Genomic DNA, 119086 nt, shown 5'->3' on the forward strand with positions numbered 1-119086 from the left:
TCCCCAGTCTCTGACCGTCTCCTGTACCATGTCCCCAGTCTCTGACCGTCTCCTGTACCATGTCCGCAGTCTCTGACCATCTCTTGTACCATGTCTGCAGTCTCTGACCATCTCTTGTACCATGTCTGCAGTCTCTGACCATCTCCTGTACCATGTCCGCAGTCTCTGACCATCTGCTGTACCATGTCTGCAGTCTCTGACCATGTCCTGTACCATGTCTGCAGTCTCTGACCATGTCCTGTACCATGTCTGCAGTCTCTGACCATGTCCTGTACCATGTCTGCAGTCTATGACCATGTCCTGTACCATGTCTGCAGTCTCTGACCATCTCTTGTACCATGTCCTCAGTCTCTGACCATCTCCTGTACCATCTCTGCAGTCTCTGACCATCTCCTGTACCATGTCCCCAGTCTCTGACCATCTCCTGTATAAAAATATTTTTAAAAACAGTCACTTTCGGTATCGGTGCTGTTTCGGTATCGGTTTTCGGGATCAAGGAAGATTTATTTTCGGTATCCCAAAAAACCCATTCGGTGCATCCCTAACTAGAACTGTCAGGTTTTATTGCAGGCTGTGTCCCCGTTAGGGAGTTTCACCCTCTCTATTTGTCCTGTTACCATTATCATTTAAAGTGAAGGTAAAACAAAATCCCCAATTTTGGGCTGTCAACAGAACAGTAATATAGAAGGGACATCTTCTAATGTGACACTAGTTCTGGAGACCTGGGGGTCACCAAGAAATTCCCTTAATTTGCAGACATTCCCTCTCATTTCCTGTTCGGCTATGGACCAGGAAGTGAAGAGAAATATCCCTAATGGGACACAGATGATGAGAAAAAACCTGACAGGGGTTATAACCACTCCTTACTCTATTCAAAATGAAAAAAAAATTTTGCATATAGTTCTACTTAAGCCCTGGTTCACATTGCAGCGATTTTGCCAAATTGGCGGCTATTGCCGGCAATGGCACCGTCTGAATCGGTGTGTTACCACACCGATTCCCAAAAGTAGTTTCTGTACAACTTTTGACGACCTCGGGGTGTGATTTCAATAGACATCCATGCAGAGACCCACGTGTTCAGATCGCTTTTCAGAAGTGGTCGATAGGTGGGGAGGACACGATGTGATGCCTTTTCTATACCCGTTTTAACCCCATTGTTTCCAACAAAACCCAGTCACTTGAAAGAGTTGCGTTTGGTGGGATTGTCGCTGGCCGATCACTACATGGGCCTCAGGTAAGTATTAGGGGGGCTAAGGAAGGCTGCTGCACACGTAAGGTTTTTTTATTTTGATGCATAGAATGCATTAGGATAAAAAAAAAAAACCTTCTGACTTGACAATAACGTTTTTTTTTTTTTTTTTTTAAACCGAGCGGGCTGAACAAAAAAAACAGAGAGATTGTCATACTAACTATGCAATGTTAGCACAGCGTTCTCCTCAGCTGTGCTATTGTGTTCCAACAGGGGGATTGGGCTCCGCAACAACACATTAACAAGCATCTAAAACACAATTATTTTGGATAAAGCAGTTTTTTGCTGTGTCTTATTGGATGCATTTATCTTCATGTTCTCTCCCAGAAACAATACCAAGTATGAGAAATCAACCACTTACTGTGCTCTCAGCAATAGCTCTCCTCAAAACTTGGCTGGAATGGCAGGGTTTATTAGACGAACAGTGCCAAAGTCTGTGCAGGCATAAAAAGCAACATACTCACAGGCATTAAAAGATGGCCAAGACATATCACATGCTCTTTCAGCCACTTGACACTTAGTTACAGATAAGTCCCCCAATTTCTGGATAGATTTTTCAGATATTTATCTCAGACCATTTTTTTTTCATGTTATTGACAGTATTTGATGCAATCTGCTCTATGCATGGGTCTCGAGTCTAAATGAAAGCAAAAACATATGCCAACATTATTGGTGATTATTAATTGGTATGTTCTGTGGCAGAATCAGCCAACATAACAAAACTATTGTTAGAATGTACCTAAACTGCAGCTATTTTCCCAGATGAGGACACAGAGGTCTATATGGTTCTGCTAAGTGAGACTCTTTGACATAATAGGTAAACTCTTTTAGGATCTACTACTTTTCCACTGATAAATCAGTACCAGGGTGTCAGCAGCATTCCATCCCTGTACTGCTGCATAACATTCTGCTATGCCAATGAAAAAGGAATTTTTGGTTTACCTGTAAAATCCTTTTCTTGCAGTACATCAGGATACAGGGTATATTCATATCTATTACAACAAGGTGGTCCCCATATATTGTGATGTATTCATAATTTTTTTTTTTTTAAGGTAGCCAAAGTTTTCATTTTCTTTATCGTACATCTTCACATTCACTACAATAGAGATGTCCCAAAGCACGGCATATGAGGGGAGGTCAAGTTGTCAACAGGCACTGAACAACTAAACTAGAAGTGGTTAGAACCTCACACTGCAGCCTGCAAGACTCACAGACTCATGTCCTCAGATGCTCGAACATCCACTTAGTACAACTGTGTAAACAAGAATAAAAAGGTGGCGCTATCAAATCCTAATTGGCTAAACTACAATAGCCAGGCATGCTACAACAACCCTGTAATTGCATGCATGTTGGTGCTTAATACAACAAATTAAAAGAAAAGAAAATTTTAAAAAAATGTAATCAAAACGTGGCGCTATATCACCATCAAATTCTAGAGACGAATTACGAATCATACATTTATCTACATCAAAAGCTCCAATTATTATTAAGTGCTCTTTTAGCCCCCGTTCACACCGGTGCAACTTCACAGTGCCACACCGATTTGAAAAAGTAGTTACTGCACCACTTTTGCCGATTTCAGGTGACTTGCATAGACATCTGCGCAAAAAGTCGCACTGACATGCAGCTTTGAAATTGTGCGACCATCATAACCTCTTAGGCCCCTTTCACACTTGTGCAACTTGTCTGCAAAGTCGCATGACAAGTCCTACCCCATGATTTCCAATGAGTACCATTCATATCTGTTCGACTTCAAGTCACATCAACTTCAAAGTAGTCCCTGTACTACTTTGGTCCGACTTTGATGTGAGAGTTGAGGTCCATAGACCTCAAGTTTAAACAGGCATTCCCTAAAATTGTGGCAAAATAGTTGTGATGTTGCGGTAGTGTGAAAGGGGCCTTAGGCAATACTAGGTGAAAGTACACTATTTTTTTTTTTTTTACAAAAGAAACTCGATTCTTCCCCTGCCTTCATTTTCATGGGCACCACAGACACTATGCTCCTTCACCTCTCCATACCACCAGAAAACCAACAAAGACCAATAAGAATGACTTCATTATACATTATTTTATTAAAATGAATGTGTATATAAAACAAAAAGTAGCCCACTCATTTTTCTGGGCCAGGATCAGCACCCAATATACCAGCCACAGATGTATCAGGAAGTGCACTCGCTCGCTCACTTCCGGAGCCGGCGTGCATTACAAATGCTGGCGAGGACCAGAAGTCCCACCCACCTATAATTGTGAAGACCTGACCTACCAACATAAGTAACAACTAATTGTAATTAGCAGTTTAGGTCAGCTGAGAGAAGCAGGTGCTGACATCAGATACCTGTGCTGGAAGCCCCAGAAACGACTTGTGCACACCTCCCCTATGACAGCAATTCAACTAGTTGCAGCACTTATCAGATATGTGATGTAATAAAACTTCCCAGAGAAACACTGCCCTCGGTGCCGGACAGTTATCCTGCAAAAAAGTGCAACTATGGCAGCAGTCAGTCAACTCTGCCCTTCTGTGATGTCACCAGCGTTTACTGCATGGGCAGCGCCACTATCCGAGATCCAAGGCAAGCTGGTGGGGAAGAGCTGCATTTGGCACCAACAGTCTCCCAGACCACCCCCTAGGCTCCTCCACCGCTACATGGCACTCAGGGGGCCTGAAAAACCTTAGACTTACCAGTGATGGTATTTCTAGCAGTTTTTCAGGACAGCACCTGGAGAGCATAGCTCCACCCAACCGCCCAGGAAACGCGGCTAATAACGCCTTTTAAGGCAGCCCACTTCCACCATGGCCTCAGTCGTAAACAAGGAACCACCAGCCATGCTGAAAGACAACATTTTTAAACAAAACAACAAAACATACACATATATAACAGTGCAAGTCATATTGGAAACCACTAGGGAGGGTAATAGCTGCTGTCCTGAAAGACTTCTAGAAATACCGTCACCAGTAAGTCTAACTAAGGTTTTCGCAAAGCGTCTTTCAGGACAGCACCTGGACAGGATAAGCGAGAAAACTTACTCTAGGGTGGGACCACCGCCTGTAGGACCTTCCAGCCAAAGGCCTGCTCTGAGGCTGATAGTAGATCAATTCTATAATGCCGGATGAACGTAGTAAAACTTGTCCACGTTGCTGCTTTACAGATCTGGTCCGGTGAGGCAAAAGCCCTCTCAGCCCAGGATGTTGCAACTGCCCTAGTTGAGTGGGCAAGGATACCATCCGGTAGTATCTGCCCTGAGGCCTTGTCTGAGGCTGTTCTGAGCCATCTTCCTATTGAGCTATTGAAAGCACGCTCTACCTTACGAGCCCCTGAGAACAGCACAAAGAGAAATTGACTTCCTAAATTGTCTCGTCAATTCCAGATATTGCATTAGACATTTCTTCACGTCCAGCGTGTGGAAATCTTCCTTTTTAGAATTGGCTGTGGATGCGCAAAACGTTGGTAGAATCACCTCCCGAGAACGATAAAAGGCAGAGGAGACCTTAGGTAGAAAGCCTGGGTCCACCTTTAGGACTATAAGATCTGGAAAGACTGTCAGAAAAGGTTCAACTATGGAAAAAGCCTGCAGCTCACTGACTCTCCTGGCAGAGGTTACTGCCACCAATAGGACCGTTTTCAAAGTCCAATTTCTGACTGTAGCCTCTTTTAGAGGTTCGAAAGATTTCCTAGTTAGTCCCTGCAGGACCACTGACAAGTCCCAAGTTGGAAAAAATTTGATAGGTGCTGGTCTTGACCTAGCCATTGCCTTAAAGAACCTAATAACTAAAGGATCTCGTGATAATTATATTTCCAAAAAACTGATAACGCGGCCACCTGTGTCTTCAAGGTGCTAACCGCTAACCCCTTCTCCATTCCATCATGAAGAAATTCCAGGATGGAAATGATCTCCTGTGGCAAATACTTCTTTGTCACGCACCAGGAGTTGTAGCATTTCCAAACCTTGAAAATAAATATCTCTGGTGACTTTTTTCCTGCTATTTAGCAGCATAGTAACTAATTTGTCTGATAGACCCCTTTTCTTTAGGATCTGCTCCCCAGAAACCAGACTGCTAACTTGAGCTGGCTTACGTTTGGATGCCGTATGGGTCCCTGACTCAGTAGATTGTCCCGTGTTGTGAACATTCGATGGGGTTCTGCCGCCAGTTTCAGAAGTGTTGAGAACCATATCCTCCTGGGCCAATAAGGAGTCACCAGTATTAGATTCGTGGACTCTTCCTGAAATAGTTTGAGGACCAACGGTATTAACTGGAAGGGGAGCAAAGCATTTTTTTTTAGATTGTAAGCTCTAACAAGCAGGGCCCTTTGATTCCTCTTGTATGTAACTGTAATGTCTGCCCTAATGTTGTAAAGCGTTGTGCAAACTGTTGGCGCTATATAAAGCCTGTATAATAATAATTACACAAATGGAAGTCCCACGGATGAGCCTCTTGCCTGATCCCTCCTGTTCAGAGAAAAGTAAGACGGGAGCTTTGCGTTTGAGTGGGTCGCAAACAGGTAGACCGGAGGACTGCCCCACCTGTTTACCACCATCTGGAAAACTTCCGAATTTAGACTCCACTCCGATTCGGAAATTGTCTTCCTGCTCAGGAAGTCGGCCATCCAATTCAAACTGCCTTTTATTGTCGCACAGGATCTGAACGTGTTGGCCCCTGACCTCTTCCTGAAACCAAAGGAGCCCCATCCAAATTGCTTTCAGTTCCCTCCAATTGGATGATCTTTTTGCGTCTGAGCTTGTCCAGATTCCTTGAGCAAAACAATCTTCTAGATGCACCCCCCACCCTCAGGAGCTAACATCTGTTAGCCTTTTTGAGACAGAGAATACCCAAAGTAGGCCCTCGCTTAGGTTTAACTGGTTCCTCCACCACCATAATTTTCTCACTTGCACAAGAATCATGAACCGTTTTTCTAAGGGTTCATCGTGCCTCCAATTTTGGAGAATTACTTGCTGCAGATCCCTTGAGTGGAGGCGGGCCCATTGAACGGCCAGAATGGAGGATGCTAGGAGAGCCAATGTCGACATTGCTGACCGTACGGTTACTGGCGAGCTTGTCTGTATCTGTTTTTATCGCCCCCAGGATCTTCACCTTTTTCTCTTCCGGCAAGAAGATCTTTTGTTGAATAGTCAATGTTGTACCCCAAAAATCTTATCTCTTGGGAAGGGATTAAGTTTGATTTCTCCTCGATCAGGATCCAACCTAGGTTTTGCAAGTGGCATTTTGTTCTGTTCAGATTTGCCAGCAGCTGATTTTCTGAGCTGGCGAAAAGAAGCAGATCCTGGATCCTCAGAGGCGCCAAGGCTTCCTCCATAACCTTGGTGAAGATCCTCAGAGCCAAGGACAAACCGAAGGGCTCTGAACTGCAGATAGGATATCCTGCCCTCTGAGCTGATTGCCAGATTCAAAAACCTCTGGGACGCTACTGCTATTGGGATGTGAAGGTAAGCGTCCCTGAGATCAATGGAAGCCATAAACCCCCCCCGTAAGCAGTTTACTTACGGAGTAGATCGTATCCATGCGGAACTCTTTGTAGCGGATGGACCGATTCAGTTTTAGGTTCAAAATTAAGCAAAATTTTCCTGAGGGTTTCTTTATTAGGATAATGTGAGAATAAAACGCTAAACCTTCCTCCTCCTGAGGCACTGGAATAATTATTCCCTGTTGTCTCAGATCCTCTAAAAGGGATATTAATGCTAGGGCCCTGTCCTGCACTCCAGGGATCTGAGTCACAAAAAAACAGTTTGGAGATCTCTCCGAAAACTCCAGTCCATATCCCTGGGAGTTGACATTCAGGACAAACGGACTGGACATTACTGCCCTCCACTGAGGAAGGAAGGATAGAAGTCTCCCTCCCACAGCAGGACCGTCACGGGCTTTTAACTGGCAGTTCGGAACTTCTGAACTGAACAGCCGCCATACCTCACCCCCTCTGTGCACCCCAGGGTTTCTTAGAACCCGTTTTCTTGGGGGCCTGGGTTTGCTAAATAGGAGGAAATATCTTTTTGACTAAAGGCGCCTTCTTTTTCTTTGCCGGAAAAGCCTTTTTCTTATCTGCAGTCTATCCAAAATGGCCTCCAAATTTGGGCCAAAAAGCAGAGCCCCATTAAAAGGGAGACCACAGAGCTTCCTTTAGAAGCAGAGTCACCGGACAAAGGTTTTAACTAGAGCGCCCTTCGCTTCAAGTTCACCAGGGCCAAAGTCCTAGCGGCCATCCACTAAATATCCCACTGCTTTCAACAGAACGGAGAGGGTATCCAACAAATCCTCTCGGGAAGTACCTCAGGAAGAGCACCTTTTCTTAGAAGAGGGGAGGGTATGCTTTGTCTTTTCCCGTGCCTTCTGTAATTAGAACAGCACCCCATTAGGACCTAAGCATTATCCCCCTTAAAATGATCTACCCACACCCCCGCCACCCAAGAAAAAGAAAGGGGGGGCCATCCAAACCATGTCCCCTCATAAGGTAACCGAAGGGGCATGGAACAGGCTCCCCCCTTCCCCAATTACCTCAGACACCAGGGGAAAAGTGGAGGGAAAGGCAAAGCCCTGGGGTAGAAGAGCTGAAGCCTCTGCCCCACCTTACGTGGGCTGGCACTTGTAGCTCCTGTTCCTGCCATTGCCACTAGCTCCACCGACTCCATACTGCAGCTGGTTAGCAGCTCTGCTGTGCTGTCCATTTAAAAAAAAAAAAAAAAAAACTCCCGTTCTCGCCGCTGCCAGGACTGGAAGTCTACGCCAGCCTGGGCCCACCCCCCTGCCTTCCACAGGCCGAAACTGGAAGCCCTGCACCCGACTGGAAGCCCCACCCCCACCTCTTCCTGGAAATTACATCACCCAGGCCTGGCAAAAAACAGAGCCCCGGGAGCCCGACTCCACTTTCTGGAAATAGGACAGACTCTCCCGGCTGGCCCAAGCTCTCACTGAGCAGGGAAGAAGGGGGGAACTCTGGAGCATCCCGCACACATCTGGGAGGATGCAGGGATGGCCCAAAAAGAAAAAGATAAGGTGAGCCATGTACCCACACTCAGAACCTCTGCCTGGAGAGAGTGCAGCCCACTCAGTTCCACGCAACGTTTCCACCATGGTGGAGGAAACACTACAACTAAGGCCATGGTGGAAGTGGCAGCCTTAAAAGGCATTATTCGCCATGTTTCCTGGGAAGTTGGGTGGCGCTACACTCTCCAGGTGCAGCCCTGAAAGACGCTTTGAGAAATAAAGCATATGTAATATAACTGGAACACTGCAGCTAAAAGGGAAGGAATGTGCAGAGAAAAAGACTAAGGAAGCCAAGAAACATGAGGACTTACCCCTCCTACCAGGTAACAGGAATAGTATGGGTTTCACCAGGCACTCGAGCGCCCCCCCCAAGTAAAGCATGCTTGTTATACTCTGTGGAACCTAAGGGGTTAATCCTCCCCATGGTGTATAAAGGTGGTTTGAGCCTGTTTTCTCTGATCCCCTCCTGTCTCCAAAAAAATAACCTGATATTTACAGAGCCAGGGGACAGGCTTTTTGTGGTTTTTGCAGTTTTTTTGGGAGGGTGCATGTGATCAGCACAGGGCCAATCAGCACTGTCCAGACGAAGGGTCAGGGGCGAATGAAAACTCTTCCTACAAGCTTTACTAGGAACTGATAGACGGCACAAGGCTGCTATATACTGCTGATGAGAAGTTATTTAAGCAGTTTATATTTACTAAAATAATTGCATTTCCATGTTCTGTGGAAGACCAGATATAGTGAATGCAGGTTCTGTGTTTAGTAACATGAATATGCAAGAAAAAAAAACTGAAGCCATCCCCAGCTGAGAGGGGTTATGCCTGAGCAGATGTCAGTTTTTTTGATAGGGGCTAATCACCTAAAAATTGCAACATAACCCCATCAGGATAGATCTGAAGATGCCCTTTTAACTGGGCTGTATAATAAAACTTTTACTAAGTGATGACCATCTATATAAGAGAAAATGGAAATTTGCCAAAGACCCATCACATTAAAAATGTGGGCAAATGTTTGGGGCACAGCAGATAATTACCCCCCCCCCCGTGTGTGGTATACAACAGAGATATCGATACAATACTGATGCTCTGGTATAACCCCAGATTTACTTCATACTTACAATCCATAGTGTCAGACACAGGCTGAGCTGCGGATAGGAAAAGGGCACTTTGTTCCTTTTTTTTTTTTGCCAATGCTCCCTGGCCCAACCCTCTGGTTATATGTTATACAGCTCAAACCAATGTTTAGTAGTAATTCTGCCTTTGGATCCTATCCATTACCTTTGATTGGCCTTCATAGGCACCCTTTAAAAGTCAAAATTGGCCATACATATTCTTACAGGCACTAGAAGACAAATACCTGTCTGGTAAACTCTAATCTGTTATTGTGGACATAAAATCGATGAAATACATTACCAAAGATACATTGGAGCTGTTCAACAAAATTGAACCCTATATGACCTGTGCATACAGTACATCACCCTCCACCTAACATTACCTCCTACAGTTTTGTTTTATGATGTCACACAGGCTGAGTACTAGGGGTGCGCATCTTCACTGGTCTTACAATTCGATTACAATTATCTGGTCAACGATTCGATTCCACGATGCATCACGATTACTGACGCACTCCCACTTCGGCCGCCTAGGCGGCCCTTCCTCCCTGCAATCTTCTGGGACACATCAGTTCCCAGAAGATTGCCTGGTTGTGCAGGACAGTGCAGTGAGACAGGCAGGGGAAGAGAATGGCAGGTTTGGGTGGCCACGCCGCTGGATTGTGGGACAGGTGAGTGTCTTTATTTAAAGTCAGAAGATACATTTTTTTTTTTTTTGTGTAGCTGCTGACTTAACAAAAAATTTACTAGGCGGCCCCCTCCCTTCCAGCAATCTTCTGGGTCCCAGAAGATTGGCTGGCCAATGGCAGAGCGGCTCGTGCAGTCTGCGCCCGGCTGTGAAGCCATAAGCTGTCACGGGCGGGTGTCACTGCCCACAGTAGATATGATGGCACAGAGAGAGGGAGAGGAGCGAGGCTCTGTGCAGCCACAACGATGGACTGTGGGACAGGTGAATGTCTGATTAAAAGTCAGCAGCTACACTTTTTGTAGCTGCTGACTTTTAATAAACTAAAAAAACGGGTGGAACTCCACTTTACGTAGTGCACTAATCCGGTGCACTACAAGGTACAGGAATTCACACACACAGCTGCTGGGAGGTCAGGAGGGATTACAATTGACAAACAGCCCTATGAAGTTCCCTGTACTGTCTCTGTGATGACATTTCTCTGGGCTCCCTTGTTTGCACCTTCCAGCACACTAGGAGTTAACACAGTGGAATGTGCAAACTGGGGGGGGGACCCAGAGAAATAATGTCAGCACAGAGCACCTGTAGGAGACAGTGCAAGTAGAATACAAACACATTTGTACTCTACATACTGCAGTTAAAATACCCGTGTGGTAAAAAATGCAGTTATAATCCATTAAGTGCCCACCGCTGTATGTGATTTTTAAAGTTTATGCAGCTTCATATCTTATTTCTCGGTCTGTGTATAACTGTTTTGTCAAAATGGCTTTTGTTACTAAATGCAGTTGTAATCTATTAAGTGGTGACCGCTGTATGTTTTTTTTTTTCTTAAATATATGCATCTTCATACCTCGTTTTTTTAGTCTGTGTATAAAACTGAATAAGCCGCTCATGTGAGTGCTCAGTCCGGCCCGCATCTCTCTCCTCTCAGTCTCATGTCTCTCATGACGTCAGTGGGAGTTCTCAGCCCCGCCCACCAACTGTAGCTATCAGATCAGAAGAGAGGCGGACGGGGCTGACGTCAGGAGATACGTGAGAGGGGCCGGCCAGACCGAGCAGTCACATGAGCGGCGGGATATATAGTTATATACAGAGACTAAAAACGAGGTATGAAGCTACATATATTTAAAATACAAAACAAAAAACCCATACAGCGATCACCGCTTAATGGATTACAATTGCATTTAATAGCAAAAGCTATTTTGACAAAAACGCTCGGAGCACACCACCGGGAGGGGTGGGGCAAGTCAGGATGACATCACACCCGACAGATTTTTCGGGGTGCTTGCATCGATGACCCCCGAATCGCGATGCAGCGATTAAATTCCACACCCTTACTGAGTACATGGGGTCCCCTAGTTACAAACATCTGACTTACAAATGACTCCTACTTACAAACGGAGGGAGACAACAGGAAGTGAGAGGAAATCTACCCCTAGGAAGGGAAATTCACTCCTGCAAGAGTTATCATGGGGAAAAGGTACCTCCACTGATGCTTTATCACCAAGGCTTGTTTCCACAACAACCCAAAATTTTCAAAATACAATTGTCATTGGGACAGAAAGCAAGGTGAAATCTTCTGAACAAGGGGCACACAAAATCCAAAAAGCTTAAAAATATTTTTTTGGGCTGGAGCTACACTTAAAAAAAACTTACCTGTTCCGACTTACAGATTCAACTTAAGAACAAACCTACAGTCCCTAACTTGTTTGTAACCCGGGGACCCCCTGTACTATGGTGACTATGGTTGTTCAGATAACAGTACAGAAGAAAAGTAACTTTTTAATTAAATGTGGGATTATCCCAGATTTGGTCATTTGATTATTTACTCCACCTATGGTAGGTTACGTATTGAACGCATATGCTAGATCTCTACTTCACACTAAGTGTGGACCCTACTTTTTTTGTATTTTGTGCAACTTCACACCTACTGTAGGTTTCTAAGATTCTGTACTTTATTTGTGATGCAAATAAGCATTCATTTAGACATAGGTGAATGAGCCCACTGTAAACATTTGCTCTTTTCTTGTAGATTTTTTTTTTTTTTTTGAAAATGTAAAAAACATTGCCTGGTCATGAAGTATACCTTTCTGGAGGTCAAAAAACACATTTTTAGATACAGAGGCACAAATGCAGGAGTGTAAAAGTGTTCGCAGGTGTGAACACACTAATGTGAATGGCAACCTTTATTCCAGTCATTGCCGTCTGCAGCTTCCTGGTTAGTTCTGTAGCTCAGAGACAGGCTTCATGCGCACTACTACTGTTAAACTCACGTTTTGAGAACTTGTGTTTTTTTTTTTTTTTTTAAATGCCCTTAAAAGCATTTATAGGCTTAAGAGTTTATAGGCTGTTGTCTGAACGCCCTAAAATCAGTCAAGAGCAGTTCTGACCACAAAGACCACTGAACCCTGAAACATGCACATAAACTCTAGGCACATTTAGCACTTCAGCTTTTGTTTATTTCGATGGCCAGAATGATTAAAAATTCTGGCCAATAAAAAACTCCAAACTCTGATAAACTCACCTAAACGGTTTTAAAAAATAAATGCAGCTTAGACGACTTTATAACATGGATTATCTCCTATCAGGAGAAACAAGGTTTACAAGAAACCAGTGTACATGAGGTCTTACAGCAGATGCGTGCAGCAGTTTCCAGCTTTGCCCCGGTGATATTTGAATTTCTAGAGTGCTTTGCCTCGTATAAAATTGAAACATTTATGGGCAATACAAGGAGAATATTTTTATGAATTGTCTTAAGTGGTTAAGTGACATGGAGCTCATTAGAACTGTCTGCAGTTTACATAACTTCAAAAACAAAAAGGAATGCATTAAAGGAAATTGCCTGTGAAAGTTTGACATATTTTCATTAAAAAGCAAGCAAAAATAAATAAATCAGACACAAAATACATGTTACCATTTTTTTTTATTTTTCTCCTTTCCCTGCCTGGCACTATAAAAAAAAAGTCTCAAAAGAAAAAAAAAAAAAAAATGAAAAAAAAAAAAGAAAAATAAAATAAAAACACAAATCAAAAAGGAACAGTCTAAAACACAAAAGATGCCCAGCTTGTGTCTTCCAGCACTATGCAGGAATCTGAGCTAGAATAAAACTAAAGAAAAGGCTGTTTTGTGAGGGGCAGCCGACTCTCTCCGGGAAACAAGCTTCTCCCATAGAAAGATACCTGCAAAGATAAAAACACGCAAAAAAAAGAAAAGAAAAGGAAACAGCAGGATGTTTAGCAGACATCACTTCCCTCCCACAGCTGAAAACACACTAGGCTGGGAACCATTCAGTATACACATTCTTTGATTAACAGGTATCCTGCACATAAACAGTCCACGCACCCCCAGAACAAGTCAGACACTCACTAATTAGTACAACCTCTTATTCCCCCCCAACATACAGTAACCATCAGGAGCCTGGCCTACCACTCCCATCTTGAAACATTGAAGGATGAACATGGGGCATGTGAGTACAAGAGAAAAGAATGGTCCACATGGGACCCTGTTTTAATAAACTCTTAAAATTCATTTCCAGTCTTCTTTTTTTTTTTCTTTTTTTTTCTTTTTTTTGTGTTTTTGCCTCTCAGGTCTTCCTAACGTTATATGTTTAGTAAGGTGAATACCATGATGTCACGCGAGCCCGACCCCTGAAAAAGATAAGCCTAGTGTAAGCAGACAAAGTTTTGTGATAACGTCAAATATCCCAACACCCACCAACAGGACCCCCCCCCCCCCCCCCCAAATGCCTTCTGTGCCGATTAGCCCCCAGACCTGTACACGCGTCCTCTGGGTCTTGAAGGATAGCCGCTGTAGAATCTGGAACGGGAACTGTACGAGGATGCTCTAGCTCTGTATCTTGCACGTGGAAAGCCTCTGTCTGTTGTGCTAATGCCAGGTCTGTTCGTCCTTTTGGGCACCACCTGCGAAAATATATTAAAGGGTGAAATAACAATTTCGGTGGATGCCATTTTTTTCATCTCTTGGATTTTAATGCTGAAATCTCAGCTTGGCACATACTGCAACTACAAGGTAGTTTTATGGAAAAGATAGGAGTTTGAACATTCAAAGGCTGGTGTAAAAGCCAGTAACTGACAGATCTCACCAATGACGTCCAATACACAAATCCAGAAGACTGCAAAACTTGAAGTAAACTTTTACGTAAACTAAAAGTACTTTGGCGATTCAGGGACCTCACTTTATGAAGTGTGCCAATCTCTTCATAGCCAAGCTCTCCAGGAGCCCAGTGTTCCAGAGCTGACCGTTTTCTGAAGCAACTGCTTTCTCATCATGCTAATAAAGGCCACACGAAAACACAAGCTGAATGTTCAAAATTCCCTGTAAAATGGGAGTTTCCGCTACTTGAAGGTGGAAATCCCCTTACACTAAAGATATAGAAGAAATTACCTGAATATTCACAAAGTAAAGTCATTATGTAGCAAGATCAGAACAATGTGTTCCCAACATAACCTTTTGGTTGAAAGTGGTCCAATCAAAACAGATATGGAAATCGCAGATTCAGAAATAGCTGCGGGATACACATCTAAACAATTTAAACTATATGGACTTATTACCATATGGCCAACCACCTGTTTCCTTGAAATGTCTTATGAATACCTAGACAATAACTTAAGTATGGCTTGCTGAATTGAGAACTGAGCGATCAAATACTGCTGATCGTTCACTTTCCTCCCTCAGCTCTGACCAGAGAGTCGTGACGATCAGTCAGCGGCTCTCTGCTATGCCCCTCCAGCATTCACTGGAGCGCTGGGGCTTAGAGGGGGCGGGAGGGACTGGCTCAAGCCAGGTGCGGCTCCAGGCTTCTGGGTGGATCCAGACCATAGGGTCGGGATCTTCTCCCAGCCGGGAACGGCTCTGATGTCAGCTGACAGGTTTCAAACCATTGTTGGCTGAAAACTGAACTGCACTCCTGTGATCCATAAAAAGTATAGCCAAAGAAGCTTCGACTATACTTCTCCTTTAACTATAAAGACAAGCAAAGGTAAAGACGAGAATAGAATCCGGTTTTAAAAACCTTAAAGGAAAAAAAAAAAAGTGGATTTCAATAGTAAAACAGAACAAAAATATCCAGAAAAACGCATTTCAAAAAAGTTAAATTGATTTGCATTTTAATGAGTGAAATAAGTATCTGATCCCCTATCAGCAAGATTTCTGGCTCCCAGGTGTCTTCTATACAGGTAACGAGCTGAGATTAGCACCACCCTCTTAAAGGGAGTGCTCATAATCTCAGCTTGTTACCTGTATAAAAGACACCAAATGAAACAAAATAACTGTCGATCACCCTCGGTCATGATTAACGATCATGAAAACAGTGAGGAATTGGCCCAGAATTACACAGGAGAATCTTGTTAATGATCTCAAGGCAGCTGGGACCAGTCACCAAAAAAACTATTGGTAACACTACGCCATGAAGGACTGAAATCCTACAGAGCTTGCAAGGTCCTCCTGCTCAAGAAGGCACATGTACAGGCCCATCTGAAGTTTGCTAATGAACACCTATATGATTCATACAACTGGGTGAAGGTGTTTTCAGATGGGACCAAAATCAAGCTCTTTGGCATCAACTCAACTCACTGTGTTTGGAGCAGGAATTCTGCCTATGACCCCAAGAACACCATCCCCACCGTCAATCATGGAGGCGGAAACAACATGCTTTGAGGGTGTTTTTCTGCTAAGGGGACAGGACAACTTCACAGCATTAAAGGGATGAACAGGCCATGTACCGTCAAATCTTGGGCGAGAACCTCCTTGGTTGTGGGATGGGTATTCCAGCATGACAATGGCCCAAAACACACAGCCAAAACAAAAAAAAAAAAAAAGCGGCTCAAGAAGAAGCACATTAAGGTCCTGGAGTGGCCTAGTCAGTCTCCAGACCTTAATCCCATAGAAAATATGTGGAGGGAGCTGAAGGTTCGAGCTACCAAACGTCAGCCTGGAAACCTTAATGACTTGGACAAAATCCCTTTTGAGATGTGTGCAAACCTGGTCGCCAACTACAAGAAACGTCTGACTTCTGTGATTGCCAACAAGGGTTTTGTCAAGTACCAAGTCATGTTTTGCAAGGGGTCAAATACTTATTTCACTCATTAACCACTTGCCGACCAGCCGCCACAGTTACACTGCGGCTCTATTGCACAAATTGCCGTACTGGTACAGGGCTTTGCGTGAGATACAGCGGGCTGGAGGAGTGAGAGCATCAGAGTAGATGTGCTTGGCCGGCTACCAGTGATGTCCACTGGCCACACACGATCGCTCCACAGAGGCAAAAACGGGGATCTGTCAATGAAAAAGCAGATCCCCGTTCTGTCAGTGCAGTACAGTGTGATGATCTGTACTCCCAGTCAGTCCACTCCTCCCGTTACAAAAAACCTCCCTAGAACACACTTAACCCTTTGATCGCCCCTGGTGTTAACCTCTTCCCTGCCAGTGTCAATTATACAGTAATCAGTGCATTTTTTTTTATAGCACTGATGGCTGTATAAAGGTCACTGATCCCAAAAAAGTGTCTGATCTGTCCGCCGCAGTCCTGCAAAAAATCTGATCACCGCCGTTACTAGTAAAAAAAAATAAAAATAAAAAATAAATAAATAAAAACGCCATAATTCTATCCCCTACTTTGTAGATGCTATAACTTTTGTGCAAACCAATCAATATACGCTTATTGTGAATTACCAAAAATATGTAGAATACATATTGGTCGAAACTGAAGAAATGGTCTTTTTGTTTATAGCGCAAAAAATAAAAAACCGCAGAGGTGATCAAATACCACCAAAAGAAAGCTCTATTTGTGGGGAAAAAAAAAAAAAAACATCAATTTTATTTGGGTACAACGTCGCACGCCTGCATAATTGTCAGTTAAAGCGACAGTGCCGTATCGCAAAAAATGGCCTGGTCATTAAGGCTGCATTCACACCTGAGCGTTTTTACCGCGATTTTGTTCAGGTCACCAACAATGTAAAAGGCAGAAAAAAGTCTGTAATTTGCCCCAAAGAAGCTCATGTTCTTTTTTTAAGCTTAGGGAGTTTTTCAGGTGTTTTGCTTCAGGTGACAAAATGCTCTGAACAAGTGCGTTTTTTCGGGAGTTTTATGAGCTGAAAACAAGAACGTATGACACAGTCAACTATATCACATTTCCTGTTAGGAAATCTCAAGTAATTTATACATTTGGGTGGGTACCGGTGCTGTCCTGAAAGACTCCCGGAAAGAACGTTACCAGTAACTTCGTTTTTCCCCTAATCGTCTTTCAGGACAGCCACCTGAGGATATAATCAAACACTTACACTAGGGCGGGACTACAGCTTGTAAGACCTTGCATCCAAAGGTCTGATCCTTTGCAGACCAAAGGTCCATCTTGTAGTGTTTTACAAAAGTGGCAAAACTGAACCATGTTGCCGCTTTACAAATCTGTTCCCACGTTGCTCCAGCTCTTTGCCTGCGATGCTGCCACTGATCTTGTAGAGTGTGCCCTGATACCCTCTGGGATCTGCATACCTCCCACTGTATAGGCCTAGCCAATGGCCTCTCTAAGCCACCTGGCTATGGTGCGCTTTGAAGCCTTGTGCCCCTTCTTGGCCCCTGAAATTAAAATAAGGAATCTGCCTTCCTAAAGGCTTTAGTTTCGTCGAATGTAGAACGCATCACATGATGTCTAACATATGGAACGTAATTTCTTGTTCCCTGGAGGGATTTGTGCAAAAAAGGTAAAATATCTTGGCCTCTGAAATTTTGAGGCTACTTTAGGCAAAAAGGCTGGATCCATCTTGAAAACTATACAATCCGGGAAAACCTGAAAAAAAGGGAGGTTTGATTGATAGGGCTTCTATCTCAGACTCTTCTGGCTGTAGTAACTGCCACCAAAAAGACTGCTTTAAGTGTGAGCATTTTAAATGTGCAATTTTCCTGTGGCTCGAAAGGGTCCGCTGTCAGTTTGTAGAATGGAAAGAGTCCCCACCTGCTTGCGCTACACTTAGTGTAGCGCCAGTCTTATGGGGCGGACTGGACTGAGAGGCAAATTAGTCTAGCACCCCCATAAAGCGGCCAGACTGCTTCTGGTATGCGGGCGGTCGGTATTCTGCAACTGTAGGGGGGCGCCGCATCTAATTTTCACTGTCCTATCATCCTGGACCACAAACCTTCCTCACTGTACTATATGTTTTCTGCTGCACCATTGGCATGGTTTATATCTTAGTCCTCTCCATAAAATTATCAGAAATTTGTGCTTAAATTAGAACTATAGGCAACACTTTTTTTAAATTTTGGATAGAATAAGGGAGGATTATAGCCCCGTCAGTTTATTTTTTACCATCCCTGTCCCATTGCGGAGATTTCCCTTCACTACCTGCCCCATAGCCAAACAGGAAGTGACAGGAAATCTATGCAAAGAGAAACCATTGCCGCCCCCCCCCCCCCCCATGCCCTCAGAATTAGTGTCTGCACTTAAAAATTTCAGGGCGGTTCTTAAACAGCAAGGGGTGTGGCCTTGACAGGAAGGGGTGGGTCATATTTAAATTCCCCTGTAAAAGGGATCCCGCAAAGTTTGGCTTTGGATGTGCAGTCCCCCTGCCATGTCTTTAGCCACAGGGCTCTTCTTGCGGAGTTGGATAAGGGCGAGGATCTAGCTGCCATCCGTACAGATTCCGCTAATGCATCTGCGATATAAGCGATGACCCGAAGGAGCAGGGGGATAGGACATGATTTGCTGTTTTAGCGTTCCCTCCTCAATGTGGGCCTGTATCTGAGTCAGGTCCACTACAGTTACTGGCTTTAGGCTTCCCACCGTGGAGACCCAAGACTTTAAGAGGGAGTCTATCCTCTTGTTCATTGCGTTGGACAGGACCTCCATATCCTCGAAGGCCAAATCTGTGTGCCTCGAGACTTGGGAGAAAGCTGCATCTAGCTTTGGGTCTTATTCCAAACTGATGCGGGAACATCCGCAAATGGAAACCCTTTCAATGTTTTCCTTTCCAGGTCCTGCCATTCATTCTTTATTGCCTCTACTAAAACCTCATGGAGAGATAGTGGTTTCTTCTGTTTGCATACCTTGTGTGGTATAAATGATCCCCCCCACCCAACTGGGGTGGGGGGGGGTTTCCACCTCTTCAAGTGAGTTTGTACTGGAATGGCTTTCTGGAATCCCCTTCCAGAGCTTCTCCCTCTGACTCTTGGGAGACGGAGGCTACGTTGTCTGACTTTTCCTCGGCCTCTTCTCTGGAGACTGCTGGAGGGCCTGCACTAGCGGATGGTAACGCTACCTGCTGTATTGGAAGAGGAGCAGTCTGAGGCTGCGGGATCTGAAACCCCGCAAAGAAGGTTTTAAAGGATTCAAACGTATTAGAAAGTTCTTTTACTGATGCCGCTAGCTCCCTGCCCTGCTCAGTGGTACATTCCTGCACTAGTTAATACATTCTCTACATAGTGTTTTTCCCCAGGAGTTACTAAGTGTAGCTTTACAGGAGGGGCACCTCCTCTTTGAGCTATGAGGCGTTCTGGGTTTGTCCATTTTGTTCTAAAAGACAACGAAAAACCCCACAGGAATTAAAGGATTACTTAACATCCCCCCTCTGCAGTTAGCTGCAGGTGCGCAGCCTCTCATGTGGGCTTGCCTCTCCAGGGGCCCCATGAACATTCCCTCTGGCCCCGGAAGGATTCCCCCTCCCCCCTTAGGACCCCCTGTGGTGGGGGGGTCTGGCAAGGGGAGCTCGACCCTAGGTTCCCCTTACCTTAGCGTGGCTGGAGCTGGCCTCAGCCTCTGGTCCCTTCCTTCTGCCTCTGACATGTTGGTGCCGCCACCAGAGCTTCTGCTGTCTTCACAGCAATTGCAGCTCCTCTCCAGGCCCATGCCTGGCTCCTTTTCAGCGGCCGGAAGCCACGGGTCAAACGTAAATGGCCGTCCTTTCTGCCGTACGTGATGTCACCCAGCTCCGTGCGGTCCCAGAGCCCGTGGCTTCTCCACGTTGCAGGATGCAGAGTCCATTGCTGGGGTCAGGTACCGCTGTATGGTGTCTGTGCAACTCAGTAGTGAAAAGGAGCCCCCCCGTCCTACACCTGCCATCAGATGTGGGGGCAGCGATCTTCACCAGGCAACGTCCCTGGCCACGTCCAAGGAGCCTCTGCCCCCTTTCAGGACTCTCTGCCCGAGCCTTCCTGGCTTGGTACCAAGGGGTGTCTCCCCTCTGGAGGAAACACAAATAACTGAGGAGCAAGCAGGGGAGGAGGAAATTTAAAGATGGCTGGCACAGTGTTTCCTACAGAGGGGAGGAGCCAAGGTCTGACCTGAAAGACGATTAGGGGAAATTGTGCCCTTTCGCTGGCATCAATGAAAGGAATTATGCCCCACCAATGGTGTCAGCGGGAGGAATTGTGTCCTTTTGATGGTGTAAGTGGGAGGAAAAAGCCACATTGCTGGTGTCAGCGATAGGAATTATGTCCTGTTGGTGTCGGTGGAATAGTATGCCAAGGGCCAGATAAAAGCAAGCAAAGGGCCGCATCCGGCCCCCGGGCTATAGTTTGGAGACAGCTGACCTAAACCATCCCATTGTAGCTCTGGCTGTATGTTTAGGGTCGTTGTCCTGCGGGAAGGTGAACCTCTGCTCCAGTCTTTTGCAGACTCCCAGCAGGTTTTCTTCAAAGATTGCCCTGTATTTGGCCCCATCGACCTTTCCATCAACTCTGACCTGCTTCCATGTACCTGCTGAAGAAAAGCATTCCCACAACATGATGCTGTCACCACCAATGTTTACCGTGGGGATGGTGTGTTTAGGGTTATGTGCAGTGTTCGTTTTCTGCCACACATAGCATTTTGCTTTTAGGCCAAAGCACCTTCTTCTACACGTTTGCAAATTGCGAGAAGCCATGTGGGGGACAGCAAACGGGACTTCTTATGGCTCTTTCAACAATGGCTTTCTACTTGCCACTCTTCAATAAAAGGCTAGATTTGTGGAGTGCACAATAGATGTCCCGTGGACAGATTCTCACCTGAGTTGTGGATCTCTGCAGCTCCTCCAGAGTTACCATGGGCCTCTTGGCAGCTTCTCTGATTAATGCTCTCCTTGCCCGGCACGTCAGTTTAGGTGGACAGCCATGTCTTGGTAGGTTTGTAGTTGTGTCGTACTCTTTCCATCTTCAGATGATGGATTGAACAGTGCTCCACGAGATGTTTAAAGTTTGGTGTATTTTTTTTATAACCTAACCCAGCTTTAAACTTCTCCACAACTGACCTGTCTGGTGTGTTCCTTGGCCTCCATTATGCAGTTTGTTCACTAAGGTTCTCCAACACACCTGAGGGCTTCAGAACAGCTGCATTTATACAGAGATTAAATTACACACAGGCGGACTCTATTTATAAATCATTTACTAATTAGGTGACTTCTGAAGGCAATTGGCTCCACTAGATTTTAGTTAGAGGTATCAGAGTAAAGGGGGCTGAATACAAATGCACGCCACACTTTTAAAACCATCATTTTCCTTCAACTTCGCAATTGTGTGCCACTTGGTGTTCTACCACATAAAATCCCAATGAAATACATTTACGTTTTTGGTTGCAACAGGACAATGTGGAAAATTTTAATGGGTATGAATACTTTTTCAAGGCACTGTAAGTATTCACAACCTTTGCTCAATACTTTGTTGAAGCACCTTTGCGTACTCGTTTTGAGTATGATGCTTCAAAGCTTGGCACACCTATTTTTGGGCAGTTTCTCCCATTCTTCTTTGCAGAACCTCTCAAGCTCCATCAGGTTGGATAGGGAGTGTCGGTGCACAGCCATTTTCAGATCACTCCAGAGACGTTCAATTGGGTTCAAGTCTGGGCCAATCAAGGGCATTTACAGAGTTGTCCCATAGCCATGCCTTTGTCATCTTGGCTGTGTGCTTAGGGTCATTGTCCTGTTGGAAGATGAACCTTCGCCCCAGTCAGAGGTCTCTTGAGCAGGTTTTCAATGAAGGATGTCTCTGTACATTGCTGCATTCATCTTTCCCTTGATGCTGACTAGTCTCCCAGTTCGCTGAAAAACATCTCCACAGCATTATGCTGCCACCACCATGCTTCATTGTAGGGATGGTATTGGCCAGGTGATGAGCGGCGTCTGGTTTCCTCCAGACATGACGCTTACCATTCAGGCCAAAGACTTTAATCTTTGTTTCATCAGACCAGAGAACTTTGCTTCTCTTGGTCAGAGCCCTTCAGGTGCCTTTTGGCAAACTCCAGGCGGGCTGTCATGTGCCTTTGCCTACTTTTAATTCTGTCTGGCCACTCTACCATACAGGCCTGATTGGTGGAGTGCTACAGAGATTATTGTTCTGGAAGGTTCCCCTCTCTCCACAGAGAAACGCTGGAGCTCTGTCAGTAACCATTGGGTACTTGGTCACCTCCCCCGACTAAGGCTCTTCTCCCCAAACTGCTCAGTTTGCCCAGGCGGCCCACTGTAGAAAGAGTCCTGGTGGTTACAAACTTCTATTTACAGATGGAGAGACCACTGTGCTCATTGGGACCTTCAATGTTGCAGAAATTTTTCTGTACTCCTCCCTAGATCTGTGCCTCGATACAATCCTGTCTCAGGTCTACAGACAATTCCTTGGACTTCATAGCTTGGTTTGTGCTGACATGCACTGTTAACTGTGGGATCTTACACAGATGTGTGCGTTTCCAAATCATGTCCAATCAACTGAATTTACCACAGGTAGACTCCAATCGAGTTGTAGAAACATCTCAAGGATGATCAGTGGAAACAGGATGCACCTTAAATCAATTTTGTGTCATGGTAAAGGCTGAGTACATGGGATTGTCTTTATTTTTAAGACATTTGGAAAGATTTCAAACAAAACTCAAGTTGTCATTTTGGGGTATGTTTGTAGAATTGAGGAAAATAATGAATTTAGGGCAAGTTCACACCATAAAAAAAAAAAAAAAAAAAAAAAAAAAAAAAAAAAATCGCACCCTGGATGCCTTCCAGATGCTTTTCTGCATGCACATGTAGTTTGGTGCATTTTTTCCTCCCCCTTTAACCTTAAGGGCCAGTTCACACCATAGAAACAGCCTGGTTGCGTTTCAGATGCTTTTCTGCATGGTTGACGCGTTAGTGCGTTTTTTATGCAGTCCAGTGCACCCCCCCCCCCCCTTAACCTTAAGGACATGTGCATTCCAGTGTTTTTGATGCGTTTCAGTCAAGTCCAGTGCAGGAAAATTGCAGCACGTTCTTTTTCTGGAACTGCAAAAGCTGGTGTGAACTATGTCATTGAAAACCATATAACCTACTTTTCATGCGTTTTTGAAACAGAAAAAAAACGCACTGGACTGCATGTTGTGTGAACTGGCCCCTCAATCCATTTTTGAAGCAGCGCTGTGAAAATTTACGGAATGAACTGTAGGTGGTGCTATGCTGTTGTCCATCTGCTATGTGCATGGGGCAACCCACCCAGAAGATCTAGCTGTAACCCATGCATTAACCTATTCCAACGTGAAAATTATATTTAACAACGTGGGGGTTATTTACTAAAACTGGAGTGCACAAAATCTGGTTAAACGGCACAGAAACCAATTCGCTTCCAGGTTTATTTCCGAAGATTAACTGAAGAAGCTGATTGGCTACCATGCAAAGCTGCACCAGATTCTGAGTGCACCAGTTTTAGCAAATCTACCCCTGTATGTCTTACATCAGGGCTCTACAAGCCCCAGGCGCCAAGTCGCCCCAATGTATTCTGGGCTCCGCTTGCTCATCTGTGGGCCCGCTGGGTAAAGGGGAGGGCAGACACTTCCGCCCTTCTAGTTGCTGACCCAGAAGGGACATGTGAAGTCACTTACGGGTCCCTTTCAGTTTCCCAGGCCAGTGAGGTCGGGGAAAAAAAAGGCAATGCAGAGCGATGTGCATTGCATTACATTCACTGTAGCACAGGGGAGACACGCAGGGTCTTTTAGAGCCTGGATGTCTCATTAAAGAGAACCTGTCACCAGAAAAATCATATAGGGGACTTTTGTCCCCTATGCGATAGAAAAAAAAAAAGTTACAGAAAAAAATGAATATATACATTTTCTTCTAATTGTAAAAGATTAAAGTTAGACCCAAGTACAGGTAATTCCTTCAGCAATTGGCTCTGGAGTGGCAGGAGAGGTGAATGAAAAGCATACATTGGGGAAGGAGATTAAAGCAAATCTGGTGCTTGGCTCTTAATGGGCAAAAATATGCAAACAAATGCCAAAAAACAATCACTAAAAAAGTTAGGTTGAGAATAGTCGGATTCTGAAAAAAAACAAGAGAGAATCAGCTCAGTGTCAAAAAACAGAATGAACACTGGCCAAGTTATGAGGACTGCCACTGATTGATTGTAATCATGTGATCTGTACTGATATGGATTACTCATGACCGCAAAAAGAGCTGCAGCTACCAACATCTATATAAAACTTGTATTCGCACCTAAAATAACCACAAAATGTTACAGCCAATAGGTACTCACCGGCCACTTTATTAGGTACACCTGTTCAATTGATTGCCAACAAATTGCCAATAAGCCAATTACATGGCAGCAACTCAATGCATTTAGACATCTAGACGTGGTGAAGACGATGTGCTAAAGTTCAAACTGAGCATCAGAATGGGGAAGAAATGGGATTTAAGTGACTTTGAACGTGCCAGACGGACTGGTCTGAGCATTTTGAAACTGCTGATCTACTGGGATTTTCATGCACAGCCATTTCTAGGGATTACAGAGAATGGTCCGAAAAAGAGAAAATATCCAGTGAGCGGCAGTTATGTGGACGAAAATGCTTTGTTGATGTCTTAAGAGAATGGGCAGACTGGTTTGAGATGCTAGAAAGGCAACAGTAACTCAAAAAACCACTCGTTACAACCAAGGTATGCAGAATACCATCACTGAACGCACAACACATTGAACCTTGAAGCAGATGGGCTACAGCAGAAGACCACACCAGGTGCCACTCCCGTCAGCCAAGAACAGGAAACTGAAGCTACAATTCGCACAGGCTCACCAAAGGAGGACAATAGAAGACTGGAAAAACGTTGCCTTGTCTGACGTGTCTTGATTTCAGCTGCGACATTCAGATGTTAGGCTCAGAATTTTGCGCATCAACAGTTCAGGCTGGTGGTGGGGGTGTAATGGTGTGGGGGATATTTTCTTGGCACACTTTAGGCCCCTTAGTACCAATTGAGCATCATTTAAACGCTACGGCCTGAGTATTGTTGCTGACCATATCCATCCCTTTATCACTATAGTGTACCCATCTTCTGATGGCTACTTCCAGCAGGATACTACACCATGTCACAAAGCTCAAATCATCCGAAACTGGTTTCTTGAACAGGACAATGAGTTCACTGTACTCCAATGGCCCCCACAGTCACCAGATCTCAATCCAATAGAGCACCTTTTGGATGTGGTGGATTGGGAGATTCTCATCATGGATGTGCAACCAACAAAATCTGCAGCAACTGCATGATGCCATGTCAATATAGGCCAAAATCTGAGGAATGTTTCCAACACCTTGCTGAATCTATGCCATGAAGAATTAAGGCAGTTCTGAAGGCAAAAGGGGGTCCAACCCAGTACTAGCAAAGTACCTAATAAAGTGGCCAGTGAGTGTTTATAGCAGATGTTATCACTATTAAAAACACGCAATTTTTAAAGCAAATTATAGGATGTGGGTCATTCGCCATGTTCGTATTCTAGTAGAATAGCAGAAAGCCCATATGAGCTGTGTGTGTAGCAAAAACTGCCACTCATTCTTAAAGTCAAGCAAGGTGCCTTACCTTTATCTGTCGGCCTCTGAACAGAGACTCATCAAGGGCCATTGATGTCCGGACAGATTCTTTATCAGAAAATTCAATGTAGGCAAACCTGCAGAAACAGAACATTATCAAAATGAAAGGCCTGACTTGATTTCCTCTTACTCCATGCCACAAATATGCAGAGAATATATGCATAACAGCTATAACAAAGAAATCCAAATATCAATGTACAAACATACAGCAACAGACAGAAGTTTTGAAGTCACTTTATGTACAAGACCTATAAACCTTGCCAAGAATATGCCGCACCACCTCTGAGAAATTAAACATAGTTGGCTGAAATACCTAAATATTGATCAAATAGAGAACTTTGCTCAGGCAGACAGTCTGAAACATTAACAGGTTTACAGCAGAACCACTTTCTCGGCAAGCACACCTATTGTTTTTGCTGCCAGACTGAGTAAGCAAAATGTAGGGCATGTTTAACCCATTCCAGCGAGGACTGGGCAACATGCTGCAAGGATACTGATATTTTGCAAGGTACTTTCAAAATCCTAATCCTCGAAATGGCTTGGAATCAAACATTTCAAAACGATTCACACAGTAGCATAAATAGAGTTTTTAAACTTGCTTGTAAAATCAGTTTTCTGGAGTACATGACAGAACACAGGTTTCTTTAATTCATTACGGCTGGGTTATATACAGCTACCTTCAGATTGGATTCCCCGCATTAAAGTAAAAAAAGTCCTAGTAGCTGTATCACCCCCTCCTCTCCCTGAATACTTTCCTCAATTGTGTCTTGATCCAGCACTGTGCAGTCTGCAGCGAAGCTGGTCTGTTACTCTCCTCACAGGACAGAGGCAGCAGCAGGAGCCACTGGCTCCTGTTGCTACAAATCAAATCCTGTAAGGAGGGAGCAGGGATGGGGCCGAGCCACGCTGTGTGCATCTATGGACATACAGCAGGGCTTGGGAGCGCGCCTGCACATGTGTCCCCATAGGAAGACGCTTCCTATGGGGGCACATGCAGGTGGCAGAGCCAGGAGCACTGCCAGGGAACTGCAGAAGAGGTTGAAAGCCTGTAATACCTTTGCACAGAGCAGGTAATTATAGCGTGTTTAGTTTTGTAAAAAACAGACTAAGGATGTGTAATGTGCATAGAACAGTGCACATGACCTTAACTTGCACTCCTAATTTCAAACAAATGGAAGTGAGAGGGAAAAGGTTAGGTTAGATTAAAAACATAGGGGGATCCAGAAGAATGAATGACGAGAGAGAGATGTGAACAAATGCCATACTAGAGAATGAAACCAAAAGGTCTCAAACAGAACTGCCAAGGTGGAGAGTTGTACCTTCATGGTACTGTACTACAGACCAGTTTTTGGTCCAAGTCAAACTGGAGTCAGGACAGGACACATTCCACAGAGTACCCAACAAAAGGTTTACCAGGAGCAGTGGTAGACTTCACAAGTCAGCAGCTTCTCTATCCTTCAAGAGGCCTATCTAATCTGAAAACACCTCCTTTCAGGGCTGTGGTTTCAACAGCTATACAGTGAAAGCCAACGACCAATAAGCAGGATGAATACTGGCCCTTGGGACAAGATGTCAAAATAACCTGAAAGCCCAGAGTTTACCAGGAACTGGAGTATGCTGGAATTCCATGCTCCCCTGGGCCAATTTGGTGTAATGACAACCACCAGGGTGCCGATCTTGCAAAGATGCCATTTGTGTAAATAAATAGCAGATCATAGACAAGTACCTCAATTCCTCCACAGCAGTAGGGAAATGTGCCCTTAGGATCCAGAAGTTGTTGCAAAGAGGAAAAGGCAGAGCACACATGCACTGAAATCTCCCACATATTGAGGCTCATGTAAGGTTTCCTGCTGCCTCTTTTGCCAGAGTCTAATCACATGACGGTAGCTGCATATAACCCAGTCAATGATTTAAACAAGTATGTGTACCATACAACCAGAATATAAAACTATCTGAAGCAGCACAGGAAGTAATGTTCCTTCTAGACCTAAAAGACACAACCGGAAATTAACTGAGTGCAGCAATATGCCATGCAGAGTGCGCTTACTCTTTGGACTTATGTCTTCTGTGCTCACCAAGTGATAAACAAAAGGGTGCAACATGGTAACCAGCTAGATTGATGGCTATGTAATCCAACACATCAGATGCCATCTTCAAAACAAAGATCTGTAGCACCATGAAACGGCTCATTTTCACACAAAGCACTTACCCCTTAGGGTGACCTGTGAACTTGTCACAAAGAATGGTTACCCTGTTCACAGATCCACAACCATGGAAATGGGCCTCTAATTCTTCTGCTGTTGCTCCATAATCAACCTGCACATAAAAGATTAAAACATTAAAGTGGAACTTTACCCATAACAATGATAAAAAATAACGTTCTTTAGCAAGGAACATAGATTCCAAATTATTATGCTACCGACATTAGATTATCCTGTAAATTGCCTCCAGCACTGTTCCTGTGTCTTCTTGCTGGAGGCTGCCATTTTGCTGAAGCCCAGAGCCCCTGAACAGCAGTAAATCATAAAGCAGAATTAAGCCCATTAATTTAACATGCTTACAATTACAACGGTCACATTCGATTGTGTCTGCAACCAAACTGTCAAACCATCAAATGGCTGGTATCATTAATCATCACATGTGCAGCGCTATGGCAGTTGCAGATCAAATAGAAGCAGCTTCCTTGGTTATAAAGAATAGGAGGATTTAATTCCATTTTATGGCTGACAGCAGATCATGCTCTACAAATTCAGCAGTGCCTAAAAATGGAAAGCAACCGAGCATGTGCAGAGTATTACTGGATTTTAAACAGTATAGACACTTATTTTTAATGTTTTACATAGCTATACCTGCAAAAGGGACCAGCCTGAAGTGATCTAGCAGGCCTAAAGTGGTTGTAAACCCTCACATAAAAAAACACGTATAAAGTAATTGCACAGGTGAAAGATGAGTGATTGAACGTTGACAAAACAGCAGCTGGCAATCATACAACAGAATATTTGTGTAAAGTAAAAGAAACTAAAGATTGCTGCACTAATGAAACAAGATGACCATTGACCAAAACTAAATGTGATAAATATATAACAGTGATCAGTCCATAAAAAAGGTCAAATGTCCTTTGCACTCGTGTCTCAAAGGTGACAACACCCGAAATGCACCTTACCCTGTTAAAGGAAAAAAGGCTGTGCCCTTATCAGATGGCTAGATTCCACGTTATAGGAGCCTAGTAAAGTGGGGGTACATACAGCACATAGGGTCCGTCCTCTGGATGTAGACAAGGTGATATGGATATTGACTCCACTGGTTGCTCTGTCTTTTCGCTCACAAGTGAGGTTGTTATGCTGAGTAGGTCTGGGAATTTGTACTGCAGGCCGAATTCCCAACCAGAAAAATGGGTCCAGGGTTTTCGTACTGGAAGCATTGGTGTGACATGCAGAATCAGAGTTTGTCCTTCAGCATGTTACAAACGTCCATAAAACCCCCTCTGTACACAAGGCATCTCCTGTACCCCGTGCACAGCTCTGAGAGACCTGGTGTCTCTAGAAACATGAGCTCCCAATCCTATGAATAGGATCAATATCTTGTCTACATCCAAAGGATAGACCCCTATGTGCTCTATGTAACCCCACTTTATTAGGCTCCTATAATGTGGAGTCTAGCTATCTGGTAAGGGCACAGCCTTTTTTCCTATCATGGTGGAAGGTGCACTCCATTTAATATTCCATGATAGCATATCCAAAATTAGGAAATGCATGAACTACGTTCAATCAAGCACAATTCTTGAGTCCAAAGTCATGAAGCTGCACTGTTAACTTTAGCGCACACCAATATAAATGGAAATACAGACTGATACACAGCACTGAATGTTAGTAATAATGTGCCAGAAAATGAAAACTGGCACATGAAACATACCACAATTGATAACTTATATAACTTATAAACTTAACAATACCTATACAAGTGCGATACAGTATTCTGTCTATAGCGTATTCTGTCTATATCTATCTTATTGTATTTATGTGTTCCTAAACCTCAAAAACGGCGAAAGGTTATCAAGGCAGGCAAGGAGGTCAATTTGCTAAAACAGGAGTGAAAAATCTGGTGCGGCTGTGCATGGTAGCCAACCAGCTTTTAACGTCAGCTTGTTCAATTAAGTTTTAAAAAGAAAATATGGAAGCCGATTGGTTTCCATGCACAGCTGCACCAGGCACTGGTAAGAGCAGGGAGGACGACGACAGGAGGAGACACAGAAGAGACACAGAAGAGCTGGGAGGAGAGCTGCGGATGACTGAATCACACAAACTGACCATGGTGTCAGGGCTCAGCAGCCATGATTATCATGGCCAGTTTGCAGAGGGGAGGGTATAGCCAGGCAGGATCAGGCAGGTTTTTTAGGGTATACAGGGGGCCAAATTACAAAGCACAAGCACTGTGCTGTATAACATGCTTTAAGGGAACAGGATCTGTGTTTTTTTTTTTTTTTTTTTTTTTTTTTTTTTTTTGGGGGTTAACAAACGCTTTAACTTCATTTTAGATTAACTCTCTCCTCAAAAAATGCAATTCACAAATATTACTTCAGTGTGGATTCATTATCTGTATGACATGGGTTTTTAATAGGGGTGCAACGGATCGTCACCGATCCGTGATCCGAACGGTTCATCTTGTTCGGATCGGCACACATGCGCTCAGCGGAGCACGCCGCTGCCTCGGCCTTAGGAAAGGCCGCGGCTTCGGCCTAGCTCCGCAGCGGCGGTCATCTTGGTACACCCGGCGGCCGTTTACCACATGATCGCTGCGTCAAATGACGGAGCTATTCCTCTCGCCCCTCTGTGTACTGATCTGTACAGTGGAGGGGAGAGATCGGATGGCAGCAGTGCCCATACCCTGCCAATATATTACTACAGTGGGGGAGATGACGTGGATATTACTACAGTGGGGGAGATGACGTGGATATTACTACAGTGGGGGAGATGACGTGGATATTACTACAGTGGGGGAGATGACGTGGAAATTACTACAGTGGGGGAGATGACGTGGAAATTACTACAGTGGGGGAGATGACGTGGATATTACTACAGTGGGGGAGATGACGTGGATATTACTACAGTGGGGGAGATGACGTGGAAATTACTACAGTGGGGGAGATGACGTGGAAATTACTACAGTGGGGGAGATGACGTGGATATTACTACAGTGGGGGAGATGACGTGGATATTACTACAGTGGGGGAGATGACGTGGATATTACTACAGTGGGGGAGATGACGTGGATATTACTACAGTGGGGGAGATGACGTGGATATTACTACAGTGGGGGAGATGACGTGGATATTACTACAGTGGGGGAGATGACGTGGATATTACTACAGTGGGGGAGATGACGTGGATATTACTACAGTGGGGGAGATGACGTGGATATTACTACAGTGGGGGAGATGACGTGGATATTACTACAGTGGGGGAGATGACGTGGATATTACTACAGTGGGGGAGATGACGTGGATATTACTACAGTGGGGGAGATGACGTGGATATTACTACAGTGGGGGAGATGACGTGGATATTACTACAGTGGGGGAGATGACGTGGATATTACTACAGTGGGGGAGATGACGTGGATATTACTACAGTGGGGGAGATGACGTGGATATTACTACAGTGGGGGAGATGACGTGGATATTACTACAGTGGGGGAGATGACGTGGATATTACTACAGTGGGGGAGATGACGTGGATATTACTACAGTGGGGGAGATGACGTGGATATTACTACAGTGGGGGAGATGACGTGGATATTACTACAGTGGGGGAGATGTTTGTTGTTGATCCAAAAATGATCCGAACCGTGACTCCTGATCCGAGGAACAATCCGAACCGTGAGTTTTTTGATCCGTTGCACCCCTAGTTTTTAACTTTAACTATTTTTAAAATCATTTTCTTCTTGTGCTCAATAGACACCTCATGAAACTCAACGTTAACAGCCTAAGGTCCCTTTCACACATGTGGACCGTTCATTTCATCAGTTCAGTCAGTCATGTCAAAATGGATTAAGTTTATCAGCTTCTCTTTTTTTTTACATCCGCTACCAATGCAAAAAAAGATGGGGAAAAAAACAAAAAAAACAAACAAAAAACAAAAAAAACAAACAGACGGTCAGTTTACATCAGTTTTTAATCTGATCCGTTGTTTTAACGAAAGAAAAGAGCTTTGATCAGTTTCAAAATACAAATGTAAACGGATGTAAATGGATGATCCATTTACACCTGTTTTTCCATAGGGATGTACTGATGTCAGTTTTTCCATCCATAAATGTCAGGTTTTATTTATAATCGTAATAACCTGTGTAATAATCTTTGCACTTTTTTTCAGTCAAAATGCCTCAAATACAGTAAGAATAATGGCTTGTGAAGACTTTACTGAACATAATGCAGAAAAAAAAAAGTATAAATCCACTTTCAATTTAAAAAAAGCAAACTATACATGATGAAATGTAATTCATGAGCTATTGCCTTTAACATAAAAACTTACATTTCCAACATATATCGATCGAGCATCAGCTTCCATTTTCTCCTCTATAGACATAATAACAGGACCAGCTGCAAAATAAATACCGAAAAAAACGTGCTTTTTACATTCGCTTACAAAAAATTAAATTGGGCAATTAATTTACAATGTCGAGTGAATTTTTCTCAAATGCCCCTAAACCTTTAACCACTACTATATGCCATCCTGTCATTACAGGGAGCAAGTGGTAATCAATTAAAGTGGTTCTAAAGGCTCAAGGCTTTTTACCTTCATGCATGAAGGTAAAAAAAACCTTCTCCGGAGCAGCCATCTAATGCACTACCTGAGCCCGATCTTCATGCAGCGCTGTGCATGGGAGCCTCAGCTCTCTAGGGACTCTGCCTCCTAATTGGCTCCCGCCAATCACAGCCAGTGATCCAATGAGGGGAGAGAGGAGCAGGGCTGAGCCACAGTTGTGTGAATGGACATGCAGAGCAGTGGCTTGGAAGCGAGCCTGCTTACTCTGGGGGCACATGGCAGGAGGGAGGGGCCAGGAGCACCAACAGGGGATTTGGGAAGAGAAGGATCTGGGCTGCAAACCATTGCACAGAGTATTATTATTATACGCGGTTTACATAGTGCCAACAGTTTACGCAGCGCTTTACAATGTATAGGACGGACAACACAATTACAGTGCAGTTCAAAACAAAAGGTACAGGAGGGCCCTGCTCGTAGAGCTTACATTCTAAAGGGAGGGGGTGGTGGTACAAAAAGGTAATGGCTGCAGAGAAGGATTTGATGGGGGTGGCTCGGGGATAGTCTTCCCTGAATAAATAAGTTTTCAGGGATCTCCTAAAGGTGGACAGGGTAGGGGCTGATCGGACATACTGGGGCAGGGAGTTCCGGAGGATGGGAGAGGCTCTGGAGAAGTCCTGAAGGTGAGCATGAGAGGAGGTACCAAGGGAGCTAGAGAGCAGGAGGTCCTGGGAGGAGCGGAGGGGACAATTTGGGCGATAAAAAGGTCCAACTAGTTTATTACATGTTCCACTAGCATCCATAGTAGAGCCAGAAAAGTCATTGTAAAATTACCAGCTTGTATAAGACCAGAGGAAAACTGGTTAGTGCTTTTCTGGGAGTGGGGGGCTTTTTAAAGGTTTCAAGCGTACCCATATATACACCATTCAATGCTGCACTGAGTTTGGTTAGCTTATTTAAAGTGAATAGGCTGTAAATCACCTCAACACATGGAAAATGTATGCAGGCTACATTTCATTCAAAATGACTCACACCTTAGGGCAACAATGCATGCTATCGCATCACAGGTGGCCTGAATGGGCACTAAATGCACTCATCAAAAGATCCATATTAGTTGCAGAGCACTGTGGAGCATACATCTCTTCAAAAAAACATTCATTATTGAAATGGGTAATAATTGCAACTTGGTGGCTAATAAATAACACTCAATTGACCAACAGAAGGCCTTTTTAAAGGTACAGTTTAGATTCTTACCGTTACCGGGTGGAGGGCTCATGTTCATTTGTTTTTCTACCTCATTCTGCATCTCCTTTAATTTCTCTGCTTCCTCTTCCATTTCCCGAACACGAGCTTTAATTGCTTCAAGCTCCTGCATGACATATTAAGCAAAAATAGTAATTGGATCACGCTAATATCACAACCAAAGCAGGTATGTCACTGCTTTCTCACAAAAGTCACTTCTGATTTTCATGGATACAAAGTAAACAGATACAACTATGCCATGATCAAACACACCTGCTATCAAAGACGAATTACTGGTTTGGCAACTAAACATCGTCAATGTCACAGGGCCTTGTTATAGTTCTTCAGGTTCATACATTCTATTGTGCTGAGGTGATGCATATACTGCAATGAGATTTATTGCGTTATTTATGTGGCTTGCTGCTGTACTGCAGCCATTTTGAATGGCCCCACCACATGGACAAAAAAAAAAAAAAAAAAAACACACTCATACACCCATTTTTTTTATCACAGATCACCCTGTGCATTGCCATTCAATAAGAACGGCAATGCACAACACACTGCAATGCCAAAGTGCAGTGTGAATGGACCCTTAATATTGGTACTGCATAGTTTTAAAAGACACAGGTTCTGAAGTTGGCATTATTGACCATTGCTTCAATGTTGTTGCAAGCTGTTGACCTGAAGACAAGTGAAGGTTTTCAACCATGGTAGACTTCACTGACTGGAAGCTGGTTACACTACCATGTAATGAAATCAAGAGGAATGGTTTACAATGTTGGCAATAGCCCATATTTGGGGCCTTACCTATTAACTTTAATCCACAGATTGCCTATTCACAGCCAGAGCACACATTCACTTTCAGCTTCTCTTTTAGAAGTACTGCTGGAGTGAACAGACATAGGGTGCATCTGGTGGAGGCAGTTGCCAACAGATAGGTCAGCAGCGAGGTAGCCCTAGAGCTACCGGTAATCAACAAAAGTAACAAACCGTGCATCAGATGTGCCACAGTTTATTGAAGTCAGTTTGAGTTAAAAAAAGATTCTGAGCCTAAGTCCACACTTGCAACCACACATGAATTGCACTGCATTCCCTGTGCAAATCACATGTGATTCTTTGCTGTGAGATTTGAGCCCATTCATTTTTGCATGGGTGTTTATGCTGCCTAACCTGTGCAAAAAAGATGTATTACCTATTTTAAGCCTGCCCTGGTCACATGATCCCTTGTTAGCCAGTGGCTGCTGCAGGGGGGAGGCAGGAGCACTGATGTCACCCATAGGCTCTTTTGTCCCAGCCATTGTAGGCATTCCCTCTCCTACAGCAGCAGCTTGCTGACACAGGGGAGCTAGTGCTGCAGATCACATGACGGTACTAAAAATAGGCAAGCATACACAGGTTAGGCAGCATAAGTAGCAGGAAATGGAAGGAACATTTTAAAAAAAGCTAGTGATGGTTTGGAATTCAACTTTAACCACTTGACCTCAGGAGGATTTACCCCCCCACCCCACCCCCTTAATGACGAGGCCATTTTTTGCTACACAGCACTGCATTACTTTAACTCAGGGGTGTCCAAACTACGGCCCTCCAGCTGGGAACTACACTTCCCATGAGGCATTGTAAAACTCTGACATTCACAGACATGACTAGGCATGATGGGAGTTGTAGTTCCTTAACTGGAGGGCCATAGTTTGGACACCACAAATGCTGTACATAAATGACATGTACTCTCCCACAAATAAGAGCGTTCTTTTGGTGCCATTTGATCACCACTGCGTGTTTTGTTTTTTTTTTGGATAAGCAAAAAGAACAGTCAATTTTGAAAAAAATATATAAATTTACTTTGCTATAAAATATTACTAAAAAAAAAAAAAAAAATGTAAAAATCTAATTTCTTCATAAATTTAGGCCAATATGTATTCTGTACACGTTTTTGGAAAAAAAAATCCCAATAAGCGTATGATTGGTTTGCTCAAAAGTTATAGCATTTACAAACTATTGGATATATACTGGAATAAGGGCTGGGGAAAAAATCGATTTAAATCTTGAATCGAGTTGAGAGGTCAAATCGATTCAAAATTTAAGCAAATCATTTTTTTTTTTCACCGCGCCGGTCCTGAGGAGCTGCGGGCAGGAGTTTTTAGGTGAGGCCGAATGCCGCGGCCTCGCCTAAAAACTCCTGACCGTAGCTCCTCAGGACCGGCGCGGTGTCCAAAAAAAAAAAAGAAAACTCGATTCGAATCGTGAATCAAGTTTTTTTTTAAGAACATCGCAGATTTTTTTTTTTTTTTTTTAAATCTCCTAGCCCCAACTGGAATTTGTATTTATTTTATTTTTTGCACAAGTAATGGCAAGTGATCAGCGACTTAGGATGATCATCCATTTACATCAGTTTTTCCATAGAGATGTATTGATGTACATTTTTCATCCCTCAACAAATTGATGAAAAGCGGACAAACATTCCGCATGTGTGAAAGGGGCCTTACTGAGACTGCGATACTGGTTCCCACAGCCTCAAAAGTGTCTAACACAGTGCTAAAAATATGCACTGTATCACTGTACTGACACCAGGCCAGGTGTGCTGTGAAAATGCAGCATGTCTGCGATAAAATGCAGTGCTAGGGTGCGTCGCAGTGTGAATGGGACACACAGGTAAAACGTCTGTCATCACATATAGTGTGAATTGGCCCTAAGGCAGGGCTTAAAAACTTTGCTTTGAATCTAGGAGCCAGCCAAAAAAAGTTAGGAGCCAGTTTTTTTTTTTTTAACCAACAAAGCTTACAGGTGCAACATGTTCCCAAAGGTGAACGTATCCTTTAACCCTTTTGCTGCCAGAGCTGTCTGCGTTTTTTGGACATGGTTAAAAAAATCATTTGAGGCCTGAAGATTACATAAAATCCCAAAACATATTTTCTGAAAGCAGACACCCTAGAGAATAAAATAGTGATAGTTTCAATTTATTAGATATGATATTACGGCAAAGGCTAATTTTAGGGGGCACAAAAAGATAAACAAAAATGACACTTTTTTATAAAATATAAAAGCCCCAAGAAAATAGATACCCAACATGAAAAAACTTAAAATTTGCGTGTGCCTATGAAATGACAGCAAACTTTAGTACCCTATATTTTCCACAGGCGACACTTTAAAGGCCCTCTATAGGTCATCAGTTTAGCATTACAATGAGGTCTGCTGCTAGAAATATTGCTCTCATTCCGGCGTGCGCCTCGATATGTAACGTGTATTACAAACAAGGTTTTCAGGCATAAGCGCCCCCACACATGCATTTACAAGTGTGTACATCGGGGGGAATTAAATGTTCTTGGGTGTCATTTTTATTTTTTACACTTACAAAAAAAATTTATTTTTTTTTTTTTACATCGCATGATGATTTTCTGGTGACAGGTTCTCTTTACCAAGACATCCAGGGCCTGAATGTAATGCAAACCGCATTCTTTCTCAGCCTTGATGGCTGGGGAAACTGTAAACAGGGACCCTAAAGTGACATCATACACATCACTTCTGGGTCAGCAACAAAGTGAGCGCATGTGTCTGCTCTTCACAGCGGCACCCGCTATGCAGGTCTTGGGCCCGCAGGTGGTCAGGCAGAGCCCGGGATACAGAGAGGGGGATGAGGAGTGAAAGCATTCGAGCGGCAGCAGGATGCAATTTCTTGGGATTGGTTGAGTCCTGCCTAAAACATGGTTTAAACTACTGTTAGCCTCGTTTTGTGTGGGCATGTATGGGCTGCCGTGCCCCTGAAAATGCAAGGAAAAAGTCCCTGCATCATTTTTGAAATTGCAGCTGCTGCGACTGCCAGTGTATGTGGGTGCTATTAGGATTAATGGCACATGCACACATCTGCTGTGCTTTCTGGGTGGGTGACTGTGGACCCCCCAGCGGGAACCACACGCACAAGTGTGAACCAGGCCTCAAGCTGAAGTGGGTAGAATCTGCAGTAGATATGGATAACCAGCTTCTATCTTCAGATTATTCAGTTAAAGAAAATCTGTAGGGTGAACTTACACTGGACCTTGTCCTCATTCCGCCCTGGTCCCGCTAGCCTGGCAATCGTTTGTTCTGACACTCGGATAGCCGCTACCAGTCAGCAGATTTGAAATCCCCGCGGCTTTATCTCCTCTTCGCCCGCGGTGACAGGATGGGCTATGCGGGTCAGTGTCGGCCAATTAGAATGCTCCTAAACGTACCTCCCGACGAGGTATGTTTTGGAGATTAAGGCATGGGGATTTCTAAGCCCCAGACCGGTGAGGCGGCCCGGGTGTGTCAGTGTGGGCGATTGCCGCACTTCAGCTTCGGGCCAACAATGTGGACCTGTGTAAGTTTACCTTTCAGATTTTTCTGTAAACGTGATTTTACCCTTAAGGCTTTGAAAAGGAAAGCTAGAAGCAGAGAAGCAAATGGAATGTTAACTATAGATGGATTTTTCCTATTGGAAATGAGCGATGGGAAAAGAAAATCATTGATTGAAGCGAATAGGGGCCACATAGGAGAATTTACAAAGAGGCAGTTCTGCTTTAAAGTGTCACCTATGGATAATTTAAAGCGGATCTTCAATGCATCTGAGCACCACAAACCAAAGACGCCATTTAATATATTTTTTACTATTCAAAGCAAACGCCCCCCATCAACACATGTCTCCCTGCTTTATTTTGAGAAACCAGTTTGGAAAAAAAAAATAAAAAATTTCTGGCCATGGCCATCTTGAGAAAGGGCAAATGATTCATGTAGCATTTACCTCCTGCCCTTAGTTCAAGCATGCACGCAATAGTGTGCTTAGCTAATCCCTACTCCTGAGATGTATGACATCATTTGCCAAGGCAGGAAACCATGAAGTAACTGAAGAAATGTAAAAAAAAAAAAAAAAAAAACAACCCAAGTAAATATGTTCTACTTTCCTAGTCACTAAAGCTAGCAGCATGAGGATTAAAAATAGTCAATGTTTGAGAGAGTAAGGTTCTGCTTTAAAAGCCTTTACGGGTAGGTCTGGTGCTAGAATTATTGCTCCCACTCTGACGTTCGTGGTGATGGGAGAGTGAAGGTCCACTTTAATGCACCAAAGTTTGTCGACATTCCATGGACATGCAATTTTAAAACGTAACATGTTTGGTATCCATTTGGCGTAATCTTTTATGGGCCCAATTTCCACACATATGATCACGGGGGCTCCAACTTCCCACACATGTGATCACCCGGGGGCTCCAACTTCCCACACATGTGATCACCCGGGGGCTCCAACTTCCCACACATGTGATCACCCGGGGGCTCCAACTTCCCACACATGTGATCACCCGGGGGCCCAATTTCCCCACACACATCATCACCCGGGGGCCCAATTTCCCCACACATCTCATCACCCGGGGGCCCAATTTCCCCACACATCTCATCACCCGGGGGCCCAATTTCCCCACACATCTCATCACCCGGGGGCCCAATTTCCCAACACATCTCATCACCCGGGGGCCCAATTTCCCCACACATCTCATCACCCGGGGGCCCAATTTCCCCACACATCTCATCACCCGGGGGCCCAATTTCCCCACACATCATATCACCCGGGGGCCCAATTTCCCCACACATATCACCCGGGGGCCCAATTTCCCCACACATATCACCCGGGGGCCCAATTTCCCCACACATCTCATCACCCGGGGGCCCAATTTCCCCACACATCTCATCACCCGGGGGCCCAATTTCCCCACACATCTCATCACCCGGGGGCCCAATTTCCCCACACATCTCATCACCCGGGGGCCCAATTTCCCCACACATCTCATCACCCGGGGGCCCAATTTCCCCACACATCTCATCACCCGGGGGCCCAATTTCCCCACACATCTCATCACCCGGGGGCCCAATTTCCCCACACATCTCATCACCCGGGGGCCCAATTTCCCCACACATCTCATCACCCGGGGGCCCAATTTCCCCACACATATCATCACCCGGGGGCCCAATTTCCCCACACATCACATCACCGGGGGCCCAATTTCCCCACACATCACCGGGGGCCCAATTTCCCCACATATCACCCGAGGGCCCAATTTCCCCACATATCATCAGAGGGGCCCAATTTCCCCACATATCAGAGGGGCCCAATTTCCCCACATATCATCAGAGGGGCCCAATTTCCCCACATATGATCAGAGGGGCCCAATTTCCCCACATATCATCAGAGGGGCCCAATTTCCCCACATATCATCAGAGGGGCCCAATTTCCCCACATATCATCAGAGGGGCCCAATTTCCCCACATATGATCAGAGGGGCCCAATTTCCCCACATATGATCAGAGGGGCCCAATTACCCCACATATGATCAGAGGGGCCCAATTACCCCACATATGATCAGAGGGGCCCAATTACCCCACATATGATCAGAGGGGCCCAATTACCCCACATATGATCAGAGGGGCCCAATTTCCCCATATATGATCAGAGGGGCCCAATATCCCCATAGCTATTCCGTGTGAGACCTCCTATATACACCATGCGGTGCTGGGCCTCATAAGACAGTCTATAATGCACCGTACTGATGGATGGAGGTGATGAGGCCTAGCTGTGTCCAGGATCGATCATAGAGGAAGTAGTCGGCTGCAATCCTCCATGTCATGGCTTCCCCAGAGCCTCCTCCTCCCTCCCTGCCCCCTCACATCCTGCCCCCACCACTCAGCTCTCACCGGGTCCTCGATGGCGGGATCTCCGCTCAGTTCCCCGGGCTCTTCCTCATCCACGTCTTCTTCCTCCAGCTCCTCCAGTCCCCCGGCTCCTCCGCTCCCAGTGCTCCCTCGTCCTCCTGACCGCCTTCCTGTGGCCACTCTCCCCCCTATTCTCCGACTTCTTCTTCCCGGGCCCAGCAACTCCAGATCGAGTTCCAGCCCTCCGCGGCCCATAGGGTCGTCCTCCCCGGGATCCTGGCCTGCACCCGCCGAGCCAGGTCCGCCACGAAGCCCGTTCTCGTAGTCTGCCCCACGTAGTGCCGCTGCCGAGGACACCGCCGCCATCTTGAAAAGAGATGGGAGCCAGCAGCCGCAGAGCTAACCCTTGTAACCGAGCTACAGCTGGGATTGGCGCTCGGTGCAGTCAATCATCCCATCCCGAGCTGCCGATTGGCTCATACGTAGTTTATTGTTTCCTCAGGCGCCACTAAGACAACCCGCCCATCCGGTTTGGTAGGATTGGCTGTTTGATGGACATGCGCAGTAGCAGCACAACCGCCTACTGTGCGTGGGATGGAGAATGGACTTACCCTTGGGAAGGGTGGGGGGTTTTCAGGATGAAAACCAGGAACAGATAAACCACCATTGCTGATTCGTTTTAAAAGATCCTTGTTCCTTTAGAAATATTTAACATGCCAACGGTATTTTCTTGCCAAGTGTCAGTGGTAAAGGAAGCTGTAAAGGGTTAAGCTATGTAAAAGATTGAGCTCAGTTTAGAAAAGGTATTGGCGTAATTGACTCACAGCCCCCATCATACCCAATGCACAGAAAACATTAAACAGCATTTTATTGCACAATGACATGGTTTCTAAGTGCATTTAAAGGGTTAAACTGCCTATGCAGGTAAGAGGCATCTGTAGATAAAAACGAATTGTGCAGCTCTGACTAAAGAAGTTACTACAGGAGGAGGTCGTGTACACACCCCCTAAACTGAAAACACCCAGAGATGGTATCATTCCTTCTTGTTGCTAGGATGTTGCTAAGACACTCCCGGCCATTACTGCTCACTACCATCATCACAGGAGCAAGCTCTCAGACCCCCACACATGTGTGGCCCACTATCTCCTCAGCATCTTCAGATGACCTCAGAGCAACTGGGACAGGGGAGAGAGCATATGCATGGGGGTTTAAATCAGATGGGAGTGTCTTAGCAACAAGGCAGGCTGGGAAGATGCCATCTCTGGGAGTTTTTCAGCCAGACTTATAGTACGACCTACACCTATAGCAAGGTCATTTAACCACTTCCGACTATGCCATAGTGGAATGACAGCTACAGCGTGGTCAGCCAGTTCTGGGAGGGCATCATATGATGTCCTCCTGTGATCCTTGGGACACAGCCAATCACAGATTGGGGTAAAGGGCCAATCACAGCAGCCCTTTACCACATAATCAGCTGTGTCCAAGCACAGCTGATCACAATGTAAATACAAGCCGGTTTTTGGCATTCCTTTTCTCACACTGACATCATGAGGAGAGCCGGTAACCAGCTTTTGTGAAAGGGACATTTACACTGATAATCAGGGCACTGATTATCAGTGCAGCCCCAACAGTATCCATCAGTGCCTCCTCATCAGTGCTGTTTCTCTTTCAATGATTTTTTTGAAAGATATAAAGAATAACATGTACAAATTGCACAACACATACATTTTAAAATTAAATGGGAAAAAAAGGGGGGGGGGGAGAATGGGGAGGGGGGCACATATTTCAGCCTATGTGGTCTACAGGACTCCTATGAACATTCCATATTGAGCATTATTTCTTTTTACTTTGGGAATGTCTATTCGTCTGTACCCACTCGGTCAGACGTCTCCAAATTACATGTGTATCCAGGCTAAATACCTAACATAGTACATTTGGGTATATGTTTTACTTATTATCTTTATTCATCAATTCAAGCATTTATCTCCCACTTTACTGTATTGTGTGGAGGGGAGGTGCGCCGCCGGGACCCGAACGCTAGGGGTGTGGAATTTAATCGCTGCATCGCGATTCGGGGGTCCCCGATGCGGCATCGATGCAAGCCCCCCTAAACATCGATGTCGGGTGTGACGTCATCCCGACTTGCCCCGCCCCTCCCGGAAGTGTACTCCAAGCGTTTTTTGTCAAAATGGCTTTTGCTATTAAATTCAATAGTAATCCATTCAGTGGTGATCGCTGTATGTGTTTTTTTTAAAAATATATGTAGCTTCATACCTCGTTTTTAGTTGTGTATATAACTGTATATCCGGCGTACATGTGACTGCTCGGTCCGGCCCGCCCCTCTCCTCTCTGTCCCTCCTGACCGCAGCCCCGCCCGCCTCTCTTCTGATCTGATAGCTACAGTTGGTGGGCGGGGCTGAGAACTCCCACTGACATCAGGAGAATCAGAGAGACATGAGACAGAGGAGAGAGATGCGGACCGGACTGAGCAGTCACATGACCGGCTTATACAGTTTTACACACAGACTAAAAAAACGAGGTATGATGCATATATTTAAAAAAAAAAAAAAAAAAACACACAGCGATCACCACTTAATGGATTACAATTGTATTTATTAACAAAAGCCATTTTGACAAAGACACAGTTATTTATATTTACACAGACAAAAATAAGATATGCAGCTGCATAAATTTTAAAATGCAGATACAATGGTGGGCACTTAATGGATTTTAACTGCATTTTTTTTTACCACACAGGTATTTTATCAGCTGTATGTAGAGTACAAGTGTGTTTGTATTCTACTTACACTGTCTCCTACATGTGCTCTGTGTGACATTATTTCTCTGCCCCCCTCCCAGTTTGCACATTCCACTGTGTTAACTCCTAGTGTGCTGGAAGGTGCAAACAGGGGAGCCCAGAGAAATGTCACAGAGACAGTAGTACAGGAACTTCACGGGGCTGTTTGTCAGTTGTGGATTGTAATCCCTCCTGACCTCCCAGCAGCCATGTGTAAGAATTTCTGTACCTTGTAGTGCACCGGATTAGTGCACTACGTAAAGTGGAGTTCCACCCGTTTTTTTAGTTTATTAAAAGTCAGCAGCTACAAAAAGTGTAGCTGCTGACTTTTAATAATCAGACATTCACCTGTCCCACGGTCCATCGATGCGGCCGCACGAAGCCTCGCTCCTCTCCCTCTCCTCGGCGCCGTCGTATCTACTGTGGGCAGCGACACCCGCCTGTGACAGCTTATGGCTTCACAGCCGGGCGCAGACTGCACGAGCCGCACTGCGCTCTGCCATTGGCCAGCCCATCTTCTGGGACCCAGAAGATCGCTGGCAGGGAGGGGCCGCCTAGTAAATTTATTGTTTATTAAAAGTCAGCAGCTACAAAAAAAGTGTATCTTCTGACTTTTAATAAAAAGACACTCACCTGTCCCACAATCCAGCGACGTGACACCCAAACCCTCCATTCTCTCCCCTGCCTGTCCATGGCGCTGGCCATACTACTGTGGGCATCCGGCTGTGACAGCTTGCAGCTTCACAGCCGGGTGCGCATGTCTCACTGCACTGTCCTGCACAGCCGGGCAATCTTCTGGGAACTGTGATGTGTCCCAGAAGATTGCAGGGAAGAAGGGCCGCCTAGGCAGCCCAAGCGGAAGTGGGAGCTCGTCGGTAATCGTGATGCATCGTGATGCATCGCGGAATCGAATCGAATCGAATCGTTGACCAGATAATCGTAATCGAATCGAATCGTGAGACCAGTGAAGATGCGCAGCCCTACCGAACGCCCACCCCAATTGGGGTCTTTTCTGTGGGCTGGGGATCCCCGCCCCACACCCCCCCTTGTCGCTCAGATTTCAGATTTTTCATATCTGTCTCTATGACAACGTCTTGGGTAGGAGGTCCTGCATGGATTATTAAAGAGGTAGGGCAGTAAAAGGAAAAGAATAGGAATAATAAAGAGAAAAGTGGAAGAGAGAGAGAAGAGTGAGGGAGAAGTTCGGGTGGAGTGCACCCCAAGGGATCCCTCTCAGGATCCGTTAATTTTCAAAACCTGTTGATAAATAGGACAACCATGGTTCCCAAATCCTGTCGAAAGCCCTCTGTTTATCTAAAAGGATTGCCGAGAGGCGTTCATTAATCACGATCCATGTCAATTTTGCTTTAACCATTTCAAAAGGAATCAGGGGCTTTCTCCAGGCTCCCGCCACCGCTATTCTAGATGCTGTTAATATAAAAGATATGAATTTCCTGGTATGACTAGGTATTCCTTCTACTTGATCCCCCAGTAGAGCTTGTTGTGGGGATTTGGTAAGGTTAACTTGGGTCAGTGAGTATATGAAGTTATAGATCCGTATCCAGAATCGTTTGACCTTGGGGCAGGAGTGTGGTACATTGTACCTTCTTTGCCGCATCCTCTGAAACACAAGGGAGAGGCATCAGCAATATATGTTGCGATTCTCGCCGGGACCATGTACCACCTTAATATAACTTTGTAGTTCGCTTCTATCAGGGATGTATTAATATAGCCTTTTTGAAGCCATCTGTGCCATTTTATACCATTTATCAGTTTCCATCGTTACCTCCAAATCTTGTTCCCACCTTAGCATATAGGGTAATTTCCCAGTTTTGGAAGTCAGAATGCTATAAATTAGTGATATGTGGCCTTTGTGTTTATCATAAGACTTGCATAGGTATTCCATTGGGGTGGAAGATAGAATGTCAGTCTTACGCTGTAGAGTATGCAGGAAATGAACTATCTGGAGATAACGATAAGATTCTGTGTTGGGTAATTGATACTTTTCTATTAGTGCTTGTTTCGGTAATATACCTTTATGGTCACACATGTCGGCTATGCGTATCAGGCCTTTATTAGTCCACCATGATAGGCTTTGGGGATTAAGACCTGGGGTGAAATCTGGGTTCCCCGCCAAGGGGGCCATGGGAGAATGTATGGAGCGGAAAGCAAAGGGTTTTTGTAATCTATCCAACAAACTCATTGAGAAGGATAGTGTGGGGCACATTAAGGTTGGTCTGTCTTTCATGTTAAGCCACATCATGTGGCTGATTCCATTTTCATCCAAGACGGTGCTGGTGCCCCAGAGTGGGAGCGAATTAATTGAGCCAATTGGGCTGCTTCGAAGTATTTTATCAAATTAGGGGCTCCCAAGCCTCCTTTAATTTTGGGGGCATTGAGAGTTAGTTTATTCACCCTAGGTCTTGTGTTCCCCCAAATGAACTTCATTATTTTTTTCTGAAACACCTCTAGATCAGATCTGTTGATGGCAATCGGGAGAGTCCTAAACAAGTACAACAATCTTGGTAAAAGATTCATTTTTATGGAGTACAGTCTGCCGAACCGTGATGGAGGGCTAACAGCCCATCTTGATAAGTCTGTTGTTAATTTTCCATACAGAGGAGGGTAGTTGGCTTTATAGAGGGTCTGTATGGTGGGGGTTAGAAATATACCTAGGTATGGGAGTTTATCTTTCTGCCATTTGAATTGGAATGACGTTTGTAGTTGTTGGACTGTCTGCTGTTCTAATGTGAGATTTAAGGCCTCGGATTTGGAATGATTAATGGTAAGACCCGAAAACACCGAAAAGCGTCGCAGGATTTGAAATAGGTTGGGAAGAGAAGTAATCGGAGAGGAGATGAACATCAAGATATCATCGGCGAACAGAGAACATTTCTGCTCGCCATCTCCGCAATGTATGCCTCTTACATCCTTATTGCATCTTATTTTGATCGCTAGGGGTTCTAATGCTAAAATAAATAGTATAGGTGATAAAGGGCATCCCTGTCTTGTTCCTCTGTGTATGTTTATTGTGTGTGATTTATAGCCTTTTATCTGAATTCTAGCCGTAGGTGTATTATATAATGTCTGTAGTATTGTTAGAAAATGGGGCCCAAATCCGTACCTCCTTAATACGTAATATATATATTCCCATGTGACCGAGTCGAACGCTTTACAAAGATCTAATGAGAGTAGCATACCCTTCCGTATTCCAATATTATCAGTGCTGTTTCATCAGCGCACATCAATGAAGGAGAAAGATTACCTGTTTGCAAAATTTTATAACAAAACTATGAAAAATGTTTGGTTTATTTTTTGAAAATTTTTGGTCTTTTTTGTTTCGTGATTATCTACCACCAAAATAAAGCTCTATTTGTGTGAAAATAATGAAAAAAAAATTAATTTGGGTACAGTGTTGCACGACTGCGCAATTGTCCTTCAAAGTGCGACAGCGCTGAAATTTGGCCTGGGCAGGAAGGGGGTAAAAGTGCCCTGTAGGCAAGTGGTTAAAGAAGTAAAGCCAAAGCTCTTTTGGTCATACTTCTCTTGTGGGTCACAGGAGTGCAATTTGTTCTGCACACCAGTAACCCAGATTCAACCGACAGCAGGCTAAAGTCTGCTGTTGGCTGATATCACAGAGGCAGTTCAGGCTCTGCAGGAAACCTGGAAATAATGTTGGGATCCATCTAGATGCCTGACCAGCAGCTGGCTCAGCCTCTCAGCGCGCCTCTAAGAACCTGCACCAGCTGCTCCCACCCCCACAGTCTGGCGCATCAGTAAGCACTGGAGGGGCAGAGCAGAGAGCCATGACTGACAGTCACTGCTCTGTGCTTAAGCCTGATTCAAGCCTATGCTATTCAAGCCTTTTTTAGTGCTTTTTGCATTTTGCAGATTTGCACTACAGAACGTGTTCTATAGGAAACCATGTTAAATGGACTGTAGTGCAAATGCAAATCTGCAAAATGCAAAAAGAACTAAAACTGCATAGGTGTGAATCCAGCCTAAGGCTGGATTCACACCTATGCATGTTGCTTTTGAGCGTTTTTGGAGTTTTTTTTTTTCATGCTTGCCACGTTTTTGAGCAGCGTTTTTGCCGCGTTTTTGCGGCGTTTTGTGTTTTTTTTTTTTTTACAGATTTTTTTTACAGTCTAAAAAAAAAATTTAAAAAAAACCGGCAAAAACGCTGCAAAAACGCTGCACTTGCGTTTTTGATGCTTGTCCATTGAATTCTATTACATGCAAAACGCTGCATTTTGCATGAAAAAAAGTCCCTGACCCTTTCCAAAAATGCAGAGATACAAAAAGGCATTGATGTGAACATGTTCCATAGGAACCCATGTTAAAAAATTCCCATGCATTTATGCAAAATGCAAAATGCATCAAAAAACGCGCTAGTGTGAATGGAGCCTTAGAGTGAACTAAAGAACTAAGTGATCAGCAGTCTTTGATCACTCAGTTCTCAGTGTAGAACCAGAGGGGGACAGCTGCAGCATCAGATAAATGCTGCAGCCATCTAAGTGAGTATGTATGTTTTTTTATTCATTCCCACACTTCTCTTTTAAAGTGATACTAAAGTCTAATTTTTTTTCTTCTTTAACAATAATAAACACGTCATACCTGCTCTGTGCAGTGGTTTTGCACAGAGCAGCCCTGATCCTCCTTTTCCCGGGTCACTGGCTGGAGCACTTGGCCCCTTCCTCCTGTTGAGTGCGCCCACAGCAAGCAGCTTGCTATGGGGGCACCCGAGCCGAGCCACAGCCCCGTGTCCATTCGGACATGGAGCCCCAGCCCACCACCACCCCCTTTCTCTCCTCAGTGGCTGACTGACTTTGACAGCAGCGGGAGTCAATGATGCCACGCTGCTGTCTCAGCTAAAAAGGAGGGGTACCTCGGGCAGCCAAGACAATCCTACAACAGCGCTGGATCTAGATGGGCCTCAGGTAAATAATAGGGGGGCTGCTGCACACAGGGTTGTTATCTTGATGCATAGAACGCATTAAGATAAAAAACCTTCTGACTTTACAATCACTACTTTTTTTTGTTCAACCGAGCGGGCTGAACAAAAACCAGAGAGATTGTCATACTAACCATGCAATGTTAGTCCAGCGTTCTCCCCCACTGTGCTATTGTGTTCCGACAGGGGGATGGGGCTTCTGCAACGACACATTAACCATTTCAGCCCCGGAAGATTTTACCCCCTTCCTGACCAGAGCACTTTTTGGGATTCGGCACTGCATCGCTTTAACTGACAATTGTGCGGTCGTGCGACGTGGCTCCCAAACAAAATTGACGTCCTTTTTTTCCCCACAAATAGAGCTTTCTTTTGGTGGTATTTGATCACCTCTGTGATTTTTATTTTATGCGCTATAAACAAAATAAGAGCGACAATTTTGAAAAAAATGCTGTTTTGCTATAATAAATATCCCCCAAAAATATATAAAAAAACTTTTTTTTTCCTCAGTTTAGGCCGATCTGTATTCTTCTACATATTTTTGGTAAAAAAAAATTGCAATAAGCGTTTTTTGGATTGGTTTGCGCAAAAGTTATAGCGTTTACAAAATAGGAGATAGTTTTATGGCATTTTTATTAATCATTTTTTTTTAACTAGTAATGGCGGCGATCAGCGATTTTTATAATTTTTGACACATTTTTGGGACCATTGTCATTTATACAGCAATCGGTGCTATAAAAATGCACTGATTCCTGTGTAAATGACACTGGCAGTGAAGGGGTTAATCACTAGGGGGCGGGGAGGGGTTAAGTATGTCCTGGGGAATGTTTCTAACTGTAGGGGAGATGGGCTAGCTGTGACACGTCACTGATCTTTGCTCCCGATCACAGGGAGCAGAGATCAGTGACACTGTCACTAGGCAGAATGAGGAGATGCTTGTTTACATCAGCATCTCCCCGTCCTTCCTCTCTGTGAGGCGATCGCGGGTATCCCGCGACCCGACTCAGGGAGCTCCCGGCGGTGTGCACGCGATGGCACGGCGGCAAATTCAAAGTGACGTACGGGTACGCCCATTTGCCCAGCCGTGCCATTCTGCCAACGTACATCGGCGTGTGTGGGTCAGGAAGTGGTTAACAAGAATCTAAAACACCATTATTCTGGATAAAGCAGGAAACCTCTGGCAGTTTTCAGACACGGAGCCGCGGCCTACCCAACCCCCTCTCTCTCCTCATTAGCTCACGGACTTTGATCGACAGCAGCAGGAGCCAATGGCGCTTCGCTGCTGTCTCAGCCAATCAGGAGGGAGAGTCAGGACAGGCTTTTTCGCTCTGCATTACTTTAACTGACGATTGCGCAGTCATGCAATGCTGTACACAAGTGAAATTTATATAATTTTTTTCACACAAATAGAGCTTTCTGTTGGTGGTATTTGATCACCACTGGGTTTTTAATCTTTGGCACTATAAACAAAAAAAGACCGAAAGTTTTGAAAAAAAAAAAGAAAACTATATTTTTTACTTTCTGCTATAAAACATATCCAATAAAAACATTTACAAAATCAAATTTCTTTATAAATTTAGGCCAATATAAATTCTGCTACACATTTTTGGTAAAAACCAAAAAACTCACAATAAGTGTATACTAATTGGTTTACGCAAACGTTATAGCCTCTACAAACTATACTGGAATATTTTTTTTTGATATTAATAATGGCAGTGATCAGCGACTTATAGCTGGACTGTCTGACACTTTGTAGGAACCAGTGACACTAATACAGCAATCAGTGCTAAAAATACTGTCACTATACTAATAACACTGGCTGGGAAGGGGTTAAATATCTAGGGCAAGCAAAAGTTTAAATGTGTGCCTAACAGCGTTTATGTGTGTTAAAATGCATGCAAGTGTTTTTAACCTAAGCTTTTATAATAAAAAAACGATTTTAAAAAGATAAAGCACTATGTATAGTGTTCTTTTTCTATGGTCCCTTGGCTGAGTGGAGGAGTGTTTAAGGAGGAAGTCTGTATAACCTTCATGGTCCAGTTATTTGGAAATTAGAGAGGATCAGAAGTGCAAGTAGATCATACCAGTGGTCATGTGTGATGGGAGGGCTAGTGGCACCGGGTGAGTGAGAAAATATATCTTGGACTACTTAAAATGGGACAGTAATATTTGTCCACTATATCTCCCAGGATGTATGTAGAGACTATTATTGGTTTGGTTGATTCTGAACTCAGCCTGTTAATTGAGTGAGCTGATCAAATTAGCCTCCAGGACTGGCTAGGAGCCGAACTTTTGATGAATAGGCTGAGGAGGGGGGAGATTGTTGTTTATATTGTTAATTGTAATTAGCTCCAGCTATTGTGTTTATACTACTGTGTGAAGCTCGGTGCCCACAAGTCTGTCATCTGGTCTGGGTAAATTTTTTAGTTAATTAGCTCATGTTAATTATGTTAATTAGGTTACAGTTGTATTGTTAGAGGAGGTTCCAACGGCATATAAAGTCTTGTAATTTTGATTCTAAATAAAACAGTTCATGGTAGCAACAAGCAAGTGTCGCCTTGTTTTGTGCTCAGAGAGGTTGGAATATCTGATATCTGTATACAGACTGGGAGGAAGTGGTATATGACGGAAGCACTCAAGCGGAGTGTGGGACATTCCGTGACATTGGTGGCAAGCAGCGGGAAAGCTTCCTGCAGTCTGGGACATCCAAACTTCCATCTGGATCCAAGGTCCAGATAGCAGGAGAGGAGAGGTACAGATACCAGCTGCCATGGATGAGGAATTCAGAAGGAGGTTGCGAGAGATGCAGATACAGCACAGAGGACCAGTATCGGAGCAGGTCCTGCTGGGATGGTGTGATTCTATTCGCTGCAAACTCTGGAAGGAAGCGTTAGCCCGTGAGCAGCGACACCAGGGAAAAGTTCTCCCCTCCATCGAGGAAAGGTACTGGTCACAGTACGGACTGCGGGTGCGGTTTTTGGGAGAAAAACCACACAAGAAGCAGACAGCTGAATTAAGCAGGCTGGTCTGGGCAGAGATAAAGCTGGGTGAGAGCTACAGAGCCCTCCGGTGGCATGTATCCCAAGCATGTCCCTGGATAGCGGATGACAGCCCAATGGAAGGCTTAAGCTACGGCGGCTTGGGACTGTTGTATGTGAAGCTGACAGGGGACTCTAACTTTGGGAGTGATTTGGAGTGGCGGGTGGACGAAATCATGGATTTCAGAGAAGGGCTACTGAACATTTCGGAAGTGCACTGGGCACAGGAAGATTTGGAGTTTCTGGCCATTCAGGAATGGGAGCTAGAGATCGCCTACAGACGGCTGCTAGACATTGCTCAGTGCCAGGGTTGGGCTCCCTTTGCCTGGGACTATCAGGAAATACCAGCTGACAACCCGGAAATCCTGGCTGAAGAGTCGGCAATGTGGCAGAGCAATAGTGTGCTTTGCCAACCTGCCCCCACAGCTAGGGAGGCGGAGGTCTTATGGCGGATGCAGCAAGTGCTGACTGACCTTGATGATCCTGTTTCTGCATGGGATGATCTTGGATGGAGGAATGTGCCTGTCCAGCAGCATGCCAGAGAATCTGCAGCGGAAAATCTGGAGATTGCCATCCCCAAACCTGAAGTGCTGACAACCGGGCAGAGCTCTGCTAACCTCTGCCCAGCACTGATAGCATCTTCTGGATTCCATGGACAGGAGATGGTGAACCTCCATCCCCAGACACCAGTTGCAGAGACAGGGGATTTGATAGACTTTTCTGCTGAGGAAGAACCATCGGGTGAGCCCCCAGCAGAAGAGTTGGGATTAGGGCCAAACTTCATTGCGCTCTGCTCAGAACTGATGGCATCTTCTGAGTTCCACGGACAGGAGATGGTGAACCTCTATCCACAGACACCAGTTATAGAGGTAGGGGATTTAATAGACTTTTCTGCTGAGGAAGAACAACCTGATGAGCCTCCAGCAGAAGAGCTGCTATTAGGGCCAAACTTCACTGTGCTCTGCCCAGCACCAACAGCAGTATCTGTGGAGTTACAACAAACTTCTCCAGCTGAAGATCTGGCAACCGGACAGAGGGTCCAAGACCTCTGCCCCACACCTGTGGCAGTTTCGGAGGCCCAGGGTGAGAAGGTGGCAATCACTTCCCAGCAGCAGATACAGGGGGAGAAGGGAGAGGAGGTGTGTGTTGTCTCTCCCCAACAGTTGGTCAGGGTGGAGGAAGCGGCCTTCCCTCCCCAGCAAAGATCAGTGCACCTGGGAGACAGTACCATAGACATGTCGTCCAACCAACCAGATGAGGGAATGGAAAAGGAAGCAGCCGGCTCACCTCCCCAATGGCAGCTACACAGTTTGGGAGTGGAGGAAGCCAGCCCCCCGCCCCAACGGTTAGCCGGAGCGGAGGATGCGGAGTCCCCAGCAGAAGTGCTGGCAACAGGGCAGAGTGTTACCAACCTCTGCCCAGCACCAGCAACAACTACAGAGTTCCAGGGAGGCGGGGCAGTCGGCCTCCCTCCCCAACAGTTAGCCGGAACAGATGGTGTGGGGTTTCCAGCAGAAGGGCTGGCAACAGGGCCGAGGACTGCTGGACTCTGCCAACGACTAACAGAGGATGGATTTCCTGTGAAGGTGGATGGGACTTCAGTCTCCACCTGTATACCCCAGGGATGCTGGGCAGTGGGCCCAGATCCCCAACAGCATGACAGGGTGAGCCCAGACACCCTGTCTTCTCTCCAGCGGCAGAAAGGACTCCAGGGAGAAGGGCCAGTCCAGGCCTCTCCCCAGCGGCAGTGATGTTCTCTGAGAGAGGCAGAGGTTGGCTGGATGAGCTTTGTTTAATAATGCTTTGTTTGGAACAATTTATTTGGGGTACTGTGTGGGTACAGGCAGTAGAGGACTGGAACTACTTACTAACTTCGGAGTCAACCCGTCTGGGGTCTCCTCCTGTGTTAGTCTTCTGCCGAAAGGGGAGAGATGTGATGGGAGGGCCCGTGGAACTCAGAATACATCTTATGTCTAAGTCATCCTGTGCCATCCTGGCACAGGGTGAGTGAGAAAATATATCTTGGACTACTTAAAATGGGACAGTAATATTTGTCCACTATATCTCCCAGGATGTATGTAAAGACTATTATTGGTTTGGTTGATTCTGAACTCAACCTGTTAATTGAGTGAGCTGATCACATTAGCCTCCAGGACTGGCTAGGAGCCGAACTTTTGATGAATAGGCTGAGGAGGGGGGAGATTGTTGTTTGTATTGTTAATTGTAATTAGCTCCAGCTATTGTGTTTATACTACTGTGTGAAGCTCGGCGCCCACAAGTCTGTCATCTGGTCTGGGTACATTTTTTAGTTAATTAGCTCATGTTAATTATGTGAATTAGCTTACAGTTGTATTGTTAGAGGAGGTTCCAACGGCATATAAAGTCTTGTAATTTTGATTCTAAATAAAACAGTTCATGGTAGCAACAAGCAAGTGTCGCCTTGTTTTGTGCTCAGAGAGGTTGGAATATCTGATATCGGTATACAGACTGGGAGGAAGTGGTATATGACGGAAGCACTCAAGCGGAGTGTGGGACGTTCCGTGACATCATGTATTCCAGGTGAGGGCACATCTGATGAAGGGAACCTCACACTGCATGGTATAAGATGTCATTGCACATTGTGGTGGAATACGAAGAGGATTATTATTATTACTACTTCTGTTGTAATTTACTTTGGAACTACACAAGTGGACTTTTCAACTTTTTTATATATTTATACTTTGCACATCTTTATTTGAATATTTATTTTGCGCATATATGACACTATATATTGTATGTTGATATATACGTCCCTATTGGGGTTTTTTTTAAGTAAGATTACGCTTGAGGTTTATTTAGTGACAGTATTCACATTTTAATAAAACACTGTTTATTTTGCTACATATTAGAATGGCAAAGATGTTTTTATTACAAATTATGTGAGCAGACTGCAGTTCCTCTTTAATTTGAGTGTGGAGTGTGGCACCAGCAGTTGGATTTTGTGTCTATGTGTGTACTGTGAGGTGCTTTTACTAAGGGATGTGCCAGTTTTTATTCCCTGCCTCACAGGGAAACAAAAACCGGCACATCCCCGCTGACAGGACAGAGCTTTGTATTGTTTACACTGACAGAACTCTGTCCCATCTTCCTCCTCACCAATCAGCAGGTGCCAGCGTTCATCCATTGGCCAGCACCCTAATCACAGCACAGCTGGCACGATTGCACGCCCCCCCACCCCAAAGTGCTGGATCACGTATTAGGTACATGATCTGGCACAGGAGAGCCACTCTGCTGGAGTACTCCTATGTGAGGCGGTCGGCAAGCGTTTAAGGATGGCCATAAATGACTTGATTATCCTATTCACACTAAACAGGATAGTGGAATCTCACCTGCCAGTTGTTGTATTTCAACAGCCGCTGCTCCTGCAGCTGCCTGAATATGTTGTTGCTGCCACCACACGGTGACTGTCTCTGGTAGGTCCCCTAATTTTCCACCTGGCTCAATTTTTAAATCAAATTTTTTTGAGATGGGTGGTGATTGCAGGGCATTCACTGCTCGAATATCAGCCAACTTAGTGGGAGTTGGCTGAAATTTGAGCTGTCTATGGCCAGCTTTGCCCATTTACATCAGTCTTTACCAAGAAAACACATGAAGAAGAAATACAGTTAGGTCCATATATACTGTATTTGGTCACAGGCAAAATTTTAGTATTTTTTCAGGTATTTACCAAAACATATTCTAGCTGTAGTTATATAATGGATAAGGGCTGAAAGCACACTTTCAGGTTTAATTTGAGGGTATGTACATACAAATCGGAGGAAGGATTTAGGAATTACAGCCATCCCCCTTTTTCAAGGGACCAAAACTAATTGGACAATTCAATCAAAAGCTGATTCATGGCCAGGTGAGGGCTACTCCTTCATTATTTCTTCATCAATTATGCAGGTAACGGGTCTGGAGTTGATTCTACGTGTGGTATTTGCATTTGGAATCTATTGCTGGGAACCTACATCATGTGTTCAAAGGAGCTGTATATGCAAGTAAAACAGGCCATTGTAAGGCTTCAAAAATTAAACAAATCCCTCAGAGTTAGCAGCAACATTAGGGGTGGCCAAATCAACAGTTTGGTACATTCTGAGGAAAGAAGAAAGCACTGGTGAGCTCAGCAACATAAAAAGGCCTGGACGCCCACAGAAGACAACAGTGGTGGATGATCGCAGGATCCTCTCTATGGTAAGGAAAAAAACATTCACAACATCCAGACAAGTGAACGACACTATCCAGGAGGTGGGCGTATCATTGTCAAAGTCTACAATCAAGGGAAGACTTCACAAGAGCAAATACAGAGGATTCACCACAAGGTGCAAACTATTCATAAGCCTGAAGAATAGAAAAGCCAGGTTAGACTTTGCCAAAAAACATCTAAAAAAGGCAGACCAGTTCTGGAAAAGCATTCTTTGGAGGGATGAAACTAAAAGTGTGGAGAAGGCTTGGAACAGCTCATGATCCAAACCACACAATGTATTCTGTAAAACATGGTGGAGGCAGTGTGATGGCATGGGCATGCATGGCTTCCAGTGGCACTGGGTCATTGGTGTTTATTGATGATAAGACAGAAGCAGCCAGATGAATTCTGCAGTGTTTAGAGATATACTGTCAGCCCAGATTCAGCCAAATGCAGCAAAGTTGATTGGACGGTGCTTCACAGTACAGATGGATAATGATCCAAAAACACTGCAAAAGCAACCCAGGAGCTTTTGAAGGAAAAGGAGTGGGATATTCTGCAGTGGGTGAGTCAATCACCTGATCTCAACCCAATTGAGCATGCATTTCACTTGCTAAAGGCAAAACTAAAGGCAGAAAGATCCACAAACAAAGAACAACTAAAGACAGCTGCAGTTAGAGCCTGGGAAAGCATCAGAAAGTTGGTTACAGACTTCAGGCAGTCATTGCCAGTAAAGGATTCTCAACAAATTATTAAAAATGAACATTTTATTTATGATTATATTCATTTGTCCAATTACATTTGAGCCAGTGAAAATGGGGGGACTGTGTATTAAAATGGTTGCAGTTCCAAAAATTTGTACTTGATATTTATGTTCAAATAGGGATGGGCCAAACCCCCCCCCCCCCCCCCCCCCCGGTTCGGTTCGCATCCAGAACATGTGAACAGGCCGAAAGTTCACGCGAACATTCGAACACCGTTAAAGTCTATGGGACTCGAACGTGAGAAATCAACAGTGCGAATTTTAAAGGCCAATATGAAAGTTATTGTCCTAAAAAGGATTTGGGGACCCGGGTCCTGCCCCAGGGGACATGTATCAATGGAAAATAAAGTTTTAAAAACAAGCGTTTTTTCGGGAGCAGTGATTTTAACCCTTTCATGACTAAGCCTATTTTTGAAATTTGGTGTTTACAAGTTAAAATCTGTATTTTTTGCTAGAAAATTACTTAGAACCCCCAAACATTATATATATATATATATATATATATATATATATATATATATATTTTAGCAGAGAATCTAAAGAATAAAATGGAGATTGTTGCAATATTTTATATCACACGGTATTTGTGCAGCAGTGTTTTAAACGCAAATTTTTGGGAAAAGGGATACTTTCATGAATTTTTTAAAAACCAAACAGTTAAGTTACTCCAATTTTTTTCTATAATGTGAAAGATGATGTTACACCGAGTAAATAGATACCAAACATGTCACGCTTTATAATTGCACGCACTTGTGGAATGGCGACAAACTACGGTACCTAAGAATTTCCATAGGCGACGCTTTAAATTTTTTTTTACGGTTACCAGGTTAGAGTTACAGAGGAGGTCTAGTGCTAGAATTATTGCTCTCGCTCTGACTATCGCAGCGATACCTTTTTTTTTTCTTATTTATTTTTATATTTATAAATTGTGTTAAAAATAAAAAATTTGATGACTTATATTGCTGTCACAAGGAATGTAAACATCCCTTGTGACAGTAATAGGTGGTGACAGGTACTCTTTATGGAGGGAAAACATAGGGAAGGGTTATCACCCCTGTAACATTTGTTTTGCTGTCTGTACCCCTGTTCAGAAGATTTCACCTCACTTTCTGCCCCAATAACAATTGGATTTTGAAAATTTGGGGTTTTTAAGGGAAACCAGGATTGGTGATCGTGTGGAGGAGACACCTTTTTCCCATATTACCTCTTACAGCAGAGAATTTCCCTTCCTACGGGTAGATTTCCTCTCACTTCCTGTTGTCTACCTCCATTTGTAAGTCGGATTTTTGAAAATAGGAGACCGCCTGTATATACTATACGGCCTGCCCTATACACTCTGCTGAAAATTGGCCCTTAGGTGTTGGTGGTACCAGAACACTGTAAGCCCTCACAGTTACTCTTGCTGGGCGCTGGAACAGGCCCTGCTGTGATATATTAAATCAAGACTTGTAATTACATGCCCCTGTTAAACAGGGGCAGAAAAATTGGGCCTTAGGCAGTGGTGGTGGTGCCACTACACTGCAACCCCTCTCAGATACTCTTGTTGAGCGCAGGAACGAGCCCTGCTGCAAAATATTACAGCAAAAATTGTAATTACATTCCCCTATTAAACAGGGGCAGAAGAATTGGGCTTTAGCCACTGGTGGTGATGTCCAGGACCAAAAATATTCTTAGAAGCTATCAACATGAACATTGAGGAGGAAAAGGATAGTCACTCAGCATAACAGGATAGTCACTCAGCATCAGCATAGGCAGTCTTCAAGGGATCTCACATTCATAAAAAAATTAATCGGTTACATCAGCATCAGGTGCTTGGTAGCTGGTGATCCAAGACTGATTCATTTTTATGAAGGTGAGCCGATCAACCGAGTCGGTGGACAGGCGCACTCTGTGATCGGTTACAAAGCCTCCAGCGGCACTGAATGTGCGTTCCGAAAGAACAATAGATGCAGGACAGGCCAGTAGCTCAATTGCATAGCGCTACACTTGGTTATATACAATTGCATACCGTGCAAGCTCTGGCCAGTGATCCATCCTCAAGACCCAGTAACCCAGTGGATTTTCGGTTGGAAAGGTCTCCAAGTCTGATCTTGCCCCTAGGTATTCCTGCACCATGTACAACAGACGCTGGTGATGGTTGCTGGAACCGATCAGACCTTGGGGCTGCGGACTAAAAAATTGTCTGAACGCATTGGTCAGACGGTCACCTTCTCCACCGCTCCTTCTGTGACTGACCAAAGCCTCAGCAACACGTTGTCCAGGAGGACCAGGAATATGTTACCTCCCAGGCTCTGGAAACGCATTGCACAAACCTTTCAGCAAGGCCTCCTGAAGATGTTTCATCCTCTGCTCCCTCTGCGACGGCTGGATAAGTTCCGCCACCTTACCTTTGTAACGTGGATCAAGAAGGGTTGCCAGCCAGTACTAATTCCTCTCCTTGATACCACGAATCCGAGGGTCATTTTACAGGATTTGCAGGGTCAGGGAGGCCATGCAGCGTAGGTTTGCTGAGGCATTCGGTCTGGAGTCCTCTGGGTCACTAAGGACGACCTGATCCACAATGACCTCCTGCCAGCCACGTACTAGTCCATGGGTTTCTGGGGCCTGAAAACGATCCCTTGAAGACTGCTGTTGATGCTGAGTGCCAGGCTCCACCTCCATGCTGACACAATCCTCCTCCTCTTCCTGTGTGACAGGCGGGCCTGCAGAAATACTGTCTGGATAAAGGGGGCCTTGAGAGGTAAGGAAGTCCTCCTCTTCCTCCCTCTGTTCTGCCTCAAGTGCCCTGTCCATTATTCCATGCAGCGTGTGCTCCAACAGGTAGACAAGAGGGACAGTATCACTGATGCATGCACTGTCACTGCTTACCATCCTCGCGGCCTCCTCAAATGGTGACATGACAGTGCATTCATCCTTGATCATGAGCCACTGGCGTGGTGAAAAAAAAGCCAAGCTCCCCTGACCCTGTCCTGGTGCCATACTCGCACAGGTACTCAATAATGGCCCTCTGCTGCGTGTGCAGCCACTGCAGCATTGCCAATGTTTAGTTCCACCTGGTGGGCATGACACAGATGAGGCGGTTCTTGGGCAGGTTGCATTCCTTTTGGAGGTCAGCCAGCCGAGCACTGGCATTATATGACCGGCAGAAATGCCCACGAACTTTCCTGGTCTGCCTCAGGAGATCCTGTAAGCCCAGGTACCTGCACAAGAACCGCTGCACCACCAAATTAAGGACGTGAGCCAAACAGGGAACATGGGTGAAGTGTCCCTGTGTGTGTGTGTGTGTATATATCTATATATATATATATATATATATATATATATATATATATATCTATATCTATATCTATATCTATAGATATATATGTATATTAAATGAACTGCAGCTCACTGAGTCACCTGCCTGAAAGTGTCTTTGAACACGTACTCCAGGAATGGCCTACAGTCAGGTATAGGCTTGGCTAGACTAATATATTATATATATATATATACACATACATATACATACATACACACACATATATATACAAGCCTGTATATATATGAAATACACTGCAGCTAACTGAATCAGCCGACTGCCTGAAGTATATTATTAACAGTACAGCAGGAACGGTCTGCAGTGAGATCTAGCTAAACTGGATACAGTGGATATTTATATAGCAGGCTGCCTGTATATATATATATATGAAATACACTGCAGCTAACTGAATCAACTGACTGCCTGAAGTATATTAGAAACAGTACAGTAGAGGTCGACCGATATGGGTTTTTCTCTGGCCGATGCCGATGCCGATATCTAGAAATCTCGGTGGCCGATGGCCGATATGTAATGCCGATTTTTTTGGGCCGATATATTAGGCCGATTTTTTTTTTTTTTTTTTCTTTTTTTTTTCCTTCATCTCATAAAATTTAACAGTTAGACCCCTTTCACACTGGGGCGTTTTTCAGGCGCTTTTGGGCTAAAAATAGCGCCTGTAAAGTGCCTGTAAAACGGCTCCCCTGCAGTCTCAGTGCGATATCCCGAGTGCTTTCACACTGAGGCGATGCGCTGGCAGGATGTTAAAAAAAAGTCCTGCAAGCAGCATCTTTGGAGCGGTGTATACTGCTGCTCCACCACTCCTGCCCATTGAAATGAATGCGCACCGCTGCCAAAGCGCCTGGAAAGCGTTTCGGCAGCGGCGCTTCAGGGGCGCATTCAACCCCTTCCTCGGCTGCTAGCTGGGTTATAAGCTCCCCGCTAGCAGCCGAATAGCGCCGCTAAGATGACGGTAAAGCGCAGCTAAAACTAGCAGCGTTTTACCGTCAACGCATGCCCGCTGCAGTGTGTAAGCAACCTAAAGTGATACAGAATTTTTTTTACATTTAGGCCCCTTTCACACATGCGGACCGTATGTCCGTATTTCATCCATCCGTTTTCGGATGAAATACGGACATACATGCATCCCTATGGGATAGCGGGTGTCAGCGGATGTACATCCGCTAACACCCGATGTCATCCGGCTCCGCTCTCGTCCGATTCTGTAGACGGAAGAAAATCCTATTTTTCTATCCGTCTGCAAAGCTGATCGGATGAACACGGACAGACGGTCCATGTTCCTCCGATCCCCCATAGGGGAGAGCGGAGATCTGACAGGGCGGTCCCTGCACAGTGTGCGGGTCCCGCCCTGTCATCCGCCGGCTCAGCTGGGGAAAACTGAGCGATCCCCGCTGAGCAGCGGATGTTCACGGGGCGGATCAACACGGATCCGTCCCGTGTGAAAAGGGCCTTAAACATTTATTAAACAAAACAAACCTCCAATCAGTTCACTTGTATGTAGAATTTAGATAAAAAAAAACTATATCTTAAAAATAAATACACAAAAACAGGTAATCAAAACTTTTGGACGAAAAAAATGGGCTAACTTTACTGCTTAGTTTTTTTTAAATTTATTAGTGTATTTTTTTTTTTTTTAAATTGCGTTTGAAAGACCGCTGCGCAAATACCGTGTGACATAAAATATTGCAACAACCGCTATTTTATTCCCTACGGTCTCTGCTAAAAAAAAATATATAATGTTTGGGGGTTCTAAGTGATTTTCTAGCAGAAAATACAGGATTTTTACTTGTAAGCAACAAGTGTCAGAAAAGATTTAGTCTTTAAATGGTTAAACTGAGAACTTCTACACACTGCACTCAGTTCATTCAGAAGTGTAAACATTGTATCAATTCAGGTTCTTTTTATCAGATTTGGCAGGCTGCCCAGAGAGGGGGAGAAGTCCTTCAGAGAAGAATACAGGCAACTTGTATTGACTTCAGAAGTCATTTACAAGTCGCGCTGAGTTATATCGGCCTTTTTTATCAGCACAATCGGCCGATGCCGATTAAGAAAAAAACACCAAATATCGGCCGATATATCGGCCGGCCGATATATCGGTCGACCTCTACAGTACAGCATGAACGGTCTGCTGTGAGATCTAGCTAAACTGGATCAACTGCCTGCCTGAAGTAGATTATAAATAGTACAGCAGGAACGGTCTGCAGTGAGATCTAGCTAACTGAATAAACTGCCTGCAGGCGGCCTTATATAGTGTGGGGCGTGAACTTAACCCCCTGAGCCATAATTGGCCAAAGATACCCTGCCTTTGGCCAATTATGGCTCTGTTTGCTTACGGCGCTGTGATTGGCCAAAGCATGCGGGTCATAGTGCATGCTTGGCCAATCATCAGCCAGCAAAGCACTGCGATGACGCAGTGCATTATGGGCAGTGACGCGCCGCTCGAATTTGGCGTGAACGGCCCATAATGTTCGGACAGCCGATGTTCGAGTCGAACTCGTGTTTGACTTGAACAGTCAGACCATCCCTATGTTCAACCCCTTGAATTAAAGCTGAAAGTCTGCACTTCAAATTCATTTGGATGGTTTCATTTTGATTTTATTATGGTGGCATACAGAGCCAAAAGTATGAAAATTGTGCCTGTGTCCAAATATATATGGACCTAACTGTAGGTGTATTTTTAAAAATATTTATATTTCAATGCTTTTCCTTGTAACTCTGTGCTATATGTGAGTTTTAGAACCATTTTCAGAAATGTATAAAGTTTGAAAAGAGGGTCCAATACATCCTGAAAGCTTGCATCTCCAATAACTTAAATTAGCCAATAAAGGGTATGTTTGAGGGGTCCAAGTAAAAAAAATAATGATAACATGCAAATACAGTATATTAACCATTTACACAGGTGCCACAATAAGTTGCTGTGATTGTTTGCAATATGATTATCTTCTATGTTCGTCTGATCCATCTAGTGGCAATAACGCAGTATGAAATACCTTGATAAAAAAAAAAAAAAAAAAAAAAAAAAAAAACACACACATTATGGCCAGTAGATGGAACTGACAATCATATGAGATAACCATATTTACAAACATTACAGCAATAAAATCACTTTTTTTTTTTTTTTTTTAACACATAGACCCAAAAACTCCAAACGTCCTGCATTAGTCAATGGCTAACGTGTTACAAGACTCTACTAATGTTAAAAACCGCTAAACGATGATAAACGCTCATAAACACGTGTTAATTAGCGTTCCGCGTTATATTTTTTCAATGCATTGTGGGAGTTTGGGAATGCATTGTGGGATTTCTGGAGTGTCCTCTGTGTATTTTTATTAAAAACGCCCATAAACGCTAAAAAACGCGCATAAACGCTAGTACAAAACGCTGTTAAAAGCGCGTTTTTCAACCAGCGTTTTCTGCCAGCAATCTGGCGTCCAGAAAAAGCTTTTTTGAGCTCCAGTGTGCATGGAGCCTAAAGGTGTGATTTGGCCTGCAATATGGTATATTATTAGGTTTGATACACCTGGGCCACCTGCTATTTTGCAGGCCTGTGATGATGCCAAATTAATTTCAAGAGTTTTTTTTTTTGTTCAATGCACATTATATGGCTGGCAATTGGTATCGAAAGGACCCTAAAACTGTGTAAAAGTTTGGGTAAGCAAGTAATTTTTCAATGCTGAACCAAGATATCAAGAGAATGTGCCGGGAGGTGAGAAGTTTAGATCGTACTTTAAAGAGAGGGGGATACTTAGCCTTGTATACCAAATCGAAGGAAGAGGTGGAAGGGGATACCTAAGTAAGTTAGTGAGGTGAGCCAGGTAAAGTTGTAATTCTCGTGGAATGGGGACTCAAATTCAAGTATAAGGCTACATTCACACGGCCGGTTACATGCGGGCACTGGATTCCGGTGGCAAGAATCAGCATATTCTGGAAGCTGGAATAGTTGGGGAATGCGATTATCAGCTGCATGTAGCCACAAACAGAGTGGATAGCTGCAGTTATAGATGGATGTCCGAGCCTGGATGCAGTCAACAGCATGTGGCTATATGTGAACAGCAGTGGCTGCTGTCAGCCCGCCATTAGTTTAAATAAGCTGAACAACCACTGCTAATCACATGTACTGGTCATTCAAGTGGCAAGAATCCACTGACTCTTGCCGCTGGAATCTGGCAGCCACATATCCTTCTCGGCCCTTTGGCTAAGATCAAGTCTATTATCTGTTCTCATCAGCATCCAGTAGGGGTGCTGCGCCATCATTCTAGCCTTTTGGTAGGAATAGCTGTCTGAATAGTGTCCCTGCTGGTATAACTTAAAAGAGTGGGTGTAGATTGTGCTGGACTGACTCGATCAGTCAGTGTTGTAGGTTGCTAGGGTGTGGGCAGATGGAAAGACTTGGTTTCCAGAGGTCCGTGCCCAGTTTATGAAAAAGGTGGTGGTGAGCCCTGTAGGAACTTGGGCTGCTACCTCGGTGTACGACACACGGCTACTCATTAAAATTAGAAGAAAAGAGGTTTAACCTTAAACTATGTAGAGGGTTCTTTACTGTAAGTGCGGCAAGGATGTGGAATTGCCTTCCACAGGCGGTGGTCTCAGTGGGGGGGGGCATCGATAGTTTCAAAAAACTATTAAACACCTGAACGACCACAACATACAGGGATATACAAGGTAATACTGACATATAATCACACACGTAGGTTGGACTTGAAGGACTTGTGTCTTTTTTCAACCTCACCTACTATGCAACTATGTACGGCCTTCAGGTCGACTCTGCATATGTTGTGGAAGATAAGAAAGTAAAGGAGCGCCCAGAATTCGATAAAGGTAGGTAATATTGGTATTTTATTTCAGCAGGAAAAAAAGGCTTTTTACTGCCAATTACAAATTCTGGGCGCTACTTTACTTTCTTATCTTCCTGCTGGTATAATGGGGGCTCTGAAGGCTAGTACCAGCTGGAACAGAAATTGGAGCGCCCACAGGATGTGGGGCACGAGAGTAATTCCCCCCGGAAGACTGGCAGAGCCCAGTGCCTCCTTGACTTGAACCTAGTCTGGACATGGGCTGGGAAGGTAGAGAATCCGCGGTATCAGTGCCCCTGTGAGTTGGTCACCCCAGGGGTACTCTTAGTAACACTATGGGCCTGGGAACCTACTGTGTAAAAAGGTACATGGCCGCGTAATTATGTTTTTTTCTGCACTGTGCCTCTAGGGGCTATGCCTTTAGGCTAAGTCCGGGCAGTTTTTGTTACCAGGCCTTAACGGCTAGCACCTGCACAGTCACCATTTATTTTGTCACTTTGCACATTTGTCTGTGCTTCTTTTCTCACTTAGTGGAGGGTGTGAGTTCTCAGGCCTACCCTGAAGTCTAGGGGGAGGATGTGTGACCATCAGGTTCCTTCCTCTCCTGAACCTGGGGGAGGGAGGCCTCTGTTCGGGAAAGCCCCCTCACCTAGTACTAGCTGGTCCATGAGCAGCGGGGTCCGCCAGAACTTTTGGCTAGATGGACCAAGTTGAACCTTGCCCCTGTCAGGAGCCTTGCCTTGGGGGGGTGGGGGGGTGGGGGCAGTGTAAGGTCCTAATCCTTTGGAGGTGGACTAGAGGCACACCCTTAAGTGCACTTTTTTGAGTGTTGTTTGTATACTTTTTTGTACACAAATCATGTAACTAGCTGTGTGAAGACCCACAAGGCGTTTGATTTGGTGTTGTTGACCTGAAGGTTTGAAATAGTTGCAAAGGATGAAAGGAAGAATTTGGGTAAGGTAATTTCAGGGGAGTAGACAATGCAAAAGGTTATCAGTAAACATCATTATTTAATACTTACCTGTGAGTTAGGCCCCAAATATTTTGATGTTTTCGAATGGGAGCTGTAAAAGGCTTAGGGACAAAATAAACTGGATCAGAGATAAAGGGCAGCTCTGTTTAGCCACAGGCTATTGGAAAGGAGTCAGAACTGAATGCTGTGTATTTTATTGTGGCCCTCGGATGAGCATAAAGAGCCTTGACCCAGGATGTAAAGTTCTCTTCTAAACCCAAACCCAAAAAAGCATGAATTGCCAAGAGAGTGTGTCAAAGGCCTTGTGCACATCAAGGGAATGCAACATAGACCCAAGGTGCTGACATGATAAATAGGCCTGCAGACATTGTTGATCACTCCTCTCTACGACACAAAACCTATGCGATCTTTGTGGATAAAATGACCCAGGAAAAGGTTTATCCTAGTGACAAGGATTTTCACCAGGATCTTTAAATCCATGTTCAAAAGTGATATTGGCCTATGGCTAGACCAAGAATTAGGGTTGGCGGTTGGTTTGGGAATCATGACAATGTTAGCCGTAAGGATTCTAGGGGAAGGAGTCATCTTTCTTAACCACTTACCGACCGGCCACCTTCCACAACCGAGGTATCCATCTTTAGGGCCGGCGGTTCTGTACACGATAATGGTGGTCTCTGCGGCGGGTTCGCCACGAGATCACCGTTATCGGCGGCGGGAGAGGTGCCACCCCCCCTCCCGCCGCTTACTGGAGCCGTTGGTAGCGGCGGAGGCGATCGGGTCCTTTCCCTTCCTGAGGCTAAGATGGCGCCCACCCGTCTCCATACCATAGGACGGCCGGAGCGACGTCATTACGTCAGCTCCGCCCACTTCTCTTAAAAAGGCACATTTTTTTTGTGTCATTTTTTTTTTAAACGACTTTTTTTTTTTTTTTTTTTTTGCATTAAAGTCTAAATATGAGATCTGAGGACTTTTTGACCCCAGATCTCATATTTAAGAGGACCTGTCATGCTTTTTTCTATTACAAGGGATGTTTACATTCCTTGTAATAGGAATAAAAGTGATCCAATTTTTTCTTTTTTTTTAAACAGTGAAAAAATAAAGTAAAATAAATAATAATAAAAAAAATTTTTTTAAAGCGCCCTGTCCCGACGAGCTCGCGCGCAGAAGCGAACGCATACGTGAGTAGCGCCCGCATATGAAAACAGTGGTCAAACCACACATGTGAGGTGTCGTCGCGACCGGTAGAGCGAGAGCAATAATTCTAGCCCTAGACCTCCTCTGTAATGCAAAACATGCAACCTGTAGAATTTTTTTAAACGTCGCCTATGGAGATTTTTAAGGGTAAAAGTTTGACGCCATTCCACGAGCGGGCGCAATTTTGAAGCATGACATGTTGGGTATCAATTTACTTGGCGTAACATTATATTTCACAATATAAAAAAAATTGGGCTAACTTTACTGTTATATTTTTTTATTCAAAAAAGTGAATTTTTTCCAAAAAAAAGTGCGCTTATAAGACCGCTGCGCAAATACGGTGCAAAAAAAAGCATTGCAATGACCGCCATTTTATTCTCTAGGGTGTTAAAAAAAAAACAATATATAATGTTTGGGGGTTCTAAGTAATTTTCTAGCAAAAAAAACTGTTTTAAACACGTAAACACCTAAAATCCAAAACGAGGCTGGTCTTTAAGTGGTTAAGATAATTAAAGGCCGATATTAAGTGTTGGACCAGGACGTCAAAGAAAATATAGCCATCAGGGTATAGTCTTTTGCACGATTTGAGTCTTTTGATTGCCAGGCAGAGTTTCTCAGCTATAATATCAGCATTTAGAGAGTGATGGTTTTGTTAAGAGATGGTCGGGAGCCAGATATCTCGGAAGAATTCCGCTTAAGATGTTGCTTGGATTACTAGTAAGTACATGGTGCCTAGTTCTAAGAGCTATGAGCTTTGGTTGTTTAGCCAACAGTGCCAGGTTTGTTGCTATGTATGTAAGATGTTTGTTTCATCCTATGCAGCTGTTTCTCTGCTATGTCTGTGACATAGGTTAACTCTGTTTTGAGTTGATCTAGTTGAAGATGCGTTGGCCTTGTAAGCTTGGGTGGCCTTCTTCAGATCTGATTGCAGTTTATTCCTGGGTTGGTCCCTCTTTTAGAGCCCTTTCACACTGGGGCGGGGGGCGGCGTCGGCGGTAAAACGCCGCTATTATTAGCGGCGTTTTACCGTCGGTATGCGGCCGCTAGCGGGGTGGTTTTACCCCCCGCTAGCGGCCGAGAAAGGGTTAAATACCACCGCAAAGCGCCTCTGCAGAAGCGCTTTGCCGGCGGTATAGCCACGCCGTCCCATTGATTTCAATGGGCAGGAGCGGTAAAGCAGCGGTATACACACCGCTCCTTCACCGCTCCAAAGATGCTGCTGGCAGGACTTTTTTTACCGTCCTGCCAGCGCATCGCTCCAGTGTGAAAGCCCTCGGGGCTTTCACACTGAAATGCAAGCAACGGCACTTTCGGGTCGGTTTGCAGGCGCTATTATTAGCGCAATAGCGCCTGCAAACCGCCCCAGTGTGAAAGGGCTCTTATAAAAGGAGTCACATTTGATAAATGCAATACCATTGGGGGGCAAATATTCTGTTTACTTTGCAAGGGAATTTTTCCCAGAGCTTAGTGAATATACCACTTTGCAAAGAATGCCCAATCACAAAAAAAATATTATTTTTCCTAGCACAGGACTGAAGTAAAGATGGGCTGAATGACCCCCTGTTTTTTTCACACCACAACTCTCGACCATCGCAAAAGCTTGGACACGAACGGTGAACCCCATCGAAGTCTATGGGACTCGGACAGGAAAAATCAAGGGTCCCCATTTTGAAGGCTTATATGCAAGTTATTGGCCATAAAAAAGGGTATGGGGGCCCGGGTATTGCCCTGGGGGACATGTACCAATGCAAAACAAACTTTTAAAAAAAGGTCGTTTTAAAAGGAGCAGTGATTTTAATGAAGTTTAAAGTGAAACAATAAAAATACTCCTTTAACCACTTCAATACCGAGCACTTTCACCCCCTTCCTTCCCAGACCAATTTTCAGCTTTTAGCGCTGTCACACTTTGAATGACAATTGCGGTCATGTAACACTGTACCCAAATGAAATTTTTATCATTTTTTTCACACAAATAGAGCATTTTTTTTTGGTGGTATTTAATCACCGCTGTTTTTTTTTTATTTTTTACGCTACAAATAAAAAAAGACCAAAAATTTTCCAAAAAAAAAAATGCATTTTTTTTGTTTGTTATAAAATTTCGCAAATAAGTAATTTCTCTTGATAAATTTTGACCAAAAATGATGCTGCTACATTTCTTTGGTAAAAATAACCCAAATCAGTGTTTATTTGGTGTTTGCAGTGATGGGGAACAGACAGATTTTTTATTGGGACACTGAAATGTGTATAGGGACAGGGGTATCAGTGGTGCTTGGTGTATTTTGTGGGGTGATCTGTAACAGCTCTCTGTGTAAAATCATCCTCACACAGAGAGCTGTCACAGATCTGCAGATTCCCCCTCTCCGCCCCCCCTGCACTGAGCTCGGTGGGGAGAGCTGTCACACGTCTCTGTTTAAATTGTGATGGCTGTGATTGGACACAGCTGTCAGGTGATCAGGTGGGCCAATCACAGCGCCCATATCCCGATCTCTGCTCAGCTGGATCCTGTGATCAGAATGCAGCGCGCCTCGTGGGCTGCGAGACCCGTTCTGAGGGACGTTCCTGAACGTCCACTCAGAACGAGGAAAGGACCACCCGGGCGTTTATGTGCAGTGGCCGGGTGGGAAGTAGTTAAGTATAGTGCCGGGGGAGGGGGGGTCCCCTTAGTCTGCTTGTAAAGTGGCGCATCTGTACCATGTATAGACCCTGCTGCAGGAAAACTGACATTTCTAAAAAATAAATAAATAAAATATGACATTTAAATTGATTTTCCCAGCAAGCTTTCTTTATTTAGTAAGCAACGGCTTGGGGCCACAATTTAGTTCACTCAGAACAAGGATTAGAGATTTTTAGGATAAATTCTGGTGTCTCTTTGGCAGAATTTGGGTGGAAATAATAAAGTTTTGCATCACAGCGAGCAAGCCTTATGTGAAGAAGCCAAATTATAGTACACTCAGACCAAGATTAACAATTTTTTTTAGATAAAGTCTGGTGTCTTTTTCGCAGACTTTGGATAGAAGTAACAGGTGCCGAAAAATTGGTCTTTGGTTGTTGTTGGTGCCTTCACCATGTAACCTTCTAGAGCAGTGGTTCTCAACCCCTGTCCCCAGGACCCACTAACAGGCCAGATTTGCAAGATAACTGAAATACATCACAGGTGATATCATTTGCTGCTCAGTGATTGCAGTATTCTAGTCTGCATATCCCCAAGTTAATACTTAAACTGAGGACAGGAGTTGAGAACCACTGTTCTAGAGGTAGTCTTGATGAAAGCAAGAATTGGCCTTGCTGAAAAAAAAAAAAAAACTGAAATTTGACACCCCTGTCAAACAATTGCGGAAAAATTGGTCTTTGGGTGTTGTTGGTACCCTCACCCCGTAACATTCTAGAGGTAGTCTTGATGAAAGCAATAATTGGCCTTGCTGTAAAACATGTAATGCACCTGTCAAAAAAGGTGTGGAAAAATTGGTCTTTGGGTGTTAATTGTGCCTATGAAACCTATACCAAAAAATTGATTTCAAGATAAAATCAACACCCAGAAAGGTAGGCAGCCTAGACAGTCTTGCGATCCCAATAACACTTAATCAGAGACATCAGCATCAGGGGATTGATAGCTGCTAATCCACGACTGATTAATTTTTACAAATGTCAGCCGGTCAACGGAGTCTGAATAGAAGTGCTCTTTTATCTGTCAAAAAACCTCCGGGCAGCACTGAATGCCTGTTTGGAAAGCACACTTGATGCAGGGCAGCCCAACAGCTCAATTGCATACTGGACCTGTTTTGGCCAGTGGTCTATTCTCGTGACCCAGAACCCAGTGGATCGTCTACTGGAAAGCTCTCCATGTCTGTTTTCACCCCTAGATAATCTTCCTTCATTTGATAAATAAAAAATTTTGAAATGCATTACTGAGGCGGCCCCCTTCTTCACCAACAGAAGCCTTAAAACTAGCTTTTCCATGAGAATGTAACCTACCTGGAAAGGCGTTATATAAACTCCTCTTTAAGGTGTCCTCAAGATATTTCATCCATTGCTCCCTCTGTGGGGACGGGATGAGTTCCAAGTCTTTCCCCTTTTAACGGTGGTCAAGAAGGGTTGCCAACTAATAATGATCCTTATCCTAGATGCCACAAATTCTCAGGTCCTTTTTCAGGCTTTGAAGAATAAGGGAGGCCATGCACCGCAAGTAATCCTCAAGGTCACTGAGGATTACAGTATCTGGAACTGCCTCCTCCCAGCCACGTACTGCTCCCAAAGTTTCTGGGGACTGAAAACCATCTCTTAAGGTTTGACATATGCCTTCCTCTGCTTCAATGCCTCCAAAACTGCCATAATCTTCCTCCTCCCTCTCCTCTTGTGTGTTCCGTGGCATCGCAAGAATGGAATATGCATAAAGTGGGCTTTGAGAGGAAAGGAAGTCCTGCCTCGAGTGCCCTGTCCATAATGCCGTGCAGAGTCTGTTCCAGCAGGAACAGAAGAGGGGTTGTGTCACTGATACATGCATTGTCACAGCTCACCATCCTTGTTGCCTCCTCAAATGGTGACAGTACATGTATAAATCCTTTATCAGCAGCCATTGGCATGGGGAAAAAAAGCTGAGGTGCCCTGAGCCTGTCCTTGTGACACTCACACAGGTACTCGTTGATGGCCCTCTGTTGCACATGCAGCTGCTGCAGCAGTGCCGAAGTTGAGTTCCACCTGGTGGGTATGTCACAAATCAGGAGGTTTACGGGCAGGTGGAATTCTCGCTGAATTTTAGCCAACCGAACACTGGCTGTGTATGACCACCTGAAATGGCTACAGACTCTTCTGGCCTGCCTTAAAAAACTTGCAAACCTGGGTACCTGTTTAAGAAACACTGTACCACCAAATTGAGAATGTGACAGGCATGGTCCATGTGTCAACTTACCCTGTTGAAGGGCAGACAGAAGGTTAGTGCCATTATTGCACACCACCATTCCTGGCTCAATGTACCTTGGTGTGAACCACGTCTGGGCCTGCCCGTGTAGAGCTGAAAGAATCTCTGCTCCGGTGTGGCTCTTGTCTCCTAGACCAGCTGAAGCACAGCGTGGCATCTTTTTGGCCTGATTTGTTGAATGGCCCCTTGAATGCTTAGGAGATACTGGTGGTTCATAGGATAATCCAACAGAGGAGGGCATGGAGGTGGAGCTGACAGGTTTCGCATCATCACCACCAGCTGTATAGAGACATGACGGCAAAACAAGCTCCAGTACTGGGCCCTGTCCTGCATCCTTCCTAGTTGCAAGCAGAGTTACCCAGTGTGCAGTGAACAAGATATATCATCCCTGACCATGCTTGCTGTCAGCAGTATGGTGGACCTTGCGGTTGACTGCATTCTCCGACGATGACAAAAAATTTACCTTCCACGTGATGTTACAGAGCTGGAATGGCCGTACGTGCAAAGAAATAGTGACTGGGAACCTGCCAGTGTAGTACAGCACATTCTGCAAATTCATGGCAGGGGGCAGAATCCACCAGATGGAAAGGCAGGAGTTGTAAAGCCAGCAATTTTGACGAGCTGGAATTTAGACGCTAGGCATGTGGGTTACAGGGAGTATTTTTTTTCTGCGCTGCAGCAGCTGGGGCAGAGAAAAGTGCCTGCTATACTCTACAGCTGGTGGTGTGCTGCTGGCAGACATGTTGCAAGGACCTGTGACACCCTTTGCTATACCATCATCCCTATCAGTGAAGGCTGAGAGATCATGGGATATAGCTGGGTTACATATCAGAGGTGGGGAGGAGAAGAATTTGGTTACTTGTGTGTAGCTTTTAGGTGCTCTTGCCAACCGGCTGAGTGGTAAGAGGTTAAATGCCTTGATAAGCATGTGGTACCCAAATGGCTGGTGTTTTTGCCCTGCTTGTGGCAGAGATTGCAAATTGCAACAGTGCGATCAGCTGCACATGTGCTGAAAAAGGCCCACACAGCTGAGCTCTGGAAAGTGGGCCGGGAGATAACAGCTCCGCAATCTGATGGCATAGGGTGGCTGCTCTCTACTCTTCCAGGATGCCTCACTTTACTCTTGTGCTCTATCCACCACGCAAGTCGTGCCAGGGACCTCATCATCAGCATCCCCCCTATCCTCATCAACACTGGAGCCAACTTGGCAATACTCTCTGGCTGGGGGAACATGACTGCTAATTTGTTATTTATCAGTGTTCTCCCCTCTGTTGGCTCACGACAGTCCATTCCTCTACCTCAGAACCAGCATCTAAATCAAGTACTGTAATGTCTGTGCATCCTCAAGCAGCAAGTGGCTGACGCTGTGTTCAAATAATACAGCTGACACCCCCATGCATGATGCTGGGGCTATGGCAGGAGTTGCTGCGGACAAGGAGGCAGAATAAGCCGCCGTGGCAGCTCCGGTGGACTGCGCACTAGTGCAAGCTTGAAGGGTCATAGAGGAGGAGGAGGATTTAGTAAGCCAGTTAACCACCTCCTCTACATGCTGTGGCTGGATAGCACGGGCAACATCACTAAACAGAGACAAAGGTCCCCTGCCTGAGGACGGACCACATCTACCTTTGCCTGTGGACACAGACGTCTGCCTCTTCTTGCTGGTTTTCCAGACATGGTGGGGTGCCCATTACCCAGATCTTATAGATACTAGGAAATGTGTAATTGGATGCACTTTATTCACTGAAAAGTGGTGTTTGGTGCACTTTAAATTGAGTACTGGACGCTGACAGAAATGTAAAAACTATATAAAAAAAAAAAATTAAAAAAGGCAGAACACAACGTCGCAGTCAGAAAAATTGCAGGCTGACAATTTTAAACAAAGGGGGCAGGCAGGGGACCAAAAAAAAAACCCAGCAAAAAAAAAAAAAAAACGGGTATACAACACCACAGTATACAGCACTAAATGTTATGTAATGATGTGTTAAACACTGCTGTACACTAATGCATTACACTGACACACTATTCTCTCACACTATACTAACACTACATTCAGTCAAATGTTATGTAAAGCGGTGATAAACACTGCACTGCACTAACACAATTCTCACACACTATACTAACAATAAACTAACACTCTGCACTCAGGAGTCACAATAAGTGAACACATTAACTGCTAGTAGCAAAACGAGCCCTGCTCTATCTGCACTTCAACACACTACAAGGCTATGGGAACTTAGCTTTTATAGTGTGGGGTGGGACTATGCTGTGATTGGGAAAAAAAAAAATCATCACTTTGTCCAATCAGGGCTCTGACAGTGTTAACTGGCGAAGCCTTGGACCTGACCAGCGGTCAGGTCCAAGGCTTCATCCAATTGGGGCCTTAGAATGCACGGTAAAGCACACAGTGCATTCTGAGGTGCTCGGCGGGTGAACATCCCGCCGAGCTATCCGCAAATTCGGATGTTTGTCGAAGAGGCGAAGTTCAGGCCAAACTTATGCCTGGTTCAAACTGATCGCTTATCTCTGGACTGAAGTATCCAGAGCTTTATCCCATGCTCTAAGCTCTGAGGAACATCCCCTGCAAAGCGATCAGTCCAATTGCTTTTATTAAATCAACCCCCATGTCTTACAAGTGGCCATGTATAGAAATATTAACAATTGTGTAACAGGGTAGAGATAAAGCGCACCTGAAGTTAAAACAAAGATATCCTATGTTACAGTGGACATCTAAAAATGCTAACTTTGCCTAAACTGTACCCTAAAATATATTTACCATCTCGAATTCTTCCTGAAAATAGCTGTGCAGTACCTTTGAGTCTCATAATCGTGTCTCTGCAGTGCATTAAAGCACTGCTGTCCCGTAACTGCTAGGCTCACGTGATTTGGTGATGCCACCATTTAGCTGTTCACTGTTCTTGTTCGAGAGATAGCTGCCATACAAGGATTACCTCACTTCTTATGCCCTGTACACACGGTCGGACATTGATCGGACATTCCGACAACAAAATCCATGGATTTTTTCCGATGGATGTTGGCTCAAACTTGTCTTCCATACACACGGTCACACAAAGTTGTCAGAAAATCCGATCGTTCTGAACACGGTGACGTAAAACACGTACGTCAGGACTATAAACGGGGCAGTAGCCAATAGCTTTCGTCTCTTAATTTATTCTGAGCATGCGTAGCACTTTGTGCTTCGGATTTTGTTATCGGAAAATGTTATAGCAAGCTCTCAATTTTTGTGTGTCGGAAATGCTGATGGAAAATGTTTGATGGAGCCCACACACGGTCGGAATTTCCGACAACAAGGACCTATCACACATTTTCCATCAGAAAATCTGACCGTGTGTACAGGGCATTATTCATCTATGTTCTGGATTTGTGCTTCATTCACTTTTTTTTCTGCTCTTGTAAAGGCTCAAGATTTTTTACCTTCATGCATGAAGGTAAAAACAGAACCCCCCCCCCCCCAACCTAATACTTACCTGAGCTCCATCTTGAATCAGCGACGTCCATGAGAGCCTTGCTTCTCCGGGGACTCGCACTCCTGTTTGGCTTTTGGCAGCAGCGGGCGCTGTCAACCACAGCCAGTGAACCAATCAAGATATGGGGGGGCGGAGCTCCGTGTGTGAATAGACACACAGAGCCATGGCTCGGGAGCATGACTGCTTGGTTGCCCCCACAGCAAGTTGCTTGCTATGGGGGCACCCGGCAGGAGGGAGGAGCCAGGTGCACCAGTGTGAGACCCGAGAAGAGGAGGATCTCAGATACTCTGTGAAAAACCATTGCACAGAGCAGTAAAACATGTCTGTTATTTAAAAAAAAAAAAAAAAAAAAACACAAGGCTTTAATTATTCCCCTAATAATCAGCTCACCAGTCAGCAGGGGGCAGCTCTGACACAAAACAGCAAAGCCCTGCCTTTACTAAGATGGCTGCCTTTACACAGAGCCAGTGCAGAACAGGCATGGTTAGTAAGAAAGGGGAAAATATCACCAGAGAACTATTAGGAAACACTGGCAACTAGTTCTTTGTCTTCTGCTTGCCTTTTTCAGACACAGCTTTCACTGTTTGGGTCCTCCTTAAACAGATGAGTAATTTTTGTATAAATTCTTTTTTTCCAGCCTCCCCCAATATTTCTGTATTTTATTTGGCTAGGTTTACACTTGCGTTTGGGGGTGTTAAAAACAAGCAATTGAGCCTCTTTTTTACAACCCCCCCAGCTGCAAAGGCAGCCAGAGAAGGTTGCATATCTGCTACAGCCAGGATGGTTTGCTTATTGGCAAGTATTATACCACCTGTTGCATTCAGTGGGCAGTACTGCCAGCTGAATACGACCGATTCAAGTGAATGGGACCGCAACATAACCGCATGCAATGCACTTAGTTGCAGCACAGTGGTGCAGGCTTTTAGGGTGAAAGAAGAAGGTGAGGAGGCAACATAATGCCTCCCAGCCTCCTGTCAAATGTCATACTTGTCCTGATGCCTCTTCTTTAAAAGGACTATTTGGTGAAGAGTGAATTTAAACCTAAAAAAAAAAAAAAAAACCCACCGTTATCAGACTTGCCCTCGAAAGGGAATTATTGTTGTGGGTCTTAAACTATGGGACTGGTTTACTAAAACTGGAGAGCGCAAAATCTGGTGCAGTTGTGCCTGGTAGCCAATCAACTTCTAACATCAGCTTGTTCAATTAAAGTGGAACATTAGTCAAAAAATTAAGTCCTGCTAGATCACTTCATGCTGTCTGCCGAGTTTGTATTTCCTATCCTGTACAGCCAAGGAAGCTGCTTCTGTTTAATCTGCAACTGCCATGGGGCTGTACATACAATCAGTTATGACACCATCTATTTGACAGTGGTTGAGGACACAAGCATATGTGGAAGTTAGCAAGCCCGGCATTCCAAGAATGTAACTGTTTTTTTAAACCGTTATATTGATGGATTTAGTTGATTTATGATTTACTGCTGTTCAGGGGCTCTGGGCTTCATCAAAATGGCAGCCTCCAGCAAAAAGAAACAGGAGTATTGCTGGAGGCAATTTACAGCACACGCTAATTTTGGTAGCATAATTATTAATGTTGAATGTATGTTCCTTGCTAAAGAACATTATTTTTTATCAAGTTGTTATGGGCAAAGTTCCACTTTAAGCTTTGGCAATAAAACTTGGAACATGATTGGTTTCTGTACAGAGCTGCACCAGATTTGCACTCTTTAGTTTTAGTAAATCAACCCCTGTATGCCCCCCATATGTTGAAAGTAAGTAAGGTGAAGTTGGGTGGATAAAGACATTGCATGATGTGTCCTTGTAGCCATTACTATATTGGTAAAACTATTCAAATGTTGAAGGATTGCATTTAAGATCAACAGAAGTAGGAGCAGCAAGATAATTTAATCATATTTAAGAAAGGGAGTGATCATAGGAAGATACTTTTACAGGAACTCAAATTAAAGTGGTTCTAATGCCTAAACATTTTACACCTTCATCTATTCTCTCCATTAAAAAACATCCAGATAGCAATATCCCCCCCTCTATAATTACCCAAGCCCTCACTCGCTCTAGCACTGTACCCATCTATAATGGCTCTCCCAGGCTTTGATAAGCAGGCACCCGATTGCTGTCAGCCAAACTCTTCAATGAGGGGGCGGGGCTTAGTGGCATTGCTGGTGTCTAGTGACACCGGCAGCGCAGCTCAGGATCAAACCCACATGAGTGCTCCCATTGCAAGCGGCTTGCTATGGAGCACACGCAGAAGGGGAGGTGCCAGGAGTGCCACCAGGGGACCCCAAAAGATGAGGATTGGGCTGCTCAGGGTAGTTATATTGAACAGAGCAGATAAGTAGATTTGTGATTTAAAAATATATATATGCGGTATTCTTTACAACCACTTTAATCTCACTTATGAATGCAACAGCTCCTTTGAGACTAAGCGAAAAATTAATTGAATGCATTCCTGCTGTGATATTAGGTCTGGATGAGCTTTGTAACAGTGCTTGTTACTGCTGTGTATGCGACTTGTAACAGTGGTTTATTATGACTGTATATGGGGCTTGTTGTAACAGTGCTTGTATTTAAAGTGGAACTTTAGTCATAAAACAATGTCCTGTTAGATCACTTTAGGCTGACCTCTTTTGCAGGTATAGCTTTGTAAAACATTAAAGCAGTAGTAAACCACAGCAAAAAATAAGAATAACTTAGGCCCCGGGCAGTTTAAAGAGGAGTTCCATGTTTCCCTCAAAAAAAGTTAAAAATCAGCACCTACAATTACTGTAGCTTCTGACTTTTAATATTAGGGCACCTACCTGTCCAGGCCTTCTTTAATTGGCTATCGGGTGCTGGCACCGCCATCTTGACCACGGGAAACCGGCAGTGAAGCCTTGCAGCTTCACAGCTGGTTTCCTACTGCGCTTTGTGAATGGGCCACAGTCTTCTGGGACCTGTGAAGTGTCCCAGAATGCTGCAGGGGGAGGGATGGCGGCAACTTCTGGCTCAGCTCACTGCGGCGTATTGAGTCAAAAGTGTGAGCGGGGACCTGTCAAAACCGTATGTGACAGCATGCGCGTGGGACTCACTGTTTACGGTACAGCTCTGAAGCAACGGCACAGGTATGTCGTTCCTTCAGAGCGCAGGTGCCGGAGACGTCAGCGGTTGTACCTAAAGTAAATATCTCCTAAACGATACACGTTTAGGAGACAGCAACTGTACCTAATAGGTAAGCCTTATCATAGGCTTACCTATTAGGTAAAAATCATACAAGGGAGTTTACTCCCACTTTAAAAATAAGGGGCTTATAATGTGAAAAATTCAGTAATGCACTGCTGACCGCCTTAAAAGCAGAATTAAACCCGCCTACCCTTTAGGTTGCTTTCCCACCTAGGCATTCGGAATTGCAGCAAAATGTGGGATGCGCTTTGCGATCCTGTTACTTTCAATGGCACCCCAATTGCAGTGCGATTTGTCGGGCAACAATTGTGCCTCAATTGGGGTGCCATTGAAAGTATCCCACGTTTTGCGGCAATTCTGTCCGCGATCTGGAACGCCTAGGTGTGAACAGAGCCTTACAGTCCAGGAGCTGCTTCTGTTTGATCTGCAACTGCCATGGTGCTGCACATGCGATCAGTTATGACACTAGCCATTTGATAGTTTAGTTGAGGACACAAGCAAATGTGACAGTTAGCAATCCCGGCATTTCAGGAATGTAACTGTTTTTTGAAACCGTTAAATCAACGGGTTGGATTTGGTTCCACTTTATGATTTACTTCTGCTCAGGGCCTCTGGCCTCCAGCAAGAAGAAATAGGAACAATGCTGGAGTCAATTTACAGCACACACTACTTTTGGTAGCATAATTATTCGTGTGGAATGTATGTTTTTATAAGTAAAGTTCCACTTTAAGATCCCTATGACACTGAAGACCGCCTTGTTTTAGTGGCGCTGTGCGGGCAGGGTGCTTTTAACCCCAAAAAGGAGTTAAAAGCAGCCGAAAAGCACCGCTGCACTTTGCAGGCGCTTCGGCAGCGCTGCTGATTGATTTCAATGGCAGGGGCTGTTTATACACCGCCCCAAAGACACTGCTTGCAGGACTTTTTTTTTTCCCGTCCTGCAAGCGCATCGCCCCAGTGTGAAAGCACTCGGGCATTCACACTGGGGAGGCAGTTTACAGGCGCTATTTTTAGCGCTAAAAAAGCCTGTAAAGCACCTTCAGTATAAAAGGGGTCTAAGAAATGTGCACGAGGTATAGCATTAGTTAATAGAACATTACTCAGTGGGAAAAGAAGTGTAACGAGGCACCTGTGATTCAAACCCTGCGTGAGGCTAGATCCAGGTGCCCTGGGAAAGCATGTGCTTTGGGCAAGGACCATTTGTCAGCTTGATGTTTTAATTGATTCTTGCCTTTAGAATTTATTACTATAAATATGTGATGCAAGTGCCCTAACTGACATGATCTCACCATTGTGTGTAGCTATCTTTATAGTTCAATACATAAAGAAAGTAGCAGGAAACCATGCATTTGGAATAACAGAGGCCAGAATAACATAGGGCAAGGAATCTTTAATGCATGATGAACACTTAAACCAATCTCCTCTGAAACAGTGTTCTCCGTACAGGAAAGCCAATATCAAATTGTGTGAGACTGTAGTTAGTGCAGGAGCCTCCTCCTCTCAGGCTGCCTTGATATACAGGTATCAGAGGAAGCCAGTTCATATCTGTTGCTTACTTTAGGTGGGGTGGAGGACAAATTGCACTAGAGCAGTGGTTCTCAACCCTGTCTTCAAGTACCCCCAACAGGCCATGTTTTGGGAATTTCTCTTAGATAAAATAGCTGTCCTAAATACCAAGCCACTGACTCGGATTTAAAGTACTTGTGCAAGATAAAGGAAAACCTGAAAACATGGCCTGTTGGGGATACTTGAGGACAGGGATGAGAACTACAGCACTAGGTGATAGCCAAGGGCTGTGTTATCAGGCAACTTATGCCAAATTGCAGGGAGTACTGAGACAGCATGACATCTAGTTATCAGAACTAAAACTAGAGACTGTGCAGTTATATTTGGAGATCAGCATCTGCAGATGGCTGGCAAAGACATTTCAGTTAAATGCAACAGTACTGTATTTTCTATTCTTTAACCCAGGGGTCTCAAACTGGCGGCCCTCCAGCTGTTGCGAAATTACAAGTCCCATCATTCCCAAGGAATGATGGGACTCGTAGTTTCGCAACAGCTGGAGGGCCGCCAGTTTGAGACCCCTCCTTTAACCCTTTCACTACAAGAGCTCTTTTTTTTTTTCCTTGCACACATTAAAATGCATAGTTTAGGCTACTTTCACACTGAGGCGCTTTACAGGCGCTATAGCGCTAAAAATAGCACCTGCAAAGCGCCTCTCCACTCACTCCAGTGTGAAAGGAGTAAGGCTTTCACACTGGATCGATGCGCTGGCAGGACACCCAAAAGCCCTGCAAGCAGCATCGTTGAGGCGCTGTAGGAGTGGTGTATACACCACTCCTACAGCGCCCCTGCCTGTTGAAATCAATGGGCAACACCGACGCTTTTAACCCTTTTTCGGCCATTAGCGGGGGTTAAAAGCGCCCCGGTAGCAGCTGAAAAACGCTGCAAAAACGACGGTAAAGCGCCACTAAAAATAACGGCGCTTTACCGCAGACGCCCGCCCTAGTGTGAAAGTGCCCTTAGGGCTAAAGGTTACTTAAACCCCGAAAAAATTACCTGAAAGCAAGGACTCAATTGATTAAATTGGTAGCAGCTGCAATTTTTGATGCCATAAAATTACGCAACTTTTTTTTTTTTAAATCTATATTTTCAATAAAAATACACTCAAAATTAAATTTTAGTGCACACAAAACACCCAGTTTGTTTAGCTAGCCTTAAAACTCTGTATGCCTGTGAAACAGCAAAAAAAAAAAAACACTACAGTACCCAAAATTGTCCATAGATCGTAAACACTCTATAGACAGCTGTCTCACTCCAGAGCACAGAGCGATACCCAATATGTGTGGCACAATTTTCATTTTTGTAGGCATGGCACCCAATAAGCTGGATGTTTTTTAAAATATTCTCAATTAAAATTGTATTTTTTTTTTTTAAACCTAATTTCTATCACAAGGAGGCTGAAAAGCCTTCAAAATGATAGTATAGTACAGGTTTCAGGTTCTCTTTAAGAGTACATCAGAGGTTTATTAGACCTCCAATGTGACCTCTGTACTCGTTTGAAGCCGACAGAGTTGGCTTCATCAGCTTCTTCCCTGGCCAGAGATTTACAGTTCTGAACCTGGAAGTGAGCAGAGCTGAGCACTTCTGGGGCGATTCTTCACAGGGGAGGTCAGTGAACAGATGTAGAAGTGATGGGTGGCTTTACAGCTGCCAGGGTCAATTCTATTAGAAAGCCAGGAGCCTGGCAAAAATATAAACAAACTCCTGGCTGATTTAGCAGTCAGGAGTCTGTTTATATGCCAGCAAAAGGGTTAAATTATTGATTTGAGACCATTAGCTCTACTCATGCCTGTTTACTACCCTCAAATGCACAGAATAAAAGAATCTGGTAGAGAGAAAGAAGCTCCCTCCAACTACAAATTCATTAGACTAAATCACCAGCAGCAAGGAGAAGCAATAAATACCAGCACTGCTTACAGACACAAATGCATACAAAGCAATACAGTTCTCTCTTCCATACACAAAAGCATCATATAATGGAGCCATACAGACATTACATCCACACAAAGCAAGACATATTGGATACACATGCACAGAAAAACACTGGAATGCAGACATGCATGATCACACTCAAAAAACCAGCATACAAACAATACCTGTATACTTTAATGCAATCGGACACATAAAATACACACTCTTATGCTGCAAAAACATCATATTAAAAACAAAGAAACATACATAGAGCACACAGGCAAGAACCGTCACATACTCTTTAACGATGGCACTCATCTACAAACACACTTCTTGTTGTGCATGGATAAAGCACACTGCTTGCAGAGGACATTTGGTGTCTGTTGCTTTATGTGTCATTTGCTGGCAAACAGGGCTCCTACAGTCATAAGAGCCCCAAGAGCCACTGCCCCAGTCAGTACTGTTTTCAGAGAAGCCCAGTTTCCTTCACGCTGTCTTCTTGCTTCTTCTATAGCACCATCGCCATACAGAGCCAGGAACCCATTCTGAGAAAGAAAGACATACAGTAACATGGTTGGAGTGTCACAACATCGCCAACAGGCCAGTTATTGCACACCTGCATCATCTCAAAGAAAACCCGAGTACATGTGACAAGTCCAACTCTAATTTTCAGTGTTTTGTTTTTGTTTTGTTTTTTTTAAATACCAACCCCAATACCCCCTCCTGTGGGCAACATGAATGACGCACCCTCTTGTGGTGCATCATCATGAAGCCTGGGCTCAAATGAAATGCTGCAGAGAACAGCTTTATGCTGATGCTGGATGAAAGAGACCAGGATTTAAAGTGGCATTAAAGCAGACTTCAACCCAAAAATTGAATTTCCGCTTTAAGTACTGGTGACCACCTGCCACATTTGGCATGTCATTTTTTTTGGGGGGGGTCAGAATAGTACCCAGTTTTGACAGGCACCCAGCTCCCACTTCCTCCCCTAGCGCCGGAAGGAAGTTCACCTCTTCTCCCTCCCTGCAATCTTCTGGGATACGTCACAGGTCCCAGAAGATTGCCCGGCCATGCACAGCTTGCGCCGGGCTGTGAAGTTACAGTTACAATGCCCGTGCAGCAGAGAAGAAGGGGGAGAAGAGCAGGGCTTCGTGCGCCCGCATCTCTCGACCGTGGGCAGGTGAGTCTGTTTATTAAAAAAGTCAGCAGCTACACATTTTGTAGCTGCTGACTTTTAAATGGATGGAACTCTGCTTAAAAAACAAAACAGAAAAAGTGTTTTAAAGTATTCCTGTCCATCCTACATACATGTACCAGTTTAAGACCCCTTTCACACTGAAGAGCTGCTAAAACATCGGTCGTTTTTGTGGTGTTTTAGCGACACTTTTCGGGCGCAAGCGGGTCCCTTTTTTAAAGGTCACATGACAAAGTGACCTTCAAAAAATCCTAAAAAGACCAGTTTTGCTGCGATTTCGAAGCACTTTTAAGGCGCTGCCCATTTATTTCCATGAGCAGGGGCATTTTTGGAGCGCTTTTTTACAGCGCTCCAAACACGTCCCAATGATGCTGTTTGCACTTATTCTACCGTAAACATTAAAATCAATAGGAGGCAGTTTTCAGGCGCTATTTTTAGCCCTAATATGCCTGAAAACTGCCTCAGTGTGAAAGGGGTCTAAAAAAAAAAAACACACATCACCAGTAACTTCTTACTCCCATAAAGAAATACTGAATAAAATATTCCAGAGGAAGGGCACACACTGTAAATATCACCAAAAGCCCCTTTGCACCAAATAACACACTGTGCATATGTGACCAGCTGAAGTCACCACCCAATCTGCCAATCAATCTCTGGAAGAGTTGCTGGGGTATTCTGCAGCTCCTCCTATAGAGAATGATTGCTGTCTGTGAATGACAGCGCGTACTGGAGGAGGAGCTAGAGAATAAGCAACATGTGCTTAAAGCGGTTGTAAAGGTGTTTTTTTTTTTTTTTTTAAAATAACAAACATGTTATACTTACCTTCACTGTGCAGCTCGTTCTGCACAGAGTGGCCCCGAACCTCGTCTTCTGGGGTCCCTCGGCGGCTGTTTCAGCTCCTCCCCGCAAGCATTCACCACCTTAATGCGAGCTCCCTCGCACGGTGGTGAGTGCTTGCGGGCGCGCTCCCGTGATACAGCCGGCGGCTATAGCCGCTCGCTGTATCACTCGGCCCCGCCCCCCGGCGCGTCGCGTCATCGGATGTGATTGACAGCAGCGCGAGCCAATGGCTGCGCTGCTTTCAATCCATCCACTGCAGCCAATCAGCGGCCAGGGTGAGCGGAGGAACAGATGTCGGGAACGCGAAGCTGACTTTCGAGGCGTCAGGTAAGTAAAACGGGGGGCCTGGGGGCGGCGGTTCTGTCAGAAGTTTTTTCAACTTAATGCATAGAATGCATTAAGGTGAAAAAATTTTTACCTTTACAACCCCTTTAAGGCTGGGGAGAAGCATGGTGTTTCAAGCTGCCTGTACATGTAGTGTCCTCACCCTGGGCTGCCAAGATGAAGCATACCTGTAAGGGTGGCTCCAGGGTACCCTGCATGGTTAAGGAGTCACCCAAAATATGGAAAAAGGGATTCAGGAAATTTGCAATGTAAATTATATAGATGATAAAAAGAAAACAGAAGGCATGCACAGTAAGTGCATATGTATGCTACTGTTTGTCTTTTTTAAATGGAGGGTTTAATAACACTTTAATGTACGGGTCCTTATATCCCCCCCCCCCCTCCCCCAAATGTATTTTGGAGAGAGGTTCTAGTGGAGGGGAGGGGGCAATGACTAGAGTGGAGCTTTAAAGTGGGTGTAAAGTCTGAAGGCTTTTTACATTCAGTGTGCAGCTCCCCCCACAGCCCCCCTAATACTCACCCGAGCCCCATCTCAATCCAGCAATGTGCACGGGAGCCCCGACTGTCCCAGGTCTCGCTCTCCTCATTGGCTCCCACTGCTGTCATTCACAGCTAGTGAGCCAAGAGAGAGGGGGCAAAAGCCGCAGCCCAATGTCTTATAGACACATAGAGCCAGGCTCAGGAGCGAGCATGGACCAGTGCCCCTATAGCAAGCAGCTTCCTATTAGGGGCACTGGTAAAGGGGGAGGAGCCAGGAGTGTCGGCAGGGGACCCGAGAAGAAGAGGATTGGGAATGTTCTGTGCAAAACCATTGTAAACATGTTTGTTTTTTAATATCACTTTAATGGCACAATGAAAAGCATGTGTAGGCCTGAGCTGACAACCCCAGGAGATTGCTGCTATTTGCATATCAGAACACTCTGCTTTTCTGGGGTTTCAGAGCACCCTAAAAGAAAATTAATTTGTCACACAGGCAGGCATCTGAAGTCCCTACTATTAATTAAGTGGTATTTTCGATGTCCACAGGTTAACAATAACATGGGAAGTGGCAAGCATGAAAAAATAAAGTAAACTGTGTGATGTAGATTGTACTTTCTAAATACTGTAAACATACAAATCACCTCATTTAAAAAGACCCAGAACTCCTGCTATGGGTTGGCTTGCTTCAGGTATTTTGAAAATATGTACATGTGTTGCCTGTAACTCTTTAAATGTATAAGTATTCCATAATCTAGCTATATTCAATATGCTATTGTAAATACATTTGTGCTATTATTGCAAAATCACCTTAAAAAGACTCATTTATAGTAGCAAAAACTACTGATAGTTATGTTTACACGCCCAGAGTTACCTGTACATACCTATAGCAGATTTCACTTCAACACCTGCTTCCCCTGAATGTAAGATAGTTGTGACAACAGAACGATTCAGTACTTCTTTAGACCCTTTTCACACTGTAGGCGTTTCTCAGGCGCTACAGCGCTAAAAATATCACCTGAAAAAAGCCTCAGCTGCAAACCCAGTGTGAAAGCCCAGTGATTTCACACTGGGGCGCTGTGCTGGCAGGGCATCACAAAAAGTCCTGCCAGCAGCTTCTTTGCAGCGGTGAATACACCGCTCCTCCACATTGAAAACAGGGCAGCACCTAGGGCTGTTGAAAAGAATCGTAGCATCGATGCATCGCGATTTGACCATACACGATGCGGCATTGATGCTACGACTGGCATAAACGATTTTTGGATGACGTCATCCTCACGCCGCGTTATGCCCTGCCTTCGCGACCGAGTCGAAAGCCGCCGAAGAGCCGCATCACCACAAAACACTGCACACCATTTTTTTGGTTTTGATTGCCATATCTGCATGCTTACTGTGTAGAGGTGGGGGGGGAGCAGGAGGACTGTGTGGATGCTGGTCGAGAAGGATGGGAATTGATCCGTGGTGACACTGGGCAGGGGAGTACTGTGGTAATGAAACAGTATTATATGATGACAGGTTAGTGGTGAGGGGGGCGGGGTATTGGTCAGCTTAGATAGGACAGTCTGGCACCTCCCTTACCACGTCCAGCAGGTCTGCAGTCTCTGACCATCTCCTGTATCATGTCTGCAGTCTCCGACCATCTCCTGTAGTCATTTGGGGGCAGTCTGGAGCTCCTCTATAAGTTGTCTGCTGTGTTTACACTTTGCTGCATGCAGGGAGTGTCGTCATATTTTTTTTTTTTTTTTTTTTTTTTTAGGAACAGATAAAATTTAGAAAATGGAGTTCTGACTGCTTGAATTTTTTGGATGAAAACCATGCGCAGTAATCGTGATGCATCGCGGAATCGAATCGTGGACCGGATAATCGAATCGTGAGGCCAGTGAAGATGCGCACCCCTAGCAGCGCCGCCATACCGCTGGCAAAGTGGCATTTTGCGGGCGGATTTAAGCCTTTTTCGGCGAATAGCACTACTAAAACGACGATAAACAGGCGTTAAAAATAGCACCGCTTTACCGCCGGGCCCTTTCAGTGTGAAGGCACTCTAAGAGTGCTTGCCCGCCCATTACAATGAGGGGGCAATAGGAATGTGTGGGATAGGCAAGACCAGACAAGCGCCAACATTTGCTTTTGCCTGTCTGAACAGCAAAGCATTTGGACAAAGCAAGAGGTACTGAAAGCTGCTTCAGGTGTGTCCTACCATTTGTGGGTACCTGCCCTTAATATCTGTCAACAGCTTCTGGCTTTTTGAGGCCTGGTTCACATTAGTGTGATGCCAGACATCGCATGTGATTCGCACCGCATTGCTGTGCAGATTACATGTGATGTCTGTGTGATACAAATTCAGTCATACAGACTGTATGGCTGAAATCGCATTCGCAGCAAAAAGTGTTTTTTTGGTCCGCACTAGAATTGCGATCCGATTCCTGCACCATTTCATAGTTTGCACTGCGATCAGATCTGGGGGTGTCGTTAACTTTACACTGACACCTGTAGCGGTTTGCAGATCTCAGTCTGAACCGCTGTGCGATTCAGGTGCGATGCGGGAACCCGCACTGGATTCGCAGGGTTCTCACATCGCACTAGCGTGAACCACGCCTCCGAGTGACAGAATTTCTTTAACAAAGAAAACTATCCCTTGAGGTGCACAGTCCAGTCAGTAATAAACTAAGATATATAGTCAAATGTGCATTAAAAAGTAAAAGTTGCCATTTCTCACCCATCCCCCATTGCTCTGCATCCAGTCTCTCAAGTTGGTCTCCAAAAAGGTCACCATCCAGTCTTGAATCCGTGGTAGAAGGGGAGCCATCTCAAGGTTGACGCATTCTGCACAAAGTGCCGCTCCAAACACAAAGAAGGCCACCACGCGACCCCAGTTAACCCCACCTTGGAAAAGACCACCTGCCACCTCCGCAAAATGTGCATAAGCTGTGCCTGGGGTTACGTGTATCTGTGTGGATATTTCACTGAATGCCTGTCGGAAACGTTCTTCAAACTCATCACCTGCAGCACGCATAGCTGAATGTAGACCACAGGATGGAGGTCCAACTGGTTCTGGAAGCAAACCCCGCCGACACAGCTTGTACTGGACAAAATCTTCCACCAGGGACCGAGATCTTGGGTCAGACTGCGCCATCCAGGCTCTCTAAAAGCCAAAAACAAAAATGCCTTCTTGCCATCACTAAACTCTTAAATGTACAGAGAACTCAATAAAAACTGTTTTTAAACTGAATGAGGTTCAAGTCTTTTCTATAATGCAGTTTACACTCAATGTTTTACAGTTTGTCAACTTTTTTTTAAAGGAACAAACTTTAAAATTTTTAACATTTGAAACTCAAAAAATAAATAGCATACAAACACCCACCAATAACATAGCTTTAACCACTTCAATACAGGGCACTTTCACCCCTTTCCTGCCCAAGCCAATTTTCAGCGCCGTCTCAATTTGAATGACAATTGCATGATCATGCAACACTGTACCCATATTACATTTTTATCATTTGTTCACACAAATAAAGTTTTTCTTTTGGTGGTATTTAATCACTACTAGGTTTATTTTGTGCTAAACAAAACAAAGGCCAAAAACTTTGGCGGTTTCCTAATTTCTATTATAAAATTTCGCAAATAATTTTTCTTTTGAAATTTAGGCCAAATTGTATTCTGCTACATTTCTTTGGTGAAAAGAACCCAAATCAGTGTATATTATTTAGTCTGTAGGCAAGTTTTAGAGCCCACAAACTAATTATATATATATATATATATTCTGAAAAGGACAGTAAAATACCCCCTCCTCCAAACGACCCCTTTTTCGAAAGTAGGCAGTCGGAGGTATTTAGTGAGAGGCATGTCGTCTTTTTTGAAATTGTAGTATTTTGTCACTTTTTTGGAAAAAAAAAAAAAAAGAAACGGAAAATTGTATAATCACCTTTCCGTAATTTTCCTTTCCTGTCACATCTTCATGGCAGCATACACTCTGGGGAATAACTCGCAAAACTGGGTGGGAATGCAAACTAAGTTTATTAACAAAGAATAGAAGAATTGGCCTGGATAATAGATCTTCCGAAATCCATTGAGGATAAGCGAGCGGAATCCACCTTATAATGAGACATAAGGTGTTCCTGGAAGACCAGGTAGCCGCTCTGCAAATTGTCCCTGCCGAGACTCTACAATATGCCGCCCAGGAGGTTGCCACTGCCCTGGTGAAGTGTGCCCTTAAGCCCTCAGGTATCTGATGGTTACTTAATGAATAGGCCTTCTTGATGGTCTTTACTAGCCATGAAGCAATGGTGCATGAGGATGCCGCTTGACCTCTGCTGAATCCGTGAGGGATGATTAAGAGACTCTCCGTCTTTCTGATGGATTTGGTTGCCAAGAGATATTCCAAGATGTTACCTTTGACGTCTAAAGGGTGAGGATCGCCCTGATTCGTGGTAAGTGCTGGGAGGTTAATCTCCTGGTTGAAATGAAAGGATGAGGATACCTTGGGGATGAAACGATCCGAAGGCCTCAGAACTAATCTGTCTGGATAGACAATCAGATATGGTTCACCAGCCAGTAGAGTTTGCATCTCTGACACCCTTTTAGCCGATGCTATGGCTATTAAGAATGAAACCTTCAGTGTTAAATCCCAGAGAGAGATGTTCTCAAGTGGGAAAAAAGGTTCTTTAGATAGTGCTTCCAGAACCACTGAGAGGTCCCAGACCGGGAAGCACGGTTTTCTGGGGTTTTAGGCAGGCCCTCTGAAATTGAATTACAAGAGGATCCTGTGCCCACCTAACTCCTGTCAAGGCGGATAGGGCCGACACCTGAACCTTCAGGGTGCTTAACCTAAGGCCCTTCTCCAGGCCTGATTGAAGAAATTCCAGGATCTGCGATACCGAAGGGGAGGATGAGTCCCAACCTTGCTGCTGAGTGAAAGTGACAAATTTCTCCCAGACCCGTCTATGTGTTGCTGGTGGTAGGCCTTCTGGCCTGGAGTAAGGTGTCCACCTTCTGGGAACAGCCTTGCTCTAAGTACCTAGCCCTTTCAGTCTCCAGGCCATCAAATGTAGCTTCTCCGGGTTCGGGTGAAGAAGATGGCCCTGGGAGAGCAGGTCCGTCGATAACGGGAGGAGCAGGGGATCTGCCATGTTCAGCTGCATGAAAGTAGTAAACCATGGCCTCCTTGGCCAAAAGGAAAATCACCGCTATTACCAATGCCGTTGATTTCTTGAGCCTAAGGAGGAATCTCGCTATGAGGGAAGTCGGAGGGAAGATGTAACCCAGGCGAAAATCCCTGGGGGTGTTGGAGGCAATCCATCCCCTCTGCTGAAGGAAAGGGTATCCTTGACAGGAATCTTTGGCATTTTGTGTTTTCCACTGTTGCTGCCAGGTCTATCTCCAGTGATCCCCAGGTCTGGCATATGAGAGCATAAGCTTGGGAATTCAGAGACCACTAGTTGGAGGCAAAATTCCTGCTCAGCGAGTCGGCCAAGATGTTCTGGACCCCCGGAACATAAACCGCCCTTAAGTCCGACAGGTTCAGCTGAGCCCATTCTAGAACAGGACAGACCTCCTGCGTCATGGACCTGCTTCTGGTGCCCCCCTGCCTGTTGATATAGGCGACAGCCACTTTGTTGTCCATCCTCAGAAGGACATGCTTCTCCCTCAAGTGAGGACTGAAGGCCAGGAGAGCCTGAAATGCTGCTTTCATCTCTAAAATGTTCAACACCGAGTCCTGAATGGCCAGCGGCCCTGAGCCGCATAGTTCTGATAGTGTGCCCCCCATCCCTGCAAACTGGCATCTGAGGTCACTATCTCTTGATGAGGTGTGATGTGCTTGCATCTTCTCAAGTTGCGAGGTCGTGTCCACCAATGCAACGATTGTTTTACCTCCTGAGAGATGGAGATCGGCTGGGACATTGACGTACCATTCCAATGGCGCAGGAAGGAGATTTGGAGAGGCCTCGAGTTCCATTGTGCCCATTGGAATGGTGGACGCTAAAGGAGCCCAGGATACTGAGGCATGCTCTGGCCGGTAACATTGTAGCCGAGATTGCTCTCTTCACCCTCTGTATTAGGAGAGGGATTTTCTCCAGTGGAAGCTCCACTGTGTTCTCCCTGGTGTCCAGCTCGGCCCCCAGAAAAACCATTCTCTGTGTGGGATGGATGTTGCTTTTCTTACAATTTATCAGCCACCCTAGGGACTGTAACGTGGAGACCAGAATTTCCCGATGTTGGATGAGAGACCCCTGGCCGTCCGAGAGAAGCAGGATGTCGTCCAGGTAATGGTGGACCCTTAGTCCCTTTTCTCTTAAGTGGGCTATTACAGGCAATAGGACCTTCGTAAATGTCCTGGGTGCGGTAGAGATCCTAAAACGGGAGACTTCGGAATTGGAAGTGCCAATGGTTTAGGGTGAAACGGAGGAATTTGGTGTGGATAGTGATATGTAGATATCCATCCTGGAGGTCGATTGAAAGCATCCAATCTCCCCTGTTTATTGCTTGGAGGATTGATTGTAGGCTTTCCATCTTGAACGTTTCTATCCGGATTGACCGGTTGAGGTTCTTTAGGTCCAAGACTGGACAAAAGTCCGCTGACTTCTTTTTTACTAAGAAAAGTGGGGAATAGAAACCCTTGCCTCTTTGAGATAGCGGAACCTCCACTATTGCTTGCTTTTGGAGCAGATCTTGAATGTACTGGAGTAAAGACAGCCTTTTTTCTTGGGAAGGAGGAAGTCTGGTTGAACAAAACTGACCCCTTGGGGGGGCGACCTTTGAATGACCACCTGTGCCCGAAATGAATGGTGGACACTGTCCATGGGTCTTTTATCATTCCCGCCCAAACCAGTTTGAACTGTGCGAGTCTGGCCCCCACTACTGCTGGCTGGGCGGGCGTACCTTCAAAAGGACTTCTGGTCATTGGAGGCAGGGGTTTTGGGCTTCTGGAATTTGAGGAAGGACGTCTGAGGGTTCTTCCAACTTCTTCTGTATTCTTTCCCGGGTCTATAGGATTTTGCATCTCTGTAGCTCTCCGGGAGATTGCGCTTAAAAGGGAGGCGGCCTCTGTTTCGGTCTTCTGTCTGATTGGATGAGACCTGACTTCCCGTCTGTCACCTTAGAAATTGCCGTATCCAGCTTTGTCCCGAAGAGGTTTACCCCATCGTACAGAATTCGGCACCAATTGGATTTTGAGGCAGAGTCAGCCAACCAGTGTTTAAGCCATAACGCCCTTCTGGCCATCACAGCGGCTAACATAGACCTTGAAGCGGATCTAATCGTGTCCACAGAAGCTTCCACCACAAAATCCCCTGCAAGGCTAAGCTCTTGTAGGGCCTTAATGATCTGTTCTTGATCTGCGCCCTCAGCGACAAGTTTTGCAGTACCAGAAGACCAACTGGAAATAGCTTTGCTGACCGCAGCCAATGCCACTGCTGGTCTGCAGGCGCCTCCTGCAAATAGGTAGGCCCTCTTAAGATCTGTATCCACCTTCCTGTCAAGCACGTCTCTGAATGTCACTGCGTCTTCAATGGGGAGCGTCACGTGTCTGGCTAGACGCATCAAAGATGCGTCTACTACTGGAGGGGAAACCAAACGGGGATACCTTGGGTTCCTTAAGCGGGTACAACTTGGTAAGTCTGTTGGATAGACTAAACTTCTTTTCGAGATTCTGCCATTCCTCTTTAATCAGCTCATCTAACTCATCGATGAACGGGAAAGCCTCCGGAACTTTGAGGTTTAGGAAATACTTCCTCCGTTTCTGCTGTACCTCCTTAGGTTCCTCCCAGTTTATCGGTTCCTTGACCGATATAACAAAAGGTTCTATAAGCGAAAAATCAAATCCAGCTGATGCTTCCAGCTCCCCATCATCCAACGATGAGGCGCTCCGGGCTGTAAACTCCATATGGGGAATTGAAACTTGCGGAGTAGAGACTCCATAGGCTCTATGGAATCCAGCTTTCTCCCTGGTGGCTTCATCCATGCATCTGCGACACGCCAGTTTATCTGGGAGGGCTATGGCCCCGCATACCCAGCAAGCGTTCCCGGCAGGAAGGGTGCACAGGAGACTGGTGTCTACGTGCAGGGGATCTTCTGTGGTAGGAACGGCTATGCCTTGAGTGGGATCAACTCCTTCTACGGCTTCCCCTATGGCCTGAGCGACTTCTTGTGCATGATCGGCTGCGCCTATGGCCGGAGCGGCTTCTCCTGTGCGAGGTCTCTTCGCCTTGACTTGGATGATCTTGAGGACCTGATAGGCCTCACCAATTAGGCAGCGTTAGTACAATCCTGCTCTCTTTTTCGACAAGAGTGCAACAGAGCTGAAAATTGCAGTCAGAATACCTTCAGGAAGCTGGAGGAGCACAGAATGACAACTGGAGCCTTTTAAAATTGCCGCCATGGTCACGTCCCTCTCGCGCATGCGCAGTAGCGGCGCACAACACTCAGCACCATCTTGGAGACTGCCAAAAAACGAAAGGACGCCCTGAGGCTGTGCACTGCACATGGGCAGAAGCGCCGAGACGCTCAGCGCGCTGTAGAGTGTCCCAGAGGGACTACAATGCCCAGGAAAAACAAACCAGTGATGAGAAAGATTCTGGAGACTGCTGCACAACAACTAAGCCTGTTTAAGGCTTATACTGGAGCCGCAACATACCCCCGAGATCCCCAGAGCAGGGTTCCTTCCATCTAGCTCATTTAGAGGCTGTACAGGTAAGGACTTCCACCCAGGAGAGGCTAGAACCTGGCTGGGGCGAAGCAGTAAGGGGGTGCTTCTTAATCCGTTTGGTCCTGACAGGTGAGGAAAAATAAGAGAATACTGGGGCGGGGGGCCTCTCTACAATTTATAGCTATGTGGTCCTATCAGGTTGTGGGGGGTGGAGTCACAACCCAAAGTGTATGCTGCCATGATGCGACAGGAAATACATTTAACATACTGTCACTAGTGCAGTACAGCGTCATCATAACTATACAATAATATAACAATGTTCTCAATTTTTTTTAAATAGGTTTCCTTTTACTTTTTTTTAACATACTGTGACTAGAGCAATACAGCGTTACCATAATAACACTGTACTACTCAGGGGAGTTGATCAGGTTTTGTTTTTTTTTTTACTTACTAGGTTTGCTTGTAGCAGTGAATTTCACTGCTATAAGCAAATATTTTTTTTATTGAATGACAGTGTGTATACACTGTCTATTGTTGTGATTAGCTGTGATCGGTCACAGCTAATCACATGGTACAAATGGGCTGGGATTGGCCCTGTTTGTACCATGTGATCACTGACCAATCACAGCTAGCAACACAATTGTATACAACGAATGCCATGAAAGGAAGCCATTCATTGTTCACAACTGTCATAGGGGTCTGCTGCGTCACAGTGATCACATGACACTGGAAGCAGACCGGTATAGTGATCGGTCATCCGTTGTGTCTGGTGGACGCAGCAGGTGACAGATCGCACCAGAGCAGATGCGTGAGGCATGTTCTCAGGAAGACGTCATATGATCTCCTCCCAGAAAAATAGGGTTCCCGCCCGTCCATCATTTTACAATGGCACGGGCAGGAAGCAGTTAATCATAGGTATGATAATCCGTAACTATAACCTGTTGCAGTTTTATACATGTTCTCATAGAAATGGATCTGGTCCCTCATTTGGTTACCCTATCGTAATTTTGTATGCCATTATATTGAAGTTTGACAGGTCTAGGATAGATTAACTTTGCAAAAGTGGGTACTAAAGCGGATTTCCACTGACACCACCATTTCATTCATCTTTAATATTTAAGGCAAACATCCATCTAGGTCTCCTGGCTTTAATTTGTTGAGAAATCGCTTTGAAAAACAAGCCCCTAGCATTTCTAGCCATGGCCATCTTGAGCAAGGGCATGATTCATGTAGCATTTACTTCCTGAAATCTATCTGCCCTTAGCGCAGGTATGCATGCAGTAGAGTTTGCTTAGCTGAGAAAATCCCCCCCCCCCATCTGAAGACTCCTGGGTCCTGGGATGTTGGACACAATTTGCCTAGGCAAGAAACACAGAAGTAGCTGAAGAAATGTAAAAAAAAAAAAAAAAAAAATTTTTTAATAAAGAGAAATTGAAAACAAAAAACAAAAAAAACACACCTTTAAAACAAGAAAATATGATAGACTTTCCTATCTACATACTAATGCTAATAACATGAAGATTAAATCAATGTTGACAGAGAGTGAAGTTCCACTTTAGAAACCAACTCCACTATTGTTTTTAAAATGTATTGTCCAGCTCACAATTAAACAGTAGCTTTGATACAATTCTCTTCTCACTGGTGATGTCCATGCAAACTCATCGGTCTGTACTCCAGCACAGGTCCTCTTCCAGGCTGGATGACATCCAGCATCACTCAACCCACTTCATGTGAGCTCAGGACATTATGGACGCAACCCCAAGGGGTACAACATTCTACCAGCCTAGACTCAGAATAGAAGCTGCAGAGAATGGTGCTCACATTTCACTGCAGTATTCTGGACCACCCACTACTGAAAGAAGAGTACCCATTATGTCACATGATTGGACAAATAGACCCATAGTAAAGAGTTACCTTGGGCAGATTAACCATTTGCCCTCCTGAAGATTTAACCCCTTTCATGACCAGGTAATTTTTTGCCATTTGGCACCACGCTACTTTAACTGGTAATTGCGTGGACATGCAATGCTGTAACAAAATGTAAATAACTTTTTTCCACACAAACAGAGCTTTCTTTGAGTGGTATTTGATTACCACTAGGTTTTTATGGTTTGCGCTATAAACAAAAAAGATATAAAGATATATATAATTTTTTTTGTTACGTTTTGCTATAAAACATAATTTAAAAAAAAAAAAAAGTTTAGTTTTTCTTACTAGTAATGGCGGTGATCAGCAACTTATAACGGGACTGCGATAGTATGGCAGGCAATCTTGCACTGGCGCGTTGTCAGAATTGGCTAACTGCCACCGATATCTCCAGTGACACTAATACAGTGATCAGTTTTAATATACACTGAACTAATGACACTGGCTGGGAAGGGGTTAACATCTGGGACAGGGCATTCTCATTTTTTTTATTTTGCTTGTATTGGTATGACACAAAAAAGTGGAGAAATAATAAGTCAAATGTGACACATTCCACGTTAAACTCCAAAAATGGACTGGACAAAATTATTGGCTTCTTCTTGCATTCCAAATTTGTGATGCTACTGAGATTTGTAATTAAACTGTACCTGTATCAGTTAACATGTGCTGACAATACAGAAATCACACCGGCAACCAGTTAAAATAGTGAAAAACTGACTCAACCTTTCTGTTGTGTGTCTCTGGGTGCTACACAGAGCGTGGAGAAGAGAAAGAACAGCAAAAAATTGTCTGAGAATTTGAAAACAAAAATTGTGCAAACGCATGGACAATCTCAAGGTTACAAGTCCATCTCCAGAGATCTTAATGTTCCTGTGTCTACTGTGCACAACATTGTCAAGAAGCTTACAGCCCATGGCACTGTAGCTAATCTCCCTGGACATGGATTAAAGAGAATTGATCAAAGATTGCAACAAAGGAAAGCAGTAAAACTACAGCACGTGGTCGGCAGGTGGTTAAATGTGCAAGTGTATTAATTACCTAAAAGAAAAGGGGAGTTTTGACATGAGGGGTTGCATTATTATTTTAATCCATAAGACTCCAAAATGTTGAACATATTAATGACAGCACTGGAAATGTAAAAAAAAAAAAAGTTCAGTTTTGGAGAAAGCTATAGTTTATATGAATGAATGTATACAACTGATGAGTGGGCTACTGCTCCATGTACACCATTCCAGATTTCTTTCCTGTTCTAGGTGACAGTCAATGGGGTTGATTTACTAAAACTGGAGCGTCAAATCTGGTGCAGCACTGCATAGAAACCAATCAGCTTCCAGGTTTTTTTTTTTTCTTTTTTCAAAGCTTAATTAAACAAGCTGGAGTTAGGAGCCAATTGGCTACCATACACAGCTTCACCAGATTTTGCACTCTCCAGTTTTAGTAAATCAACCCCACTGGGTTCTGAATATACTACATCTACAGAGATCTGCTAATAGCCTTACAAATTACTTGCTCTGCTACAAATCTCTATCTTGTAACATAGTCACGCTGGAAACTACTTTTTTTTCCCTCCATTGCTTGATTTAGAGAACCAATATAAATGGATGTGAACTGAATACTTCTCATGTGATGCAGGTTACACAAAATTCCCCTTTTACACTGACAGTAAGGAGTGTCTAGTCACGTCCCTTCTAACCTGCTTCTCCCTCACAGCCCAAGCTAAATGACAGACAGTCTGCAGGCTCCTACCACACAGCCAAGTGTAATGGACAGCTGCGGGTCCAGCTGTCACACATTGGGGTTGATTTACTAAAACTGGAGAGTGAAAGCGGTCTGCTTGTTTACACTGGCAGACCACCGTTCTGTCTCTGTGGGGAGCAATCGCAGGTGGCCAACACCGCATCTGCCAGGCCCACTGATTGGCCACAGAGGGAGCCAATCAGCACACAATAGCCTCTCTGGCATCACACGCAACCCCCCCCCCCTGGGCTTTTAAACAAAATCATGTACAGGTACGCGATTTTGCGCAATAGATCTGTTTTGCCACAGCATATATGCCGCAGGCTTCAGGAACAGGTTAATGTGATTGCTAACGTTTGTTCTAAATAACAAACATGCCTATACTTACCTGCTCTGTGCAATAGTTTTGCACAGAGCAACCCCGATGTTCTTCTGGGGTTCCCCGCCGGCGCTCTTGGACCTTCCCTTCTGCCGCATGCCCTCACAGCAAGCAGCTTGCTATGGGGGCACCTGAGCTCCGTATGTCCATTCAGTCATGGAGCCAAAGTTTGGCCCTGTCCCCTCATTGGTTCACTGGCTTCAATTGACAGCAGTGGGAGCCAATGGCGCCCTGCTGCGGTCTCAGCTAATGAAGAGGGAGAATCCCAGGCTGCCAAGACTCTCATGCAACATCACTGAATCGAGATGGGGCTCAGGTAAGTATTAGGAGGGGCAGTCACCCGGTCTGTCAATAGACGCAGCTCGGGTGTCTTAGGAGCGAGCGCTCGTGGGTTACCCAGCACGCAACGAATAGGAGGATCAAGGCAGCTCTGTGCAAAACCCTTACGCAGAGCAGGTAAGCATGACAGGTTATTTTAGATAAAACACTGAAGGCTTAGAATCACTTTATTTGAACAAGCAGACGTTAGAAGCCAATTGGTTTATATGCAGAGCTGCACCAGATTCTGCACTCTCCAGTTTTAGTAAATCAAGCCCTTTCTGTATAGTCTCAGCTTGTGCACACTGTGAGGGGCTCCCAGCCTTTTGGTATCAGCTGACTCCTCTCTAATCCTGAACACCCGTTCCATGGTACCCAGAAGCCCACCTACCAGTCATGTGCTGCTGGGGGCTCCCCCGGAGACGGCTGGTATCACTCTCATGCTGCTCTCTCCCCCCTCGGCCCGTACTGCCGTTCCCTTCTCCGGTCTAAAACGAACCCACTTCCGGCTCTGCCATGGCGACGCCCGATGACATCAAACGAAGGCTCGCTCCGATTGGACGGCTCTCCTCCTACCGGTGACTGCGGAATTCCTCTATGCCCGTAATGTGCAGACTAAACGGGCACACCAGCGTTCCGCTACAACCGTCTACACGGGTAAGAATGTGACCCCCTCAGATGTGTGATGGCCGTGTTCTGTACATAGCGGCTGCAACCTTCCTCCGACAAGCGTTCTGCCACGTGTCCAGCGCAGAGCTGTCCCCCCAACATGTAAAGACTGCACGGCGCCCCGGGAATGCAGGGTGTCAATAAGCACGGCGCCTCTGGTGGTCTCTCCGGACCTCATGGCCCGCAACTTGTCTGCAGCTTCCTCGTTCCCTGACGCCTGCTCCCGCCCGGATCACCTTGCTGGGAGCCCCACCCACTTCCCGCTCTCCTCCAATTGCGTGCTCGGGACGGGCGGAGGGGGGCTGGCACAAGTGTCCCGTCTACTCGAAGTATTACGGTAGTGGTCCAGGGACTCCGCAGGATGGATGGGATGCAGAGGAGTCGGGGAGTGATGGAGGAGCACCGCACAGCTGGGGGAAGATGAGGGCATGGCGGTGGAAGGGGACATGGAATGACAGTTTAGGAGGGTTCTAGAGAGTGGTGCATTCCTCATAGTGTCCATACCTTCTAATCATTTATTATAACACCTATTTCCCTCTCCCTTCCCCTAGTTAGTGTTAAAGCCTTAATGCCTCCATTGTAATATTAGGTGGAGGAATGTCCTGCCGCTCTCGGCCTCCCACGGGGGACATCCCCAGAAACCTCAGTTACATTGCTGGACTTTACGAACGAGCCTACTACCGCACGGCCAGGCCAAGCCTCGAGGAGCGCGATGAAGAGGAGGAAGAAGAAGAAGCCGCGTCCTCTCCGGGACGCTCCACCGCCGTCAAATCGGCAAGCGCTCCTCGAAGGCGTTCACGTTCCGCCCCAGCGTTGCGTGTACCCCGGACTGAGCGCCATCGTAGCCCAGAAACCAGGAAGAGGGTCCGCTTTGCCGATGCTTTAGGGCTGGAGCTGGAGTCTGTACGCCACTTCAGACGTGAGGATATGCCCCAAATTCCGCAACACGTGACCCACCGACTTCAGAGAGAGTTGCTGGAACAAATTGGAGGATCCTGCAGCTCCAAGGAGGATGTGGTATGTTGTAGAATGTCTTCCCATCAGCTGCAATTAATATTAACAGTCATAAGCATTATATTTGTTGTGTGTTGAGGTGCAAGGGCAGCCATTCTCAATCAGGATTCCATGGAGCCCCAGTGAAGAAATGTCATGAGCACACCAAAGATTCCTCAAAAGAGTCCAAATCTTTATTAACGTGGTCACATGATAAACATATAGCAACATTTCAGAGCCACCCAGGGCCCCTTCATCAGGCAGGTAACCACTTGCCTGATGAAGGGGCCCTGCTTGGTTCCAAAACGTTGCTGTGTGTTTATAATGTGACCACGTTAATAAAGAGTTGGACTCTTTCAAGGAATCTTTGGTGTGTTGATGACATTTCTTTTTTTACAAATAATATTGGTCTTTATTGAAAAATGGCATGGTACATTGAGTAAGAAGAAATATATGTCAAAGCAAAACAGGTAGTTAAGCAGTAGGTCATATACAATGTCCCCCTGTTACAATGAAATGAGAGAACATGAAACAGTGAGCATCAAAGAACTAAAATATAACATGTATGACATTTCTTCACTTTGATCATCCACGGTTTCCAGCCTATGGTCATTACAGCACCCAGCACTACTGAACAGCCAATTTCTTGTACGTGTGCAAAGGGAATTTTGCCCATGAAGTCCTAGGGGTCCTCCAGAGGTGACTAGGATTCCTTGAGCTGTGATTTACCTCCCATCTGATGGTGCCTTTATAATCCTAGAACCAATGCCACTTGACAGGGCCAGCAGGGTGGCATTCTGACCACCACTGTAAGGGGGACATTCTTCTCATTGCCCACTACCAAGATAAGGACCATTTGCCCAATGACCCCCAACTGACTAATCTGAACAGGAGTTCCCTGAACTGAAACATTTTTTTAGAGTTCCTTGGGGGGGGGGGGGGGGGTAAAAGAGATGGGAAAAGCTGCACTAGGGAGTACTTCAGGATGAACGTGTCCTAGATCAGCCTTTCACAACCTTTAACATGAAGGAGCCCTTGAAATAACTTTCAGGTCTCAGAGAAGCCCTGCTAATAATTACTATATCTACAGTTGATGGTACATTAGTGTGATGGTCAGTGGAAAGGGCGCCCCTTATATTTGTGGTCACTGGCAGGAACCTTCACCTTACACATAGCTAAAAAGATTATTGGTGTTGGTGGTGGCTTATCCAAGAGGCAGAAATTGCTCATTGATCAAGGAACACCCAGCAACTTCTGGAGGAACCGTATAGTACCTCTAGGACCCTATGAGGATCTTTGCACTACAGTCCACCAGTTTTGTTCTGTAATTTAAAAAAAGGGTACATAATATTATATGTAAGGTAGCCAGGAACAATAATCACAATCATAAAGATGAAAGTTAAACCTGCAGAGAAATTAAAGCTGAAGTATAGGAAAGGCAATTATTACATAGTTACATTGGTTCAGCTTGGACCAATGTAACTACTGTATGTAAAAAGTCAATCTAGAGCCACCCTGCTCCCCACTCCCTTGTCACTAAATTGAATTGCCAATGGCTCCCGCTGCTATCAATTTACCCAGTGAGACAGCAGAGAGCAGAGAAAGCCGCTGCTCTTGTGCATATTGCTGGATTGAGATCTGGCTCAGGTAAGTATACAGTATATAAAAAAAGAGAAAGGTCTGGTGTCACCAGTTACACACCTCCATCCCTAAAATATGCAACAAAAAGGAAAAATCTCACCCTGGGACTTTACCTGAGGTGGGCACCGCTAAGCCAATAAAAGTAACAACCGTAAATACAGTATATATTTATTCAGTAAAAGTAATACATGCATTAATATCATCAGAGAAAGCCAATTCATACACAGTACATTTAAATGGGTAGAATAAAAATAATAATAGTACATTTGTGTATGAACAATCACATAGCATACAAACATCAGGCGTACCCGACATGTTTAGCGAGTCCCAGCTCGCTCTTCAGGGGCAGATGTGTATGAATTGTACCTTAGGTGAAAGGATACAGATTGGGTATATGGCTTGATATTGGTATTTTAAGGCAGAGGGTAAGAGGGGCCTAATGAGTAAAGGCCCCATACTTTCCACTACACATAGCCGAACCAACGGGCGTGCAGCCTCCAAACAGCAGCAACAGGTGTTTTGCCAGGGAGCTGAGGAGGCGGATTTGAAGGAACTCCACACAGGGCAGATTGGAGGGAAAGCATCGCATGGATGGAAAATGTGTATCCCTATTGGTCTCATTATGTCCAAGGTAAGTATTGACTGTAAACATAAAGGTGTATGTCAGATAATCTGGAGTAGTAGGTAAAGTACAAGAGTAATGACATACACAAATCTATATGTACATATAAGACTAGAGCCCGGAATAGTATGGACAAAAGGACTGTAGGGAGATGTGGTAAGGAGATACCAGGTACTAGCATGAGTGAAAATAAAAAGGTGAACAGGAAGAGGGAGGAAAAAGGAAAGATAAGAAAGAAATGAAGTGCAAGTATAGGAAAAAGCCTGTGTGATTAGAGACAGGCTGCAGGTTAGCACTTGAGAGGAACCATGTGGAAAGGCTGCAGGTTAGCACTTGAGAGGAACCATGTGGAAAGGCTGCAGGTTAGCACTTGAGAGGAACCATGTGGAAAGGCTGTAGGTTAGCACTTGAGAGGAACCACGTGGAAAGGCTGCAGATTAGCACTTGAGAGGAACCACGTGGAAAGGCTGCAGGTTAGCACTTGAGAGGAACCATATGGAAAGGCTGCAGGTTAGCACTTGAGAGGAACCATGTGGAAAGGCTGTAGGTTAGCACTTGAGAGGAACCATGTGGAAAGGCTGCAGGTTAGCACTTGAGAGGAACAATGTGGAAAGGCTGCAGGTTAGCACTTGAGAGGAACCATGTGGAAAGGCTGCAGGTTAGCATTTGAAAGGAATCATGTGTAAAGGCTGCAGGTTAGCATTTGAGAGGAACCATGTGTAAAGGCTGCAGGTTAGCATTTGAGAGGAACCATGTGGAAAGGCTGCAGGTTAGCATTTGAAAGGAACCATGTGGAAAGGCTGCAGGTTAGCATTTGAGAGGAACCATGTGGAAAGGCTGCAGGTTAGCACTTGAGAGGAACCATGTGGAAAGGCTGCAGGTTAGCACTTGAGAGGAACCATGTGGAAAGAACAAATGAATATACCTGAGTGAAATAAGTGTATAATTGCATGGGTAGTAGGTTCCAACAGGAGACATCCACAAGCATGTGTGTTCAGTGAAAAAGAGAGCTGCAAAATGAATCCATGCAGTGCTAAACCTCCGTTATATCCAGGAAGGGCTCAAGAGGCTCCCCCCCCAACGTCATGTGTGGATGACTGGCGTGCGAGCGCAGACAACGCCCGCTGTCATCGCGAGGTGCGCAAGTACTCCTATAAGTCATCCAGATGGCACAGTGCATGCAACCGTAAAAACGCCGCAAAATCGCAGACATTTGAATGGCTGGCGCATACACATGGCGCCGATATGTAGGTGGCCCCACCCGCTCAAAAGAGCAGGCAGCAGTAAGTATAGAGTAAGTATACAGGGGTGCTGGGAGGATCCTCTGGCACAGGTTTTTTCCTTAATGCATAGAATGCATTAAGGTAAAAAACCTTCAGCCTTTACAACCACATTAAACATTGTGCATTTAAGAAAGATTGTTTACATGGGCAGTCCTTCTTAGGAGAATATTGCCACAAAGATCGATCTGCTGAGCTATATTTTTTTGGCTGAGGTCCATCACATAAATTATCTTTTCACATGCCTGTTTTTCCCTCCTATATTGAACCTCAGTCATCCTGGAAGGTGAGTAAACTAACAACAGCACTGATGAGCAGACACCTTGCAATACTTGCAAGTACTTCTGTTTCGGTTCAAGTAGACCTTGTTTTTTCTCCATGTCTAGCTTAAAGCGGGACGTCTATCTTTTACTGCCACGGAAGCTGCCATCTTAGCCTCTGTTTTATCTGCAATTGCCATGGTGCTGTCCATGTGATCAGCTCTGAGACCAACCAATTGATGGCTTGACAGTTGAGTTGTGAGCCAACATAAGCTCACTAGTAACTGTAATGCCCCGTACACATGATCACACATTCCAACAACAAAATCCATGTTTTTTTTCCGACGGATGTTGGTTCAAACTTGTCTTGCATACACGCGGTCACACAAATCTTGTCGAAAATTCCGAACGTCAAGAACGCGGTGACGTACAACACATATGACGAGCCAAGAAAAATGAAATTCAATAACCAGTGCGGCTCTTCTACTTGATTCAGAGCATGCGTGGAATTTTGTGCATCGGAATTGTGTACACGCGATCGGAATTTCCGACAACAGATTTTGTTGTGGGAAAATTTGAGATCCAGATCTCAAATTTGGTTTGCCGGAAATTCCGACAGAAAATGCCCGATGGAGCCTACACACGGTAAGAATTTCCAACAACAAGCACCCTCCCATCGAACATTTCCCGTCGGAAAATCCAACCGTGTGTACGTGGCATAACAGTTATCATTCAAGGCATGCTTTGAAATGACCCTTTTGGGAAACCCTTAAATTGGTGGATTTAGTTCCACTTTAAGTCTCTCCCCTTGCTGGTGTTGAGCTCCACCCCCTGTAATTTAGCATTAAAATGCCAGACACTCTGCCATTCCACTAAGATTCTAGCATTTGAGTTGAATGATGGGCTCTTAGCACAAGGAGAAAACAGGGCTTAAAGCGGAGCTCCACCTTAAAAAAAATTATTAAAAGCCAGCAACTACAAATACTGCAGCTGCTGACTTTTAATAAATGGACACTTACCTGTCCCAGGGTCCAGTGATGTCGGCAGCCGAAGCCGATCGATCGCTCATCTCTCGGCTGCCCCTGCCGCCATCCTCCGCCAGGGAATCAGGAAGTGAAGCGTTGCGGCTTCACTGCCAGGTTCCCTACTGCGCATGCGCAAGTTGCGCTGCGCGTCTTCACTGGTCCCCGTTGTGTTCTGGGAACTGTGGGAACTGTGTGTTTCCCAGAACACAACGGGGGGGGGGGGGGGGGGGTGGGGGGCGGTTATCTGCGGCTATTCTTTGGCTATCTATGCCCAGAAGTGGGTGCAGATACCTGTATTAGACAGGTATCTGCACCCCCCAGTTCACAGTTCCACTTTAACTGTTTTGACTTGAATTATAATTATTACACTTATTAGTGTGTTTATGTTAGCTCTCAACTGAACTGTCAAGCCATCAAATGGCTGGTGTCATAACTGATTACATGTGCAGCACCATTGCAACTGAAGATCAAACAAAGGCTAAGATGGCATCTTCCTTACCTGTAAGATCCCTTTCACACTGAGGCACTTTACAGGCGATATAGCGCTAAAAATAGCACCTGCAAAGCGCCTGTAGAGTGCATCTCCTGTCACTTCAATGTGAAAGCCCGAGGGCTTTCACACTGGAGTGCTGCGCTGGCAGGACGTCAAAAAAAGTCCTGCAAGTGGCTTCTTTGAGGCGCTTTAGAAGCGGTTTATACGTGCGCCTGCCCATTGAAATCAATAGGCAGCGCCGCCCTCGCTTTTAACCTGTTTTTGGCTGCTAGCAGGGGTTAAAAGCGCCCGCTAGTGGCCAAAAAATAAAAAAATAGCGGCACTTTACCGTCTACGCCCTAGCGCTGTGAGTGTGAAAGGGCTCTAAAAGATTTTAATATTAACATGGAGGTTTACGATTTGAGCCCAGGATCTAGAGGATTGATTAGAAGAATATTACATGCACTTGCAAGCACCTCAAGGTACTTGTCAGCATCTTTGATCTTAGGCACATTGTATTCCTAAACAGATACTTTTAATGCAATCACATTGTTGTATTTTATGCATTTAATTATGCATAGTACTTGGACAAGGAAGCATTGTTTTAGCATTATCTGATACAGACTCAGAATCAGCCTTCTACAAACCTGTCTTATGTCTGGGTCACCTAGGTCTACCTGAGAGGCAATACCAATGAAAAGTGGGGTCGGTTTTTCTATGGGGTCTTAATAAATACGTAGTTTTGTCCTTGCTAATATATCTTTCATAGGAATCTTTTAACATAAGCAAACATGAATTAATAGTAATACTCTGTCCTTGCTATTAATACCTAAAAGAACTGTGATGAATGTTAGTGTATTCTTTTTTTCCACTGGAATCACTGTTTAACCAAGATGTTGTTTTCCAGAGCTGGTGTGAGGCTCGCCATGTCATATCCCCTTCATGGGTAGTAGAGCCAGAAACACTGGAAAAACAAACATGGGAGCGAAGTGCCTGGGATCAGCAAACATGGGATCAGCGTGTGTGCCTGCAGAATATGCGCTGTGAAAGCTGCTTCCTGTGGGGGTCCGTAAGGGTCCTGGATCTGGCTTATGAAAAGAGAGTTACAGTGCGCTATACTCTGGATGGATGGCTTTCTTATCAGGAAACCCATGCTCTGTATGCTGCTCGTCTGTGCCATGGTGGAGCGGGCCACCCCAGCACAGATCTCTTCACTTTCCGTCTACCTCTACCACCTCGAGACCAACCCCATCTTTCTTCACTACAGTTTGCTATTTGTTATCAAGTTGGAAACGAGGAGTTCTGGGACAACAACAAGGGCAAGAATTACAGCCTAAATCTGTCTAGTGCTCGAGATTCCCGGACTCAGGATTCTGAAAATGGATGGATACATTTCATATAATATGAGATAAGAAAAGTCCAGTGTCTGATAATTGCTCTGCATGTCAAAGATAGACCAAAGACTTCGGATCAATAACTACTGTCAGAATAAAATAAAAGTGTTCAAAATGTAGGGCAAAATGATATGTAATTATTGGTATCAAAATTAGACTACATTTTTAAAGAAAACAGTAATGCATTATTCTATAACAATAGGTAGACACGTGCTTTCTCTAGCTTAAAGGGTTGTCCTCTTCTAGGAGAATGTGTAAGCCCTCCCACCCCTTGACAGCGGTGTGGGCGCTTAAAAGGGGGACATGGAGTTCAAGTTTGTTGGCCTTCATAAAATAGAAAAGTGTAACTGCTACCAGTAGAAAGGCATTGAAAAATCAATGTTATCTGATTAGAGATTAAATACAAGTGTGACCTATTTGTAATTTTAGTCAACTCCATTTATGCTTCAGTGTGATTCTGGGTATCTAATTCAGGGATCATAGCTAGGGAGCACATTAGCCATTGCTGAATGTGAAACACTATTTCAAGTTGCAGTATCAATTTATGCTAGCCTAATTAATGGAAAGGATTGTAAACTTTCAGATGTAAATAAATCATATTATTTGATCCTACAGTGCTCTCTGTGTACAGAGGTACAGTATTTTTCACATTATTGACAGTCTAATGACTGTAGGATATCTGGCTGCAAGAATCCAGACACACCACCTTATAGTGTAAAGAGCTTTATTATGCAGTAACCTGTAGCAACCAATCCAGTTTGACCACAGTCAGAATACTGATCTGTTACTGGATACTGAATGGTTGTTGTGGGTTACTGCACATTGCTTCTTCTCTTGTATAGAAAAGTCAAAATATCAAACTCTGTCTACTAAACTTAAAAAGATGCTGAAAGCAAAGGTAGATGCTGGAAATATACATTATTGTGATGTAGCTAGTGGTAGATAGTTACATTTAACTTGACTTTTCCTGTAATGTTGAAGATATTTCACTGATTATCAAAGTAACTTCTTAAAGGGGAGCTTTACTCCTTCCACGGGGATCATTTTGCTTTTATTCTTCTTTTACCTTTTGCTGGGTTATACTCAAGTAACATACACACCCAGCAAATCCAGCTGTCCTGTTCCATCACTGTGCCATTACTTGCTACCCTCTTCATTTTCTTACATCATCAGGAGCATGCTGTCTCTTTCAGGTTCTTGCAGCCAGCCCCCAGAAGACGCAGATATCCTAGGAGGCTGCTGGAGCAGAATAATAGAATATTGTCTTTGTAATTGTGGCAAGGGGCAGTCTGAAGTAAGAAATAGTGAAAAAAAAAATGTAAAGGCTTTCAAGAGAAGGGGGGTGGGGGGGGGGTTGCAAATATGCAAAGTAGTTTTTGGGGGTGAAGGTCAGCTTTAGGTTGTATTGTCAAAAACATATCTAAGCATTTATAGCCACCGTAATCCAAGCACTGTGGAATATGTCAAGGCAGATACTGATTGCACAAATCATCCTGTTCCAATTACATAATCCAATCCCACAGTGGCGCTTGGACAGGTGTTTATTGTCTGATATAGGAGGCCAAAGGTACAAATTGTCAGATTGCTGGAATAGAGAGGTTAAAGCAGGATTATATGTGGATGGCAGATGCTGTTGAAGACTCTCACCATGTTTACAGAAGCTTGTTCCATTTTGGTATAGATGTGCTCTTTCACATCTCGTGCTAACCACTTGTTATGGCCATAATGTGCACCTCACTGTCTTTGAAACAATGTCCCTTTTCTGTAAGGCATAGAAAAACTGACCAGTAGAATTCTTCTCCTATGTTGGGCTATCTGCTCGGTGAGGTTGTTTTGTCTCCCCAATGTACAGGTTTTTGCATTCCTCACTACACTGGACTACATGTAACAAGTCACTTGTGTTTTGGTGCTTTTTTTTGTTGTATGCACAAGCGTTTGCCTTGGTGTTTTGCCATACTTGAAAAACACAGGAATACTGTGGTTTTTTTTGACACTCCAGTGTTTTCCTAACTTTCATTAGAACTGAAAACTCTGCTTGGATAACCAGTGAAACATCTTCAACATCACAGAAAAAGTCCAATTGAATGTGACTACCTCTAGCTATACCAGATAGCTATACTATGGCTGGATAAACATGAACCTTCAAAGACATTGTTGTGATGTGATTTAAAGATTAAAATGTTCTGTGTTTACAAGGTTACTACTATGTTGCTCCATTGATAGAAAAATAGTCAGTGTTTAAGGACATATTAATTTTAAAATATTATGTATTATATACGTTTATATAGAATGAAGCAAGTAGAGTATAAAACCCCTCTTGTTTGTTGTAAGAGTAGAGAATTAAAATATATAGAGATAATTCCTCTTTTTAAGAGACAACCTCATTGCTCAGGGACTCTGAGGGCTGCAGCTGCTACTTTTACCACACTGCACAGGGACATCAGAATGAAAACCTGGCATATTTTATGGGAACAATAAAGGATAAGGAAAGCATGCCTTATACATTAACTATACAGTAATAAAAGTGTATGAACTGAAGATGAAGTCTTCTTCCATGTTATATTGAGGGCAAAGTGTAATATAATGTTTGTTCATACAGTATGCAGCGGATACACAATATATTTTGTACATTACTGGTGCATTGAGGAAATGATTGTACCTCCTCAACTGAAGTAAGCCATTAAATTGAAATGGTGTTTCTCCAGCTGGTCTAAAAGACTTCAGTCTAAACAAATTAATTTCTAATGGCAAAGTTATTACAGATCTCTGTTAACAATTTTGTCCCACTTTCTTAAACTAAAAGGGCTTCTCATAAATACACTGACCCTGCCACTATACTAAAACGGCTTAGTCTAGGCATGCCTGTAAAAAAAAAAAAAAAAAGTGTGTAAATCCTCGTATTTTCCAATGCCTATGCTGCCATATGCCACTGCTATCCTGGAAAATTGTTGTGAAGTCTACAGGGATACTGACACTTCTAGTTGTGTCTATCCTCTGCAGCAGCTAACCAGTTCCTCCTGCTGACCTCCACATCACTACTGCTATCTCTAATCACCTGGAGGTCAGCAGGAAGAACCGGCGAGAGCTGCGGGGGACCCAGGAGATCGACACTCTGAAGTATCAGTTTAACTATGAACTTTATAGGAAGATTTCTTTGGATGAGCACAAGGGGCTGAAAAGATATTTACACTCTTTATTTACAGGTATACCTTCACTGAGTAATGTGTGCGCAAGTGAACAATTTTAAGACGTATTCACTTTACAAAATGGCAAACAATATACAGTTGTGAGTTCTAAGCTGCATCCATTTTGGGGAAAAATGAGCAGAGAAGTCATAGTTTTTAGTTTGTGTTTGTTATATGTCTTGTGTGTATTTATATTAAGGAAAATGAAGATTTTACAATAGTAGTAGTTAAAGAGTCCCTGTCACTAATAATAACAGGTAAAAGCACAGAAAAAATCAAGCATTTTTAATGCTTACTTGTATTGTTTTGCTTTTCCATAACATTTTATGGACTTGCAATATGCCTCTGAACTTCCTATGGAATTTGACCACTTAGGGAAGAGTCAATTCCCTAGCCCAGCACCTGCTTTGCACACAGGGGATTATGACATCATATATGATATGGCAGCATTCAGCAGTAATCTCAGAGCTTTTGGATGTCTGCACAAGGGAAGCTTTAAAGATAATAATATGCTTGTAATATGTTAAATGCACATATAACTTTATTGAAAGATTGTAGTCACTTTAAAGTTAGCCTGTGCTTCATTTAAACATTTTAAAGTAAATGTACTGTCTAAGACTGAACACTACAAGAAGCTTTTTATTACACAGAAAGTTTTTCCCTGTCTCTTATTGATATTGTTTCAACTGGTTACTGGGTCTGTCTTTCTCTAATTTCATGATTTGGCCCTAATGACTACTATTCCATGTTCTATCAAATAAGAGTGCTTTAATGGCTAGTAAAAGCATTCCCATTGGTCACGGTGATGGCAGTTGGTAAAGCTTAACCATCAATTTAGGGCATCTTGTGATATCTACCCTTAGGCAGGACATTTGGTTTTCAAAGTTTAAAATTGAGTACAGGTACATATACAAATCAAAATGTGGCAGTGTGAGACTTTAGTAAAATGATTAAGGTATACTGTACATAGAAATGAGTGATGTTCTAGTGATGTGTGTAGTGATTTGATATATAAGTGGATCATGTGCAGGGTACCGGGAACCAACTGATTAAACAATTCAACTGCCGAATTCATAATAGCTTAAGGAGTAATAAATTATTAGTTTATAAAGGCAGTCTGACTTTCAAAATGATGCCTTTTCATTACCTAAGAGGCCTTATAGTTGCCTTATTACTGTTTGTTGTTTTTTTATGTATGTTGCTAGTATTGTCTCTTGTTCCAGATATCTAATCTTGGATTGCTAAATGAATATATGCTCTGTTGAAACTGCAAACTTGTCTTTTATTCTTCATTTTCCTATCTATTATTATATAATAGTATAGCAGTCATAATGTAATAAGGTCAGTAACCATTACCAGTGTGTTTGCACAGAGTTCAGTAGAATGACTATGCTAGCTAACAGAGATGCTCTTAGGTAGTCATAACATGACCTCCTTATCCCCAGAGACCTGTCATTTATGTTGAAAAGGGGATTTAATTAATTACTGGAATAAATGACAAACACACACTGAAGGTCAGATAGGCTATTATTCTTCATTTGCAATCAGGACAGCAGTCCAGACAGAGAGAGATCTGTTAGCTGGCAGCTTTAGATAAATGGTCCAATGTTCAGGCTGAGACTCTCTTAAGGGAAGCAGAAGTTTTTAAAAAATTGCTAGCAGTCAGAGGTTTTGGTTGAAAGGATTTTGTACATCTATTTTGCCAAAAAAGGTCCTTGACTTGTGCGTTAGCGATTTTTTTTTTTAATTCAATAGTGCCTGCAACACCTGCACAGTTCAGTGTACACTAGCAGCATTTTTAAAGCTGGGTATACTGTACATGTTCAACAAGAGGGTTGAATGACAAAAAAAAAAACTAACAGATCCCTGTAACGACACAACAAAGTGTGATGCGGGAATCTCTCCTGTTGTGCTATTGTATTTTGACAAGGGGACTATGGGATTGCAGACATTGGATGCAAGCACTGATCAAATGGATGGATTTCCAGCAAGACCGTTCGACAGAAGCCAGTTGTGAGACCGGTTTCTTTTGAACAGACAGAAGTACACATGTGCGTGTGTACCAGGCTTAAGATTGCCCAGAGTGCTCCTGTGATCAGCCAACTCAACTTCAGTTTGAAATGAATACCAAGCACCAGTTAGTAACAGAGAAACCACCTGGGATAAGCATCAGAGCTTACATTTATAATTTCTCAACACAACCAATAAGACAGTTAATGCTGAGGGTTTCTAGTCTTTGCCTTGTTGGTAACTGGGTACTAAAACTTCACACAGCTTTAAACACATGTCTGAAACCCTATGGATAATAAACTGCACATCTGTCCGAACAGGAGCATCCAGAGAAACAGGAGCATCCAGAGAAACATGTCAGAACAGAGTTGATTTTTGGAACTGGTGTTGCTGCAACAGCTGGCTCAGTGAGCAGCAGCAGATGCTCAGCCCAGACTGCTCTTAGATGCTCAGGGGCCTTCTACCAACAGTGTGTATGTGCTTACAAGTAGGCCCCCAGTTCATACCCCGATTCCTGGGTGGAATAATCATACCACTAGAGGGTAAATTTGGACAGTTTTCAAACACATTTCTATGATGTGCTGCCATATGCCTCTCCTGCAGAAGACACTTATGCCCCGTACACACGATCAGAAAATCGTACAGAAAATACCGCTTTCAAAGCGATCGTACGATAATCGGATCGTTAGTACAGAGCTTTCCAGAGCCAATCAGGACAGTTCATCCGATAGTATTCTATCGGACATGCAGGAAATTTTTTTTCGTACGATGCCAGATTGTACGATTTTCGTTTAATCAGTACAGCTATCGTTTAGAAAATGCAATACGAATGCATTACAACACATGACATCACTTCCGAATTTTATTTCTGTCGTGTGGGAATTTTCGTGACTTTAGTAAACTCATCAGATTCGATCTGAGATCAGCATGCAATAAAAAACGGACGATCATTCGTCCAATAATCTCATCGTGTGTATGGGGCATTAGAGACTTGTCCCCCTTATAGCCAGTGATGATGTTCTTCTATGTGAGGACAGATTCTGTCACTTTTTTTAAAAAAACAATGACTTGAATTTGCTGGCTAGCTGCAAGTTGAACCTTTATTTTTTTATCATCTATTGAGGGACACAGCATAATGATAATAAGCGGCCTAGGGTTTTACTGCCACCAACTGCAGAAATGGACACTAAGAGGATAGAAAACTGAAAGCTAGTCTCCTTAAAGTGATTCCAAAGCAATTAATTTTTTTAAAATAACAAACATGTTATGCCCTGTACACACGATTGGACATTGTTCAAACATTCCGACAACAAAATCCATCAGATTTTTTCCGACGGATGTTGGCTCAAACTTGTCTTGCATACACACGGTCGCACAAAGTTTCGGAAAATCTGATCGTTCTGAACGCGGTGACATAAAACACGTACATCGGGACTATAAACGGGGCAGTAGCCAATAGCTTTTGTCTCTTAATTTATTCTGAGCATGCGTGGCACTTTGTGCGTCGGATTTGTGTACACACGATCGGAATTTAAAAGATCGGATTTTGTTGTCGGAAAATTTTATAGCCTGCTCTCAAACTTTGTGTGTCAGAAATTCCCATGGAAAAAGTCCGATGGAGCCCACACACGAACGGAATTTCCGACAACATAATCCGATCGCACTTTTTCAGTCGGAAAATCCGACCCTGTGTACAAGGCATTAGACTTACTTGCTCTGGGCAATGGTTTTGCACAGAACAGCCTCAATTCTCTTCTTTCTGGGTCCCCTGCCAGTGGGCCTGGCTCTTCCCCCCTGCCGAGTGCCCCCAATAGCAAGCCTTTTATTCAGTTCAATAGAGGCTTGCTATGGAAGGCTCATTGAATTGTGTCAGCAGATACAGGGAGAAGATCCCCGGCCTGCTGTCACAGAGGGGATCGGGGGGGGGCCAGTGCATGCATAACATGTTACATGGTACACCCTGAATATGGGGATATGTACAGTTGCAATAAAAAGTATGTGAACCCTTTTGGAATGATATGGATTTCTGCACAAATTGGTAATAAAATGTGATCTGATCTTCATCTAAGTCACAACAATAGACAATCATAGTCTGCTAAAACTAACAACACACAAAGAATTAAATGTTACCATGTTTTTATTGAACACACCATGTAAACATCCACAGTGCACATGGAAAAAGTATGTGAACCCTTGGATTCAATAACTGGTTGAACCTCCTTTGGCAGCAATAACTTCAACCAAACGTTTCCTGTAGTTGCAGATCAGATGTACACAACAGTCAGCAGTAATTCTTGACCATTCCTCTTTACAGAACTGTTTCAGTTCAGCAATATTCTTGGACTGTCTGATGCAAATCTCTTTCTTGAGGTCATGCCACAGCATCTCAATCGGGTTGAGGTCAGGACTCTGACTGGGCCACTCCAGAAGGCGTATTTTTTTCTGTTTAAGCCATTCTGTTGTTGATTTACTTCTATGCTTTGGGTCGTTGTCCTGTTGCAACACCCATCTTTTGTTGAGCTTCAGCTGGTGGACAGATGGCCTTAAATTCTCCTGCAAAATGTCTTCATAAACTTGGGAATTCAATTTTCCTTCGATGATAGCAATCTGTCCAGGCCCTGACGCAGCAAAACAGCCCCAAACCATGATGCCCCACCACCATACTTCACAGTTGGGATGAGGTTTTGATGTTGGTGTGCTGTGCCTCTTTTTCGCCACACATAGTGTTGTGTTTTTCTTCCAAACAACTCAACTTTGGTTTCATCTGTCCACAGAATATTTTGCCAGTACTGCTGTGGAACATCCAGGTGCTCTTGTGCAAACTGTAAACATGCAGCAATGGTTTTTTTGGACAGCAGTGGCTTCCTCTGTGGTATCGTCCCATGAAATCCATTCTTGGTTAGTGTTTTACATATCGTAGATTCGCTAACAGGGATGTTAGCATATGCCAGAGACTTTTGTAAATCTTTAGCTGACACTCTAGCATTCTTCTTCACCTCATTGAGTAGTCTGCGCTGTGCTCTTGCAGTCATCTTTAGAGGACACCCACTCCTAGGGAGAGTAGCAGCAGTGCTGAACTTTCTCCATTTATAGACAATTTGTCTTACCATAGACTGATGAACAGCAAGGCTTTTGGAGATACTTTTATAACCCTTTCCAGCTTTATGCAAGTCAACAATTCTTAATCTTAGGTCTTCTGAGAGCTCTTTTGTGCGAGGCATCATTCACATCAGGCAATGCTTCTTGTGAAAAGCAAACCCAGAACTGGTGTGTGTTTTTTATAGGGCAGGGCAGCTGTAACCAACACCTCCAATCTCAACTCATTGATTGGACTCCAGCTGGCTGACACCTCACTCCAATTAGCCCTTGGAGATCTCATTAGTCTAGGGGCTCACATACTTTTTCCACCTTCACTGTGAATGTTTACATGGTGTGTTCAATAAAAACATGGTAACATTTAATTCTTTGTGTGTTATTAGTTTAGGCAGACTGTGATTGTCTATTGTTGTGGCTTAGATGAAGATCAGGTCACATTTTATGACCAATTTGTGCAGAAATCCATATCATTCCAAAAGGGTTCACATACTTTTTATCGCAACTGTAACATGTTATGAAAGGTGAACTTATCCTTTAAGGTTAAAAAAAAACCTTCTGCCTTTAGAACTACTTTAGGATTATAACCTCTCCCACCTCACTCCTGCTGAGTTGTGTTTAGCGTCCTTAAGGGATCAGATGTCTCCTCCCTTTCTGCTATATTTTTTGCTTGGCTTGGAAGTTCCTTTTTCTCTACTAGCAACAGGTACTGGTAAATCAAGATTGGATGTTGGAAATCCTGGAGGTCCCTCCAGTTAGCCAATGAGTGCAAGTGTTCTCCAATTAAGTATACTGGTGTTCTCGCTACCATTGCCCTGCAGTAGGCAGTGGCAATCCATTGGAATTCCAGTTCACACAGGATTCCACACTTCACAGGAAGGGCCAGTGTACAGTATCTGGGCATTCCTTGCAGAAGTTTCAGGACGAGTTATGGCAGTTAGTCTGTCTTCAGCTCTGCAGACTCACTTCTTGTAAGTAGCTTTAGCAGTTTTCTTGTTTTTTCAAGGACCCAAGTGTTTGCTGTATGTGGTAATTATTACATAAATGGCTGTAGCTGGTTGAGCACTGTGGGGGGATAGTACAATTCTCTTGTGCTTGTCTGTACATCTTACTGCAGTTTAGCAAGCTGAGCAATGTGTAAAGGCACAGAGGAGTCATCTTTTTTATTTTTTTCTATTGGGGCAGTGCTTGTGTTGTTTTTTGGTGACCTGACAGTGTTTATGCCTGAACCTCAATTTGAATTTCCCACTGCTTTCACCTTTGGCCTGATGACACAGCACATGAAGGAGCTCATGCACACCTATGTCTTTTTTTTTCCCTGTGGTAACACCCGCTTACTAAAGCAGCACTGCACCCCCCTGATCCCCCGTCCACTGTACACCGTGCACCTCCCTGCATCCGCTGTCACAGTTTAAAAACAGGACGCCTGTACGGGGGCTCTGCCCACACAGCTGCATTATTCATTCACAGAGTTATGTGAATTAATGAACTACAAGTCCTGTCTGCCACTCACTTCCTGCCTATACACCCCCTGGGTGTATAGGCAGGAAGTAATCCTCAGAGGCAAGCTAGCATTTACCCCAAGGCTGAGTCCATGGCTATATTGGGGAGTTCTGAACAGAAATTGGGCACCAGTCACTTTTGATATTTTCAAATCTTTAACCACTTGCTGCCCACCCGCCCGCTGTCAAATGACAGAGGAGCGGTGCGGCTCTCGTTTTGGGAGGACGTCATATGACGGTGCTCCAGAACAGCTGCTCCTGCGGAGGACGTGCAGCACGGCAACGGTCGAGCATGTTCCAAGGACACGGCGCAACCCCGATCTCTGTAAAGAGTCGATGACGCGGCTCTTTAATCATGTGATCGGCTGGGTCCAATCACAGCTGGTCACATGTAAATGCGGATATGCCGTAAATCGTCTCTCCTCGCCTCGCACTGACAAAGTGTGTGAGGAGATACGATCAGTGGCATCTCCTCGCAGGGGACACCAGGACAGGTAATCACTATTTACAGTAAAGCCCCAGCAGTGCCCATCAGTGACACCAATCAGTACCTATTAGTGATGCCAGTCAGTGCTGCCTTTCAGTGCCCATCAGTGCCTGCTCATCAGTGCTGCCTATCCATGCCGCCTATCAGTGCCCACCAGTGCTGCCTATCAGTGCCACCTATCAGTGCTCATCAGTGCTGCATATCAGTGCCCATCAGTGCAGCATATTAGTGCTTCCTCATCATTGCCACCTAATGAGCTGTCTTATCAGCACCCATAAGTGTCACATCAGTGCAGTCTATCAGTGCCCATCAGTGCAGCCTCATCAGAGCACATCAATGAAGGAGAAAATGTTTCTTTTTTTTTTAGTAAAAAATAAAAAACCCAGCAGTGATTAAATACCACCAAAATAAAGCTCTATTTGTGTGAAGAAAATGATTAAAAATGAATTTGGGTACAGTGTTGCATGACCGCGCAATTGTCATTCAAAGTGCAACAGCGCTGAAAAATGGCCTGGGCAGGAAGAGGATGAAAGTGCCCTGTATTGAAGTAGTTAATGTGGAACTTGAAAGAAGGTAGTAGGAGAGAGGATTAGGGGTCTCAGATAACAGTAGCAGATCACTTACACTTGGATCCAGAAAAAGTAAAGCTTCACAGTACCAGAACCTTTAAGCCGACCCAGCGATGCTGTAAACACGTTTTCATAGGCAGAACAAGATCCAGCTTCACAGTTTTAGAACCTTAAGACCCCTTTCACACCGGAGGTGTTCTTCTGGCACTTTAGCGCTAAAAATAGCACCTGTAAAGTGCCTGAAAAAAACCTCATCTGCAATCCCAGTGTGAAAGCCAGAGTGCTTTTACACTGGGGCACTGCGTTGGCAGGACGTCAAAAAAAGTCCTGCAAGCAGCTTCTTTGAGGCGCTTTAGGAGCGGTATATAGCAAAAAGGGGTGGGATGTATATCTCCATATACTGGGACTTTAAATGAAGCGCACAAGGAAAGGGGGGTGGTGTGCATCCATCCCTATTTTGATTACAAAAATAAAAAACGAGTGTGGGACTTTAAATGAGGCAGGTTCAGACACAAATTTGAGAGTAAAGATAAAATGTATAATGTACATGAGTATAAGGTAGCGTAACGTTGTAAATAACAAATAGTTGCTCAGTTCATATGCAGACATCTTGGGAAGTACATAGCATACATATAAACAGAGTATAAAACATGATTGCCATAACAGGGGGACACTAATACATAATTCATGAGTATGACTTGTAGTATACAGTAAAATTCATAAAACTCTTGATGGGAATATGAAGGGTGGTGTCCTCAAAAGCTCGACGCGTTTCGTCGGTATACCGACTCATCAAGAGCAAATATAAAATATATCCCATTGGAACACTGAACCTCGAATGATCCTGGTGTGCAGGAGTCACCATATCAAGCCTCCCCGGGAGCTGAGGTATAAAAGTCCGCCCATAAGCAAGCCCACACTGAAAAGTCCCAACCTGGGAACAAAAGTAGTAAATTGAGTATTATGCCAATAGTGGCATCACTATATACTCACTTATAAAAAAAAAAAAAAAAAAAAAGGTATTTATAATTTAAAGGTGGACAAGATTGAGGGAGGAGGTGGGTGGCGCCAACACTCACCAGGGGCGGAGTCCTGCAGTCAGTGTGAGTGACTGTATGGACAAGATGGAGGAGGTGCTGCCGGTGGGAGGGCCAATACACTCATGGGCGGCTCGGAGGAGGAAGATTGCTGGCCTCTGCCACACAGTACCAGACTGCAGCAACAACCCTATCAGCCCGGGAAAGACAGATACACTTAGGCAGGCTCCTCCACTCCAGGCAGCTCCTGTCACGCCAGGCGGCCCAGGCGCTAGCAACGCAGGGTTGCCAAGCCAACGGCGCAGCTCCACCATCCTCCAGGCTCCTCCTGTCCTGCCTAATTACACATTAGAGTCTCTCTCTGCGATGCTGATCTGCTGATGAGACGGAGAGAGAGACTCGGGCAGAGCAGTGCTGCAGCCAAGTGAGGACCAGTGTGAGTCACCGTTGTTTCATCCGATCTAGCTGAAGATATATGAAGATATTTCAAAAGTAAACGGGCGGGGCCCATGGGCTTGAGCCCAGTCAAGCCCAACGGTAAGTCCTGCCCTGATGGCCAGCCTAAATCACATTCCCCCAAAAAGATCAGTGTTTTGAAATTGCCGAATGGGGATAGTTGCAAAGGTGAAAAATCCTTTTCTGTGTAAAGGAAACTTATGTTAAGCTATAGGGACACAGCAGCTGTATGAACACAGCCGCGGGTCATAATTTGACAGATGTGTGGGTGCAGGTGTACACAAAAATGGTGTGCATTCTAAACAGACCCCTGATGTCTCATTTTTTTAACCAGAGAAAGCAAATGAGAATACAAATTCCTTTCTCTGCAGCCTCAGCTGCACTAGAATGAATGGGAAGTGCTCATTGCTGAGCAGTTCCCTGTTCATTCACAAACAGAAGCATACTATGCTTCAGTTTTTAATGGTCACAGAAAGTGATCAGTACCGATCGCTCACTGTGTTCATTCAGAAAAGGAAGGGCTGACAAATAGGACATATTTACCAGCCCCGCTCTCTATCCTGGAAATAATGTGCCTGCAGCAGCTGTTGACAGGAGAGGAGAGGATGGATCTGGCAACCAATTCCCCCGCAGTGCAGCCAAAGGGAGAAAGGGGGAGAGGCTCGGGGGCTTCTGCAGGGGGAACTGCAAGAAATGCAATAAGAGAGTACAGCTGTCCCTCTTGCTCGGCAGGTGCCAGGGCCCCCCTTTTGAACTGATGGGGCTGGGTCCAGTACAGGAGGACTGGCTGTACTGCTTTACCAGCGGCCCTGTTAAAGCTTGTAAAAATAACACTTGATGTGAAAAATGTTGCTGATCTCTGCGCTACATGACTACAATAACAGTTCTTCCTTCCTCCAGTACTGGTGAATTTGGCCCAACTTCTTATATTTTAAAAAGATTTTTACTTGATTTTCATTGTTTGTGCTTTCAACCTTATAGTGTTT

The 119086-nt window shown here is 44.5% G+C and overlaps 2 protein-coding genes across 3 annotated transcripts; one reads left to right on the top strand and one right to left on the bottom strand.

Annotated features, from left to right (window-relative positions):
* Positions 1 to 13576: 13576 nt before the first annotated feature.
* On the bottom strand, positions 13577 to 98331 carry LOC141145828 (polyadenylate-binding protein 2). Of its 2 annotated transcripts, XM_073632677.1 has the most exons (7): positions 40517 to 40889; positions 33836 to 33950; positions 32351 to 32418; positions 28033 to 28139; positions 25813 to 25900; positions 13811 to 13959; positions 13577 to 13686 (listed from the first exon to the last, which is right to left on the bottom strand). In XM_073632677.1, the coding sequence occupies exons 1-7, from the start codon at positions 40838 to 40840 to the stop codon at positions 13647 to 13649; spliced, it is 891 nt and encodes a 296-aa protein (XP_073488778.1). In that variant the 5' UTR covers positions 40841 to 40889; the 3' UTR covers positions 13577 to 13646. The 2 variants fall into 2 exon arrangements, with proteins under 2 accessions (XP_073488778.1, XP_073488780.1); XM_073632679.1 differs by lacking the exons at positions 13577 to 13686; positions 13811 to 13959; positions 25813 to 25900; ... (2 more) ...; positions 33836 to 33950; positions 40517 to 40889 and adding exons at positions 79449 to 82092; positions 87121 to 87546; positions 97797 to 98331.
* PPP1R3E (protein phosphatase 1 regulatory subunit 3E) lies at positions 97944 to 108299 on the top strand. Its single transcript, XM_073632674.1, has 2 exons — positions 97944 to 99091; positions 105275 to 108299. Exons 1-2 carry the CDS (start codon positions 98672 to 98674, stop codon positions 105767 to 105769), a joined length of 915 nt encoding a protein of 304 aa, XP_073488775.1. The 5' UTR covers positions 97944 to 98671; the 3' UTR covers positions 105770 to 108299.
* Positions 108300 to 119086: the final 10787 nt, after the last annotated feature.

Source organism: Aquarana catesbeiana, linkage group LG01, assembly GCF_042186555.1.
Source record: "Aquarana catesbeiana isolate 2022-GZ linkage group LG01, ASM4218655v1, whole genome shotgun sequence".
Lineage (NCBI taxonomy): Eukaryota > Metazoa > Chordata > Amphibia > Anura > Ranidae > Aquarana > Aquarana catesbeiana.

Bases quoted from the DNA above. Each gene is read 5' to 3' on its own strand.
- LOC141145828 (XM_073632677.1), bottom strand. From the start codon at position 40,840: ATGGCGGCGGTGTCCTCGGCAGCGGCACTACGTGGGGCAGACTACGAG. The intron at 32,419-33,835 runs GTAAGAATCTAA...TTTATTTTGCAG, and splicing joins GAGCCCTCCACCCGGTAACG to CTGGTCCTGTTATTATGTCT. The intron at 25,901-28,032 runs GTAAGTGCTTTG...CTGTTTCTGCAG, and splicing joins TTCACAGGTCACCCTAAGGG to GTTTGCCTACATTGAATTTT.
- PPP1R3E (XM_073632674.1), top strand. From the start codon at position 98,672: ATGTCCTGCCGCTCTCGGCCTCCCACGGGGGACATCCCCAGAAACCTC. The intron at 99,092-105,274 runs GTATGTTGTAGA...GTTGTTTTCCAG, and splicing joins GCAGCTCCAAGGAGGATGTG to AGCTGGTGTGAGGCTCGCCA.